At 46.1% G+C, this 144,179-nt stretch overlaps 2 protein-coding genes across 2 annotated transcripts; both read right to left on the reverse strand.

Moving 5' to 3' along the window:
• Positions 1-43,471: 43,471 nt before the first annotated feature.
• Positions 43,472-102,408, reverse strand: LOC139386279 (solute carrier family 12 member 9-like). Its single transcript, XM_071131776.1, has 13 exons — positions 102,039-102,408; positions 90,851-90,985; positions 90,343-90,480; positions 89,438-89,755; positions 86,622-86,729; positions 86,422-86,533; positions 79,834-79,991; positions 77,316-77,398; positions 75,684-75,808; positions 55,483-55,675; positions 45,739-45,913; positions 45,151-45,297; positions 43,472-45,011 (listed from the first exon to the last, which is right to left on the reverse strand). Exons 1-13 carry the CDS (start codon positions 102,262-102,264, stop codon positions 44,074-44,076), a joined length of 2,856 nt encoding a protein of 951 aa, XP_070987877.1. The 5' UTR covers positions 102,265-102,408; the 3' UTR covers positions 43,472-44,073.
• A 20,078-nt stretch (positions 102,409-122,486) lies between these two features.
• Positions 122,487-127,267, reverse strand: LOC139385752 (cis-aconitate decarboxylase-like). The gene is made up of 6 exons (XM_071131017.1): positions 127,250-127,267; positions 126,621-126,678; positions 125,825-126,012; positions 124,943-125,035; positions 124,327-124,532; positions 122,487-123,432 (listed from the first exon to the last, which is right to left on the reverse strand). Exons 1-6 carry the CDS (start codon positions 127,265-127,267, stop codon positions 122,487-122,489), a joined length of 1,509 nt encoding a protein of 502 aa, XP_070987118.1.
• Positions 127,268-144,179: the final 16,912 nt, after the last annotated feature.

Below are 144,179 nucleotides of genomic sequence, written 5' to 3' on the forward strand. Positions count from 1 at the left end.
TTAGTTACAGACCGGACCAAACCAAGGCCAGAAGCCAAATCAGTTACAGACTGGACCAAACCAAGGCCAGCAGCCAAATCAGTTACAGACTGGACCAAACCAAGGGCAGTTACCAAATCAGTTACAGACTGGACCAAACCAAGGACAGTTACCAAATCAGTTACAGACTGGACCAAACCAAGGCCAGTTATCAAATCAGTTACAGACTGGACCAAACCAAGGCCAGCTACCAAATCAGTTACAGACTGGACCAAACCAAGGCCAAACTGGACCAAACCAAGGCCAGTTACCAAATCAGTTACAGACGGGACCAAACCAAGGCCAGCAGCCAAATCAGTTACAGACTGGACCAAACCAAGGCCAGTTACCAAATCAGTTACAGGCTGGACCAAACCAAGGCCAGCAGCCAAATCAGTTACAGACTGGACCAAACCAAGGCCAGCTACCAAATCAATTACAGACTGGAGCAAAGCAATGCCAGCTACCAAAACAATTACAGACCAGACAAAACCAAGGCCAGCTACCAAATCCATTACAGACCAGACAAAACCAAGGCCAGCTACCAAATCCATTACAGACTGGACCAAACCAAGGACAGTTACCAAATCAGTTACAGACTGGACCAAACCAAGGCCAGTTACCAAATCAGTTACAGACTGGACCAAACCAAGGCCAGCTACCAAATCAGTTACAGACTGGACCAAACCAAGGCCAAACTGGACCAAACCAAGGCCAGTTACCAAATCAGTTACAGACGGGACCAAACCAAGGCCAGCAGCCAAATCAGTTACAGACTGGACCAAACCAAGGCCAGCAGCCAAATCAGTTACAGACTGGACCAAACCAAGGCCAGCACCAAATCAGTTACAGACTGGACCAAACCAAGGCCAGCAGCCAAATCAGTTACAGACTGGACCAAACCAAGGCCAGTTACCAAATCAGTTACAGACTGGACCAAACCAAGGCCAGCAGCCAAATCAGTTACAGACTGGACCAAACCAAGGCCAGCTACCAAATCAGTTACAGACTGGACCAAACCAAGGCCAACAGCCAAATCAGTTACAGACTGGACCAAACCAAGGCCAGCTACCAAATCAAATTACAGACTGGACCAAACCAAGGCCAGCAGCCAAATAAGTTACAGACTGGACCAAACCAAGGCCAGCACCAAATCAGTTACAGACTGGACCAAACCAAGGCCAGCAGCCAAATCAGTTACAGACTGGACCAAACCAAGGCCAGCAGCCAAATCAGTTACAGACTGGACCAAACCAAGGACAGTTACCAAATCAGTTACAGACTGGACCAAACCAAGGCCAGTTAGCCAAATCAGTTACAGACTGGACCAAACCAAGGCCAGCTACCAAATCAATTACAGACTGGACCAAACCAAGGCCAGCAGCCAAATCAGTTACAGACTGGACCAAACCAAGGCCAGCAGCCAAATCAGTTACAGACTGGACCAAACCAAGGCCAGCAGCCAAATCAGTTACAGACTGGACCAAACCAAGGCCAGCTACCAAATCAATTACAGTCTGGACCAAACCAAGGCCAGCAGCCAAATCAGTTACAGACTGGACCAAACTAAGGCCAGCAGCCAAATCAGTTACAGACTGGACCAAACCAAGGACAGTTACCAAATCAGTTACAGACTGGACCAAACCAAGGCCAACAGCCAAATCAGTTACAGACTGGACCAAACCAAGGACAGTTACCAAATCAGTTACAGACTGGACCAAACCAAGGCCAGCTACCAAATCAATTACAGACTGGACCAAACCAAGGCCAGCAGCCAAATCAGTTACAGACTGGACCAAACCAAGGCCAGCAGCCAAATCAGTTACAGACTGGACCAAACCAAGGCCAGCAGCCAAATCAGTTACAGACTGGACCAAACCAAGGCCAACAGCCAAATCAGTTACAGACTGGACCAAACCAAGGACAGTTACCAAATCAGTTACAGACTGGACCAAACCAAGGCCAGCAGCCAAATCAGTTACAGACTGGACCAAACCAAGGCCAGCAGCCAAATCAGTTACAGACTGGACCAAACCAAGGCCAGCAGCCAAATCAGTTACAGACTGGACCAAACCAAGGCCAGCAGCCAAATCAGTTACAGACCGGACCAAACCAAGGCCAGAAGCCAAATCAGTTACAGACTGGACCAAACCAAGGCCAGCAGCCAAATCAGTTACAGACTGGACCAAACCAAGGGCAGTTACCAAATCAGTTACAGACTGGACCAAACCAAGGCCAGTTACCAAATCAGTTACAGACTGGACCAAACCAAGGCCAGTTATCAAATCAGTTACAGACTGGACCAAACCAAGGCCAGCTACCAAATCAGTTACAGACTGGACCAAACCAAGGCCAAACTGGACCAAACCAAGGCCAGTTACAAAATCAGTTACAGACGGGACCAAACCAAGGCCAGCAGCCAAATCAGTTACAGACTGGACCAAACCAAGGCCAGTTACCAAATCAGTTACAGACTGGACCAAACCAAGGCCAGCAGCCAAATCAGTTACAGACTGGACCAAACCAAGGCCAGCTACCAAATCAATTACAGACTGGAGCAAAGCAATGCCAGCTACCAAAACAATTACAGACCAGACAAAACCAAGGCCAGCTAACAAATCCATTACAGACCAGACAAAACCAAGGCCAGCTACCAAATCCATTACAGACTGGACCAAACCAAGGACAGTTACCAAATCAGTTACAGACTGGACCAAACCAAGGCCAGTTACCAAATCAGTTACAGACTGGACCAAACCAAGGCCAGCTACCAAATCAGTTACAGACTGGACCAAACCAAGGCCAAACTGGACCAAACCAAGGCCAGTTACCAAATCAGTTACAGACTGGACCAAACCAAGGCCAGCAGCCAAATCAGTTACAGACTGGACCAAACCAAGGCCAGTTACCAAATCAGTTACAGACTGGACAAAACCAAGGCCAGCAGCAAAATCAGTTACAGACTGGACCAAACCAAGGCCAGCTACCAAATCAACTACAGACTGGAGCAAACCAATGCCAGCTACCAAATCAATTACAGACCAGACAAAACCAAGGCCAGCTACCAAATCCATTACAGACCAGACAAAACCAAGGCCAGCTACCAAATCCATTACAGACTGGACCAAACCAAGGCCAGCTACCAAATCAGTTACAGACTGAACCAAACCAAGGCCAGTTACCAAATCAGTTACAGACTGGACCAAACCAAGGCCAGCAGCCAAATCAGTTACAGACTGGACCAAACCAAGGACAGTTACCAAATCAGTTACAGACTGGACCAAACCAAGGCCAGTTACCAAATCAGTTACAGACTGGACCAAACCAAGGCCAGCAGCCAAATCAGTTACAGACTGGACCAAACCAAGGCCAGCAGCCAAATCAGTTACAGACTGGACCAAACCAAGGCCAGCAGCCAAATCAGTTACAGACTGGACCAAACCAAGGCCAGCAGCCAAATCAGTTACAGACTGGACCAAACCAAGGACAGTTACCAAATCAGTTACAGACTGGACAAAACCAAGGCCAACAGCCAAATCAGTTACAGACTGGACCAAACCAAGGACAGTTACCAAATCAGTTACAGACTGGACCAAACCAAGGCCAGCAGCCAAATCAGTTACAGACTGGACCAAACCAAGGCCAGTTACCAAATCAGTTACAGACTGGACCAAACCAAGGCCAACAGCCAAATCAGTTACAGACTGGACCAAACCAAGGACAGTTACCAAATCAGTTACAGACTGGACCAAACCAAGGCCAGTTACCAAATCAGTTACAGACTGGACCAAACCAAGGCCAGCTACCAAATCAGTTACAGACTGGACCAAACCAAGGCCAAACTGGACCAAACCAAGGCCAGTTACCAAATCAGTTACAGACTGGACCAAACCAAGGCCAGCAGCCAAATCAGTTACAGACTGGACCAAACCAAGGCCAGTTACCAAATCAGTTACAGACTGGACCAAACCAAGGCCAGCAGCCAAATCAGTTACAGACTGGACCAAACCAAGGCCAGCTACCAAATCAACTACAGACTGGAGCAAACCAATGCCAGCTAAAATCAATTACAGACTGGACCAGCCAGCTACCAAATCAATTACAGACCAGACAAAACCAAGGCCAGCTACCAAATCCATTACAGACTGGACCAAACCAAGGCCAGCTACCAAATCAGTTACAGACTGGACCAAACCAAGGCCAGCTACCAAATCAGTTACAGACTGGACCAAACCAAGGCCAGCTACCAAATCAGTTACAGACTGGACCAAACCAAGGCCAGCAGCCAAATCAGTTACAGACTGGACCAAACCAAGGCCAGTTACCAAATCAGTTACAGACTGGACCAAACCAAGGCCAGCAGCCAAATCAGTTACAGACTGGACCAAACCAAGGCCAGCTACCAAATCAATTACAGACTGGAGCAAAGCAATGCCAGCTACCAAAACAATTACAGACCAGACAAAACCAAGGCCAGCTACCAAATCCATTACAGACCAGACAAAACCAAGGCCAGCTACCAAATCCATTACAGACTGGACCAAACCAAGGACAGTTACCAAATCAGTTACAGACTGGTCCAAACCAAGGCCAGTTACCAAATCAGTTACAGACTGGACCAAACCAAGGCCAGCTACCAAATCAGTTACAGACTGGACCAAACCAAGGCCAAACTGGACCAAACCAAGGCCAGTTACCAAATCAGTTACAGACTGGACCAAACCAAGGCCAGCAGCCAAATCAGTTACAGACTGGACCAAACCAAGGCCAGTTACCAAATCAGTTACAGACTGGACCAAACCAAGGCCAGCAGCCAAATCAGTTACAGACTGGACCAAACCAAGGCCAGCTACCAAATCAACTACAGACTGGAGCAAACCAATGCCAGCTATCAAATCAATTACAGACCAGACAAAACCAAGGCCAGCTACCAAATCCATTACAGACCAGACAAAACCAAGGCCAGCTACCAAATCCATTACAGACTGGACCAAACCAAGGCCAGCTACCAAATCAGTTACAGACTGAACCAAACCAAGGCCAGCAGCCAAATCAGTTACAGACTGGACCAAACCAAGGCCAGTTACCAAATCAGTTACAGACTGGACCAAACCAAGGCCAGCAGCCAAATCAGTTACAGACTGGACCAAACCAAGGCCAGCTACCAAATCAACTAGAGACTGGAGCAAAACAATGCCAGCTACCAAATCAATTACATACCAGACAAAACCAAGGCCAGCTACCAAATCCATTACAGACCAGACAAAACCAAGAACAGCTACCAAATCCATTACAGACTGGACCAAACCAAGGCCAGCTAGCAAATCAGTTACAGACTGGACCAAACCAAGGCCAGCTACCAAATCAGTTACAGACTGGACTAAACCAAGGCCAAACTGGACCAAACCAAGGCCAGTTACCAAATCAGTTACAGACGGGACCAAACCAAGGCCAGCAGCCAAATCAGTTACAGACTGGACCAAACCAAGGCCAGTTACCAAATCAGTTACAGGCTGGACCAAACCAAGGCCAGCAGCCAAATCAGTTACAGACTGGACCAAACCAAGGCCAGCTACCAAATCAATTACAGACTGGAGCAAAGCAATGCCAGCTACCAAAACAATTACAGACCAGACAAAACCAAGGCCAGCTACCAAATCCATTACAGACCAGACAAAACCAAGGCCAGCTACCAAATCCATTACAGACTGGACCAAACCAAGGACAGTTACCAAATCAGTTACAGACTGGACCAAACCAAGGCCAGTTACCAAATCAGTTACAGACTGGACCAAACCAAGGCCAGCTACCAAATCAGTTACAGACTGGACCAAACCAAGGCCAAACTGGACCAAACCAAGGCCAGTTACCAAATCAGTTACAGACGGGACCAAACCAAGGCCAGCAGCCAAATCAGTTACAGACTGGACCAAACCAAGGCCAGTTACCAAATCAGTTACAGACTGGACCAAACCAAGGCCAGCAGCCAAATCAGTTACAGACTGGACCAAACCAAGGCCAGCTACCAAATCAACTACAGACTGGAGCAAACCAATGCCAGCTACCAAATCAATTACAGACCAGACAAAACCAAGGCCAGCTACCAAATCCATTACAGACCAGACAAAACCAAGGCCAGCTACCAAATCCAGTACAGACTGGACCAAACCAAGGCCAGCTACCAAATCAGTTACAGACTGAACCAAACCAAGGCCAGTTACCAAATCAGTTACAGACTGGACCAAACCAAGGCCAGCAGCCAAATCAGTTACAGACTGGACCAAACCAAGGACAGTTACCAAATCAGTTACAGACTGGACCAAACCAAGGCCAGTTACCAAATCAGTTACAGACTGGACCAAACCAAGGCCAGCAGCCAAATCAGTTACAGACTGGACCAAACCAAGGCCAGCAGCCAAATCAGTTACAGACTGGACCAAACCAAGGCCAGCAGCCAAATCAGTTACAGACTGGACCAAACCAAGGCCAGCAGCCAAATCAGTTACAGACTGGACCAAACCAAGGACAGTTACCAAATCAGTTACAGACTGGACAAAACCAAGGCCAACAGCCAAATCAGTTACAGACTGGACCAAACCAAGGACAGTTACCAAATCAGTTACAGACTGGACCAAACCAAGGCCAGCAGCCAAATCAGTTACAGACTGGACCAAACCAAGGACAGTTACCAAATCAGTTACAGACTGGACCAAACCAAGGCCAGCAGCCAAATCAGTTACAGACTGGACCAAACCAAGGACAGTTACCAAATCAGTTACAGACTGGACCAAACCAAGGCCAACAGCCAAATCAGTTACAGACTGGACCAAACCAAGGACAGTTACCAAATCAGTTACAGACTGGACCAAACCAAGGCCAGCAGCCAAATCAGTTACAGACTGGACCAAACCAAGGCCAGTTACCAAATCAGTTACAGACTGGACCAAACCAAGGCCAACAGCCAAATCAGTTACAGACTGGACCAAACCAAGGCCAGTTACCAAATCAGTTACAGACTGGACCAAACCAAGGCCAGCTACCAAATCAGTTACAGACTGGACCAAACCAAGGCCAGCTACCAAATCAACTACAGACTGGAGCAAACCAATGCCAGCTACCAAATCAATTACAGACCAGACAAAACCAAGGCCAGCTACCAAATCCATTACAGACCAGACAAAACCAAGGCCAGCTAACAAATCCATTACAGACTGGACCAAACCAAGGCCAGCTACCAAATCAGTTACAGACTGGACCAAACCAAGGCCAGTTACCAAATCAGTTACAGACTTGACCAAACCAAGGCCAACAGCCAAATCAGTTACAGACTGGACCAAACCAAGGCCAGTTACCAAATCAGTTACAGACTGGACCAAACCAAGGCCAGCAGCCAAATCAGTTACAGACTGGACCAAACCAAGGACAGTTACCAAATCGGTTACAGACTGGACCAAACCAAGGACAGTTACCAAATCAGTTACAGACTGGACCAAACCAAGGCCAGCAGCCAAATCAGTTACAGACTGGACCAAACCAAGGCCAGCAGCCAAATCAGTCAAGACTGGACCAAACCAAGGCCAACAGCCAAATCAGTTACAGACTGGACCAAACCAAGGCCAACAGCCAAATCAGTTACAGACTGGACCAAACCAAGGCCAGCAGCCAAATCAGTTACAGACTGGACCAAACCAAGGCCAGCAGCCAAATCAGTTACAGACTGGACCAAACCAAGGCCAGCAGCCAAATCAGTTACAGACTGGACCAAACCAAGGACAGTTACCAAATCAGTTACAGACTGGACAAAACCAAGGCCAACAGCCAAATCAGTTACAGACTGGACCAAACCAAGGACAGTTACCAAATCAGTTACAGACTGGACCAAACCAAGGCCAGCAGCCAAATCAGTTACAGACTGGACCAAACCAAGGACAGTTACCAAATCAGTTACAGACTGGACCAAACCAAGGCCAACAGCCAAATCAGTTACGGACTGGACCAAACCAAGGACAGTTACCAAATCAGTTACAGACTGGACCAAACCAAGGCCAGTTACCAAATCAGTTACAGACTGGACCAAACCAAGGCCAGCTACCAAATCAGTTACAGACTGGACCAAACCAAGGCCAAACTGGACCAAACCAAGGCCAGTTACCAAATCAGTTACAGACGGGACCAAACCAAGGCCAGCAGCCAAATCAGTTACAGACTGGACCAAACCAAGGCCAGTTACCAAATCAGTTACAGACTGGACCAAACCAAGGCCAGCAGCCAAATCAGTTACAGACTGGACCAAACCAAGGCCAGCTACCAAATCAACTACAGACTGGAGCAAACCAATGCCAGCTACCAAATCAATTACAGACCAGACAAAACCAAGGCCAGCTACCAAATCCATTACAGACCAGACAAAACCAAGGCCAGCTAACAAATCCATTACAGACTGGACCAAACCAAGGCCAGCTACCAAATCAGTTACAGACTGGACCAAACCAAGGCCAGTTACCAAATCAGTTACAGACTTGACCAAACCAAGGCCAACAGCCAAATCAGTTACAGACTGGACCAAACCAAGGCCAGTTACCAAATCAGTTACAGACTGGACCAAACCAAGGCCAGCAGCCAAATCAGTTACAGACTGGACCAAACCAAGGACAGTTACCAAATCAGTTACAGACTGGACCAAACCAAGGACAGTTACCAAATCAGTTACAGACTGGACCAAACCAAGGCCAGCAGCCAAATCAGTTACAGACTGGACCAAACCAAGGCCAGCAGCCAAATCAGTTACAGACTGGACCAAACCAAGGCCAACAGCCAAATCAGTTACAGACTGGACCAAACCAAGGCCAACAGCCAAATCAGTTACAGACTGGACCAAACCAAGGCCAACAGCCAAATCAGTTACAGACTGGACCAAACCAAGGCCAGCAGCCAAATCAGTTACAGTACTGTACAAGAAAACAAGTTACTATACTCGTGTCGCATCGACCATGGACTATTAAGAAACAGTAACATTCAGATGTTCTCAGGCTCTGGACCCCTCTTCAATGCTTGTTAATGAGATATGGTGTGAAAGAGAGAGAGTGCGAGAGAGAGAAAGTAATTGTTATAACATCACAAATGATGGAAACCATTATGACATCACAAACGAGTAAGAATCCATCATGGATACCATTATGACATCACAAACGAGTAAGAATCCATCATGGATACCATTATGACGGCGCAAATGAGTAAATAGCCATGGATATCAAAATGACAACACAGATGTGAGCACAATCAGCATGGCCACTATCATGAAACTGTTGACAACCATGGCCATTATTATGATGACATATTATGTGACTCATACTTCACTCAATCACGCACAGTGTCACAGCGGATGGCTAAGCAGAATATCAATCAACCAATCGAGTGCATGTAGCCATGAACCTAGTTCTCTAATAGAACCAAAGCCCTCCCTACAGGTTTCAGCTTTCATCCTCTTTTACCCTGTTCTGTCTCTTTCTTGTATCCCTTTTTCTCTCTGTTTTCTCTTCTCTTAAGACTCCGGCACAAAGCTCAAGCAAACAAATTGCTTTTTATTTATGTTTTTAAAACATACAAAAATAAAACAAGTATTGTATTCCTTTAAGTCAGAGCAGGAACCCGAGTTAAAAAACAGAATTACCCTTCCAACAACCTTCACTAAATTAGATTCCCTATAAAAAACCTTGCTAATGGTGCCTTATAGAGCTATCTCTCCTGCATGCACACACACTGCCTCTCTACCACTTCCATCCTCCCACACACTCTCTCTACCACTCTCATCTTCACACACACTCCCTACTACTCCCATCCTCCCACACACACTGTCTCTCTACCCCTCCCATCCTCCCACACACATGGTCTCTCTACCACTTCCATCCTCCCACACACTCTCTCTACCACTCTCATCTTCACACACACTCCCTACTACTCCCATCCTCCCACACACACTGCCTCTCTACCCCTCCCATCCTACCACACACTCTCTCTACCACTCTCATCTTCACACACTCCCTACTACTCCCATCCTCCCACACACACTGTCTCTCTACCCCTCCCATCCTCCCACACACACTGTCTCTCTACCACTTCCATCCTCCCACACACTCTCTCTACCACTCTCATCTTCACACACACTCCCTACTACTCCCATCCTCCCACACACACTGTCTCTCTACCCCTCCCATCCTCCCACACACACGGTCTCTCTACCACTTCCATCCTCCCACACACTCTCTCTACCACTCTCATCTTCACACACACTCCCTACTACTCCCATCCTCCCACACACACTGTCTCTCTACACCTCCCATCCTCCCACACACACGGCCTCTCTACCACTTCCATCCTCCCACACACTCTCTCTACCACTCTCATCTTCACACACACTCCCTACTACTCCCATCCTCCCACACACACTGCCTCTCTACCCCTCCCATCCTACCACACACTCTCTCTACCACTCTCATCTTCACACACACTCCCTACTACTCCCATCCTCCCACACACACTGTCTCTCTACCCCTCCCATCCTCCCACACACACTGTCTCTCTACCACTTCCATCCTCCCACACACTCTCTCTACCACTCTCATCTTCACACACACTCCCTACTACTCCCATCCTCCCACACACACTGTCTCTCTACCCCTCCCATCCTCCCACACACACTGTCTCTCTACCCCTCCCATCCTCCCACACACACTCTCTCTACCACTCCCATCCTCACACTGTCTCTCTACCCCTCCCATCCTCCCACACACACTCTCTACCACTCCCATCCTCACACTGTCTCTCTACCACTCCCATCCTCACACTGTCTCTCTACCACTCCCATCCTCCCACACACACGGTCTCTCTACCACTCCCATCCTCCCACACACACTCTCTCTACCACTCCCATCCTCACACTGTCTCTCTACCACTCCCATCCTCACACTGTCTCTCTACCACTCCCATCCTCCCACACACACTCTCTACCACTCGCATCCTCACACTGTCTCTCTACCACTCCCATCCTCACACTGTCTCTCTACCACTCCCATCCTCCCACACACACGGTCTCTCTACCACTCCAATCCTCCCACACACACTCTCTCTACCACTCCCATCCTCACACTGTCTCTCTACCACTCCCATCCTCACACTGTCTCTTTACCACTCCCATCCTCACACTGTTTCTCTACCACTCCCATCCTCACACTGTCTCTCTACCACTCCCATCCTCACACTGTCTCTCTACCACTCCCACCCTCACACTGTCTCTCTACCACTCCCATCCTCACACTGTCTCTCTACCACTGCCATCCTCACACTGTCTCTCTACCACTCCATTCCTCACACTGTCTCTCTACCACTCACATCCTCACACTGTCTCTCTACCACTCCAATTCTCACACTGTCTCTCTACCCCTCCCATCCTCCCACACACACTCTCTCTACCACTCCCATCCTCACTGTCTCTCTACCACTCCCATCCTCACTGTCTCTCTACCACTCCCATCCTCACTGTCTCTCTACCACTCCCATCCTCACTGTCTCTCTACCACTCCCATCCTCACTGTCTCTCTACCACTCCCATCCTCACACACACACTCTCTCTACCACTCTCATCCTCACCCACACACTGTCTCTACCACTCCCATCCTCCCACACACTGTCTCTCTACCACTCTCATCCTCACACTGTCTCTCTACCACTCCCATCCTCCCACACACACTCTCTCTACCACTCCCATCCTCACACTGTCTCTCTACCACTCCCATCCTCACACTGTCTCTCTACCACTCCCATCCTCACACTGTCTCTCTACCACTCCATTCCTCACACTGTCTCTCTACCACTCCATTCCTCACACTGTCTCTCTACCACTCCCATCCTCACACTGTCTCTCTACCACTCCCATCCTCACACTGTCTCTCTACCACTCCCATCCTCACTCACACACTCTCTCTACCACTCCCATCCTCCCACACACACTCTCTCTACCACTCCCATCCTCACACTGTCTCTCTACCTCTCCCATCCTCACACTGTCTCTCTACCACTCCCATCCTCACACACTCTCTCTACCACTCCCATCCTCCCACTGTCTCTCTACCACTCCCATCCTCACACTGTCTCTCTACCACTTCCACCCCCACACCGTCTCTCTACCACTCCCATCCTCACACACTCTCTCTACCACTCCCATCCTCACACTGTCTCTCTACCACTCCCATCCTCACACTGTCTCTCTACCACTCCCATCCTCACACTGTCTCTCTACCACTCCCATCCTCACTCACACACTCTCTCTACCACTCCCATCCTCCCACACACACTCTCTACCACTCCCATCCTCACACTGTCTCTCTACCACTCCCATCCTCACACTGTCTCTCTACCACTCCCATCCTCCCACACACACGGTCTCTCTACCACTCCCATCCTCCCACACACACTCTCTCTACCACTCCCATCCTCACACTGTCTCTCTACCACTCCCATCCTCACACTGTCTCTCTACCACTCCCATCCTCCCACACACACTCTCTACCACTCCCATCCTCACACTGTCTCTCTACCACTCCCATCCTCACACTGTCTCTCTACCACTCCCATCCTCCCACACACACGGTCTCTCTACCACTCCCATCCTCCCACACACACTCTCTCTACCACTCCCATCCTCACACTGTCTCTCTACCACTCCCATCCTCACACTGTCTCTCTACCACTCCCATCCTCACACTGTCTCTCTACCACTCCCATCCTCACTCACACACTCTCTCTACCACTCCCATCCTCCCACACACACTCTCTACCACTCCCATCCTCACACTGTCTCTCTACCACTCCCATCCTCACACTGTCTCTCTACCACTCCCATCCTCCCACACACACGGTCTCTCTACCACTCCCATCCTCCCACACACACTCTCTCTACCACTCCCATCCTCACACTGTCTCTCTTCCACTCCCATCCTCACACTGTCTCTCTACCACTCCCATCCTCACACTTTCTCTCTACCTCTCCCATCCTCACACTGTCTGTCTACCACTCCCATCCTCACACTGTCTGTCTACCACTCCCATCCTCACACTGTCTCTCTACCACTCCAATCCTCACACTGTCTCTCTACCACTCCCATCCTCACACTGTCTCTCTTCCACTCCATTCCTCACACTGTCTCTCTACCACTCCCACCCTCACACTGTCTCTGTACCACTCCCATCCTCACACTGTCTCTCTACCACTCCCATCCTCACACTGTCTCTCTACCCCTCCCATCCTCCCACACTGTCTCTCTACCACTCCCATCCTCACACTGTCTCTCTACCACTCCCATCCTCACACTGTCTCTCTACCACTCCCATCCTCCCACACACACGGTCTCTCTACCACTCCCATCCTCCCACACACACTCTCTCTACCACTCCCATCCTCACACTGTCTCTCTACCACTCCCATCCTCACACTGTCTCTCTACCACTCCCATCCTCCCACACACACTCTCTACCACTCGCATCCTCACACTGTCTCTCTACCACTCCCATCCTCACACTGTCTCTCTACCACTCCCATCCTCACACTGTCTCTTTACCACTCCCATCCTCACACTGTTTCTCTACCACTCCCATCCTCACACTGTCTCTCTACCACTCCCATCCTCACACTGTCTCTCTACCACTCCCATCCTCACACTGTCTCTCTACCACTCCCACCCTCACACTGTCTCTCTACCACTCCCATCCTCACACTGTCTCTCTACCACTGCCATCCTCACACTGTCTCTCTACCACTCCATTCCTCACACTGTCTCTCTACCACTCACATCCTCACACTGTCTCTCTACCACTCCAATCCTCACACTGTCTCTCTACCCCTCCCATACTCCCACACACACTCTCTCTACCACTCCCATCCTCACTGTCTCTCTACCACTCCCATCCTCACTGTCTCTCTACCACTCCCATCCTCACTGTCTCTCTACCACTCCCATCCTCACTGTCTCTCTACCACTCCCATCCTCACTGTCTCTCTACCACTCCCATCCTCACACACACACTCTCTCTACCACTCTCATCCTCACCCACACACTGTCTCTACCACTCCCATCCTCCCACACACTGTCTCTCTACCACTCTCATCCTCACACTGTCTCTCTACCACTCCCATCCTCCCACACACACTCTCTCTACCACTCCCATCCTCACACTGTCTCTCTACCACTCCCATCCTCACACTGTCTCTCTACCACTCCCATCCTCACACTGTCTCTCTACCACTCCATTCCTCACACTGTCTCTCTACCACTCCATTCCTCACACTGTCTCTCTACAACTCCCATCCTCACACTGTCTCTCTACCACTCCCATCCTCCCACACACACTCTCTCTACCACTCCCATCCTCACACTGTCTCTCTACCTCTCCCATCCTCACACTGTCTCTCTACCACTCCCATCCTCACACACTCTCTCTACCACTCCCATCCTCCCACTGTCTCTCTACCACTCCCATCCTCACACTGTCTCTCTACCACTCCCACCCCCACACCGTCTCTCTACCACTCCCATCCTCACACACTCTCTCTACCACTCCCATCCTCACACTGTCTCTCTACCACTCCCATCCTCACACTGTCTCTCTACCACTCCCATCCTCACACTGTCTCTCTACCACTCCCATCCTCACTCACACACTCTTTCTACCACTCCCATCCTCCCACACACACTCTCTACCACTCCCATCCTCACACTGTCTCTCTACCACTCCCATCCTCACACTGTCTCTCTACCACTCCCATCCTCCCACACACACGGTCTCTCTACCACTCCCATCCTCCCACACACACTCTCTCTACCACTCCCATCCTCACACTGTCTCTCTACCACTCCCATCCTCACACTGTCTCTCTACCACTCCCATCCTCCCACACACACTCTCTACCACTCCCATCCTCACACTGTCTCTCTACCACTCCCATCCTCACACTGTCTCTCTACCACTCCCATCCTCCCACACACACGGTCTCTCTACCACTCCCATCCTCCCACACACACTCTCTCTACCACTCCCATCCTCACACTGTCTCTCTACCACTCCCATCCTCACACTGTCTCTCTACCACTCCCATCCTCACACTGTCTCTCTACCACTCCCATCCTTACTCACACACTCTCTCTACCACTCCCATCCTCCCACACACACTCTCTACCACTCCCATCCTCACACTGTCTCTCTACCACTCCCATCCTCACACTGTCTCTCTACCACTCCCATCCTCCCACACACACGGTCTCTCTACCACTCCCATCCTCCCACACACACTCTCTCTACCACTCCCATCCTCACACTGTCTCTCTACCACTCCCATCCTCACTCACACACTCTCTCTACCACTCCCATCCTCCCACACACACTCTCTACCACTCCCATCCTCACACTGTCTCTCTACCACTCCCATCCTCACACTGTCTCTCTACCACTCCCATCCTCCCACACACACGGTCTCTCTACCACTCCCATCCTCACACTGTCTCTCTACCACTCCCATCCTCCCACACACACGGTCTCTCTACCACTCCCATCCTCCCACACACACTCTCTCTACCACTCCCATCCTCACACTGTCTCTCTACCACTCCCATCCTCACTCACACACTCTCTCTACCACTCCCATCCTCCCACACACACTCTCTACCACTCCCATCCTCACACTGTCTCTCTACCACTCCCATCCTCACACTGTCTCTCTACCACTCCCATCCTCCCACACACACTCTCTCTACCACTCCCATCCTCACACTGTCTCTCTACCACTCCCATCCTCACACTGTCTCTCTACCACTCCCATCCTCACACTGTCTCTCTACCACTCCCATCCTCACTCACACACTCTCTCTACCACTCCCATCCTCCCACACACACTCTCTACCACTCCCATCCTCACACTGTCTCTCTACCACTCCCATCCTCACACTGTCTCTCTACCACTCCCATCCTCCCACACACACGGTCTCTCTACCACTCCCATCCTCCCACACACACTCTCTCTACCACTCCCATCCTCACACTGTCTCTCTTCCACTCCCATCCTCACACTGTCTCTCTACCACTCCCATCCTCACACTGTCTCTCTACCACTCCCATCCTCCCACACACACTCTCTCTACCACTCCCATCCTCACACTGTCTCTCTACCACTCCCATCCTCACACTGTCTCTCTACCACTCCCATCCTCACACTGTCTCTCTACCACTCCCATCCTCACTCACACACTCTCTCTACCACTCCCATCCTCCCACACACACTCTCTACCACTCCCATCCTCACACTGTCTCTCTACCACTCCCATCCTCACACTGTCTCTCTACCACTCCCATCCTCCCACACACACGGTCTCTCTACCACTCCCATCCTCCCACACACACTCTCTCTACCACTCCCATCCTCACACTGTCTCTCTTCCACTCCCATCCTCACACTGTCTCTCTACCACTCCCATCCTCACTCACACACTCTCTCTACCACTCCCATCCTCCCACACACACTCTCTACCACTCCCATCCTCACACTGTCTCTCTACCACTCCCATCCTCACACTGTCTCTCTACCACTCCCATCCTCCCACACACACGGTCTCTCTACCACTCCCATCCTCCCACACACACTCTCTCTACCACTCCCATCCTCACACTGTCTCTCTACCACTCCCATCCTCACTCACACACTCTCTCTACCACTCCCATCCTCCCACACACACTCTCTACCACTCCCATCCTCACACTGTCTCTCTACCACTCCCATCCTCCCACACACACGGTCTCTCTACCACTCCCATCCTCCCACACACACTCTCTCTACCACTCCCATCCTCACACTGTCTCTCTACCACTCCCATCCTCACACTTTCTCTCTACCTCTCCCATCCTCACACTGTCTGTCTACCACTCCCATCCTCACACTGTCTGTCTACCACTCCCATCCTCACACTGTCTCTCTACCACTCCAATCCTCACACTGTCTCTCTACCACTCCCATCCTCACACTGTCTCTCTTCCACTCCATTCCTCACACTGTCTCTCTACCACTCCCACCCTCACACTGTCTCTGTACCACTCCCATCCTCACACTGTCTCTCTACCACTCCCATCCTCACACTGTCTCTCTACCACTCCCATCCTCACACTGTCTCTCTACCACTCCCATCCTCACTCACACACTCTCTCTACCACTCCCATCCTCCCACACACACTCTCTACCACTCCCATCCTCACACTGTCTCTCTACCACTCCCATCCTCACACTGTCTCTCTACCACTCCCATCCTCCCACACACACGGTCTCTCTACCACTCCCATCCTCCCACGCACACTCTCTCTACCACTCCCATCCTCACACTGTCTCTCTACCACTCCCATCCTCACACTGTCTCTCTACCACTCCCATCCTCACACTTTCTCTCTACCTCTCCCATCCTCACACTGTCTGTCTACCACTCCCATCCTCACACTGTCTGTCTACCACTCCCATCCTCACACTGTCTCTCTACCACTCCAATCCTCACACTGTCTCTCTACCACTCCCATCCTCACACTGTCTCTCTTCCACTCCATTCCTCAAACTGTCACTCTACCACTCCCACCCTCACACTGTCTCTGTACCACTCCCATCCTCACACTGTCTCTGTACCACTCCCATCCTCACACTGTCTCTCTACCACTCCCATCCTCACACTGTCTCTCTACCACTCCCATCCTCACACTGTCTCTCTACCACTCCCATCCTCACACTGTCTCTCTACCACTCCCATCCTCCCACACACACGGTCTCTCTACCACTCCCATCCTCCCACACACACTCTCTCTACCACTCCCATCCTCACACTGTCTCTCTTCCACTCCCATCCTCACACTGTCTCTCTACCACTCCCATCCTCACTCACACACTCTCTCTACCACTCCCATCCTCCCACACACACTCTCTACCACTCCCATCCTCACACTGTCTCTCTACCACTCCCATCCTCACACTGTCTCTCTACCACTCCCATCCTCACACTGTCTCTCTACCACTCCCATCCTCCCACACACACGGTCTCTCTACCACTCCCATCCTCCCACACACACTCTCTCTACCACTCCCATCCTCACACTGTCTCTCTACCACTCCCATCCTCACTCACACACTCTCTCTACCACTCCCATCCTCCCACACACACTCTCTACCACTCCCATCCTCACACTGTCTCTCTACCACTCCCATCCTCACACTGTCTCTCTACCACTCCCATCCTCCCACACACACGGTCTCTCTACCACTCCCATCCTCCCACACACACTCTCTCTACCACTCCCATCCTCACACTGTCTCTCTACCACTCCCATCCTCACACTTTCTCTCTACCTCTCCCATCCTCACACTGTCTGTCTACCACTCCCATCCTCACACTGTCTGTCTACCACTCCCATCCTCACACTGTCTCTCTACCACTCCAATCCTCACACTGTCTCTCTACCACTCCCATCCTCACACTGTCTCTCTTCCACTCCATTCCTCACACTGTCTCTCTACCACTCCCACCCTCACACTGTCTCTGTACCACTCCCATCCTCACACTGTCTCTCTACCACTCCCATCCTCACACTGTCTCTCTACCACTCCCATCCTCACTCACACACTCTCTCTACCACTCCCATCCTCCCACACACACTCTCTACCACTCCCATCCTCACACTGTCTCTCTACCACTCCCATCCTCACACTGTCTCTCTACCACTCCCATCCTCCCACACACACGGTCTCTCTACCACTCCCATCCTCCCACGCACACTCTCTCTACCACTCCCATCCTCACACTGTCTCTCTACCACTCCCATCCTCACACTGTCTCTCTACCACTCCCATCCTCACACTTTCTCTCTACCTCTCCCATCCTCACACTGTCTGTCTACCACTCCCATCCTCACACTGTCTGTCTACCACTCCCATCCTCACACTGTCTCTCTACCACTCCAATCCTCACACTGTCTCTCTAGCACTCCCATCCTCACACTGTCTCTCTTCCACTCCATTCCTCAAACTGTCTCTCTACCACTCCCACCCTCACACTGTCTCTGTACCACTCCCATCCTCACACTGTCTCTGTACCACTCCCATCCTCACACTGTCTCTCTACCACTCCCATCCTCACACTGTCTCTCTACCACTCCCATCCTCACACTGTCTCTCTACCACTCCCATCCTCACGCACACACTCTCTCTACCACTTTAATCCTCCCACACACACTCTCTACCACTCCCATCCTCCCACACACACTCTCTACCACTCCCATCCTCCAACACACACACTCTCTACCACTCCCATCCTCACACACACTGTCTCTCTACCACTCCCACTCCCATCCTCCAACACACACACACTCTCTACCACTCCCATCCTCACACACACAGTCTCTCTACCACTCCCATCATCACACACTCTCTCTACCACTCTCATCCTCACACACACACTGTCTCTACCACTCCCATCCCCACACTGTCTCTCTACCACTCCCATCCTCACACTGTCTCTCTACCACTCCCATCCTCACACTGTCTCTCTACCACTCCCATCCTCACACTGTCTCTCTACCACTCCCATCCTCCCACACACACGGTCTCTCTACCACTCCCATCCTCCCACACACACTCTCTCTACCACTCCCATCCTCACACTGTCTCTCTACCACTCCCATCCTCACTCACACACTCTCTCTACCACTCCCATCCTCCCACACACACTCTCTACCACTCCCATCCTCACACTGTCTCTCTACCACTCCCATCCTCACACTGTCTCTCTACCACTCCCATCCTCCCACACACACGGTCTCTCTACCACTCCCATCCTCCCACACACACTCTCTCTACCACTCCCATCCTCACACTGTCTCTCTACCACTCCCATCCTCACACTTTCTCTCTACCTCTCCCATCCTCACACTGTCTGTCTACCACTCCCATCCTCACACTGTCTGTCTACCACTCCCATCCTCACACTTTCTCTCTACCTCTCCCATCCTCACACTGTCTGTCTACCACTCCCATCCTCACACTGTCTGTCTACCACTCCCATCCTCACACTGTCTCTCTACCACTCCAATCCTCACACTGTCTCTCTACCACTCCCATCCTCACACTGTCTCTCTTCCACTCCATTCCTCACACTGTCTCTCTACCACTCCCACCCTCACACTGTCTCTGTACCACTCCCATCCTCACACTGTCTCTCTACCACTCCCATCCTCACACTGTCTCTCTACCACTCCCATCCTCACTCACACACTCTCTCTACCACTCCCATCCTCACACACACACTCTCTACCACTCCCATCCTCACACTGTCTCTCTACCACTCCCATCCTCACACTGTCTCTCTACCACTCCCATCCTCCCACACACACGGTCTCTCTACCACTCCCATCCTCCCACGCACACTCTCTCTACCACTCCCATCCTCACACTGTCTCTCTACCACTCCCATCCTCACACTGTCTCTCTACCACTCCCATCCTCACACTTTCTCTCTACCTCTCCCATCCTCACACTGTCTGTCTACCACTCCCATCCTCACACTGTCTGTCTACCACTCCCATCCTCACACTGTCTCTCTACCACTCCAATCCTCACACTGTCTCTCTAGCACTCCCATCCTCACACTGTCTCTCTTCCACTCCATTCCTCAAACTGTCTCTCTACCACTCCCACCCTCACACTGTCTCTGTACCACTCCCATCCTCACACTGTCTCTGTACCACTCCCATCCTCACACTGTCTCTCTACCACTCCCATCCTCACACTGTCTCTCTATCACTCCCATCCTCACACTGTCTCTCTACCACTCCCATCCTCACGCACACACTCTCTCTACCACTTTAATCCTCCCACACACACTCTCTACCACTCCCATCCTCCCACACACACTCTCTACCACTCCCATCCTCCAACACACACACTCTCTCTACCACTCCCATCCTCACACACACAGTCTCTCTACCACTCCCATCATCACACACTCTCTCTACCACTCTCATCCTCACACACACACTGTCTCTACCACTCCCATCCCCACACTGTCTCTCTACCACTCCCATCCTCACACTGTCTCTCTACCACTCCCATCCTCACACTGTCTCTCTACCACTCCCATCCTCACACTGTCTCTCTACCACTCCCATCCTCCCACACACACGGTCTCTCTACCACTCCCATCCTCCCACACACACTCTCTCTACCACTCCCATCCTCACACTGTCTCTCTACCACTCCCATCCTCACTCACACACTCTCTCTACCACTCCCATCCTCCCACACACACTCTCTACCACTCCCATCCTCACACTGTCTCTCTACCACTCCCATCCTCACACTGTCTCTCTACCACTCCCATCCTCCCACACACACGGTCTCTCTACCACTCCCATCCTCCCACACACACTCTCTCTACCACTCCCATCCTCACACTGTCTCTCTACCACTCCCATCCTCACACTTTCTCTCTACCTCTCCCATCCTCACACTGTCTGTCTACCACTCCCATCCTCACACTGTCTGTCTACCACTCCCATCCTCACACTGTCTCTCTACCACTCCAATCCTCACACTGTCTCTCTACCACTCCCATCCTCACACTGTCTCTCTTCCACTCCATTCCTCACACTGTCTCTCTACCACTCCCACCCTCACACTGTCTCTGTACCACTCCCATCCTCACACTGTCTCTCTACCACTCCCATCCTCACACTGTCTCTCTACCACTCCCATCCTCACTCACACACTCTCTCTACCACTCCCATCCTCCCACACACACTCTCTACCACTCCCATCCTCACACTGTCTCTCTACCACTCCCATCCTCACACTGTCTCTCTACCACTCCCATCCTCCCACACACACGGTCTCTCTACCACTCCCATCCTCCCACGCACACTCTCTCTACCACTCCCATCCTCACACTGTCTCTCTACCACTCCCATCCTCACACTGTCTCTCTACCACTCCCATCCTCACACTTTCTCTCTACCTCTCCCATCCTCACACTGTCTGTCTACCACTCCCATCCTCACACTGTCTGTCTACCACTCCCATCCTCACACTGTCTCTCTACCACTCCAATCCTCACACTGTCTCTCTTCCACTCCATTCCTCAAACTGTCTCTCTACCACTCCCACCCTCACACTGTCTCTGTACCACTCCCATCCTCACACTGTCTCTGTACCACTCCCATCCTCACACTGTCTCTCTACCACTCCCATCCTCACACTGTCTCTCTACCACTCCCATCCTCACACTGTCTCTCTACCACTCCCATCCTCACGCACACACTCTCTCTACCACTTTAATCCTCCCACACACACTCTCTACCACTCCCATCCTCCCACACACACTCTCTACCACTCCCATCCTCCAACACACACACTCTCTACCACTCCCATCCTCACACACACTGTCTCTCTACCACTCCCACTCCCATCCTCCAACACACACACTCTCTCTACCACTCCCATCCTCACACACACAGTCTCTCTACCACTCCCATCATCACACACTCTCTCTACCACTCTCATCCTCACACACACACTGTCTCTACCACTCCCATCCCCACACTGTCTCTCTACCACTCCCATCCTCACACTGTCTCTCTACCACTCCATTCCTCTCACTGTCTCTCTACCACTCCTATCCTCACACTGTCTCTCTACCACTCCCATCCTCACACTGTCTCTCTACCACTCCCATCCTCCCACACACACTCTCTCTACCACTCCTATCCTCCCACACACACTCTCTCTACCACTCCTATCCTCACACTGTCTCTCTACCACTCCCATCCTCACACTGTCTCTCTACCACTCCCCTCCTCACACTGTCTCTCTACCACTCCCCTCCTCACACTGTCTCTCTACCACTCACATCCTCACACTGTCTCTCTACCACTCCCATCCTCACACTGTCTCTCTACCCCTCTCATACTCTCTCCCTTTTCCCTCCTGCCTCTCTCGCTCTGGCCTGTCTCCTATTCCCTCACACACACTCTCTTTCTCAAGTGTTCCACCATCACACTTTCAACCACACAGACACTCATACATGCACAAAAGATATGACATGATGCAAGGCTTGGATCAGAGGTGGCGTGATGCAGTTAACACAATGGGACCAGTCTGTGTCCTGCCTTTGATGTCAGTGGGGCTGTCCACACATCAACACACACACATCACAACTGACCTCATTGGCTAGTCCTGCACTCTCAACCAATCGTGAAAGAGTAAAGAAGAGCTGAAAATCCCACTGGACAGCTTTTTACAGTGGATGAAATGTGAAGTATGCTGTAGGTTGAACACGTGAATTGGGAATAATACTTTGTTGATAGTAAAGGTGTTCAGGAACGAGCAACCACCTACATCATCATCCCACTAAATTCCCTTTCTTTTACAACTGTCATTTATCAGACTCTTTTATCCAGAGCAACCAGGGTGAAGTGCCTTGCTCAATGGCACAGACAGATTTTTCACCTAGGCGACTTGGGGATTCGAACCAGTTACCTTTCAGTTACCGGCCCAACGCTCGTAACCTCTAGGCTTTCTGCCTCCCTGCCACCCACTCTCCATTGCTTACCTACTCCCCCCCACCCATTTGCTATCCATTTCTCCTTCTCCATCCATTCTACACATTCCACCTCTTCCCAAACCCTCTATCTTGCATCATCTTGAAACCAACTCTCGTCTTCCTGTAGCCTAATAGTTTAAATGGTCCAGATCTCTTTCTCTCCCTCTTTCAAAGTTCAGAAAGATTACCTTTCACCATCTCCTTCTCTCTCCCCCCACTCTCTCTCCCTCTCTTTCATAGTGCAGCCACCTATTAATGTTCGCCGTGGAGTCTGAGGCCGATAAATCGTGTCCATAAAAGGGAGAGAACACACTCAGTCACTTAATCACAGAAAACTACCAAACACATGAGCCGAGTCACACACACACACACAAACAAAATGCCCTATTCATTAGATTCATTGTGTGTGTGTGTGTGTGTGCGTGCGTGCGTGCGTGCGCATGGAAATTGAGATTTTAATTTCCTCATGACCATGTCTGCCCTCCTCTTATAAGAGAAATAAGGACTATTCTGATAAACTGATGTTATTACTTATCTATGAATGAACTAACAACATCAGGGACAATGATTCAGTACTCTATGAATGAACTAACAACATTAGGGACAATGATTCAGTACTCTATGAATGCCTCTTATCTAACTAGCTGTGATTCATTTCTCTAACATGGATGTCAGGCATCAGGCAACACTCACACAGCATGAGACCAACTCTTCACCAGGAAACATGAGCTCTGACAAACAGAGCAACATCAACAAAGACATAATCTGTAACTGCAGTAATGCTCCGGTCGTTGGGTCTCTGAGTGCGCTCCAATGTGTTTGTGTGTAGGGGTGTGTGTGTGAGTGAGTGAGTGAGTGAGTGAGAGAGTGAGTGTGCACACGTGCACTTGTACGTGAGGTGCGTGCATGTAGCTATGTGCTTGTACGTGCGCAGTGTTTGTGTTTGGTGTATGTACAGGGACTTTGGGGGGTAGGATAAGGGAAGGTCTGGCAGAGGGCCAGGGTCCCTAAGAGGAGAACACTGGGCTTATCAGAACAAGCACATGGCCCCAGCTCTACTCCCCTCACTTACTGTCAAAGCTACTATGCCCATACACTATCCTCTGAAAGAGAGGGGGGAGAAAGTATGGTGGAGGGTGGAGGATGAAGGGATATGGGGTCGGAGAGATAGAGGGGGAGAGTACGAAGGAGAGGGTGGAGGATGAAGGGATATGGGGTCGGAGAGATAGAGGGGGAGAGTACGAAGGAGAGGGTGGAGGGATATGGGGTCGGAGATATAGAGGGGGGAGTACGAAGGAGAGGGTGGAGGGATATGGGGTCGGAGAGATAGAGGGGGAGAGTACGAAGGAGAGGGTGAAGGGATATGGGGTCGGAGAGATAGAGGGGGAGAGTACGAAGGAGAGGGTGGAGGGATATGGGGTCAGAGAGATAGAGGGGGAGAGTACGAAGGAGAGGGTGGAGGGATATGGGGTCAGAGAGATAGAGGGGGAGAGTGCGAAGGAGAAGGTGGAGGGATATGGGGTCGGAGAGATAGAGGGGGAGAGTACGAAGGAGAGGGTGGAGGGATATGGGGTCGTAGAGATAGAGGGGGAGAGTACGAAGGAGAGGGTGGAGGGATATGGGGTCGGAGAGATAGAGGGGGAGAGTACGAAGGAGAGGGTGGAGGGATATGGGGTCGGAGAGATAGAGGGGGAGAGTACGAAGGAGAGGGTGGAGGGATATGGGGTCGGAGAGATAGAGGGGGAGAGTACGAAGGAGAGGGTGGAGGGATATGGGGTCAGAGAGATAGAGGGGGAGAGTACGAAGGAGAGGGTGGAGGGATATGGGGTCGGAGAGATAGAGGGGGAGAGTACGAAGGAGAGGGTGGAGGGATATGGGGTCAGAGAGATAGAGGGGGAGAGTACGAAGGAGAGGGTGGAGGGATATGGGGTCGGAGAGATAGAGGGGGAGAGTACGAAGGAGAGGGTAGAGGGATATGGGGTCAGAGAGATAGAGGGGGAGAGTACGAAGGAGAGGGTGGAGGGATATGGGGTCGGAGAGATAGAGGGGGAGAGTACGAAGGAGAGGGTGGAGGGATATGGGGTCAGAGAGATAGAGGGGGAGAGTACGAAGGAGAGGGTGGAGGGATATGGGGTCAGAGAGATAGAGGGGGAGAGTACGAAGGAGAGGGTGGAGGGATATGGGGTCGGAGAGATAGAGGGGGAGAGTACGAAGGAGAGGGTGGAGGGATATGGGGTCAGAGAGATAGAGGGGGAGAGTACGAAGGAGAGGGTGGAGGGATATGGGGTCAGAGAGATAGAGGGGGAGAGTACGAAGGAGAGGGTGGAGGGATATCCAGAGAAAGAGGGAGAAGGAAGAGGGATAGAGGACAGAGAAAGAGGGAGAAGGAAGAGGGATAGAGAACAGAGGAAGAGGGATAGAGGACAGAGAAAGAGGAGAGGTATGATGGATAGAGAAAAAGAGGGGAAGGGGAACAAAATGAAAGAAGTCAAGTTAGAGAAAATATGAACAGCAAAAGAGAGAAACACAAAAGGAGAGAAATTAAATAAAAAGTCCTTCAGTCTGCAAAAGAATGAGGTGACTACAAAGACCAAGAGCATCAAGGAGAGAAAGAACAAGTGAGTGAGAGAGGGAGGGGGAGAAGAGAGAGAGCGAGAGAGAGACAGAGAGAGAGAATAAGTGATGAGAGGTCAGGTTTGGTAATGTGTGGCGTAGGGAGTGTCAGCATGTTTCTGTATAATGAGAAGCCAGGTCAGTGGAGTGTGGAGGTCAGCATGAACTTCCCTAGAGGAGCTTGGACTCTGCTAAAGTCCCCCGATTACCTTACTATTCACTCTGTCTCCATCCTAACTGTCAAGGAGCCAGGGAGGGAGGGAGTGTCTGTATGTGTGTGTGTCCTCGTAGAAGTGTGTTTGCGTGCGTACAACCTTGCGTGTCCTCTGAAGTAGTGTGTATGAATGAGTCGAACCTGTGTGTTTATGTGCGCTCAGCCATTGTAAATATTCTGTCTAGATGAGAACAGCTGTCCCAGTCTAACAGATGAAGTCTAGCCGGAGCCAATCTCCAATATTTATACCTGTTCATTTGCAAGTCCCAATGCAGGTAGCTGCTGTTACTATAGCGACAACGGAAGAGGAGAGTTTGGATTTCTAAAGTCAACTGTCAGCAGGATAAAGGTAGGCTGTTGGTGTCAATTTCTATAGCTGTAAAGATACACTTAACAACACCATACTGGGCACAGAAGTCAGTTCAACGTGTAGTTTTTATTATTGAATATTTAAAACATACAATATACTTGCAGTGAAGCCGCTCAACAACTACATCACATTAGTCATCTAACAGACTCCCATTCAGAGCGACACACAGAAGCAACCAGAGTCAATGCCCTGCTCAAGGGCACGTCGACAGATCTCCCACAAAGTACAAAAAAGAACGGGGACCTGAACCAGCAATCCATCAGCCAAGATCCCAACCGCCAGGCCACCAGCCCTCCAAGATCCCCCCCACAGTTCCCCAAGAGCTGCCCCTCAACCATCCGAGACCCCTCCCACAGCCCCCCCCCCCCCCCCCAAGAAAATATACATATTTTTTTAAATCCATTCCCCACTCCCCAAATAACCAAGAAAATGAACAAAAGAGGAAAAGACAAAGACAAAGGAAAACAGAAAATAACAATGAAAAAAAACAAGACATCAGGGACAACAAAAATCATAACAGCAAGGCCAACTGAATATGTTTGAGTGCATTACTGGCACTTTTTACCTGTGTGTGTATTTGACTGAGAGTGTGTGTATATGCATGTGTATAAACACCTGCAAAGCATCAGCCACAGGCAAACTGGCATTAGCTGTAAAAACACTGCCCCTCAGTGTCATTCAAACTTACTTTTTGTTGTTTTATTTTGGCTTTATTTTTTATGCTTTTATCTCTGACTGTCTAGTTTTGATTTACATTTGGTTGAGTTGTCAACTAACGTGAAAAAAATGTGAAATCAACTAAAAACATTCAACATGTCAAATCAAATCACATTTTATTTATCACATATACATGTTTAGCAGATGTTATCGCAAGTGTAGCGAAATGCTTGTGTTTCTAGCTCTAACAGTGCAGTAATATCTAACAGTAATATCTAACATTTTCACAACAATAAACACAAATCTAAAGTAAAGGAATGGAATAAAGAATAAATAAATATTTGGGCGGGCAGTCAGAGCGGCAAAGTCTAAGATACATTAGAATAGGATAGAATACAGTATACATATGAGATGAATAATGCAAAATATGTAAATATTATTAAAGTGACTAGTGTTCCATTATTAAAGTGGCCGGTGATTCCAAGTCTATGTATATAGGGCAGCAGCCTATAATGTGCTAGTAATGCTTATTTATCAGTATTTAACAGTCTGAAAGCTTAGAGATAGAAGCTGTTTTTCAGTCTCTCGGTCCCAGCTTTGATGCATCTGTACTGACCTCACCTTCTGGATGAAAGCAGGGTGAACAGGCAGTGGCTCAGATGATTGTTGTCCTTGATAATCTTTTTTGCCTGGAGGGCAGGTAGATTGCCCCTGGTGATGCTTTGGGCAGACCGCACCACCCTCTGGAGAGCCATGTGGTTGAGGGCAGTGCAGTTGCCCTACCAGGCGGTGATACAGCCAGACAGGATGCTCATAATTGGGAATCTGTAAAAATGTTTGAGGATTTTAGGTGCCAAAACAAATTTCTTCAGCCTCCTGAGGTTGAAGAGGCAACTTGAAGCTTTCCACCTTCTCCACTGCTGTCCCGTCAACGTGGATGGGGGGTGCTCCCTCTGCCGTTTCCTGAAGTCAACGATCAGCTCCTTTCTTTTGTTGATGTTGGGTGAGAGGTTGTTTTCCTGGCACCACACTCCCAGGGCCCTCACATCCTCCCTGTAGGCTATCTCGTTATTGTTGGTATTCAGACCTACAACTGTTGTGTCGTCTGCAAATTTGATGATTGAGTTGGAGGCATGCTTGGCCACGCAGTCATGTGTGAACAGGGAGTACAGGAGGGGCTGAACACGCATCCTTGTGGGGCACCAGTGTTGAGTATCAGCGAAGTGGAGGTGCTTTTTCCTGCCTTCACCACCTGGGGGTGACCCGTCAGGAAATCCGGGACCCAGTTGCACAGGGCGGGGTTCAGACCCAGAGCCTCATGATTGGTGATGAGCTTGGAGGGCACGATGGTGTTGAATGCTGAGCTATAGTCAATAAACAGCATTCTTACATAGGTATTTCTCTTGTCCAGATGGGATAGGGTAGTGTGTAGTGCAATGGCGATTGCATCATCTGTGGATCTAAGCAAATTTTAGTGGGTCTAGTGTGTCAGGTAAGGTAGAGGTGATATGATCCCTGACTAGTCATTTAGTTCAGTTACCTTTACTTTCTTGGGTACAGGAACAATGGTGGCCATCTTGAAGCATGTGGGGACAGCAGACTGGGATAGGGAGAGATTGAATACGTCCGCAAACACTCCAGCCAGCTGGTCTGCGCATGCTCTAAGGACGCGGCTAGAGGTACCATCTGGACCGGCAGCCTTGCGAGTGTTAACACGCGTAAATATCTTACTCACATCAGCCACGGAGAAGGAGAGCCCACAATCCTTGGTAGCCAGCCGAGTCAGTGGCACTGTGTTATCCTCAAAGTGGGCAAAGGTGTTTAGCTTGTCCAGAAGCAAGATGTCGGTGTCCATGACGTGGCTGGTTTTCCTTTTGTAGTCCGTGATGTCTGTAGTCCCTGCCACATATGTCTCGTGTCTGAGCCGTTGAATTGCGATATACCCATTCACCTTGCCATGGTTAAATGTGGGGGTTCGCGCTTTCAGTTTTGCGCAAATGATCTAATGCCCTTACGTTGATGTCTTTTTCAAAACCATCAGTTTTCCATGTTGATTCAACTTCATCACATTGATTTTTTGGGTTAAAATGACTTATAAACAACGTTGATACGGCCAGTTTTTGCCCAAAGGGATCATGACCCGAAATTGTCAAAGCACAGGGAATGGTGTGGTAATGTTTTTTAGATGTTGTATGGATGTTTGGTTGGGGTTGAAGCAATGGGCTGGGATCCCTTGCAGACTTCAGTATTGTCTTTTAGTACAGAAAAACATTTCCCAGGCCTTTTATTTATCGCTACAGGGATATGCATTTTACCTAGAGAGTGGGAGAGATGGAGGAAGGAGGGGGAAGAAGGGAAAAGGACGGCAGAGAGGAAAAACAGAGTGGAGAGGGGGAAGAGAAGGGTCCTGAGATGGCTGCTATAAACATAAGGGTTTCTTTCATCAAAATGAGTTGCAGCTTCATAAGGCTAGACCAACTTTAATCTTATTCACTCACTCCATCCTCCTCTCGAACTTCCTGCTATGTAGAAAACATATTTTATTAACTCTTTACTCTCTCCCACCCACCCACCCACCCACCAACCAACCACCCACCATCTTCCTCTCTTATTTTTGCCCCATCTCTCTCCTACTGCTCCCTCCCTCTCTACCTCCCTCCTGCCCCACTCTCTCTCTCTCTCCCTCCTGCCACACTCTCTCCCACCCCTTCTCTGTCTCTACCTCTCCCTCCTGCCCCCCTCTCTCCCTCCCCCTTCTCTCTCCCCAGTGTCTCTGGTTTTATGAGTCCTGGGGATATGAGGTGGGTTGATCCTTGATGGCTCCACCATGTGTGAGTGGGCTATAAATCTATCATCCCTAGCCTCTCCACTAGTTCATAAAAGTCCAGGCAAAAACACCCTCACAGGTAACCACATATGCCCTGAAGGATACGGACAGAGGGAAAGAGGGATGCAAAGAGGAGGAGAGGGGTGGAAAGAGAGAGGAGGTATGTGTTGAGGAGTAGAGCTAAGGGAGTGTATGTTTTCTTAACCAGCCCCTCACACACAGCTCCATCCAGATCAGTCCCAGAGCAGTGATCCTGTGGTCAGTTAGGGACTGTGGATGGAGTATCACCTTTCACCAGCAGGGGGCCTTGGCTGTCACTGACAGGACCTCAGGGAACCCCAGTGGGGACAGGTGACCTGTGGAGCACAGCCAGGGGCCACACTGACCAGGGAGAGACAAAACTGAACACACACTCCAGGGCCCGACCTGACCATGTAAAAGAGTACTGAGCATAGTGGTAGTGAACCCCCCCCACCCACGCATTGAACATAGAAGGGATGGAAACCTCTTTTCATTTTGATCAGATTGGGCGCACGCATACACACACCTCTGTTTGTGATCTCTCAATGCCACGCCTCAACAGATTCAATCAAAGGGGAGATTTGTTTGTCTTCCTTTCTGCCATTTTATTTACCTTTCCTTTCTCGTTCCCCCACCGGATCCAAATCACTTTTGTCTGAATGTTCAGAAGTGTGTCTGTGGAACAACACACAGAGACTCACGGCAACACCACACACGCACTGCATAAACTACCAGATTATGGTTATATGTGTGTGAAACAAGTGTGTGTTTGTCCAGGAGGAAATGAGTGTGTGAGTTACAGTGTGTTGGTCCAGATGACAGAGTGAGTGACTTTCCAGCTGTGTCTTAGTGCTCAGATTGGACTGGCCCTGAGATTTATACACAACCTCCTTTTTCTCTGTCTTCAGTAGACACACACATACACACACACACACTGCTGAAGTCTGGATACCTTAACGATGCCTCAACTCAATGTCAGAAACACTTATAACAAATGTCAGGAAGAATTTGTTTGTTGCAATTTATGAGGTAACCCATACCCCGTAAGTTGTACTAACCGATACAAGGAGAGAGAAAACTTGGCACACTCTACATTATTATGCCATTCAAATGTAATTCAACCTGACATACATTTTTCCCCAGAATGGTTTTGAATGACAGAGCCAGAGTCTCTTAACAGTGATACTTTGTTATTGTTGGGATGTGCCTTACAATAAATAGGTCTGTGTTCATGGAGTATGAACCTGTCTTTTTCTGTTTCCAAGGGGATGTTTACAGACTGACCAACAGCTTTATTCCTAAAATCCCTAAAGTCTACCTAGGACCACTTCTGTCTTTCTCTCTCTTTCATTCTCTGACTCTTTTCTCCCACCCTCTCTTCCATTCTCTCCCTTCCTCTGTCTCTCTACTTGCCGCTTTTTCTCTCTCTGCCTTTCTCTCCTCTGTCTCTCCCTCCCTCCGTCTCTCTCACATAAAGTTTGCTGCGCTCTGCTGACTTTTATATGACAGTCGCATCTTCTGCTGGGGCTAAACAACAACACACAGAACTGTCAGTGTCAGCAGCTCTCTCTCTCTACTACCAGTCCCTCTAACCTAGACATAACCATACCAGTCCCTCTAACCTAGACATAACCATACCAGTCCCTCTAACCTAGACATAACCATACCAGTCCCTCTAACCTAGACATAACCATACCAGTCCCTCTAACCTAGACATAACCATACCAGTCCCTCTAACCTAGACATAGCCATACCAGTCCCTCTAACCTAGACATAGCCATACCAGTCCCTCTAACCTAGACATAACCATACCAGTCCCTCTAACCTAGACATAACCATACCAGTCCCTCTAACCTAGACATAACCATACCAGTCCCTCTAACCTAGACATAACCATACCAGTCCCTCTAACCTAGACATAACCATACCAGTCCCTCTAACCTAGACATAACCATACCAGTCCCTCTAACCTAGACATAGCCATACCAGTCCCTCTAACCTAGACATAACCATACCAGTCCCTCTAACCTAGACATAACCATACCAGTCCCTCTCAACCATATTCAACTGCACTCAATGACTCAGAACCATGTTGAAGAACACACTGATTGTCATTGAACCACTCTGGACCAGAAGTGGTCAAACAGAGCTTGAGAGCATAGCAGGGGAGTGATGTCTCCCTGACTCACAGACATGGGCGTTTGTGCGTCAGTAAATGAGCGCTGTTGATGGGTGGTAGGGAACAGTCCATTACCGTCCAGCCAGCCATTCCTTCTGCACCAGTTGGCTTGAACACTTACTCATACACTCTCACAATGCTCTAATTACCAACGCTCTAACCAACAACTGTGTCCTTCCCCATTTTTCTTTCTCTAAACCTGTGATCTCTTGTTCCCGTAGAGGTTGAGAGGTATTCATTTGGTGCCTGTGTGTTTGTTCCCACGGCGATAAAAGATGAGCAGACTCACCTGGGAGAAGAAAAGACAATCCCATTAAACAGGAGTGGTCATGACAACTGGGCCGCTTAAATATGGAGGGAGGAGAGGGGAAGAAAAAGAGAGGAAGAGGGAGGAGAAAGAACAGTACACAGGGAAGAAACAAGAAAATATTTGGAAAAAATCAGAGATGGAGATAAGATGGAAATTAAGTGATGAAGAGGAGGAGGTAAAGAGAGGGAAATGAACATAATAAGACAGAAGGTGGGAAAGAGGGAGAGAGAAAATAAATGAGGGAAATAGAGATTATAGTACATAGTCAGAGAAAGGGGAGGAGAGAGAGATTGGGGTGAAACAGAGGTTGAGAAGAGGGGATAGTTAGGGAAAGGAGGAGTTTGGAAGGGACTTTTAGGGGCCCTAAACTAATGCAAGCGCAGACACGCATGTGCACACCCACACACAGGTTGGTAACATAACCCCCCCATGGGTGTAACCATACGTTTACACAAATGGGTCCAATTACAGTGAATGAATCTATGAAATCTGCCAACCTCATAACTACATTAATTTCCCTGCTTCCTTCCTCGTTTCTCTTCGCCAGGACAGACAGGGCTTTCAGACAGAGAGCCTGAACCCAATCAACAAGGAGAGCCTGCAATTACACACATCCTCTCACACAATCTCACACGCACTCTCTCTCACACACTCTCTCAGCTCAAACTATTTACACAGTTTGGGAGCAATTTGAGCAGAACATAGCAGAGAGCTGAGTCACCCAACATTGCACTTAACTGCTAGGTATGAAGGAGGATCTTATGTAGGAACACAGCATGAAACATCACACGGGAAAGGACTAGCAGAGTCACGCCCCACTGAATCTGAGACATCTATGTGTAACATCTCATTGAAATGCCCCTCAATTTCATCCACTTGTATGATGGGAATACATCAAATGTAGCATTTGTTCCGTCACATGGAATGAATAGCAGACAGCAGGACATTAGGCCACCAGGGATCCCTTAAAACACATGAAGCCTCTGATGCATGGGGTCATGATGGCATGGCACAGCTAGACAACTCACACCACAGCAGCTACACACAGCATATATTAACTCTACAGCACCTCTAAAACTCAGTGTGAGTTTTTGTTTAGTGGTGGTCAGGTGGTGAGGAGACGGGCAGGCAGGCAGGAAGATGAGAGCGTGGCTCCTCTTTGTGGTAATAACACCCTGCAAGCTTGTGATCTCCCCAGATTAGGACGCCTAAAGCAGCCACCGCAACGAGCAAACAGCCCAATCAATATGCAGCATGTCTGTGTGTGCGCTTGAGATACAGAGAGAGACAAAGAGAGAGAGAGAGAGAGAGAGAGAGAGAGAGAGAGAGAGAGAGAGAGAGAGAGAGAGAAAGCAATAGAGATGAGATTGGATGGGATGGGATGGATAGATCGATCGATAGCACGGGAGGTTGGTGGCACCTTAATTGGGGAGGACGGGCTCGTTGCAATGGCTGGAGTGGAATGGTATCAAATACATCAAACACATGGTTTCCATAGATAGATTGATAGATGGGTGTTGTGGGGATGGGTCCTTGAACCAGACAGAATAATCAACAATTTCCTGTCTCATAATAACTGCTGATGACAATTTGACATTGACCAGACATTTAATTATTTGTGTAGGTGTGTGTATTAACAGCAGGTCATCCTTTTCCCAGACTATAAAGTGACCCAGACACAAAAATGAGCCAGAGAACACAGGGGTGTGACACCCTACCTGACCTGAGCACACACACAAATCACAGAGCTCCCACTAACCCCAGACTACACACTCATACAGTGCTTTTAAGTCAGCCTACTGGGGGTCTTGAGATGGAATAGAGAAGAGTGAAGCCATGATGTCACAGGGAGGTAACTGATGTCATAGAGAAGACAATGGTGATGTCAACAGAGGAGCTATGAGTGATAATAGTAATGTCACCTAGAAGTGATGTCACAGGGAAGATAAGCTAATACTTTATAGAGGAGTTAGTTGTGATGTCGTCACAGGCATGATTGCCATGTTGTCATAGAGGAGGTAGTAGTGATGTCACAGTGCAGATGTGCTCATAGGAGCCGATTCAGACATCGAAAATGTACGCCTTTCCTATTCAGATGTATGCAAGTGCATAACGGGCTATGCAGGAGCAGTTCCCATTAGTGTGAGCTGAATACATGTGATTTAACCGCTGAAAACCCTCCAACTTGCTGGCCAACATACTTTTTGTTTTTGTTTTCATTCAATAGGGTTTTCAGTACATTTATCTTAGGCATTCCATTTAAATATGGTGTACCAATTCAAATTTTGTCAATGGACTAAAATAGTTAGAGAGAACAGGTTCAGAATATAGAGATCAATCAAAAAAAGGCATCAAAATCTATGCATATTCATCTCTGTTTCAGTACGAACTGGTAGATTTAAAAATGCTCTAATCTTGTAGATTATTTAGGGACATTTTGGGTTAAGAAAGTATGTATAAATATATATTTTTTTACTGATTTGGAGAAAAAATAAAAAATATATTGATGAATAAAAAAATATTGGTTTGATTCATCCTGAAAGTTGTCATATTCAAGTTCAATCCATTAAATATTGGAAGGTGGGGAAAAAAGTATAATAAGGGTTCAACAATAGTCCTATAAATCTAACCAAGTCATGGAACTGTATAACAATGGTTCAGTCGTCATGAACGATGCGCCAGGCTGCAGGTTTAACCTGCTACGTGTGGTAAGAGTTCCATAATGATTCAAAAGGCTACATGTCCCAAATTATTGCACACTGTTAGCCTAATATGATCCAGTTATGCTAGTGACCCTCACGAATAATTTCAAGGACATGACAGAGGAAAGAAAGGTACACGGAATGGAATTAAATTATGTAAAATGTAAGCTACAAATTGAGGAAAACGAACACTAAAGTGACAGTTATAAATGTATGTGGGTATTACTGATGGTGGCTAATAGTTAACATGATACAAATTGTAAAATAAAAAGGAGAAGAACCTGGGCATATAATCAAGACATTCTAAAGCGCATACATCAACTCTGCAGGTTCGGCCCTACAAAAGGCATTAGCTTGTGTATCCAAATTTCATCCATACAAATGATGAAGGAACACAATTCTGAATAACAGCACAACTATTTATAGCCTACTTTACTGTGGAAAAGGTGCCGCAATGACAGGTTTCACATTTGTCTCCAGGGATCATAGGGAAAAATAATCTAAAACAATTGCCATGTGTATTTACAATCCCCTTCTACAAACGGATTACTCATTTAACAAGCCCTTATCAATATATCAGCATATCGATTTATAATTTACAGTGCGTGGAGAATGCTGCTATTGCTATCGGGAAAAAGAAAGTAGAAAGAGAAAGAGGCTTTTTCAACTTGGAACCGGCATCTTCGCTCGACCTTATTCGTGGTTTCCTCAGCATAAAGATGGTAGAATTGAGAGGGAATTTTGTCAAGGTCTGAAGACGCACCTCCACCATATCTTCATTTCCCAGATCTCCACCCGAATGAATACCATGCTATTCTCATGCTTAAATTCAATGTCAAATTACGCATAGAGAAAAAAGTACATAGAAAGGGAATTACGTTCAATTTTTGCGCGTTTAACTCAGGTCGGAATCAGCCCCATAGTGCTGCTTGCAGTTTCATCACTGGAGAGCCTGCCATGTCATTAAAGAGAACCCTACAGAGATGTTAAAACTAGTAACCTGCTCAACTTGAAGCCTTGATTCAATTTTACTTCTGGTCTTTCTCATCAACCCAAGAATGTATCTTTGAGCCCTCATTTCTAAATGACATGGAGGTTCCCGAATTCTGATTAAATTGGAAAATGTAGTTGCATTGAAGGGTGAGATTATGGCAGATTGACTGTGTAAAGGGCACTGGAATATGAGACAGATGTAGCAGGATAGAGGAGGGCACACACAGTATGCCCCAACCCCAATCTAATATCCAGCATCTCTCTATATGGTACAAACTCACACACATACAACGATCTCCCCGAAACAAATACAGTGCATTCAGAAAGTATTCAGACATCTTTACCTTTTCAACATTTTGTTGTTACATTAATAGTTTTCCCCCCTCATCAATCTACAATACCCCAAAATGACAGAAAAAAAGTAATTAGAAATGTTTGCAAATGTATATAATAAACAGCAACTTAAATATTACATTTACATAAGTATTCAGACCCTTAACTCAGTACTTTGTTGAAGCACCTTTGGCAGCGATTACATCCTTGAGTCTTCTTGGATATGACGCTACTGTCACGACTTCCGCCGAAGTCGGTCCCTCTCCTTGTTCGGGCGGCGTTCGGCATCGCCGGTCTTCTAGCTATCACCGCTCCCTTTCATTTTCCATTTGTTTTGTCTTGTTTTCCCGCACACCTGGTTCACATTCCCTTATCAGACTAAATGTATATTACCCTCTGTTTCCCCCATGTCTGTGTGTGGAATTGGTCTTTGTGTAGGGTGTTATGCTACAGGCTGGCTTGCGCTAGGTTTTGTTTGTTTTGTTTAACCCGGTTCATGTTACCGTGGTTGTGCTTTTTGCTGCCTCGCCTGTGCCTTTGGGCCAGGGTGTATATTAAAGTTATCCTGTTATCATCCATCTCTGCTCTCCTGCACCTGACTTCCCGGCAACCAGTTACTCACCCCGTTGCAGCTACAAGCTTGGCACACCTGTATTTGGGGAGTTTCTCCCATTCTCCTCTGCAGATCCTCTCAAGCGCTGTCAGGTTGGATGGGGAGTGTTGCTGCACAGCTATTTTCAGGTATCTCCTGAGATGTTCGATCAGGTTCAAGTCCGTGCTCTGGCTGGGACATTCAGAGACTTGTCCAGAAGCCACTCCTGCGGTGTCTCGGCTGTGTGCTTAGGGTTGTTGTCCTGTTGGGAGGTGAACCTTTAACCTCAGTCTGAGGTAATGAGTGCTCTGGAGCAGTTTTTCATCAAGGATCTCTCTATACTTTGCTCAGTTTATCTTTCCCTTGATCCTGACTAGTCTCCCAGTCACTACCTCTGGAAAAACGTTCCCACTGCATGATGCTGCCGCCACCATGCTTTCACCATAGGGATGGTGCCAGGTTTCCTCCAGACATGCCGCTTAGCATTCAGGCCAAATAGTTCAATCTTGGTTTCATCAGACCAGAGAATCTTGTTTTTCGTGGTCTGAGAGTCCTTTAGGTGCCTTTTGGCAAGCTCCAAGCGGGCTGTCATGTGCCTTTTACTGAGGAATGGCTTCTGCCTGGCCACTCTACCATAAAGTCCTGGTTGGTGGAGTACTGCAGAGTTGGCTGTCCTTCTGGAAGGTTTTCCCATCTCCACAGAGAAACTCTGGAGTTCTGTCAGAGTGCCCATCGGGTTCTTGGTCACCTCACTGACCAAGGCCCTTCTCCCCCGATTGATCAGTTTGGCTGGGCGGCCAGCTCTAGGTAGTCTTGGTGGTTCCAAACTTCTTCAATTTAAGAAAGAAGGATGGAGGCCACTGTGTTTTTGGGGACCTTCAATGCTGCAGAAATGTTTGGGTACCCTTCCCCAGATCTGTGCCTCGACACAATCCCGTCTCGGAGCTCTACGGACGATTCCTTCGACCTCATGGATTTATTTTTGCTCATATAGACAGGTGTGTGCCTTTCCAAATCATGTGCAATCAATTGAATTTACCACATTTGGACACCAATCAAGTTGTAATATCACAAGGATGATCAATGGAAACAGGATGCAACTGAGCTCAATTTCAAGTCTCATAGCAAAGGGTCTGAATACTTATGTAAATAAGGTTCTGTTTAATTTAAAACATTTGCAAAAAATGCTTTGTCATTACGGGGTTGTGTGTGAGTAGATTGATGAGGTAATTTTAAAAAATCAATTTATGAATAAGGCTGTAACGTAACAAAATGTGGAAAAGTCAATGGTCTGAATACTTTCCAAATGCACTGTCCCTACTGTGCATATTCGTAGTACACATAGTTGAAGGGTTAACTTTCTCAGAAACTGATATTTAATTTCCCACCGTACCTTAATCATCCTTCCTGATATAGATTTGAGATGTCAGTAGAATTGTTTCAGGCAGTTCAAGCCATTGAAGGTACAGCCTCCATTACTACCACAATAAAACTGACTCAAGGGGCATCATGGGATGTTGGCTCTTTCTATTAGTGTACCATACCAGGGCTTTTCCATTCACTGCTTTATTTGTGTATCATACTACATTTGTATCCCTCTCAAACACACCTCTCCTTCATTACTAATCCTGCCTAGCATCAGTGTGACCAAGTCCCTTCTATCCATCTGATGACTCAGACAATCTGCATCTCATGTAAAATTAACCAGATGAAACCATTGGCATTTTGATATAACTCATACCCTGAGATATATAGAAAGAGAGAGAGGAGAGAAGAGGTAGAAAAGATGGAGGAGAAAGAGGAGAGAGCGAGAAGATAGGAGAGAGAGAGAGAGCGAGACGAGAGACGAGAGAGAGATCGGATCAGAGGAGAGTGCTAATTCAAAGTGATCAGTGGGTATGTATAAATTATGTGTCCCTGTGGTGTGCCCAGTGGTCAGTGGTTGGCAGTGTGAGTCTTGGTGAGTGTGACATGTTGCCCCTCTGAACAGGGTTTCAAGTCTGTTGTACACCAGGGGCACCGAAACACCCCAACACATAGCCAGGACCCTAACAGTGAGACCCCCCTCCCCAATCCGCTCTGACTGCACTCCCTATTTCCTACTATCCCAGAGCAATAAGAGTTCTCTTGTTAGAAAACTGTCAGAGGAAATTGAGGCTCTCTGATCATACAAACACATTTACACACATCACACACTTTCTTTGACCTTTTCAGGGCAAATAGAGAAATCTTACACCAAATACCATGTCTTCTACAGCACTTTCAGTGTGGCTCTTTATCTCAATCACTGTTCAGCTCCGTTTTCTGACCAGGTATTCATGGTTATGTTGGGTCATTTTTCATATCTTTCCCTTACCTTAACTCCATTTATTTTATAGTTGCCAGCTAGGGGACAGAGCAATTTGTCTGGGCTTGTCTGTCTGGACTGGAGCCTCCCCATCCAAGTCTAGTTTATTTGAGAAACACAGCACAGTTGGCACAAGGCCTACAGCTTCAAGACACATTAACTAATTAACCTCGACACACCCAAAGGTTACCACAGACAGGGCAACAACCAGGGTTTGAGATGAAATGGTTCACACTGACACGTAGCATCAGTGACTGTTCAGTCAGTTATAATAATGAATTGCATAAAATCATCCACTCTTTACATTGATCTCTCTTTTCTCAGTGTTCATCAGTGGAGGCTGGTGGGAGGTGCTATAGGAGAACAGGCTCATTGTAATGGCATAAATGGAATTGACTCCGTTACATTTATTTCATTCCAGCCATTAATGAGCCCATCCTCCTGTAGCTCCTCCCCCCAGCCTTCACTGGCATTCATATTTGTATTGCAGGCATTGCGAATCAAGCACCACACAAAACACGAACAGACCAATAGAGCCCGCAGAAATATGGTTTTATCACATCCACATTAGAATATTTCTTATGATTGTTGATCAGTGATGTAGTCGTAAAAAAGGGTGGGTAATGGGTACACTATAAACTCCAGTTGGCGATAGAGAGATACAATATTTTTGTTTATATTGGTTAAGAACTGTATTGTTAGATTTTTGATGTATGCTTAGGCCTATAGGGAAGATGTGGAGATGTTCATATTGAAACAAACATGGTTTTAAAATTGCCTTTTGTCCAGCATCTCGCACACACACTGTCAGCAGCGTCTCTACTTGAGCCGACTCGCTCACTTCACGTTGGGTTAGTTCGTTTCACGTCTCAAGTCTTCGGCCTGTGCCACCAGAGAGCGGAGTCAGCCGTTTGAGAGTGGCGAATGTGCTGCTAAAAAAGCCAAATCCGGGGGACGCATGCGAACATATCGAACAAACTGTTCATGATTCCACCCATTCGCAGAGGCAGGCGCGTGTGCAGATCAAGAATATTAGCGTTCTGAGCTTTGATCAACGCTAGGAGCAATATTTAGGTGTTGACCTTGACCCGTGATCGATTTTCATTTGTGTACAAGACATATAAGATTTTTTTTTCAAATTAGAAAACATTGCTGAGGTCCGGACCTCGGTGTCCTTATATGTACACTGAACAAAATATAAACGCAAAATGCAACAGTTCATACAAGGAAAAAGTCAATTTAAATGAATTAGGCCCTATTAAATAAATAAATTAGGCCCCAATCTATGAATGACTGGGAATACAGATATGAATCTGTTGGTCAAAGATACCGAAAAAAAAAGATATGGGCGTGATTTAGAAAACCAGTCAGTATCTGGTGCAACCATCATTTGCCTCATGCAACGTGACACATCTCTGCATATAGTTGATCAGGCCATTGATTGTGGCTTGTGGAGTGTTGCCCCACTCCAATTCAATGGCTGTGCAAAGTTGCTGGATATTGGCGGGAACTGGAACACGCAGTCATACACTTCGATCCAGAGCATCACAAACCTGCTCAATGGGTGACATGTTTGGTGAGTATTTTCAACTTCTAGGAATCATGTACAGATCTTTGCAATATGGAGCTGTGCATTATGCTGAAACATGAGGTGATGGCGGTGGATGAATGGCACGACAATGGTCTTCAGGATCTCGTCAAGATATCTCTGTGTATTCAAATGGCCATCGATAAAATGCAATTGTGTTTGTTGTCCGTAGCTTATGCCTGCCCATACCATAACCCCACCACCTACATGGGGAAGTGTTCATAAAGGTGACATCCGCAAATTCTCCCGCAGGTGAAGAAACCGGATGTGGAGGTCCTGGGATGTGGAGGCCTTGTGCTGGCATGGTTATATGTGGTCTGCAGCGATTGGACATACAAATTCTTTAAAACCACATGAGGCGGCTTATGGTGGAGAAATTAACATTCAACTCTCTGGTGGACAATCCTGCAGTCAGCATGCCAATTTTACACACACTATGGCATTGTGTTGTGACAAATCTGCACATTTTAGTGGCCTTTTATTGTCCCCATCACAAGGTGCACCTGTGTAATGATAATCCTGTTTAATCAGCTTCTTGATATTCCTCACCTGTCAGGTGGATGGATTATCTTGGCAAAGGAGAAATGCTCACGAACAGGGATGTAAACAAATGTGTGCACAATAATTGAGAGAAATAATATGTGTGTGTATGGAACATTTCTGGGATCTCTTATTTCAGCTCATGAAACATGGGACCAACATTTTACATGTTGCGTTTATATTTTTCTTCAGTATAGTTACAGCCGTGAACATACACATCAATCAACACTGTTTAGATAAATTACTGGCTTACTCAAAACTAATGCACAATGATGAGACAGTGAAATGAAAATAAAGACACAGAACTGTTACAAAATAGCTTTATTTAATTACAATATAAACACACTTTGAAACATGATGATTTGGATGGTGCTTTTAAAATGTGCGTGTTCCAGCAAAAAGTTACTGAGCTGTATAGTACCGGTCATACCCCAGCATTCTTTGCATAGGAGTGTAGTATCCAATAGAAGGGCTCCATGGAGATGAGATAGATCTATATAGAATAGATATCCCTTCAGTAAACATCCATGGGATTCCATGTAGAGGAGCGGACTAGAGTTCCATAACAGTCCCATTAAACAGATTGCTGGATTTTCATATTTTAACTGTAAACTTAAGGTCACGTTTCTGATTTTGTATTAAAGACAAATGGTGATTTCAGAAAAGAAAACCTTTTACTGAGCTCCAATGACTTGGCAGTGTCAGACTTCAGTCCCCTTTAAGCATTATGATTTACTTTTTGGCCAGTGCAACCCTTCCATATTCATAAGGAGGATAGGGGAACAGAGGAAATACACTAGATCACCAAAAGTATGTGAACATCTGCTTGTTGAACATCTCATTCCAAAATCATGGGCATTAGTATTAGAGTGGAGCCTGCTATAACAGCCCGCACTCTACTGGGAAGGCTTTCCACTAGATGTTGGAACATTGCTGCGGGAATTTGCTTCCATTCAGCCACAAGAGCATTAGTGATGTGGGGCACTGATGTTGGGCGACTAGGCCTGGCTCGCAGTCGGCGTTCCAATTCATCCTAAAGGTTGGGTTGAGGTCAGGGCTCTGTGCAGGCCAGTCAAGTTCTTCCACACCGATCAACAAACCATTTCTGTATGGACCTCACTTTGTGCACTGGGGCATTGTCATGCTGAAACAGGAAATAGCCTTTCCCAAACTGTTGCCACAAAGTTGGAAGCACAGAATCGTCAAGAATGTCATTGTATGCTGTAGTGTTAAGATTTCCTTGCCCGAACCATGAAAAACAGCCCCAGACCATTATTTCTCCTCCACCAAACTTTACAGTTAGCACTCTGCATTTGGGGAGGTAGCGTTCTCCTGGCATCCGCAAAACCCAGATTAGTCCGTCGGACTGCCAGATGGTGAAGCGTAATTCATTACTCCAGAGAACGCGTTTCCACTGCACCAGAGTCTAATGGCGGTGAGCTTTACACCACTCCAGCCGATGCTTGGCATTGTGCATGGTGATCTAAGGCTTGTGTGCGGCTGCTCGGCCATGGAAACCCATTTCATGGAGATCCATTTCATGAAGCTCCCAATGAACAGTCATTGTGCTGACATTTCTTCCAGAGGCAGTTTGTTACTCGGTAGTGAGTGTTGCAATCGAGAACAAAGGATTTTTAGGTGCTAAGCGCTTCAGCACTCGGCGGTCCCGTTCTGTGAACTTGTGTGGCCTACCACTTCACGGCTGAGCCGTTGTTGCTCCTAGACGTTGCCCCTTCACAATAACAGCACTTACAGTTGACTGGGGCAATGCAGAAATTTGACGAACTGACTTGTTGGAAAGGTGGCATCCTATGACAGTGCCACTTTGAAAGTCACTGATCTCTTCAGTACGGGCCATTCTACTGCCTGTTTGTGTATGGAGATTGCATGGCTGTGTGCTCGATTTTATACACATGTCAACAACGAGCATGGCTGAAATAGCCAAATCCACTTATTTGAAGGGGTGTCCACATACTTTTGTATATTAGTACAGCTTTGGGGCAGGTAAGTGGATCCTTGAGCTTTGTCTAAGTAGCACTTCTACCTGCAGCAATTTGGTAAAGGGGTGAGGGTTTAATCAGGGATCAGTTGGTGAGAGTTCAGGTGTTAGAGGTCAGTGGTGAGGACAGGTGTAACCCCGTGTATGAGCAGGGTAGGACCCAGGTCCTTGGTGAGCAGGTCTAGCTGGCGGAGGTAGGCCGTGTAGTGCTGCGTGTCAGCCGGGGGGTGGGGCAAATACAGGAAACGCACGGCCGGAGGGGGGCAGGCCTGATCCAGGATCAACCTATTAACCGCCAACAGATACTCATCCGACAGCCTTGTGGCGTTGCTAGGGAAGCTATTCACAAAGTCGCCGTCGTCTCCTTCCTTCTCCTCAAACAACCCCCTCTTCCCCAGCCCCTCCTCCTCTCTCTGTGACTGGCTCCTCTCTCTGGGTCTCCTCCTGCCCGCCTCACCCTGCCTCTGCCAGTGTAGCGCCACCTGCTGGTCCCAGGGCACAGTGTACACATTGGCTTTGATCCTCAGTTCCTTCAGCAGCTGACCCAGCTTTTCCTCAGCGCCTCGCAGGCTCCGCCCTTCCTCCACACATAGAAAGAGGCGGAGTCTAGCATGGCGCCACGCGCGGACCATGTTGAGGACGCAGGCAAGCTGGAGCAGGAAGAGGGAGCAGGTGTCTACATAGCTGGAGCTGTCTGGTCTCAGAAGGTTGACGGGCCACACATCCACGTACAGAGCACCCTTCCCTGGGGACGAGGAGATGGTTGAGGCCCGGTCGAACTGGTGGAAGTAGCGGGCTAGCGCTACATTCTTCATCATCTTCATGGCATCTGCGATCACCGCCACGTATTCTTGGGGTCCCATGACTTTTCCGTTTTCCCCCATACCATCATTGGAAGGCCGCAGGGCGGGGAAGTGGTAGGGCGGGCGTTCGTCCTCGGGGTCCTGAGTGGGGACGGTGGCAGTGAGGGCGGGGTCAGTGAGTTTGTCTTTGGGAGTGCAGTCATCATAGAAACCCAGGACCAATGTGTTGGGCCTCATCCCACCTAGAGAGACAGAGAGGGATGGAAAGAGGGAGAGATGAGTGAATGGGTTTGATTGTAAAAGAGGTGTATGAGTGACAGTTGGGCCAGTTACAGCTAATAGAGTGCATGGTATCAGAGAGTAGTGAATATAATCATTGACCTAGGCCAGAGATGAAGAGTAGATGCTGCACTCCGTGCCGTACTGAGTCAGCCAGGGTGAGGTTGACAAATGCCTTGATGTTGAGGTGGTCCACCAGAGACAACCATGAGTCATAACGGCACTGGAGAGGGTTGGACGGTAACGTGTCTGAGAGAAAGCGCGAGAAGGGGTGGTGGTGGGAGTATCGATCGAGAGAGAGAGAGGGGTGGGGGTGGGGGGAGGATGGAGAAAGAGCGAGAGGGGGGGGGGGTGAGGGTAGGATGGCGAGAGCGAGAGAAACAAAACATCAATATCTGTGCAAACAGTTTGGCCAGGGGCCATTATCTGCCAAGTCCTCAGAGAGTAAGAGATTAAGTTATTTATCTGTGTAGTGACCTGATTGTGCAGTGCCACAGAAAAACATAAGACACGAGAGAGAGTGAGACATGAGAGAAAGAGCACGACCGCGAGAGGGAGCGAGCGAGACAGCGATCGAGAGGCGCCCCGAGAGAGAGCGAGAGGCGCCCCGAGAGAGAGCGAGAGGCGCCCCGAGAGAGAGCGAGAGGCGCCCCGAGAGAGAGCGAGAGACGCCCCCGTGTGTCCTCTTACCCAGGTCTCCCAGCTGTACATGTCCCAGGACATAGAGACCACTCTTCTTGATGTCGTTGATGAAGGTGATGAGGCCTACACTGCTACGAGGGTTAGACACCATCAGCAACAGCTGGGGTCTCCAGAACTTCACATGGTCCTTACGCACGTCCAACATCAACAGGTACTTACGCACCTGGAGGGAGAGACCGAGAGTTACGTTACAACAGAGCTGTATACTGTATAGCAGTGGATCCAAACCTTTTTTCAGTTACTGTACCACTAACTGAATTTTGCTCTGCCCGGAGTACCCCCTCAAACATTTTACCAGTAGGCCTATGGTCTCATGAGCCTTCTCAAGTACCCCCTGTAGATAGGCCAAGTACTCCTTACTACGGTTAGGAACCACTGATCTATAGTGCACACACAACAGTTATCAGGACTGGAATGCTAAATATTAACAACATAGATGTAGGATCATAATTTGACCAATATTGTCACAGCAAAATAATCCTGCTCAACAGGACTGACATTTTTGGCCATAATTGTTCTTAATCGATGGTTAGGCTATTAGCCAGCCAAAAGTAGGCCACATGAAAAGTGCATTACTGTTAATATAACAATGTGTTAGTGTGGGCTTTAAGTTAATTTAAGTAAATCACTAAGCTTATCTGCGGTTCCTGCACTGCAGTAAAATTCTTAGCAACAAAAGCGTAATCAAATTAAGATCCTACATTTTGTGGCATTTCAGCCCTGCCACAAAAGGACCAGCTGACATGTCGGTGATTCTCTCGTTAACACAGGTTAACGACAGGTTAATGACGAGGACAAGGCTGGAGATCACTCTCTCATGCTGATTGAGTTCGAATAACAGACTGGAAGCTTCAAAAAGGAGGGTGGTGCTTAGAATCATTGTTCTTCCTCTGTCAACTGTGGTTACCTGCAAGGAAACACGTGCCATCATCATAGCTTTGCACAAAAAGGGCTTCACAGGCAAGGATATTGCTGCCAGTAAGATTTCACCTAAATCAACCATTTATCGGATCATCAAGAACTTCAAGGAGAGCGGTTCAATTGTTGTGAAGGCGGCTTCAGGGCACCCAAGAAAGTCCAGCAAGCGCCAGGACCGTCTCCTAGCGTTGATTCAGCTGCGGAATCGGGGCACCACCAGTACAGAGCTTGCTCAGGAATGGCAGCAGGCAGGTGTGAGTGCATCTGCACACACAGTGAGAGGAAGACGTTTGGAGGATGGCCTGTGGTCAAGAAGGGCAGCAAAGATGCCACTCTCCAGGAAAAACATCAGGGACAGACTGATATTCTGGAAAGGGTACAGTGATTGGACTGCTGAGGACTGAGGTAAAGTAATGTTCTCTGATGAATCCGATTGTTTGGGGAATCTGGAAAAAAGCTTGTCCGGAGAAGACCAGGTGAGAGCTACCATCAGCCCTGTGTCATGCCAACAGTAAAGCATCCTGAGACCATTCATGTGTGGGACTGCTTCTCAGCCAAGGGAGTGGGCTCACTCGCAATTTTGCCTAAGAACACAGCCATGAATAAAGAAGGGTACCAACACATCCTCCGAGACCAACTTCTCCCAACCATCCAGGAACAGTTTGGTGACGAACAATGCCTTTTCCAGCATGATGGAGCACCTTGCCATAAGGCAAAAGTGATAACTAAGTGGCTCGGAGAACAAAACATCAATATTTTGGGTCCATGGCCAGGATACTCCCCAGACCTTAATCCCATTGAGAACTTGTGGTCAATCCTTAAGAGGCGGGTGGACAAACAAAAACCCACAAATTCTGACAAACTCCAAGCATTGATTATGCAAGAATGGGCTGCCATCAGTCAGGATGTGGCCCAGAAGTTAATTGACAGCATGCCAGGGCGGATTGCAGAGGTCTTGAACAAGAAGGGTCAACACTGCAAATATTGACTCTTTGCATCAACTTCATGTAATTATCAATAAAAGCCTTTGACACTTATGAAATGCTTGTAATTATACTTCAGTATTCTATAGTATCTGACAAAAATATCTAAAGACACCGAAGCAGCAAACTTTGTGAAAATGAATATTTGTATCATTCTCAAAACTTTTGGCCACGACTGTACATTATGTATATGTATGGTATAACAACAAATCACAAACAAATCCGGTTACTACTGGCAACTAGAAACCATGGTGTACATGGCTTAAGTTGGCCACTCTCACTGCATAAAACCCTTCCTTTACTTTCTTCTTACATGTGTTCCTATGCACATCCCACACAACGCCCCTTGTCTGCAGAGTGAGCGTGTGGGTCTGTCTGTGGTCTAATCAGAAGGATTCCACCACTGCAGAAACAAATTGGATCCAGAATCAGAATCCCATTAAGACATGATACTGTGGCAGAGACTGCAGACCAGGGAGTGTGTAGGAGGGGTGTGTGGTGGTCATGAAGAGACAGTTGGCATTATGGAATGGCAGTACTGCGACCTCCCGTCATATTCTCATCACATAAAATCACATAGAGCTGTAATTATATCTACAAGACCAATGTTGAAACATTCCACGTCTGGAACATAAACCTGCCTATCCTATATTAAATTCCTGTTACATAGCCAACCATAGAAATAATTACTAGGTCCAAATGGCCACCAATCTACAGATATTCAAGACAATGGGCCTATTAAAAATCTCTGAAAACATTATGTTCCTTCCACCCCTCCATGGCGTGATCACTGAAGGGGGCACGACTTCCATGGCGTGATCACTGAAGGGGGCACGACTTCCATGGCGTGATCACTGAAGGGGGCACGACTTCCATGGCGTGATCACTGAAGGGGGCACGACTTCCATGGCGTGATCACTGAAGGGGCATGACGTCCATGGCGTGATCACTGAAGGGGCATGACGTCCATGGCGTGATCACTGAAGGGGCATGACGTCCATGGCGTGATCACTGAAGGGGCATGACTTCCATGGCGTGATCACTGAAGGGGCATGACTTCCATGGCGTGATCACTGAATGGGGCATGACTTCCATGGCGTGATCACTGAAGGGGCATGACTTCCATGGCGTGATCACTGAAGGGGGCACGACTTCCATGGCGTGATCACTGAAGGGGGCACGACTTCCATGGCGTGATCACTGAAGGGGGCACGACTTCCATGGCGTGATCACTGAAGGGGGCACGACTTCCATGGCGTGATCACTGAAGGGGGCACGACTTCCATGGCGTGATCACTGAAGGGGGCACGACTTCCATGGCGTGATTACTGAAGGGGGCACGACTTCCATGGCGTGATCACTGAAGGGGGCACGACTTCCATGGCGTGATCACTGAATGGGGCACGACTTCCATGGCGTGATCACTGGATGGGGCATGACTTCCATGGCGTGATCACTGAATGGGGCATGACTTCCATGGCGTGATCACTGAATGGGGCATGACTTCCATGGCGTGATCACTGAAGGGTGCACGACTTCCATGGCGTGATCACTGAAGGGGCATGACTTCCATGGCGTGATCACTGAAGGGGCATGACTTCCATGGCGTGATCACTGAAGGGGCATGACTTCCATGGCGTGATCACTGAAGGGGCATGACTTCCATGGCGTGATCACTGAAGGGGGCACGACTTCCATGGCGTGATCACTGAAGGGGGCACGACTTCCATGGCGTGATCACTGAAGGGGGCACGACTTCCATGGCGTGATCACTGAAGGGGGCACGACTTCCATGGCGTGATCACTGAAGGGGCATGACTGCATATGTGTAAGACGTGTAGTCGATTCTAGGTTTCACTTAGTATCCGATCTCTCTAATTACTGATCTAACAAAAGTATTTAAAAAATAAAACACTGATACATGGTTTACCGATTACCAAAACCCCATGTGAATAATTTGTGTGTGAATGCGTGTGTATGTATGTTTCTGTGAGAGTACGTTTGTGTGTGTACATACGGCTAATGATGAGAATGCTAAACACATAATGATTATAATGATGAATGTTTATCAACGTTTTTGCCAAACCGAGAGAGTTCCTGGAGTCAACGTGCTTCTGCCTCCTCCACTCATCTACCGCTCCAGCTGTCCCTCACTCCGTCCCTCTCCCATCACCCTCTCTTGTGATCCATCTCCATCACAGTCTTCTGATAGATCACATTTTCTTAATCCCTCCCCTCTCTCTCTCACCACCCTATCCCCGTGTCATTGCATTTGCATCTTTTCTTAACTTCGACATTATTTTCTATCCGCCCCATAAGAAACTCATGTCTTTTTCTTTCATGTCAATCACTCCTTCAATACTATCCCCATCCCTCAAGACTATCAGCTTATATCTCCTTGCCTGTATCACATGAATCCAATCTTCTTCGGTCTTTCCTCAATGTCACCGATCCATGCCAAAACATGCACCCTCGTAATCCCTCCACACACACACACAAGTTAGTTTAAACTAAGTGTCTCCGCGTTCCTCGTGTTTCCCTCTCTCCCTGGGGATGGGGAGAGGAAGCATTGGAGAAAGGCTCAATAAGTTAAGTGGCTGTAATAATGCTCCTGGAGCAGCCTAGCTTTTGACAGGCTCCTGGCACTTCACTGCCCAGGCAACCGTCCCCTTGGCAACAGTCCCTCCTGGCAACACTAGAGCAAAAGGCTTGTAGAATAGAGGACAAATATACAAATACTTCGGGATGATAGGCTTGGGCGATATATTGTATATACCATATTCCCGGGGTATTTGGAAATAGCCAAAGAATGGTTTTTCAATACTGCCAATACCATTGAAACTATTCGTTTGAAGTGTTTCCATACATTTTTATATTTGCAGCTACTTTAAGTAAATACCTGCAATAAGTTAAGAGATGAAGCTGATTGTGTTCTTTATTTCACCCGTCACATTATTTTACGTTGTGAAGCTTAGCATAATTCCCCAGAACAGTTGAGCCAGAAAATAGCTTCATTTTCATCAGATGACAACCAAAGTGCAATGCTATTTTGCTTGGAAACACACAAGTAAATGAGCTTACAATGAAAAAGCAAGGTCTTTTTTGCAAGAACAATGTTTATCATATCAAATTTGATTTGTCACATACAGTTGAAGTCGGAAGTTTACATACACCTTAGCTAAATACATTTAAACTACATTTTTTCACAATTCCTGACATTTAATCCTAGTAAAAATTCTCTGTCTTAGGTCAGTTAGGATCACTACTTTATTTTAAGAATGTGAAATGTCAGAATAATAATAGAGAGAATGATATATTTCAGCTTTAATTTCCTTCATCACATTCCCAGTGGGTCAGAAGTTTACATACACTCAATTAGTATTTGGTTGCATTGCCTATAAATTGTTTAACTTGGGTCAAATGTTTCTGGTAGCCTTCCACAAGCGTCCCACAATAAGTTGGGTGAATTTGGTCCAATTCCTCCTGACAGAGCTGGTGTAACTGAATCAGGCACACGCCTTTTCAGTTCTGCCCACAAATGTGCGACAGGATTGAGGTCAGAGCTTTGTGATGGCCACTCCAATACCTTGACTTTGATATCCTTAAGCCATTTTGCCACAACTTTGGAAGTATGCTTGGGGTCATTGTCCATTAGGAAGACCCATTTGCGAGCAAGCTTTAACTTCCTGGCAGATGACTTGAGATGTTGCTTCAAAATAGCCACAATTTTCCATTCTCATGATGCCATCTATTTTGTGAAGTGCACCAGTCCCTCCAGCAGCAAAGCACCCCCACAACATGATGCTGCCACCCCCGTGCTTCACGGTTGGGATGGTGTTCTTCGGCTTGCAAACTTGTAAACTTCTGACCCACTGGAATAGTGATACAGTGAATTATAAGTGAAATAATCTGTCTGTAAACAATTGTTGGAAAAATTACTTGTGTCATGTACAAAGTAGATATCCTAAACGACTTGACAAAACTATAGTTTGTTAACAAGAAATTTGTGGAGTGGTTGAAAAACGAGTTTTAATGACTCCAACCTAAGTGTATGTAAACTTCCGACTTCAACTCTACACATGGTTAGCAGATGTTATTGCAAGTGTAGTGAAATGCTTGTGCTTCTAGTTCCGACAGCGCAGTAATATCTAACAAGTAATCCAACAATTCCCCAACAACTACCTAATACACACACACATCTAAAGGGGTGAATGAGAATATGTACATGTAAGTATATGGATGAGCGATAGCGAAGGAGCAATAGATGGTATAAAATACAGTACATACATGTGATATGAGTAATGCAAGATATGCAAACATTATTAAAGCTGTATTATTTTAAGTGCATTGTTTAAAGTGACTAGTGATCCATTTATTAAAGTGTCCAGTGATTGGGTCTCAATGTAGGCAGCAGCGTTTCAGAGTTGGTGATTGATGTTTAGCAGTCTGTTGGCCTTGAGATATAAGCTGTTTTTCAGTCTCTCCGTCCCAGCTTTGATGCACCTGTACTGACCTCGCCTTCTGGATGGTAGCGGTGTAAACAGGCAGTGGCTCGGGTGGTTAATGTCCTTGGATGATCTTTTTGGCCTTCCTGTGACATTGGGTGCTGTAGGTGTCATGGAGGGCAGGTAGTTTGCCACCAGTGATGCATTATGCAGACTGCACCACCCTCTGGACAGCCTTGCGGTTGAGGGAGGTGCAGTTGCCGTACCAGGCTGTGATACATCCCGACAGGATGCTCTCGATTGTGCATCTGTAAAAATTTGTCAGGGTTTTGGGTGACAAGACAAATTTCTTCAGCCTCCTGAGGTTGAAGAAGCGCTCTTGCACCTTCTTCACCACACTGTCTGTGTGGGTGGACCATTTCAGTTTGTCGTTGAAATTTTTTTGTCACCGTCTCCATTGCTGTCCCTTCGATGTGGATAGGGGGGTGCTCCCTATGCGGTTTCCTGAAGTCCACGATCAGCAGTGGCGAAGTGTGCTGCGCTAGCGCGTAGCGCAATCAATATGCTGGAAGAATTTAGGTTTGTTAAAATCCCCAGTTACAACAAATGCAGTCTCAGGATGTATGGTTTCCAGTTTGCATTTAGTCTAGTGAAGTTCCTTGATGGCCATCTTGGTGTCTGCTTGAGGGGGAATGTACACAGCTGTTATAACTATAACTTAAGAGAATTCTCTTGGTAGGTGGCTGAACCGATTCCGACAACATATCCAGAGAGAGCCATGTTTCCGTGAAACGGACATGTTACAATCTCTGATGTCTCTCTGCAAGGCAACCCTTGCTCGAATTTTGTCTACCTTGCTGTCAAGAGACTGGACATTGGCTAGTAGTATACTCGGGAGTGGTGTGCACGTCTACGGAGCTTGGCCAGGTGACGACTTCGTCTGCGGCGTCATTCTTTTGGATCGCCTACTGGAATTCGCTCCATTGTCCTGGGTGGTGGTCCGAACAGAGGATCCGCTTCGGGAAAGTCATATTCCCGGTCGCAATGTTGAGAAGTTGACATTGCTCTTATATCCAATAGTTCTTCCCAGCTGTATGTAATAAGACTTAAGATTTCCTGGGGTAACAATGTAAGAAATAACACACAAAAAAATACTTCATACTTTCCTAAGAACTCGAAGGGAACATCTCTGTCGGGCCCATACTGGAACCAGCAACAGCTACATTCCCTAATGTTTTAAAGTTAATATTGAATTTTACTGGAGAAAAGCAGGCTGGCTACACTGAGAAAAGTACCAGAGAAAAGTAGCTACACACCAGTCAGAGCGGAGTCTGCTGACAGAATGCCTGTTAGAGAATTCTCATCCGAATGGAGACGTGCAACTGAAGCACAAAATTTGTCTGATGCCGAACAGAAATTACAACAAGAAACATTTTATATCTGCGTTTACAAAACGCAGCAAGATTAGTTTTTATTTATTGCGTGAAAAACAGAATTCTGCATTAATGCAACCGCTAAGTTTAACTAGCTACTTATTTTAGTAAAAGGCTGAATTAATAAGGTGACAGGGCATCATATTGTGCCCTTTGGATGAGTTCTGTACAGCTACCAATGCAAAAAATATTTGGTCCTTTGCACAATGTCTCTCATTCACATTCGCTTGGAAATGTCCAAACTCACCAAAAATGACATTCTACCTCCAGTGCATTCGGTAAGTATTCAGACATTCCCCTTTTCCACATTTTGTTAAAGCCATATTCTAAAATGGATTAAATAAAAAATCCTCAATCTGCACACAGTACCACATAATGACAAAGCAAAAACAGGTTTTTAGAAATGTTTGCAAATGTATTAAAAATACAAAACAGAAATACCTTATTTACATAAAGTATTCAGACACTTGCTATGAGACTCAAAATTGAGCTCAGGTGCACTCTGTTTCCATTGATCATCCTTGATATGTTTCTACAACTTGATGTCCACCTGTGGTAAATTCAATCGATTGGACATGATTTGGAAAGAGACACCTGTCTATATTTGGTCCCACAGTTGACAGTGCATGTCAGAGCAAAAACCAAGCCATGAGGTCGAAGGAATTGTTTGTAGAGCTCTGAGACAGGCTTGTGTCGAGGCAGAGATCTGGGGAAGGGTACCAAAACAGTTCAGTAGTATTGAAGGTCCCTAAGAACACAGTGGCCTCCATCATTCTTAAATGGAAGAAGTTTGGAACTACCAAGACTCTTCCTAGAGCTGGCCGCCTGGCCAAACTGAGCAATTGGGGGAGAAGGGCCTTGATCAGAGAGTTGACCAAGAACCCGATGGTCACTCTGACAGAGTTCCTCTGTTGAGATGGGAGAACCTTCCAGAAGGACGGCCATCTCTTCAGGCCTTTATGGTAGAGTGGCCCCTGAGGAAGCAACTCCTCAGTAAAAATGCACACGACAGCCCGCTTAGAGTTTGCTATAAGGAACATAAAGGACTTAGACCATGAGAAACAAGATTCTCTGGTCTGATGAAACCAAGACTGAACTCTGGCCTGAATGCCAAGTGTCACGTCTGGAGGAAACCTGGCACCATCCTTACGGTGAAGCATGGTGGTGGCAGCATAATGCTGTGGGGATGTTTTTCAGCGGCAGGGACTTGGAGACTAGTCAGGATCGAGGGAAAGATCAACAGAGCAAAGTACAGAGAGATCCTTGATGAAAACCTACTCCAGAGCACTCAGGACCTCAGACTGGGGTGAAGGTTAACCTTCCACAGGACAACGACCCTAATCACACAGCCAAGACAACGCAGGAGTGGCTTCTGTATAAGTCTCTGAATGTCCTTGAGTGGCCCAGCTAGAGCCCGGACTTGAACCCAATCAAACATCTCTGTAGAGACCTGAAAATAGAATATATATATATATATATATATATATATTCTAAAATACAACACATTTGCATACATTTCTAAAAACCTGTTTTTGATTTGGAGAAAAAAATCAATTGAATCCATTTTAGAATAAGGCTGTAATGTAACAGAATGTGGAAAAAGTCAAGGGGTCTGAATACTTTCCGAATGCACTGTATGTATAATTTTGTGAGCTAGAGTGCCTGTCTTTGCAATTCATTTATTTTCATTTGTGCTCGTTAACATACTTAGCTAGCAGCTTCCATGGAAATTAGTTATTATTTGTGCTAATTTTGTTAGCATTCTGGTAGACGCCCAATGGGATTTTTGCCCCCTTGTATACGAAACTGGTAATAGCATAAATTCTGAGATGAGAGAAGGACAGAAGGACAGTATAACAATGTGAAAACCGCCCAACCCTACCGGATGATGTCATGTCAATGTTCTGCAGACTGATGTAGCTGAGGTAGTGGATGTAGAACGTGTGTGTGTACCTGGTGGAAGATGAGAGCCTGGCTGATATAGCCCCAGCTGCTGGTAGGGCTGAGGTAGTGGATGAGCAGCAGTAGAAGCAGCATGAAGGCGATGGAGGCTGAGGCGTAGATAGCGTTGATCAGGAACATCATGATAGCACAGCCCACGATGCCCAGCACACAGGTGTGCCAGGTGAAGTAACGGAAGGTGGGCCTGGAGGGAGAGGGGAGAGGGTTTACACACACACCTTTGCAAATGCATGTGCTTTTAGAGAAGCAAATGCTCTTTTTTCTCTCTCTCGCTTTCCCCACTCCCTCGCTCTCACTCACTCTCTAACGCTCTCTCTCGCTCACTCACACACGAGCAATCTAAGTGAACGTAAAGCTCTAAGCATGATAAACAACTGGAGTTGAGTCAGTGTATAGAAAGTGATTGGGTTAATTATCCGTTGTGTTTTTGTGCACAAACTCATTCAGTCTTAGACTAACTGCATCTATAGAAAGGTGTACAGTTCAGTGTGTAGTGTACATGCATTGTGTGCGTTTGGGAGAGAGTAAATTAGTGTGTGTTACAGTGCCTTGCGAAAGTATTCGGCCCCCTTGAACTTTGCGACCTTTTGACACATTTCAGGCTTCAAACATAAAGATATATGTATTTTTTTGTGAAGAATCAACAACAAGTGGGACACAATCATGAAGTGGAACGACATTTATTGGATATTTCAAACTTTTTTAACAAATCAAAAACTGAAAAATTGGGCGTGCAAAATTATTCAGCCCCCTTAAGTTAATACTTTGTAGCGCCACCTTTTGCTGCGATTACAGCTGTAAGTCGCTTGGGGTATGTCTCTATCAGTTTTGCACATCGAGAGACTGAAATTTTTTCCCATTCCTCCTTGCAAAACAGCTCGAGCTCAGTGAGGTTGGATGGAGAGCATTTGTGAACAGCAGTTTCAGTTCTTTCCACAGATTCTCGATTGGATTCAGGTCTGGACTTTGACTTGGCCATTCTAACACCTGGATATGTTTATTTTTGAACCATTCCATTGTAGATTTTGCTTTATGTTTTGGATCATTGTCTTGTTGGAAGACAAATCTCCGTCCCAGTCTCAGGTCTTTTGCAGACTCCATCAGGTTTTCTTCCAGAATGGTCCTGTATTTGGCTCCATCCATCTTCCCATCAATTTTAACCGTCTTCCCTGTCCCTGCTGAAGAAAAGCAGGCCCAAACCATGATGCTGCCACCACCATGTTTGACAGTGGGGATGGTGTGTTCAGCTGTGTTGCTTTTACGCCAAACATAACGTTTTGCATTGTTGCCAAAAAGTTCAATTTTGGTTTCATCTGACCAGAGCACCTTCTTCCACATGTTTGGTGTGTCTCCCAGGTGGCTTGTGGCAAACTTTAAACGACACTTTTTATGGATATCTTTAAGAAATGGCTTTCTTCTTGCCACTCTTCCATAAAGGCCAGATTTGTGCAATATACGACTGATTGTTGTCCTATGGACAGAGTCTCCCACCTCAGCTGTAGATCTCTGCAGTTCATCCAGAGTGATCATGGGCCTCTTGGCTGCATCTCTGATCAGTCTTCTCCTTGTATGAGCTGAAAGTTTAGAGGGACGGCCAGGTCTTGGTAGATTTGCAGTGGTCTGATACTCCTTCCATTTCAATATTATCGCTTGCACAGTGCTCCTTGGGATGTTTAAAGCTTGGGAAATCTTTTTGTATCCAAATCCGGCTTTAAACTTCTTCACAACAGTATCTCGGACCTGCCTGGTGTGTTCCTTGTTCTTCATGATGCTCTCTGCGCTTTTAACGAACCTCTGAGACTATCACAGTGCAGGTGCATTTATACGGAGACTTGATTACACATATGTGGATTGTATTTATCATCATTAGTCATTTAGGTCAACATTGGATCATTCAGAGATCCTCACTGAACTTCTGGAGAGAGTTTGCTGCACTGAAAGTAAAGGGGCTGAATAATTTTGCACGCCCAATTTTTAAGTTTTTGATTTGTTAAAGAAGTTTGAAATATCCAATAAATGTCGTTCCACTTCATGATTGTGTCCCACTTGTTGTTGATTCTTCACAAAAAATACAGTTTTATATCTTTATCTTTGAAGCCTGAAATGTGGCAAAAGGTCGCAAAGTTCAAGGGGGCCGAATACTTTCGCAAGGCACTGTAGTTAATGTGTTTGTGAGCATATAATTAGAATACTAGAATGGACAGGAACCTACACACCACATATTTATTTATATACTGGATTCTTGACATAGCTCACTAATAAACACAGAGTGTATAAAACCTTAGCCACACCTGCCCTTTCCATGGCAAATTGACAAGGAGAATCCAAGTGAAAGCTATGATCCCTTATTGATGCCACTTGTTAAATCCACTTCAAATCAGTGTAGGTGAAGGGGAGGACACAGGTTAAATAAGGATTTTTAAGCCTTGAGACATGGACTGTGTAGGTGTGCCATTCAGAAGGTGATTGGGCAAGTCAAAATATTGAAGTGCCTTTGATAGTAGGGGTATGATAGTAGGTGCCAGGTGCACCGGTTTGAGTGTGTCAAGAACTGCACTGTTGCTGGGTTTTTCACACTCAACAGTTTCCCGTGTATCAAGAATGGTCCACCACCCAAAGGACATCCAGCCAACTTGACAACTGTGGGAAGCATTGGAGTCAACATGGTCCAGCATCCCAGTGGAACGCTTTCGACCGTAGAGTCCATGCCCCAATGAATTAAGGCTGTTCTGGCAAAAGGGGTTCAACTCAATATTAGGAAGGTGCTCATAATGTTTTCTACACTCAGAGTATCCACTGCTGTTCACATCATTCTTAGTTTAGCTTGTGTAAATATGTATCGATTGCATTTAAAAAAAAAAATCTAGCTGTTTGACATTTGACTGCATTGTTAGGAGCTAGTAACATAAGCATTTTGCTGTACCGCTATAACACTTGCTGAACTGTGTGTATGTGACCAATAAACTTTTAGTTAGGGAGTTTGTCAACCATAGATTTCCAGTGGTGTGATAAGATAAATTCTTCAAATTAATTATTTGATACAATCTGCACTTTATGTTTGTTAGCCAGACAGTTTTAGAGGACTGCCAATATTCCAACATTCCACTAAAACAATGCAGTCAATCCACAGACAAACTGTTTCAAATCAGTTGATGATAGGACTTAGACAAGTTGTAAATGCAACAAGTACTGATATTGTATCATATAATAACACTCACAGCTTTCCAAGAAAACATTGAGGGCTCTAATTTAACAAACCGTAAGCAATGGTAAATCTAAGCGCAGGCCATAGTGCTATAGGTTCAAGGGTTTGTCAGGAATATTATTTTCCATTTTCACTATCCCAATTATCAGTGCACTTGCTGGCGTTGTAGTGAAAAGGCTGGGTTTTGATGAATAAACAAGTAGTGGGTGTGTTGAGGCTTGGCCCCTCACTGGGCAATCAGCACATCCTCCATTGTGAAACGTTTGGTTGCTTCAAGTTGTGTATTTATGGTCTTTTATGTATTGCCTTAGAATCAACTCAATTCCAAAGTTAGTCTGTTATAGTTTGTTAAATAGCTTATAGAAATGAAATAAAATGTAGACCCATCTATGCTAAATGCATGAACTTGAACAATTTGCATTCCACATTGTTCTAATGAATTTCATGGATTCAATAGCATTCACAAGGACATAGGGGCTAGACCTACTATAAATTACATTACGGCTGAGCATGGACATGCCAAACATCAATGAGGAAGATTAATTTAATTATTGATAAGGTCTAAAAACATAAATAATCAAAACAACTCGTTTTAAATAGGCCATCACACTTACAGGCACCATCATTTCTCCCCGTGGGCATTGAATATTAAAAACAACGCAGACTATGGAGGGTTTACACACATCCAAACATTTCACAGTAGCTGGACAAAGATCCAATATAAAGATTAAGGGAGAAAGTCCACACCGTTGTACTGCTCCCAAATAGGCCTGTGTTTTATGAACATAATCAGAACCATCTTACAGATCAGATCACATTCACACATCTCCAGAAGTTGCATTGCATGTACGCCACAGACGTAGTCACAATAAAACCCGGAAAACTACTCTAATAAGATTGCTTGTTTTTCTTTTAATTATATTACAACAAATCCCCCTTTTTTTACAACAATAAATGTACAAATGTAATGTCATAAAATCGGCAGGATAAAACACACTGATGTTAAACCAGCCTTCGTTATACAGTAGTAGGCCTAAAGGAGGGCTTGTGTTTTGAAAAAAACACTATTTTTATATACAAAAGTATGTGGACACCCCTCCCGAGTGGCACAGCTCAGTGCTAGAGGCGTCACTACAGACCCTGGTTCGATTCCAGGCTGTATCACAACCGGTCGCGGCTGGGAGTCCCATAGGTCGGCGCACAATTGGCCCAGCGTCGTCCGGGTTAGGGTTTGGCCAGGGTAGGCTGTCATTGTAAATAAGAATGTTCTTAACTGACTTGCCTAGTTAAATAAAGGTTAAGTAAATAAATATGTGGACTCAGCTATTCCAGCCACACCGGTTGCTGACAGGTGTATAAAATCGAGCACACAGCCATGCAATCTCCATAGACAAACATTGACAGTAGAATGGTCTTACTGAAGCGCTCAGTGACTTACAATGTGTCACTGTCATAGGATGCCACCTTTCCAACAAGTCAGTTCGTTACATTTCTGCCCTGCTAGAGCTGCACCGGTCAACTGTAAGTGATGTTATTGTGAAGTGGAAACATCTAGAAGCAACAACGGCTCAGCTGAGAAGTGGTAGGCCACACAAGCTCACAGAATGGGACCGCTGAGTGCTAAAGCACGTAAAAATAATCTGTCCTCGGTTGCAACACTCACTACTGAGTTCCAAACTGCCTTTGGAAGCAAGGTCAGCACAAGAACTGTTCATTGGGAGCTTCATGAAATGAGTTCCCATGTTCGAGCAGCCAAATGCAAGCCTAAGTTCACCATGCACAATGTCAAGCGTCGGCTGGAGCGGTGTAAAGCTTGCCACCATTGGACTCTGGAGCAGTGGAAACGCATTCTCTGTAGAGATGAACCACCCTTCACCGTATGACAGTCCAACTGACAAATCTGGGCTTGGAGGATGCCAGGGGAACGCTACCTGCCCCAATGTATAGTGCCAACTGTAAAGTTTGGTGGAGGAGGAATACTGGTCTGGGGCTGTTTTTCATGGTTCGGGCTAGGCCCCTTAGTTCCAGTGAAGGGAAACTTAATGCTATAGCATACAAATGACATTCTAGACGATTCTGTGCTTCCAACTTTGTGGCAACAGTTTGGTGAAGGCCCTTTCCTGTTGCAGCATGACAATGCTCCCGTGAACAAAGTGAAGTCCATACGGAAATTATTTGTTGAGATTGGTGTGGAAGAACTTGACTGGCCTGCAGAGCCCAGACCTCAACCCAGCGAAGACCTTTGGGATGAATTGGAAGGTGACCGTGAGCCAGGTCTAATCACCCAACATCAGTTCCGACCTCACTAATGCCCTTGTGGCTGAATGGAAGGACCATGCAGAAATGTTCCAACATCTAGCGGAAAGCCTTCCCAGAAGAGTGGAGGCTGTTATAGCAGCAAAGGGGGACCAACTCCATATTAATGCCCATGATTTTGGAATGAGACGTTTGAGGAGCAGTTGTCCACACACTTTTGGTAATGCAGTGTATGAAACCGAACACAAGCAATTGTTACAGGTTACAAATAACTTCTAAAATACGAGGTTCACCGGGATTCACATGATGGGCATGTGCACGTACATCATGGACAGGTTTTTACACACGTCCAAAACAGGACCTACATGGTCAAAATAATGTGGGCGTGCCTGCAATGCATTGGTAAAAAGGGGATTTCAGTTCACCGTTTTACTCCTCTCAAACTTTATATTTTAATAAAACGTTGGTGATTAAGATTTATTTCCAAGCGATCTTAGGAGCCAAACCCTTTAGACTACTTTGTGATTGCATTGGGCAGGACAAAAAAGCCTTCATTGAGAGGGGAGGCTATGCCAAATCAAAAACAAAATGGGAAAAAAATAGTTTGTTTCTAAATACAAAGAATACAGGCACCAAAAGCACCTTAGGCTGGTCTTGCTCCATGCTCATATGGGCAGTGTGCGTCGTGGCTGGATAGGCTGCGTTTCCACGGTCAAAATTCATAAAATAACCAACTGGGTTACCGCCAAAACCAGCTTTTGGTTAATCTTAAACATCCCTATCAGCGCTGTCTGAAATTAGCACTTTGGATCATGTTAAGACATACCTCAAATATTTCCACCCCTCCCATTTTTATTACATTTGCAAAAAAAAAAGTGTTTTTGATTTGTCATTATGGGGTATTGTGTGTAGATTGATGATGAAAAAAATATTCCATCCATTTTAGAATAAGGCTGTAATGTAACAAATCGTGGGAAAAGTCGAGGTGTCTGATCACTTTCCGAATGCACTGTATGTGTGTGTGTCAATGAGTGTGAGCGTGTCTGATGTATGCATTTGCGTGTGTTTGATGCATGTGTGTGCCACACCTGAGCTCCCCATGCAGGTGCAAACAAAGGTAGGGTCATTGATCACGTAGCGACCCCAATCTCCTGCAATAACATCTTCAGCAGATAAACAGCTATTAAAGGCTAGCTACTATAATTACCATCCAAATGAACAGGCCTGGGCCCAGCTGGGAGAGCTAGGCTACGCTAAAAGACTTCATTAACAGAGTGGAATGCACCCGAGCGCTAATTGATAAGTAGCTCCAGCTAAAACGTGATGGGAGAGAGAGAAGATTAGAAAAGGAGAGGAGTGTAATGACTGTACCACTCTCTCAATCACCAGAGAAGAGTGAAGTACACTACATGATCAAAAGTATGTGGACACCTGCTTGTTGAACATCTCATTCCAAAATCATGGGCATTAATATGGAGTTGGTCCCCCTTTACTGCTATAACAGCCTCCACTCTTCTGGGAAGGCTTTCCACTAGATGTTGGAATATTGCTGCAGGGACTTGCTTCAAGGTCAGCCACAAGAACAATAGTGAGGTCGGAACTGATGTTGGGTGATTAGGCCTGGCTTGCAGTCGGCGTTTCAATTATTACCAAAGGTGCGCTATGGGCCTGAGGTCTGGACTCTGTGCAGGCCAGTCAAGTTCTTTCACACCGATCTCGACAAACCATTTCTGTATGGACTTCGCTTGGTGCATAGGAGCATTGATAAGATTTCCCTTCACTGGAACTAAGGGGCCTGACTCGAACCATGGAAAACAGCCCCAGACCATTATACCAAACTTTACAGTTGGGACAATACATTGGGGCAGGTAGCGTTCCCCAAACCTCTGTCAAACCCAGATTCATCCGTCGGATTGCCAGATGGTGAAGCGTGATTCATCACTCCAGAGAACACAGTGAGCTTTACACCACTCCAGCCGATGCTTGGCATTGTGCATAGTGATCTTAAGCTTGTGTGAGGCTGCTCGGCCATGGAAACCCATTTCATGAAGCTCCCGATGAACAGTTCTTGTGCTGACGTTGCTTCCAGAGGCAGTCTGGAACTCAGTAGTGAGTGTTGCAACTGAGGACAGACGACTTTATGCGCTTCAGTACTCAGCGTTTCCGTTCTGTGAGCTTGTGTGGCTTACCACTTCACGGCTGAGCCGTTGTTGCTCCTAGAGGCCGTTGTTGCTCCTAGAAGTTTCCACTTTACAATAACAAAACTTTCAGTTGACCGGGGCAGCTCTAGCAGCACAGAAATTTGACAAACTGACTTGTTGGAAAGGACGCATCCTATGACGGTGCCACGTTGAAAGTCACTGAGCTCTTCAGTAAGGCCATTCTACTGACAATGTTTGTCTATGGAGATCACATGGCCGTGTTCTTGATTTTATGCAACGGGTGTGGCTGAAATAGCCGAATCGTCTTATTTGAAGGGGCATCCACATACTTTTGTATATATAGGTGTAGCTCTTCTTTCCCCTACAGTTTGTGCAACTTTCTCTCCACACTTTCCATTTGTTTTAGCTCTAATTACACATAATTTGTCACCCCCAATGTCTTACTTTTCAATCTTACACACCCCCCCCCCCCTCCCCTTCTCTCAGTCCCTCTTGCTCACTATCCACTCCTCTCTTTCTTTCTCTCCCTCCCTGCTGGAGTCATTATGTTAAAAGCTCAACCTGCCTGCGCTCCCTTTCTTTCACTCTCTCCTTTGGTCTCTTTAATCCCTCTCTCATTAGTGGCAGTGCATCGCTGGCACTCCCCATGTCTCTCCCCTCCTCTCTCGCATACCAATCATTTGCCAATGACTGATGTCACTTTGCTACCAATCATTTCCCAATGACTGATGTCACTTTGCTACCAATCATTTCCCAATGACTGATGTCACTTTGCTGACATTAGCAAAAAAATAATGTCCACTATCAAATATTGAGAGAGGGAGGGGACACGGCAGCCAGCCAAAAGACACATCATGATTAGATGACATAACTGTGCAATGGCCGACCATCACCTTAAAACACCCTCGCTCTGCAAACACACACTTGACTCAAGTGCACACAAAGCTGGCAGATCTATAAATACAATGTCAGTGAGTGCTCATTCACACATTACATGTAATTTGAGAAGTAATTAGAGTAACCTTCACAAAATGTACACTTAGACTGACTGCATGTTAATAACAGAGCCTGGCCTTCAAGTCTTACTCAAAAATATAGCCTGTGTGTGTGTGTGTGTGTGTGTGTGTGTGTGTGTGGTGTGTGTCTAAGCCACTCAGCCCTGTCCTCTAGTCTAAACCCAGTAGTCAGTCCCATCACTAGTAGAACATACTGACCCAGAGGAGCGCTCTGAAAAACTGGAGCCATTTACTGATAAAGCTGTAGCCAACAGCCCTTTCACGGCCCTTTAAACACACATTCAGAAAGATGAAGAGGAGTGTGTTGGACACAGTGAAAACGCACACACAGATTTTCACACATCCCTTTACACGCTTTTCTCACACACAGAGGACACACGCACACACTTAACAAGCGGACAGCTCTTCCGCTACATCATAATTCAGTATCCCGCTCCCTGTCAGCTAAAACACCCGTGTGCCAAATTTAGGGGAAAGAGGAAATATTTCTGCTAAATGAGTTATGCTAATTACACAGAGCAGTTCTCAGGGGAGAGACGCACTAAATGGCTTTAAATTATTTCCGGCTGGAAAGAGACGCAGGGAACACAACAAACAACACCCAATACCAGCCCTGCGACAACAGCAGCAACAACAGGCTAATAGAATTAAGGAAGTGCCCCACAGCAGCCAGCCAACCACGCTCCTTATCAGCACCCCGCCCGAATCCCATCGGCCAATAGGGAGGGAGATACGGAGGGTGGGAAAAGTTTGGTTAACTATATAAAACTTTGTTCACTTAAAATACCCTTGACACATGGACAAGCACTGATATGGACAGAGAAGTACAGGGATGCAGGAACGTCTAGAGATAGTGTCCCCTCTATGAAAAATTAGTTGTGATACACAGATGTGTCCACATACCTACCCAGGCACACATTAGAGCTGCACAACATTATTATCTAGGTAATGCTCCAAGACTAACTGAACTGTGCTGTCTGCTGGAGTGAAAGGGGGTGGGTCTTTGTGTGTGTGCTGTGGATATTGCACATCAATATCGCAATTTAGATAAAAATGTGATTAATTGTGCAGACCTAGCACACATCAACGTTAAGGATTCACCATATTCAACACACACTTATCTGCATCCCTTCTGAGATGTGCAGCTAGGAGAAGTGGACAGTTTGTGTCTTAATTAGCACGTGACCACGACACCCAGCTGGCATACAGTGGAACACTAACACACTCAATACCATCAGACAGGGGGGGAGGAAACGTGTGTGAAAGGAAGAGAGAGAACCAGAGCGAGACGGGTGGAGAGATATGGAGGCGATCGAGAGAAAGAGATGGAGGAGAGAGAGAGAGATGACGGAAAGAGAGATGACGGAAAGAGAGAAAAATAAAAAATAACATTAATTGAGGGAGAGAAGTCATGCAGAAGAACAGCTCCTGACTTGTTATAACTTTCTGGTTGTTAATCTCTCTGGGATATGTGGGACGGTAGCATCCCACCTCACCAACAGGCAGTGAAATTGCAGGGCACCAAATTCAAAACAACAGAAATCCCATTATTAAAATTCCTCAAACATACAAGTATTTTACACAATTTTAAAGAAACTTGTAAATCCAGCCACAGTGTCCGATTTCAAAAAGGCTTTACGACAAAAGCAAACCAAACGATTATGTTAGGTCAGTACCTAGTCACAGAAAGCAGAAAGAGATAAAATTAATCAGTAACCTTTGATGATCTTCATCAGATGACACTCATAGGACTTCATGTTACACAATACATGTATGTTTTTTGTTTGATAAAGTTCATATTTATATCCAAAAATCTGTTTACATTGGCGCGTTACGTTCAGTAGTTCCAAAGCATCCAGTGATTTTGCAGAGAGCCACATCAATTTACAGAAATACTCAAACATTGATAAAAGATACAACTGTTATGCATGGAATTTTAGATCCACTTCTCCTTAACCTCGGTGTTCGGGGGCAGTATTTTCATTTTTGGAAAAAAAACGTTCACGTTTTAAAACGGGATATTTTGTCAGGAAAAGATGCTAGAATATGCATATAATTGACAGCTTTGGATAGAAAACACAGTTTCCAAAACTGTAAAGATATTGTCTGTGAGTAGAACAGAACTGATGTTGCAGGCGAAAGCCTGAGAAAAATCCAATCCAGAAGTGCCCCAGGTTTTGAAAGCGCTACATTCCAATGACTCCCTATTCAGCTGTGAATGTACCATCAATGAGCTTACACTTTCTACGTATTCGCCAAGGTGTCTACAGCATTGTGACGTAGTTTTACGCATTTCTGTTGAAGAATAGCCGTAGGCGGCCACATTGCGTAAGTGGTCACATGGTGGCTCCGAGAGAGATTCTCGCGTAAAATACACAGGTAGCCATTCCTCCAATCGGTCCTAGTGAAAAACGAATTGTCCCGACAGATATATTATCGAATAGATATTAGAAAAACACCTTGCCATGTTTGTCAATATTATGGAGCTAATTTGGAATATTTTTCGCATTGTGGTGAATGCAATTTCCGGGCGATTTCTCAGCCAAACGTGAAGAACAAACAGAGCTATTTCGCCTACAAAAATAATCTTTTGGGAAAAAATGAACTCTGGCTGTCTACCTGGGAGTCTCGTGAGTGAAAACATCCGAAGTTCAAAGGTAAACGATTTAATGTGATTGCTTTTCTGATTTCCGTGACAAGGTTGCCTGCTGCTAGCAAGGCATAATGCTATGCTAGGCTATGATAAACTTACACAAATGCTTGGCTGTAAAGCATATTTTGAAAATCTGAGATGACAGGGTGATTAACAAAAGGCTAAGCTATGTTACAATATATTTCACTTGTGATTTTCATGAATAGGAATATTTTCTAGGAAGATTTATGTCCGTTGCGTTATGCTAATTAGTGTCAGATGATGACAACGGTCCCATTCACGGGATGGGGTGTCACTACAGGTTAATGCAACCGCTGTGTCAGATTTCACTTCACTTTACGGAAAAAGCACACCATGCAATAATCTGAGTACAGCGCTCAGACAACAAAACAAGCCAAACAGATACCCGCCATGTTGTGGAGTCAACAGAAGTCAGAAATAGCATCATAAATATTCACTTACCTTTGATGATCTTCATCAGAATGCACTCCCAGGAATCCCAGTTCCACAATAAATGTTTGTTTTGTTCGATAAAGTCCATAATTTATGTCCAAATACCTCCTGTTTGCGCGTTTAGTACACAATCCAAACTCACGAGGCGCGGGCAAGTCCAGGCGAAAGTTCAGACAAAGAAACATGTCAAATGAAGTATAGAATCAATCTTTAGGATGTTTTTATCATAAATCTTCAATAATGTTTCAACCAGAAAATTCCTTTGTCTGCCGAAATGAGGGAAATGGAATGCAGCTAATTCTCACGTGAGCGTGATTGATAAGCTCATGGCACCCTGCCAGACCCATGACTCAATCAGCTCTCATTCGCCCCCTCCTTCACAGTAGAAGCCTCAAACAACGTTCTAAAGACTCTTGACATCTAGTGGAAGCCTTAGGAAGTGCAATATGACCCCATAGACACTGGATATTTGATAGGCAATGACTTGAAAAACTACAAACCTCAGATTTCCCACTTCCTGGTTGTATTTATTCTCAGGTTTTTGCCTGCCATATGAGTTCTGTTATACTCACAGATATCATTCAATCAGTTTTAGAAACTTCTGAGTGGTTTCTATCCAAATCTACTTATATTATGCATATATTAGCAACTGGGCCTGAGTAGCAGGCAGTTTACTCTGGGCACCTTATTCATCCAAGCTACTCAATACTGCCCCCCAGTCCCAAAGAAGTTAAGAGCGAGACTGACAATTAAATATCAGCAAAATATAGCAAAAAAATGTGTAGGTAATCAAATTGTACAACTGAAGATCAACACAGGAGGTAAATATTGGTCTTTTAACTCACTCTCTCTGTCAATCTTCATTGTGGTAGCTAGCCAAATTCAAATATGTAAGCTAGCTTACTGTCTAGCTCCAACTATTTACTGGTGGTAACCATAGCAACATGGCCACTGAGGCAGCGCCAGCAGCAGAGACAGAGACTTTCCCCCCTTTTATTTTTGAATACACAGCAAAAATCAAATCCGAGAGGGGAAGAATGAATTTTAAATCAGAATTCTGAAGGAGAACCCAGAAACTGTGTGCCAATTGCTCACAAAACAGGACTGTTACAAACCTGTTGTTTTACACAGACCACACTACTGCCTGGCATACAGCTGTAATCAGGCATTTCAGCTATACCACAAAGAAAGGCATCTGCAAAGGAAGGCAAATACATATTTTTGAGGACAGCAATAAGGACCAGGAAAACTGTTTATGATGGTAAACATGGACCATTGACAGTGGTTCTGGTACAGGGCAGTGAGGCTGTACTCTGCTCTTTTGTGCAGGACTTCCCCACTATAAGGAATATGGCAGAAAGCAAAAAAGACAAGGACAGCACCCCGACCTCTCCCCTCACCTCAGGCACCCCAACAGCAGGACTATCTTCCCCCCTGCCTGCCTGCCTACAACCACCAGAGCCAAGACCACACTACCATCAGCCTGCTGAGAGACAGGCTGGCTCTGTTAGAGGTATGGGTTACTGAGCTGAAGGAGAAGCTCCCCAGATACACTACCATCAGCCTGCTGAGAGACAGGCTGGCTCTGTTAGAGGTATGGGTTACTGAGCTGAAGGAGCAGCCCCCCAGCTACACTACCATCAGCCTGCTGAGACAGGCTGGCTCTGTTAGAAGTATGGGTTACTGAGCTGAAGGAGCAGCCGCCCAGCTATACCACCACCAGCCCAGACACAGAGCTTCTACAGGACCAGATCAACCAGTGCAGGACCCAGATGAAGAACTCTGTCCAGGAGCTCAGAGAAAGCCTTACCACAGCGCCAGAGGTGGTAAAGGCCACCATGAGGAGAGCTGGTTCAGGTAAAGGAGGAGATGGAAAAGGAGTTGTCTGTCATCAAGTGGGTGCTACAGCACAGATAGCAGACTGTAGAAACTCCTAGAGAGAAGCTGCAGCCCCTCACCACCCCCCCATACCGACAACCCTTTACCCACACCCCCAGTCAACAAAAAGTGGCTTACATGGGGACACCGACTACAGAGAGAAGTTCCCCCTTACACATCCCCCTCCCATGTACACAGGCCCTGTATACTCCAGTCCCAGACCGTAAACCCACTAATCTGGTAAAACCCACTGAGGTGGCCATCCTCATTGACTCAAATGGGAAATTCATCCAAGAGGATAAACACTTCCCCCACAAGGTCTGTAAAATATGGTGCCCCAAAACACAGGATGCACTCCACATCCTGTCCCAGCCTGACTTTGGCACACCAGGCCACATTGTTATTCAAACAGGAGAGAGTAGGCAGCCTGGTCAACAGAGTAGCAGAGAGGGCCTCTGAGTGGTTCCTCAACTCCCACATCACCATCTCCACTCTGCTGCCCCGCAAAGACTTTCATCCCCGTACCAGACCTACCACCAGAGCATCACCACTTCCATCGGCTTAGCCAGACTGGACCGGGCCCAGTCTACTACCCCGCACCAGACCACCACCTCTACCAGACCAGAGAGGTAACCCCACGGCCCAGACCTGCCCCCCTGCCCCACCCCCCCCCCCCCCTCCACAGGGCCCAACAGCATGATTAACGCAGCTACTCGGAGGTCGTCATAGGACAGGAGAACCCTGTGGTATTGAGTGAGATTAAACAGCTCCTCCAATACATCTGCACTAAAGCACACATGGACGCATGTGCACACCCACACACACACACCTATTGTACTAAAAGTTTACTTGTTCAATGAATAGGAATATATACAGTATATATACTGCTCAAAAAAATAAAGGGAACACTTAAACACAATGTAACTCCAAGTCAATCACACTTCTGTGAAATCTAACTGTCCACTTAGGAAGCAACACTGATTGACAATACATTTCACATGCTGTTGTGCAAATGGAATAGACAACAGGTTGAAATTATAGGCATTTAGCAAGACACCCCCAATAAAGGAGTGGTTCTGCAGGTGGGGACCACAGACCACTTCTCAGTTCCTATGCTTCCTGGCTGATGTTTTGGTCACTTTTGAATGCTGGCGGTGCTTTCACTCTAGTGGTAGCATGAGACTACAACCCACACAAGTGGCTCAGGTAGTGCAGCTCATCCAGTATGGCACATCAATGCGAGATGTGGCAAGAAGGTTTGCTGTGTCTGTCAGCGTAGTGTCCAGAGCATGGAGGCGCTACCAGGAGACAGGCCAGTACATCAGGAGACATGGAGGAGGCCGTAGGAGGGCAACAACCCAGCAGCAGGACCTACCTTCACCTTTGTGCAAGGAGGAGCAGGAGGAGCACTGCCAGAGCCCTGCAAAATGACCTCCAGCAGGCCACAAATGTGCATGTGTCTGCTCAAACGGTCAGAAACAGACTCTGTGAGGGTGGTATAAGGGCCCGAAAGTCCACAGGTGGGGGTTGTGCTTACAGCCCAACACCGTGCAGGACGTTTGGCATTTGCCAGAGAACACCAAGATTGGCAAATTCGCCACTGGCGCCCTGTGCTCTTCACAGATGAAATCAGGTTCACACTGAGCACATGTGACAGACGTGACAGTCTGGAGACGCCGTGGAGAACGTTCTGCTGCCTGCAACATCCTCCAGCATGACCGGTTTGGCGGTGGGTCAGTCAAGGTGTGGGGTGGCATTTCTTTGGGGGGCTGCACAGCCCTCCATGTGCTCGCCAGGAGGTAGCCTGACTGCCATTAGGTACCGAGATGAGATCATATGCTGGTGTGGTTGGCCCTGGGTTCCTCCTAATGCAAGACAATGCTAGACCTCATGCGGCTGGAGTGTCAGCAGTTCCTGCAAGAGGAAGGCATTGATGCTATGGACTGGCCCGCCCGTTCCCCAGACCTGAATCCAATTGAGCACATCTGGGACATCATGTCTCGCTCCATCCACCAACGCCTGCACCACAGACTGTCCAGGAGTTGGCGGATGCTTTAGTCCAGGTCTGGGAGGAGATCCCTCAGGAGACCATCCGCCACCTCATCGGGAGCATGCCCAGGTGTTGTAGGGATGTCATACAGGCACGTGGAGGCCACACACACTACTGAGCCTCATTTTGACCTGTTTTAAGGACATTACATCAAAGTTGGATCAGCCTGTAGTGGGGTTTTCCACTTTAATTTTGAGTGTGACTCCAAATCCACACCTCCATGGGTTGATAAATTTGATTTCCATTGATAATTTTTTGTGTGATATTGTTGTCAGCACATTCAACTATGTAAAGAAAAAAGTATTTAATAAGAATATTTTATTCATTCAGATCTAGGATGTGTTATTTTAGTGTTCCCTTTATTTTTTTTGAGCAGTATATGTATGTATGTATGTATGTATGTATGTATGTATGTATGTATGTATGTATGTATGTATGTATGTATGTATGTATGTATGTATGTATGTATGTATGTATGTATGTATGTATGTATGTATGTATGTATGTATGTATGTATATATATATATATATATATATATATATATATATATATATATATATATATATATATATATATATATACACACACACAAAAAAATGTTAGCTGTCATCCTGTTTCTCACTCTTAACTTATTAGTTAGTAGTTACTATATTTCTGACTGCTATTCTTTCTTTTTGCAAGTTAGCATGTGGAACATTGAGGGCCTAAACTCATCAACCTTTGGACTGAAGAGTTTAGCACTGGAGTTCAACAAAAATGGTGTATGGCTGACATTGTCACTCACTGTCCCCACAGGCTACAGAGATGTAATTGTGCCATCACAGAAACACAGCTCTGTCAATAGAGGCAGAGACTCTGGAGGACTGATCATTTGGTACAAATCCAAACTACAAAATCCAATTGATCTCCTCAAAATGGGTAAATATCACATTAGGTTAAAACTGAAAAATTATTTGTACTGACAGAAAAATATGTGTTCCTTTGCGCAATATATATATCCCCCCTCAGAATCCCCATATTACTCAGAGGAGACCTCCCCCCCCCTCAGAATCCCCATATTACTCAGAGGAGACCCCCCCCCCCCTCAGAATCACTATATTACTCAGAGATCTTTCCCACCCTTGAGGAAGAGAAAGAACATTTCCAGGCCCAGGGAAATGTGCTCATCTGTAGGGACACAAATGCGTGCACAGGAAAACTACCTGATCTAATGACCACACGAGGGGACAGCTTTATTACAGGCCATATTGTTTCTAACTGTCTTCATCTCCCCCATAGTGACAGCACCATCAACAACAGTGACAGCACCATCAACAAAAATGAAAGGGATCTATTGCAGCTCTGTAGAAGCCTGGGAATGCACTAAGGTCCTTTGCTGATGTTCTGCGATTGATTTGCACTTTTCGCACCAAAGTACGTTCATCCCATGGTGTTTATACTGTGTACTATTGTTTGTACAGATGAGGTCTGAGGTCTTGGCTGATTTCTTTTGATTTTCCCATGATGTCAAGCAAAGGCACTGAGTTTGAAGGTAGGCATTGAAATACATCCACAGGTACACCTCCAATTGACTCAAACAATGTCAATTAGCAGCTTCTAAAGCCATGACATCATTTTCTGGAATTTTCCAAGCTGTTTAAAGGCACAGTCAATTTAGTGTATGTAAACTTCTGACCCACTGGAATTGTGATAGTGAATTATGAGTGAAATAATCTGTCTGTAAACAATTGTTGGAAAAATTACTTGTGTCATGTACAAAGTAGATGTCCTAAACGACTTGCCAAAACTATAGTTGGTTAACAAAAATGTGTGGAGTGGTTGAAAAACAAGTTTTAATGACTCCAATCTAAGCGTATGTAAACTTCTGACTTCAACTGTACATATCTAACTCAAATACCTATTAATTATCTATCCTGATGTCTAGTCACTTTACCCTGCCTTTATGTACATATCTACCTCAAATACCTTATTCCTCTACACAATGATCTGGTACTGGTACTCCCTGTATATAGCTCCACATTGACATGGTACTGGTACTCCCTGAATATCGCTCCACATTCATCTGGTACTCCCTGTATATCGCTCCACATTGACCCGGTACTCCCTGTATTTCGCTCCACATTGATCCGGTACTCCCTGTATTTCGCTCCACATTGATCCGGTACTCCCTGTATATAGCTCCACATTGATCAGGTACTCCCTGTATTTCGCTCCACATAGACATGGTACTGGTACTCCCTGTATATAGCTGCACATTGATCTGGTACTCCCTGTATATAGCTGCACATTGATCTGGTACTCCCTGTATATAGCTGCACATTGATCTGGTACTCCCTGTATTTAGCTGCACATTGATCTGGTACTCCCTGTATATAGCTGCACATTGATCTGGTACTCCCTGTATATAGCTGCACATTGATCTGGTACTCCCTGTATATAGCTGCACATTGATCTGGTACTCCCTGTATATAGCTGCACATTGATCTGGTACTCCCTGTATATAGCTGCACATTGATCTGGTACTCCCTGTATTTAGCTGCACATTGATCTGGTACTCCCTGTATATAGCTGCACATTGATCTGGTACTCCATGTATATAGCTGCACATTGATCTGGTACTGGTACTCCCTGTATATAGCTGCACATTGATCTGGTACTGGTACTCCCTGTATATAGCTGCACATTGATCTGGTACTCCCTGTATATAGCTGCACATTGATCTGGTACTCCCTGTATATAGCTGCACATTGATCTGGTACTCCCTGTATATAGCTGCACATTGACCTGGTACTCCCTGTATATAGCTGCACATTGATCTGGTACTCCCCTGTATATAGCTGCACATTGATCTGGTACTCCCTGTATATAGCTGCACATTGATCTGGTACTCCCCTGTATATAGCTGCACATTGATCTGGTACTCCCCTGTATATAGCTGCACATTGATCTGGTACTCCCTGTATATAGCTGCACATTGATCTGGTACTCCCTGTATATAGCTGCACATTGATCTGGTACTCCCTGTATATAGCTGCACATTGATCTGGTACTCCCTGTATATAGCTGCACATTGATCTGGTACTCCCTGTATATAGCTGCACATTGATCTGGTACTCCCTGTATATAGCTGCACATTGATCTGGTACTCCCTGTATATAGCTGCACATTGATCTGGTACTCCCTGTATATAGCTGCACATTGATCTGGTACTCCCTGTATATAGCTGCACATTGATCTGGTACTCCCCTGTATATAGCTGCACATTGATCTGGTACTCCCTGTATATAGCTGCACATTGATCTGGTACTCCCTGTATATAGCTGCACATTGATCTGGTACTCCCTGTATATAGCTGCACATTGATCTGGTACTCCCTGTATATAGCTGCACATTGATCTGGTACTCCCTGTATATAGCTGCACATTGATCTGGTACTCCCTGTATATAGCTGCACATTGATCTGGTACTCCCCTGTATATAGCTGCACATTGATCTGGTACTCCCTGTATATAGCTGCACATTGATCTGGTACTCCCTGTATATAGCTGCACATTGATCTGGTACTCCCTGTATATAGCTGCACATTGATCTGGTACTCCCTGTATATAGCTGCACATTGATCTGGTACTCCCTGTATTTAGCTGCACATTGATCTGGTACTGGTACTCCCTGTATATAGCTCCACATTGATCTGGTACTGGTACTCCCTGTATATAGCTGCACATTGATCTGGTACTGATACTCCCTGTATATAGCTGCACATTGATCTGGTACTGATACTCCCTGTATATAGCTGCACATTGATCTGGTACTCCCTGTATTTAGCTGCACATTGACCTGGTACTGGTACTCCCTGTATATAGCTCCACATTGATCTGGTACTGGTACTCACTGTATATAGCTCCACATTGATCTGGTACTGGTACTCCCTGTATACAGCTGCACATTGATCTGGTACTGGTACTCCCTATATACAGCTGCACATTGATCTGGTACTGGTACTCCCTGTATATAGCTCCACATTGATCTGGTACTGGTACTCCCTGTATACAGCTGCACATTTATTTGGTACTGGTACTCCCTGTATCTAGCTGCACATTGATCTGGTACTGGTACTCCCTGTATACAGCTGCACATTGATCTGGTACTGGTACTCCCTGTATACAGCTGCACATTGATCTGGCACTCCCTGTATATAGCTGCACATTGATCTGGTACTGGTACTCCCTGTATTTAGCTGCACATTGATCTGGTACTGGTACCCCCTGTATATAGCTCCACATTGATTTGGTACTGGTACTTCCTGTATATAGCTCCACATTGATCTGGTACTGGTACTTCCTGTATATAGCTCCAATCTTCTGCATTTTATTCCTTGTTAGTTACCATTTAATTTAGCATTATTATTTTCTAAACTCTGCATTGTTGGGGAAGTTTCATAAGCAAGCATTTAATTGTAAAGTTCACACCAGTTTTATTTGGCATGTGTGATAAACCCAATTTGATTTGATTTAGTACCTGAAGTTAGGAGCTGAGGCCCACTCCAGAGCCAGACAGGCCAGGTCTACAGCTGCGTACACCAGCAGGAAGAAGATGGTTACAATGCTGGCGATGGTGTTCAACTTCCCTGTGAACAACACCAACTACAGATGGAGAAAAGGAGAGAGAAGAAATAGATGAGGGAGAAAGAGATGGAGGGGAGAAATAGTTTCTCCTCTGACGTTCACAACAAAGTCAGTGAGAGTCAGTCTCCTCAGTTCTCCCCTTTAATAAGAGTATTAATTAGCTATTAACTGAGCCCTCAGCCATAGGCCAGTATGGTCAACCTCTGGGCCTGCCACTGCATCATTGTCCTGTCCTGTCTCTCTGTGTCTGTGAGTGAGATCAGGTCAGTTGTCTTCGTGTTGTATGTCCAGTCCATATAAACCCATGGTAATCATCAAGCTATTCTGAGAGGCGGAGTTATCACTAACATCACACAGCCCTTTACAAAAGGTCAGACCTCAAAGATAGAGGGGCTTCTAAATCAGTCCCAAGGTTTCCCTCTTCCTCAAATATCATCTGGATCACTTTGAATTGATGCATGGCTTGTTTCTATAGCCACCTCCCTAACACCTTCTTTCACCTTCCTTCCTGACCTCCCTTCGCTCCCTTTCTCTCATCTGTGAGATTGTTTAACATGGAGTGAGATTAGAATCACACTTGTGTCATCAGTGAATCATTCAAATGGCAGAGAGAGAAAGAGCAAGCAGCAGAAAAGAGGGGGAGGACTAGTTAATGAGCTCCGATACAGGCTAATGATTCCACTCTAATTACTCCCCCACTCCAGTGTAGAAGCAGAGCGAGGGATGAGAGGAAGACAAAGACCAGCCATTTAGACTTTAACACTAGCTTCTTGAAGAGTATCTGACTAGCCAGTCATTATCAGAGCTCTCTCCACCTCCATCTATTTTTTCTGTCTCTTTGTATCTTTACCCTCCCATCTCATCTCCTTTTCTCATTATGTCTTGGTCAATTCTCAGTACTCTCAAAGTACTTCCCTTCTCCTCTCTCCATCTATCTTTTTCCATTTACCCTTCTCTCTACTATATCAATCTACCTTTTCCTTCATCTGAACTGATCAGAGATTATTGATCAGGTGAAATCAGACCTATTCTCTCCTCTGTGTCTTACCTGTACTAGTAACCAGGAGAGGACAGACACCCAGGGGTTCCTATTGGCCTACCTGGACTAGTAACCAGGAGAGGACAGACACCCAGGGGTTACTATTGGCCTACCTGGACAAGTAACCAGGAGAGGACAGACACCCAGGGGTTCCTATTGGCCTACCTGGACTAGCAACCAGGAGAGGACAGACACCCAGGGGTTCCTATTGGCCTACCTGGACTAGTACCCAGGAGAGGAGGACAGACACCCAGGGCTTCCCATTGTCTTACTTGGACTAGGAACCAGGAGAGGAGGACAGACACCCAGGGCTTCCCATTGTCTTACCTGTACTAGGAACCAGGAGAGGAGGACAGACACCCAGGGCTTCCCATTGTCTTACCTGTACTAGGAACCAGGAGAGGACAGACACCCAGGGCTTCCCATTGTCTTACCTGTACTAGGAACCAGGAGAGGACAGACACCCAGGGCTTCCCATTGTCTTACCTGTACTAGGAACCAGGAGAGGAGGACAGACACCCAGGGGTTCCCATTGTGAGATGTCTTCTTAGCTGGAGACAACACCGTGCCTGCAGACGGGGGAGAGGAGTGAGCAAGCGAGAGAGAGAGAGAATACAGTTGTTTACATACTTAGGTTGGAGTCATTAAAACTTGTTTTTCAACCACTCCACAAATTTCTTGTTAACAAACTATAGTTTTGGCAAGTAGGTTAGGACATCTACTTTGTGCATGACACAAGTAATTTTTCCAACAATTGTTTACAGAGAGATTATTTCACTTATAATTCACTGTATCACAATTCCAGTGGGTCAGAAGTTTACATACACTAAGTTGACTGTGCCTTTAAACAGCTTGGAACATTTCAGAAAATGATGTCATGGCTTTAGAAGCTTCTGATAGGCTAATTGACATCATTTGAGTCAATTGGAGGTGTACCTGTGGATGTATTTCAAGGCCTACCTACAAACTCTGTGCCTTTTTTCTTGAAATCATGGAAATATCAAAATACATTTCCAACTGCCTGAAGGTACCACGTTCACCCGTACAAATAATAGTACGCAAGTATAAACACCATGGGACCACGCAGCCGTCATACCGCTCAGGAAGGAGACCCATTCTGTCTCCTAGAGATGAACGTACTTTGGTTCGAAAAGTGAAAATCAATCCCAAAACATCAGCAAAGGACCTTGTGAAGATGCTGGAGGAAACAGGTACAAAAGTATCTATATCCACAGTAAAAACGAGTCCTATATCGACATAACCTGAAAGGCCGCTCAGCAAGGAAGAAGCCACTGCTCTAAAACTGCCATAAAAAAGCCAGACTACAGAGAGGACATGGGGACAAAGATCGTACTTTTTGGAGAAATGTCCTCTGGTCTGATAAAACAAAAATAGAACTGTTTGGCCATAATGACCATCATAACGAAAAAGGGGGAGGCTTGCAAGCCGAAGAACACCATCCCAACCGTGAAGCACGGGGTGGCAGCATCATGTTGTGGGGGTGCTTTGCTGCAGGAGGGACTAGTGCACTTCACAAAATAGATTGGATCATCAAGAGGAGGAAAATGATGTGGATATATTGAAGCAACATCTCAAGACATCAGTCAGGAAGTTAAAGCTTGGTCGCAAATGGCTCTTCTAAATGGACAATGACCCCAAGCAGACTTCCAAAGCTGTGGTAAAATGGCTTAAGGACAACAAAGTCAAGGTATTGGAGTGGCCATCACAAAGCCCTGACTTCAATCCTGTAGAAAATGTGTGCAAGCAAGGAGGCCTACAAACCTGACTCCGTTACACCAGGAGAAATGGGCCAAAATTCACCCAGCTTATTGTGGCAAGCTTGTGGAAGGCTACCCGAAACGTTTGACCCAAGTTAAACAATTTAAAGGCAATGCTACAAAATACTAATTGAGTGTATGTAAACTTTTGACCCACTGGGAATGTGATGAAATAAATCAAAGCTGAAATAAAATCACTATTTTCTATTATTCTGATATTTCACATTCTTAAAATAAAGTGGTCATCCTAACTGACCTAAGACAGGGAATTTTTACTAGGAATAAATGTCAGGAATTGTGAAAAACTAAGTTTAAATGTATTTGGTTAAGGTGTATGTAAACTTCCGACTTCAACTGTATGTGAGAGCAAGAGGGAGGAGAAGGAGTAAGATGGAGGGAATTAACATTTAGGACCACATTTCAGTTGATACATGAAATTAATTAAATTAGAGACTTTCAACTCAAATCAATGCAGCCAAGGGGATGGAGAGAGGGAGGAAAATAAAAGAAAAGGGGATGGAGGGAGGGAGGGAAATAAAAGGGGATGGAGAGAGGGAGGAAAATAAAAGAGAAGGGGATAGAGGGAGGGAGGAAAATAAAAGGGGATGGAGAGAGGGAGGAAAATAAAAGAGAAGGGGATGGAGAGAGGGAGGAAAATAAAAGAGAAGGGGATGGAGAGAGGGAGGAAAATAGGAGAGAGGGAGGAAAATAAAAGAAAAGGGGATGGAGGAAAATAAAAGAGAAGGGGAAAAAAAGGGGAGGTGAAGGGCAAAGACAAGGCAGATATTTTAAAAGTGGGTGAGATGAAGAGATGTGTGTTACACTATATTAGGGGATCCATTACCCAGTGGGTGTAGGACAGTGGCAAGCAGGTTGCACCATGAATGACACACACGATGAGAACTTTAAGTTAAACACCTTTAATCATACAGTCACAACAAGGTAAAAACAAAACCCATAAGCTAAAATATATGTTTAACCCGTGAAAGGCATTGCTAGTGATCCTGAGCCACTGTCAGTTTGGTTCAGTCTAGTTCAGCATGGTTCAGTCTAGTTCATCTGTTCTGATCCAGTTGCCCACTCTACAGGGGAAACCTGCTTAATACTGCTATTCATCTCCCATATCCACACACAACGCCAGTGAGAAGGGAGAGAGAAGAAGCTATAAAGAGAAATAATAAGGGTGAGGTGGATCCTGAGAAAGAGGAGGACATAAGTGTACCCACCAAACAGGTCGTCCCGTGCCAGGGCGAAGAGGATGCGAGAGGCCCCTATCAGGTTACTCATGGCAGCAGACATGGTGGAGGAGTACACACCAACGGTCACCAATGGGTTCCACACATTAATGTCCCGCAGGAAACTGTAGTCCCTCTGGAGGAGAATACTGAGAGAGAAATCAGATGATATACATTCATATGAAACCCTCCCCCACTCCACCCATCTCTGTCTGTTTGTCTGTTTTTCTGTCTGTCCCCTCTGTCTGAAAATTAGGAAATGCCAATGATATGATTTGTGTGTGTGTGTGTTGGTCTGCATTATTGTTTGTGTGCCGCAGTTAAACATTTATGAATCATTGCTTTAAATCAGGCTCTGACATTCTTAATAATCCACCAGCAGCACACACAGAGTAGTGAAACACAAGTCATTTGAGTATGCACATGTGTTGGTTGGACCATTGAAAGTTACTCTGGGGTATGTGTGTGTGTGTGTACGCGTGTGCTTGTGTAATGGAGCTGGTTAATGCTATAGCCTGGTTATTAATTCCTGTGACGTGTGGCAAGTGCAGTATAAATCTGAACAAGCTTGACATTTTAAAACCTGCACTCCAAAACAAAGCCATCAAAAAGAGGTGGCAGCCATGCAGAGAGGGAGAGCAGAGGACATAACCTGAGTCATACAGAGAGGGAGAGCAGAGGACAGAACCTGAGTCATACAGAGAGGGAGAGCAGAGGACAGAACCTGAGTCATGCAGAGAGGGAGAGCAGAGGACAGAAGGTGAGCCATGCAGAGAGGGAGAGCAGAGGACAGAAGGTGAGTCATGCAGAGAGGGAGAGCAGAGGACAGAAGGTGAGTCATGCAGAGAGGGAGAGCAGAGGACAGAAGGTGTGCATGTGTGTGTGTGTGTGTGTGTGTGTTAATGCACATTTTGGTACTTTGTGATTTTTGTATTAACATGTCTTTGTATAACAGGCGTGTATACAGTTGTTTTTGAGTGTGCGTCCTCCATCCCATAATACAGATTATTGATCAGATCATTAAGCTGGAATGAGCTGTGCCATGGAAATAAAGAACAGAACGAAGTAAAGCACCTGTCAGAAGAAAAACATTATTTTAGGAGGGGAGTGCAGCTAAATGAGAGCCTGGAGAGACTGGACGTTCATTCTCATGCTACACATCATTTGTTTATTCATACGTTAATATTATTTTGCCATTTCTTTTAAATAAGCTTCAAAACCAACTACAGGGGGAGGGAGGCAGAGAGAGAGCAACACAGACAGAGAGAGACAGGCTGAGGAGTATTAAATGGGATCAACAGCTAACAAGGCCTGTAGATCTCCTCTCCACCCCTCTGCTACTCTTTCGCATTCACTCTACCTCTCTCAATCTCAGACTGTCTCTACTATACCCCTTCTCATATTACCTATTGTTTTGCTACATTCTCATTCCTTCTACTATTTTTATGGTTGTTTTTTTATTTCCTTATTAGGATCCCCATTAGCTGTTGCTTATGTAGCAGCTACCTCTTCCAGAGGTCATGGGCAACATAACATGAACCTCCTCATGGTCTTCTCCATCTCTATCCCTGTGTGTTGGCAGGGACAGAGGGGGGGAACGAGAAAGATACAGAGAGAGATCAGAGACGGACAGAGACCGACAACGAGAGAGATCTGTGGTGGAGAGATAGCAAGCAAATAAAGGATGGATGGACAGAGAGAGCCAAGGACAGGCACTCTGCAGTGGGGTGATTGCTAGGGAACAGAGGTATGAGATGAAAGCAGAGGAGGGCAGACAGACTGAGAATGTTGGACTTGTTGCCTCAATGTCTGGACAAGAGACTAGCACTACGAGCCAGCAAGTGTGGGGGGGACATGAGAGAGAATTAAACAGCCCCAGGGGAAGCTAGGGAGGAGACAAGATGCTCAAGGGAGAACGGGAGGGAGTGAAAAACAGTACCACATTCTCTAACACAAATAAAAGCCATATGGGGGGCTGAAAAACAGAAGAAAAAGCTAAGAGATGGAGAGCCTTGTGGGACTGCACAGCTTCCACACACACACCAGGCTGCATGTTGAAGATAGCAGAACAAAATAGGGAGGCAGATTTAAATTAATATAATTATTCAGCCAGTAATAAATACATAAGCTTCTATAGCAGGATGGGATTAGCCAACAGGTCACTGATGCACAATACACAGAGGTGTACACACACACACACACACACACACACACACACAACAAAGTCACTCAACCAGAGACACACACATGCACCACACCTGCATATATACACACTCCAATGTCACTCATCCATAGAGGGAAGATAAAGATACACACACAACCACACTCTGTAGTTAGTCATCCAGAGAACGAATGCACACACACACACGCTCTTCACTTATCCAAAGAAAGAGACAGACCGTAAAATACACACAGATCATTCAGGTCTCAGTCCCTAAACAAGATACAGACACACTCACTCTAAGCTTACTGTATGTTGGGGGATTGGGCTGGATTTGGTTGTGAGAGGGGCTGGAAAGTTGGCAATGGGCTATCAGTCACCACTCCCTACCCTGTTAATATACTTCTCATAGCTGGACAGGAAACCATCATCATCGTCTTTTACATTGGGCTCCTATGCACCTTCCCAGAACCATCTAGAACACATACACACTCTATAACTGTACACCTGTAACCTATTCAGGTATGCATCAGATGTCATTCTCCCAAAAGGCAGCACTATTGTAGATCTGAACAGCCATTCTTAAATCTCCCTGACATTTATGTTAAGTGAACACAGTGCCTTTTACCAAGAATGCAGAGTAACTAGCTGAAGAGGGGAACAATTTACTTTGGCTTTCTTCAAAGGTTACACCATTTCTCTTATCTATAAGGTTGCATCCAAACAGGTAGCCCAAATCGTATATTTTTCGACCAATCAGATCAGCTCTGAAAAAATCTAATTTGATGTGAAAACAACTAATGTGATTGGTCAAAATATCAATTAGTGGGGAAAAGATCAGTATTGCGCTGCCTGTGTAAACGCTACCTAAGAAACCCCTCAATGTAAGAGTGAAATACAAAGGGAGCTCCTCATGTGAGATGGTGTGACCTCCACCTGTTGGATACTTCTGGGTACTGCTACCAAGTTACTTTTTTTCACCAAAAAAAGGGGGAATAACGTCCAACTCAAAAAGCTTCTATTTGTTCCCCCTCTGTGAAAATCACTTACCCAGGCCATGATAGACATTCAACTGCTTTCCCTTCAACGAGGCTTTGTTGCTATAGCAATGCAGAGAGTGTCCGTGGTGAAGGGGGGGGGGGGGGGGGGGGGGGGGGGTCCAGTGTTTGGCATTTAGTAATGTCACTTTGACGTGACGTTGACTGATGGCTTTAATGCACATTCTCCCTATTTAATCTGAGTAATCCATTTAGTCTGTCTCTTAATGACACACTGGTGACACATTGACTTTAAAAGTGCAGAAAGTTCTCTTTAGTTTGGTGACAGATGTAACAATCCGTGACTAGCGCCATGAGTTTTTCTGAATAGTGACTTGACTTGGAAAAACTCTGGCCCCTTTTTCTGCAGCCTTACAACCAATTGTAACTTTCAACTAAAGGAAATGTGGCCCATTGTTGAAAGACAACCTGTGACCTACCTTGTGACAAGGGTGTAACTGTTTCATAATGTAAATTGGCATTTATGAGAGTTTACCTCTAGTCAAGAATGTTATACAGCCCTTTTAAGTAAATTAGGCTACAATCAATGTGGAATTCCATGGCCAGAAATAACAAGTTTATGATTCCAGTAACACGCATGATGAAATGGTGACTTTACCCCTGGCCAAGTTATCACTGTACTCTTCCACGGGTCACTGTACTCTTCCACGGGTCACTGTACTCTTCCACGGGTCACTGTACTCTTCCACGGGTCACTGTACTCTTCCACGGGTCACTGTACTCTTCCACGGGTCACTGTACTCTTCCACGGGTCACTGTACTCTTCCACGGGTCACTGTACTTTATGTACAACTGGAGGAGCAGTCAGTGTGTTTTCACATGTACAGTAACTACTAAGACAGTTCAGGATAAGGTTTAGATATGGTTGACACACCATCAAGTACCATAAAAGGACCTTGGAGGCAGTATCATTCATAAACCCTGTACATTTCCTCCATTCAGTCCGACTATCTAAGACCAATAACGTCACACTCCACTGCATGCCGGGCCCTGTCCAACAGCAATAAAGCAACACTAAACCAACAGCAGATAAGGACACAGCTAGATAACAACCGGACTGAACACACTGAAGAAGGAAATGCATTCTTGTTATCCTTTGTTCATATCCTGAAGTATGGATTGAAATGGACTCAATTTCCTCAGTGTAAAAAAGAATGTATGCGTGCATGCGAGAGAGGTACTGAGCGGTCCTGAATACCACTTCTCATGATCTAGAATGTGTAGAAATCAACCACCTCTGATTTCATGATCCAGTGTGTCTGATCAACTACTACATTATCCATCAACGACCACGTTTACATGCGCAAAGTATTCCACACAGTAGCTCATATCCCGCTTAAGGTCTTATTCGGGATAAGCTGTTTACATGCACCTTTGATATCCCGCTCACGAGTATCCTATATCCATGAATAAAGTGAATATTCCTCATTTAAGTTCATATGGGTTAAATGGAAAAGTAACAGAAATCTGGACACGGACTATAGACCTATAACCTCTCACATGTAGAGGAATATCATATGAACTCCTACAGAATTAACCATTTCTTGTAGTAGGCTTAAAATGAGATAACATGGGTTACATTTGTGTCTCGGGAACAGGAGTGGAGAAGAAGGATTTCGGTCTTTCAGCATCTCCAGAAAATGCAAATGCACATGTAACTTCTATATTTTACACTAACGTAAGCAGACAGTATTTCTACCACATATAATATGCACCCAAGGCAAACTGAAGTTTTATCAGAAAGGTGTTTCATCGTTTTCTCAGCTTTTCATTTCCTTAAAAACTGGCCAAACGGATGACATTTGGACATTTTGCACAGCGATAATCTTTTCACCGTTGTGGAGTTTCCTCCACGGTCCCTAACCAAACAGAGAACTTTACCGGTGTTAACTACATTACTAATTCATTCATTCTATTGATGTAAGACATTCTGGTTAGCACTACTTTAGTGAGAAGCTGCATGTATCTAATTATAGTTGATAAACAGCCTACCAAATGCTGGAAATTATAAGTAGCAATGTATCTAAATTAGGGGTGGAAGTAGCCGAAGCCACTAGGCTATACGGTCCAGTAGGCTACGGTGTATCAGCAAAATAATTCCATAATTTATGGTGGATGGAAATGCACAGGTATAGCCTACTTAAAAAAAAAAAAAAAAATTAAGTGATTTGTTTGATAATCAGATGAAAACATCCAACACCCATGATATTCAATTCGGACCCTGTGCAGACTGCAAAACAACAATAAACTGGATAAGATGTTTATATGTATGTTATTTATTTATCTGTTATTTTACCAGGTAAGTTGACTGAGAACATGTTCTCATTTGCAGCAACGACCTGGGGAATAGTTACAGGGGAGAGGAGGGGGATGAATGAGCCAATTGTAAACTGGGGATTAATAGGTGACCGTGATGGTTTGAGGACCAGATTGGGAATTTAGCTAGGACACTGGGGTTAACACACCTACTCTTACAATAAGTGCCATGGGATCTTTAATGACCTCAGAGAGTCAGGACACCCGTTTAACGTCCCATCTGAAAGACGGCACCCTACACAGGGCAGTGATTGGGGCATTGGGATATTTTATAAGACCAGAGGAAAGAGTGCCTCTTACTGGCCCTCCAACACCACTTCCAGCAGCATCTGGTCTCCCATCCAGGGACTGACCAGGACCAACCCTGCTTAGCTTCAGAAGCAAGCCAGCAGTGGTATGCAGGGTGGTATGCTGCTGGCATACATGCCACAGTATCCCATCTAAGATCAGCATTTCCCAGGCATCTTATCCAGGTTTCTCATAACCGCGATACAAGCTTTTTCGGGTTATTATAAATGGGATATGATGTTAATATACGTCAACTCAAAAACAATTCTTGAGTATCCCGAATAATAACAGGATTTTGGTGGGCATGTAAACGCGGTCAATGAGTCAGCATATTTCCCTTCCCTTTCTATCTGCCGATGTCTGATCTACTGAGGGGGAGAGGGCGAAACAGGCAGATGGGAGGACAGGGAGGAGTATAATTGATGGCTGTATTGATTTCCGATGCATCTTTAAAGGGCCTTTTATGTCACTTTAGCAACACTTGTGTTAGTGCCACATCGATACTGCACACTGGCACTGAGCTAGAGACGGGAGAGGGAGTGAGAAAAAGTGTGTCGGAGAGAGATAGAATTGTAAATGCGAGTATGTGTGTCTTTCATTGAGTGCAAATGTTTGTCAAGTTTGAGTTGGATTGGGCCCATGTGTTTGTGTGTGCCTATATCTGTATGTGAACATACATGTTACAGGTGTGTTTATCTACATAGATTATGCCCAAACTAGTGTGTGTGTGTGTGTGTGTGTGTGTGTGTGACTGACCGGTCACAGGAGCAGGCCACCATCAGACTGAGGAGATTGTAGATGATGAAGGTGAAGATGACAGCTGTGATGGTTCCTCGAGGGATAGAGTAGCTAGGGTTCTTTAGGTCACCTGGGACACAGCACAACACCAGGTTAGACACAACACAGACAATCACACATTCCTGACCGACTCCTTTGATCAAAAAACGATTTATTACCTGACATGTTGGATCCGGCCATGATGCCTGTGCAACCGTTAAACATGACCGCAAACACCGTGGCAAAGGACATCATGGTTCCTGTTGTGTAGTCCACAGCATAGTCAGCTAGGGGAGGGTAAGATATAAATTCAATCAGCTTCATGTTCAAATCCTCCCCGAATTCAGATATTAAACAACAAAAATTGAATTGATTAACATGCATGCCTCTTGCCTTTAAGGAGGACTTAGAATTCAAAAAGGACAGAAATGCTTCATCTTGCCATGTAAAGTTCAGATATAGCTTGTGGTACATACAGTTGAAGTCAGAAGTTTACATACATTTAGGTTGGAGTCATTAAAACTCGTTTTTCCACCACTCCACAAATTTCTTGTTAACAAACTATAGTTTTGGCAAGTTGGTTAGGAGATCTACTTTGTGCATGACAAGTTATTTTTCCAACAATTGTTTACAAACAGATTATTTAACTTATAATTCATTGTATCACAATTCCAATGGGTCAGAAGTTTACATACACTAAATAGACTGTGCCTTTAAACAGCTTGGAAAATTCCAGAAAATTATGTAATGGCTTTAGAAGCTTCTGATAGGCTAATTGGCATCATTTGAGTCAATTGGAGGTGTACCTGTGGATGTATTTCAAGGCCTACCTTCAAACTCAGTGCCTCTTTGCTTGGCATCATGGGAAAAACCAAAATAAATCAGCCAAGACCTCAGAGAAAAAAAGAATTGTAGACCTCCACAAGTCTGGTTCATCCTTGGGAGCAATTTCCAAACGCCTGGAGGTAACACGTTCATCTGTACAAACAATAGCACGCAAGTATAAACACCATGGGACCACGCAGCCGTCATACCACTCAGGAAGGAGACGCGTTCTGTCACCTAGAGATGAATGTACTTTGGTGCGAAAACTGAAAATCAATCCCAGAACAACAGCAAAAGACCTTGTGAAGATGCTGGAGGAAACAGGTACTAAAGTATCTATATCCACAGTAAAATTAGTCCTATGTCGACATAACCTGAAAAGGCAGCTCAGCAAGGAAGAAGTCACTGTTCCAAAACTGCCATTAAAAAAAGCCAGACTACGGTTTGCAACTGCACATGGGGACAAAGATCATACTTTTTGGAGAAATGTCCTCTGGTCTGATGAAACAAAAATTGACCTGTTTGGCCATAATGACCGTTGTTATGTTTGGAGGAAAAAGGGGGAGGCTTGCAAGCCGAAGAACACCATCCCAACCGTGAAGCACGGGGGTGGCAGCATCATGTTGTGGGGGTGCTTTGCTGCAGGAGGGACTGGTGCACTTCACAAAATAGATTGCATCATCAAGAGGAGGAAAATTATGTGGATATATTGAAGCAACATCTCAAGACATCAGTCAGGAAGTTAAAGGTTGCTCGCAAACGGGTCTTCTAAATGGACAATGACCCCAAGCATACTTCCAAAGTTGTGGCAAAATGGCTTAAGGACAACAAAGTCAAGGTATTGGAGTGGCCGTCACAAAGCCCTGACCTCAATCCCATAGAAAATGTGTGGGCAGAACAGAAAAAGCTTGTGCGAGCAAGGAGGCCTACACGCCTGACTCAGTTACACCAGCTCTGTCAGGAGGAATGGGCCAACATTCACCCAACTGTGGGAAGCTTGTGGAAGGCTCCCCAAAACGTTTGACCCAAGTTAAACAATTTAAAAGGCAATGCTACCAAATACTAATTGAGTTCATGTAAACTTCTGGTCCACTGGGAATGTGATGAAAGAAATAAAAGCTGAAATGAATCATTCTACTATTATTCTGACATTTCACATTCTTAAAATAAAGTGGTGATCTAACTGACCTAAGACAGGCTATTTTTACTAGGCTTAAATGTCAGGAATTGTGAAAAACTGAGTTTAAAGGTATTTGGCTAAGGTGTATGTAAACTTCCGACTTCAACTGTATGAAGCTATTGACTTCTAACCTACTTCCTTGTTATTGGAGGGAAAGCTTTACAGTGGCAAACAAAGTGTGAAGTGTGTCAATGTGCGATTTTGTTGACAACAAGGTCTTCGAAGGCGAAGGTTGATTTCCACCCTGAATATAAATCCTTCAGCTCAGTAGTCAGGTTGGTACGTTACGGTGGAAATGGGGAGCCAAAGGATATTTACGAGACCCACTAATTACAACTAAATAATCAATTACCTTTTTCACTGCCAGCAACCCTGGTAAACATTCAGTAAATCAAGAGGCTAAGGCTATAAATGGTGTGTGTGTGTGTGTGTGTGTGATAAACCAGTAAATTCTGCCACCATAAAGTATGCATAACTGACATGAGACGTCACTCACATATGCTCACCTTAATAATTATTTGCTATATTCATTCCTTAAAGATGCATTATGCACAAATTGCTCCACCATTTCCTGGTTGCTAAAATTTTAATAGTTAGCCTAATTTCAGTTTATGTGAGAAAACAAGTAAGCATAGTGTAGAGAATTTGTACAAATTTAAACAGCTGTGAAATATATTTGCCATAACCAAAAATATTGAATTTTCAGCTGTTTGCAGCTGGTGTACAAAACCGAACGTAAAAGATGCAAAAACTAAACTGAAGAACAGGAGGCATAGCGCACACAGATCAGATCTACTGCTTTTTAGATTTGCTTTCAATGAGAAATGTGTGTTATAGAGCTTTCAATGTGAATTTGGTAGTGGCGCCCAAAAAGTGATATATTGCAGCCTTAAATCAAGTGAAATTCTATTTAAAATGACACATACAGTGCATTAAGCACACACGTGTATGTTGGTGAGTAGCGCACACACACACACACCCCTTACTCACCATCCAGGTTTCCCAGCAGTGTGTCCAGTTTAAAGCCGGTAAAGTTGGCCATGTTGGGTGGCTGTGGCCCTGTGTTGTTGTGGACGGGCAGGGCGGCAGGCAGGAGGATGGTACGCGGGCGCATGGCGAAGAAGCTGATAAAGATGCTGGCCAGCACAATCATGACCACCAGGAAGATGAGGAAGGAGGCCTTGGCATAGATCTCTGCCCCCACCAGACACACAAGCAGGCAGAGGAGGAGGATGCCGGTGGCATAGAGCAACGACCACCAATACCCAGCTGGCAACACCTGGAGGGAACCCGCTGGGCTCACCCCATCTGGAGTGGGAAGGGATGGTGGTGAATAGGTTAAAAGGTGTAGGGGGTTAATGAGAGAGTGAAGGAATGAGGGTGAAAGGGTGAAAGCTGAAACAGACCATGAAAGGTCACAAAGTGTGGGAATCCAATTCAGTTTGATTTAAATGTATTCAGTTTAATTCAATGAGCATTAACATGGGAATGCAATGCATTAGTAGCCATTGTGAAATCAGATTAGTTTTAGATCAAATACAAAAATACTAGAAAACTAGTCTGTCAATGTAAACATAGCGCAGGTTGGCATTTATTGGGATGGCTCATGTACTGGAGGCAGCTCTGCAGGGCAGTCACTAGATGTCACAGCCAAAAAGTAATAAAATCAGATTTTAAACCGCACCACACTTCCAACATTATGCCTAACCTTAAATTAAGACCAAAAAGTACATTTTTGTTTTCATCAATTTTTACAATATATAGCCAATCTTGACTTGACCGCTGGCCCATCTTGTGGAAATCACACAGCTCTGCCTCCAGGACAAGATCTATCCCAAAAAACATTGACCTTCAAACAAAGCAGGAAAAGGGAGAGAGTACGGACGGCTGTATACCTTCTGGAAGCCCGAAAGTTGCTACTATGGCCTCAACCAGACCCAGTATATAGAGGGCACTGCTACACACATTAGCCAGGAAGAACATAACACCTAGACTGCCCCCAAACTCTGGCCCCAATGCACGACTTATCATGTCTAGGGGAGGAGGGAGTTAAGGCTGGGTCAACGTGTGTGTGAGAGAGAGTGTGTGTTTGTATGTGCACACGAAAGTGTAGTGAAGGCACTGAAAGAATAGGCGCAGACATACACACACACCCACCTCTCACACACACAATGTGTCTACAGATAAAAATGAAAGCAATACCAGCCATTCACTGGCACACACACCGATACCTGAACGAATGCAATGCTACATTAATGAAATAGAAAGAACACTGAGGTGGAGTGTGTGTAAAGTATATGGGGTGGTGTGAGAAAGGCATTCATACATCGCCTGAAATAATATGTCTATACATCTGACTATCATACTCAGCTGTGTGTGTGTGTGTATTGCTGAGGAGGATACAGTAGGCCCCTCCTGCGTCCAGGGCTCCATTGGTTGAGATGGCACACACAGACAGCACGGTCATACTGATGATGAAGTAGGCCACTAAGAACATGGCTATGGCCTGATACAGCCCACACTGGCCCACCACGAAACCTGAGGAGGAGAGAACACAAGGGCCTCACTATGGTTAAACAACACAACGAATTCAAATGATCTCAAAGTCCCTAACGGGAACTGGGTTTGGTGATTTAACAAGTGGTGGAACAACTTTCCTACAGGAAGTTGAAACTGGAATTTACAGTAATTGTCTATAAGAACGTGCAGTGGGGAATTCTCATTAGCTTTCACCTTAACTACACAGTTGAGACAGCAGTTTGACCCACCTCCCTCATACAGAGTCATGTCATTATTAACCAAAACATCATGCCAAGGCATTCAGATTACAGGTCGACAAATTAATTAGAATGGCCGATTAATTAGGGCCGATTAATTAGGGCCGATTTCAAGTTGTCATAACAATCGGAAATCGGTATTTTTGGGAGCCAATTGAAAAAAACAACATTTATTTAACTAGGCAAGTCAGTTAAGAACACTCTTATTTTCAATGACGGCCTAGGAACGGTGGGTTAACTGCCTCATTCAGTGGCAGAACGACATTTTCACCTTGTCAGTTCGGGGGATCCAATCTTGCAACCAGTTAACTTGTCCAACACAATAACGACCTACCTCGCTCTCGTTGCCTGTTACGTGAATGCAGTAAGCCAAGGTAAGTTGCTAGCCAGCATTAAACTTATCTTATAAAAAACAATCAATCATAATCACTAGTTAACTACACATGGTTGATTATATTACTAGATATTATCTAGCGTGTCCTGCGCTGCATATAATCTGACTGAGCATACAAGCATACAAGTATCTAAGTATCTGACTGAGCGGTGGTAGGCAGAAGCAGGCGCGTACACATTCATTCAAACAGCACTTTTGTGCGTTTTGCCAGCAGCTCTTCGTTGTGCGTCAAGCATTGCGCTGTTTATGACTTCAAACCTATCAACTCCCGAGATGAGGCTGGTGTAACCAATGTGAAATGGCTAGCTAGTTAGCGCGCGCTAATAGCGTTTCAAACGTCACTCGCTCTGAGCCTGTGGTCGTTTCCCTTGTTCTACATGGGTAACGCTGCTTCAAGGGTGGCTGTTGTCGACGTGTTCCTGGTTTGAGGCCAGGTAGGAGCGAGGAGAGGGACGGAAGCTATTCTGTTACACTGGCAATACTAAAGTGCCTATAAGAACATCCAATAGTCAAACGTTAATGAAATACAAATGGTATAGAGGGAAATAGTCCTATAATTCCGATAATAACTACAACCTAAAACTTCTTACCTGGGAATATTGAAGACTCATGTTAAAAGGAACCACCAGCTTTCATATGTTCTCATGTTCTGAGCAAGGAACTGAAACGTTAGCTTTCTTACATAGCACATATTGCACTTTTACTTTCTTCTCCAACACTTTGTTTTTGCATTATTTAAACCAAATTGAACATGTTTCATTATTTACTTGAGGCTAAATTGATTTTATTGATGTATTATATTAATTAAAATAAGTGTTTGTTCAGTATTGTTGTAATTGTCATTATTACAAAGAAATACTTTTTATTTATTTTAAAAAATATTTTAAAAATGAAATGATTATTATTATTATTTTTTATTATTATTTTTTTAATTGGCCGATTTAAATCGGTATCGGCTTTTTTGGTCCTCCAATAATCGGTATCGGCGTTGAAAAATCATAATCGGTCAACCTCTAATTCAGATACGTTTAAGAAATGTTGTTGAATGTCACACACAAAATCAGTTTAGACTGACAATATTTTTTATTGATAATAGCCTATGGCAAAATACCAAACTTCTACAATGCTACTATTTCCTTGCAACATTCAACAATAGGTCAAAATGCATAACAAGTTATTTCATGCTTTTAACAAAAACAGAACTCTTCCAATTCACTGGGCAGCACTCCTATTGCTCCTATGCATTGTTGAAACAGAAGCACTATATTGTTCCAGATAAGACCCAATGCACTGCAGTGCTTATGTTATGTGGAATGGTATTATTGTCTCTCAAACTGGTGGCTGTTCAGCCTGTGCGTGTCTACACCACAGCAGCAGAGGTATGAGACAAGGGGCAAAACAGAAAGGGGAGCACATCAAGGCAGGAGAGAGAACACAGATACCCCTTTACTTTCCGTGTGATAGAATGAAACACCTCTAAACAAAGAAAACAGATGAGAGATATTAATGAATGGGGATTGTATTTGTAAACATATCTTCGGAATATTTGTGATTACATTAGAGATACTGTTGTCATTATTGCCATCAGATATTGGACTTCGAGCTCTGCATCATGTGAACGTGATTAATGGCTCGAGACTGAAGTTATGGTGCGAGGCAATAAATCAATTTCTTCCAAGAGCTAGAACTACATTTTACTCCAAGTTAGTCCACTTCAAACTACTCTATTCCGCCAATAAGAAAATGGTTGTCTTACATATTATTTCACATTTATTATCATGACTATGACCGCCATAACAGTCCATATTCCCAATGGGTCCTGGGATGCACTCACTCCAGTAGGCCCTCTCCGCTAACCTACTTTTTCTCCATATCCTTGTGCTGTAACACATCAAGGGACTTTCCAAGTGGTACAAGGGTCATTCCACCAAGTGTAGCGTGGTAAAAAATGATTTGATTTCAACAAATTTCAGGATTGTCATAAAGAGCACTTTCAACGCGTTATTCCCATCTCAAGCAGTTAAAAACAAAAAATGCCTATAGTAAGTGCCAAGTTGAAGATTACAGGGTTGAAGATTTCACCTTAAATCATCCATAAATCCATCTGTGACAGGGGTAATCAAAGCATGATGTGTGTATCAGGGAGTAGCAACTGAACGCAGAATTGCTAAAACATTTCAAGCTTGTCTATCTATGTCAGGGTTGAAGTGTTCTGCTCAACCTGCTTCGTTTTCCACCAGAAAATGGCCAATGAGAATAGAACCAGCTCACCTGCTTTTACACTGTTTAAAAAGGAATAGGTTCACCATAATAAAACGAGAGTTTAGTTCATGTAACAGGGTTGACCTTAAAATGATGGACAGATGTAAATTAATCACTACCGAATAAAACATACAAGTTAAATAGGTTTCCATCGCATTTTCAATATTACTGATCTCATATTTTTTTTCTTTACATTACATATAGTGAGTACGCCACCTCCCGAATTGGCATGTGTTCTAACCAGGGGCATCACTGGGGACAGGGGGGACATGACACCCCACCCCCCCCCCACACACACACACACACATTTTGAATGAAATGATGAAACTGTAGATACTCAGACATTTTTTCAGCGCAATGTTTTTATTAGTCAGTATAGCAATGTAACTTTATTGATCTGTCAGTTTCCCTAGCTAATTCCCTACTTTTCACACTGACAAGGTATAAACAGCTCTACAGGCTTCACTGTTATGGTGCACAGTCAGTACACAAGACTATGCTCATCATGTCTTAGCAGGATCAGATGGTGACAGGTGTCCCTGCAGGGTCATACAGCCAGGGAAGACCAGTTTTCAGAGCTCAGGTGAATTTTGCAGTATATTATAACAATCAATCAGTGAATGGATACAAAGTTCCATCTTGAGTTGATGGGTAGGCTACAGTCTGGGATCTGGGAATAATGGTCATTTAAATTATTGAGCCATTATATTATCTAAGAATAGAATCAATGTATAAATGTACACCAAGCTAATTATTTGTACTGCTTCATCTGAGCAGGATCAGATGGTGACAGGGGTCTCATCAGTGTCAGGCAGCCAGGGAAGACCAGTCTGTGACTTCACTGAGGGGAACCTTTTTGCAGATGCAACACTTTATTCTCTCTTGTGCAGTAAACACTGGACAAGCCAGACGCTTCAAAGATTGAACCTATTGTAAGGCAGTCTGGCAAACCTCTAAAATTGATATACAAAATATATCAAGGGTTGATAGAGGCTTTTCCAGATGACAAAACATGTCAAACAAAAATGTGAGGAAGACCTGGGAGACTGATGATGATGGTGAATGGAAACAGATGTGTTTGAATGCTCCGTCATGTTCATATAATCTCAGACAGTTTTAGACCATCCATAGAACGTAGTATATGCCAACGAAACTAAATGTCATTCACTCAGAAATAGTATTATTCTGTTGGAGGAGTAAAGCACAAAACGGGACAAATATGCATATGTTGTGGTCTCATGAAGGCGGGCTGAATTCTGGCAAAGGTTATGTTCTTTTATCTCAGCATGTCTACAGATTGTCCCCGTTTTTGTTTGCTTGCAAACGTTGATACTGGAGATCGCTATCAGAAGAAACTGTGCAACCTTGCATTTATAGCAGCTAAGAAATGCATTGCCATTAATTGGAAGGTTGGTTGTCCTCCAACAATGTAACAATGGATGGCAGAAATGGCAGAAATATCAAGTTAAGTATCACTAGATTTGATTTATTACAAGATTAAGGGTATACTGTGCAACTTTCATGAGGTCTGGCTGCCTTATATGGAATACAGTACGACAAAAGGAGACTAGATGGAAAACATGCCCACTTCAAGGGAGATACCTATTTAGGCAATTTGTAGCTGCTGGACTGCTCAGTCCTGGCCCTGGGGGTCTGCCATACTGTTGGTTGTCGCTCTGGCATTGGCCTAACACATCTGGAACCAATAACGTATGTTTCACTAAGATCCTAAAGCTGAGTTGGGTCGCTGCAGGGCGGTGGTCCCATAGGGGCAGGATGGGGTGATTCCAGCTATATTGTGTGCAAGTAAAAATAGCTATACAGTACTAAACTCAGCAAAAAAAGAAAAATCCCTTTTTCAGGACCCTGTCATTCAAAGATAATTAAAAAAAAACTTGTGCCTCAGGCATGCTGCAAGGAGCCATGAGGACTGCAGATGTGGCCAGGGCAAGAAATTGCAATGTCCGTACTGCGAGACGCCTAAGTGATAGGAGAATTATGTTCTCCAGGTACATCACCATATTTAATTATATTACTCTCAGTCTGCAAACCAGAATTTGTAAGATCCTGGTAGAATGAAACAGACGGAGGCCCAGCTAAATAGTCAAAGGTTTATTCACGGAACGTTCTGAAGTCAAGAATACAAAATCAATTCATTTTATACCGACTTCTCACGCCCACACAAACATACGTACACATGTCCTGCTACGCACACACTGTCTGTCTCACTACCCAGCCGACAGAGATAGTGACTTTGTCCTTGAGACGTACTCCCCGTTCTCTCCCAAATCTCTAGTCAGGTCGGCACCAAGCTCAGACAGTCTGTTTAAAATACCAAAGGCATATTGTTTTACACTAATTCTGACTAGGACTACACATTTATTGATTATGATTTCATACATTCTAATCAATTCCATACAATTATGTTTCAGGGCGGAATATTCTAATCATTCAATTAACAGACAATTCTCACCTATCACTAAGACAGCGCTACAGGGAGCCAGGACAGACAACTGATCGTCCTCTCAGTGGCAGACCATGTGTAACAACGCCTGTACAGGATCAGTACATCCGAACATCACACCTGCGGGACAGGTACAGGATGGTAACAACTGCCTGAGTTACTCCAGGAACGCACAATCCCTCCATCAGTGCTCAGACTGTCCGTAATAGGCTGAGAGAGGCTGGACTGAGGTCTTGTAGGCCTGTTGTCTGATGAGGACCTGCCTTACATCACCGGCAACAACGTCACCTATGGGCACAAGCCCACTGTCGCTGGACCAGACAAGACACGCAAAAAGTGCTCTTCACTGATGAGTCACAGTTGTGTCTCACCAGGGGTGATGATCAGATTTGCGTTTATCGTCGAAGGAATGAGCATTACACCGAGGCCTGTACTCTGGAGCAGGATCGATCACAGCATCATCGGACTGAGCTTGTTGTCATTGCAGGCAATCTCAACTCTCCTATTCAGCATGTAAAATGCATGTTCAAAAGGATTCAGATCTGGTGATTGACTCAGCCAGTCAAGGATTTTCCACTTTTTGGCCATCAAAAACTCCTTCGTTGCTCTAGCAGTATGTTCAGGGTCATTGTCTTGTTGCATGATGAAGTGCCGTCGAATGAGTTGGTTTTATTTGGTTTTGCATTTCGTTTTATCTGAGCAGATAAAATATCTGTAGACTTCAGAATTCATTGTTCTACTTCTGTCTGCAGTCACATCATCGATGAAGACAAGTGAGCCTGTTCCACTGGCATCCATACAGGCCCAAGCCATAACACCCCCTCCACCATGTTTCACGGATGAGGTGGTATGCTTTGGATCATGGGCATGTCTTTTTTTCTCCACACTTTCCTCTTTCCATCACTCTGGTACATGTTCATCTCTGTCTCATCTGTCCACAACACTTTTCTCCAGAACTCTTGGGGCTCTTTTAGGTGCTTTTTAGCAAATGGTAATCTGGCTTATCAGTGGTTTGCATTAGAGGTTGACCGATTAATCGGAATGGACGATTAATTAGGGCCGATTTCAAGTTTTTTTTTTCTTTCTTTTTTTTTTTTTGTTTCTGATCTGTTGGGCTGTTGTCAGGGGGTTTTCTTCACCATAGAGAGTATTCTCCGGTCATCCATTACAGTCTACTGGCTCTTTTGACATAATTGAGTTCACCGGTTGTTTTTTTCTTGTTAATGATGAACCAAACTGTTGACTTGGGCATGTCCAGGGTTTTTGCAATGTTCCTGATTGATTTTCATTTCTAAGCCTTGTGACGGCCAGCTTAATTTGCATTGACACTGCTATCTTCCTCATGTTGTCACACCCCAACAACAACCTCCAAAGGCAATAGCATAGTCTAGAATCAATACTTTTCATCAACAGCTCTCCTGCATTCACTAACGGCACAAATTAATACACCTGCCTAACAACACACATCTGAAGCCAATTTAAAAAAAAAAACTTGTAGTACCTTAAAATGGGGGGACCATGTACAAAAAGGTGCTATCATTTCTAAACGGTTCATCCGATATGTATGAAAATACCCTCAAATTAAAGCGGAGTCTGCATGTCACCCTCATTGTTATTGTTTCCTTTCAAAGTCCTAGAGTACAGAACCAAAATAACAAAAAAAAGTCACTGTCCAATGAATTATGTAGATATTCCAATTATTATTTATCTGCTGTTTCCAGCTACAACAGTCATTTACAACATTAGCAATGTCTACACTGCATTTCTGATCAACTTGATCTTATTTTAATGCACAAAAAAAGTGATTTTCTTCCAAAAAACAAGGACATTTACTGACTTTAAAAAATATATAGTTGATATGGCTGACTTGCTTAAAACTTCTATGGGCTGAGATCCCGCTAACGGGATCGATATGACAACAGCCAGTGAAAGTGCAGGGCGCCAAATTCAAAACAACAGAAATCCCATAATTAAAATTCCTCAAAAATAGTAGTATTTCACACCATTTTAAAGATACACTTCTTGTTAATCCCACCAGTGTCTGATTTCAAATAGGCTTTACATCAAAAGCACCACAAACAATTATGTTAGGTCAGAGCCAAGTCACTTTTTTTCCAGCCAAAGAGAGTCGTCACAAAAAATCAGAAAGAGATCAAATTAATCACTAACCTTTGATGATCTTCATCAGATGACACTTATAGGACTTCATGTTACACAATACATATATGTTTTGTTCAATAAAGTTCATATTTGTATCAAAAAATCTCTGTATATATTGGCGCGTTGTGTTCAGTAGTTCCAAAAACATCCAGTGATTTTGCAGAGAGCCATATGAATTTACAGAAATATTCATTATAAATGTTGAGGAAAATACAAGTGTTATGCATGGAACTTTAGATACACTTCTCCTTAAGGCAACCGCTGTGTCAGATTTCAAAAAAGCTTTACGGAAAAAGCAAACCATGCTATAAATCTGAGTTCGGCGAACCAAACAAGCCAAAAAGATATCCGCCATATTGTGCAGTCAACATTAGTCAGAAATAGCATTATAAATATTCACTTGATGATCATCAAAATGCACTCCCAGGAATCTCAGTCCCACAATAAGTTTGTTTTGTTCGATAATGTCCATCATTTATGTCCAAATAGCTACTTTTGTTAGCACGTTTTGTCACGAAGCGCAAAGTCACGAAGCGCGTTCACTAAGAGCAGACGAAATGTAAAAAAGTTCCGTTACAGTCCGTAGAAACATGTCAAACGATGTATAGAATCAATCTTTAGGATGTTAACATAAATCTTCAATAATGTTCCAACCGGAGAATTCCTTTGTCTGTAGAATTGTGATGGTACGCAAGCTACCTCTCACGTGAACGAGCTCAAAGCATTCTGCCAGACCTCTGACTCATTCCCCTCTCATTCGCCCCCACTTTACAGTAGAAGCATCAAACTAGGTTCTAAAGACTGTTGACATCTAGTGGAAGCCATAGGAAGTGCAACATGACCAATATCCCACTGTATCTTCAATAGGGAATGAGTTGGAAAATGACCAACCTCAGATTTCCCACTTCCTGGATTTTATCTCAGGTTTTTGCCTGTCATATTAATTCTGTTATACTCACAGACATCATTCAAACAGTTTTAGAAACTTCAGAGTGTTCTATCCAAATATACTAATACTATGCATATATTAGCAACTGGGACTGAGTAGCAGGCAGTTTACTTTGGGCACCTTATTCAGCCAAGCTACTCAATACTGCCCCCTAGCCATAAGAAGTTAAACAAATGTGCTTTCTACTGACAATTGAGATGTCGTCCCCTTATGCCATAGTTTGTACAAGCGGATAAGAGGCTATTCGTAATTTTGATTAAGACATTAACGAGCAAGCTAGGACGGACGTAGTCAGTATAACTATTTGTTCAGCACTTTTGAAATGAACAGTGACAGAATTAAGAACATGGGCCATTCATACAGTGTACTCCCTGTACACCAGTCAGAACCATAGGATAAATAAAGAGGGCATATAAGCAGACAATGAAAGCTCTTACAACATTCAATGATTACATTTATCAAAAACAGATCATAGGCTACATGTTCACCACCAAGTCAGAACAGTAGGCAAAATTAAGAGGTGAAAAATAAACAAATTATTAGGGTGAGGCACATGGGCTACTAACATCTTACTACACAACATACACGTAGTATTACTTTCTTAGCTACAGAATGCATATATCCCTGGCATATTACAATTTATGCAGCAGCATACCAGACACTTTTGGAGTCATCTTGTTGTGCTGTGCTCACTTGAACAGGAAGGTGGCACAGCGGTCCTTCTTGGGCAAACGTTTTCATCAAAGTCTGGGATTCTCTGGATTTATGGTGCTTTCAAGACAACTGGGAACTCGAATATATAGAAAGGTTGAATCATGATGACGTCGCTGATCTTCAGGTCGTAGCTCTAGAAAGAGGCAGCGTTATGAATTTACAATTCCGAGTTGGATGAAAGTCCAAAATGTATTTTCCCAGTCGTAGCTTGTTTTTCCCCCCCGAGGTCCCAGTTGTCTTGAACTCGCTAAAATCAGATTTTGCAGTTCCAAGTTAACAGTTGTGTTGAGCTTGGCACAAATCATGCTTCATTGACAGCATGGCCAATGTTGAATGTTTATCATTTTAAACTAGGAAAAGAGAGAGTCTTGTTTTCACACACACCTGGTTTCAATTCCCTAATTACATGTTGTATATTTTCCCTCTGTTTCCCCCCCATGTCCTTGTCGGGAATTGTTAATTTAAGTTTCCTCCTGCTCGGTTTGCGCCCAGTGTAAGGCTCCTAGGCACCTGCCCAGAGGTAAGTTACAACCCTTACCCGTTACACAATGGCCCGTGGTTGCACCTGTCGGTGGGTTTCATAACCGATCTTCCACCTTCACAGGGTAACACCACGATCCTGGTCGTTGTGGATAGTTTTTCTAAGTCCTGTCGTCTCCTCCCTTTGCCCGGTCCCCCTACGGCCCTATGAACTGCGGAGGCCCTGTTTACTCACGTCTTCCGGCACTATGGGGTGCCTGAGGATATAGTGTCTGATCGGGGTCCCCAGTTCACGTCGAGGGTCTGGAGGGCGTTAATGGAACGTCTGGGCGTCTCGGTCAGCCTTACCTCAGGATTTAACCCCAGGAGTAACGGGCAGGTGGAGAGAGTTAACCAGGATGTGGGTATGTGTCTGAGGTCTTATTGCCAGGACCGGCCGGGGGAGTGGGCAGCGTTCGTGCCCTGGGCAGAGATGGCCCAGAACTCACTCCGCCACTAACCTCTCCCCCTTCCAGTGTGTATTGGGGTATCAGCCGGTTCTGGTGCCTTGGCATCAGAGTCATTTTTTTTATTTTTTATGCTAAAAATGTGGGGCTCAAAAGAGCCCTGAACGTCATGTCGCCACTGCAATCATTTAAGCATATTTAATAATGATCTCTTACCTAGATGACTATGGCCATTTTTGCTTACTTTTTGTTGTTCTAAATAGAGACGGCTAGGAGGGCCATATTAGATTGTGTAGAAATGCAAGGAAAATAGCTTCCGATGCCCCCCAAAATTAAGAGGACCCCCAAATTCCCAACCAAGTAATATTCCCCCACTTCTAAAACCAAAATTGGTATCTGCCCGCTTTTGGCTAGAGCGCACATATAGCCTACAAAATGACAAAAGACCGAGATTATTTTGTTAAAAGACAGCCAAACATCGACGATCAAATCACCAGAATAAGACCCTCAATATTTATAGAAAAGTCGCATTAAACTCATTACCTTGCACTTTCACCACCCTGTGAACTTCATAACTTTCTTAATCTGTAATCTAATCATTTCATTCATTTTACCAACACAAGAAGATCCCACTTTGTCTATTGTATTTTTTTTATCGACATTTGGAAAGTTTACCGAAAAAAACTGTTCCCATCAGGCCTGTATTTTTATTCAAGAATGTTGAAAAAATATATATTTAACGTTAACATATTTTTCCCACATTCTGGCTTGTAGAGGTCGTGAGAGTTAACTTTCCTGATTCCCACTTAAATTTATGCTCGATGTAGAATTCGATAGAATTCAAAGTCGGGTTTCCAGGCAACAACTGGCTCAAATTTACCAACATGGGCCTAAAATAAAGCTATGTTGTGGACACTATCATAAATAACCGTAGGCTATACTCACCAATTCGTAGGAAGACCACCACGCTGAACATAGACAGTAAGGTGGGTATCACCACCCCAAAGAATGTGGAGAGTTTTTTGGGACGACTGAGGTGCGCCGACTTCAGTCTGGAAAAAGCCAGGGACTGCGACACAGTCTCCCCAGACAGACATGCATGATGCTCCCCCGACTGCTCATTGACGCTTGTGGAGAGACGATAGTGCAGGAGCGGTGTCCTCTCCGACATGGCGAAGCTGCTGTTGGCTACTAGGACTAGCCAGAACTTCAGAACACCCTGCCACCAATTGTTTCGGCTTTATCAACTAAGCTAGTTTCTAGAGTTCACTCCCAAACGTAGAAGCAAAAATCAGTTCGCGTGACTTTACTAAGACATGATTTTCTCAATAATGTAACCAGACGCTGGACAACATTGTCACGGGCCAATCGTTGAAGTCTGAATGTTAATCAATAAAGTGATATAGAATGCCTACCTCGACATTATAAATACATGTTCTCCTCGTGTGGCCTAACTCCACTCGAACTCAGAGACAGCACTATCTTGTCGTGGGCCTACATTAAAAACCACACATTTTCGTAAAAGTTGTCTTTAGCGTTACCATTATTGCCACTTTCCAACAATCTGTGAGCGTTGTGAACCCAGCGACATCTAGGTCATGTAATCATACAGCACATTTTCAAAATAAAAGTTATTAAGCAACCTAATTTAGCAGGGGTAAAAGAAACGCCTGAGCGGAGTTCCCACGTTTGGTTTTCACGGGAAAGGGAACCTAGGTTGAAGGTATTGTATCCCTGAAAATCAGATGCACCAGGTTGTTTCCAATGCCAGAAAACCAGATGCATCCAATGCCAATGACGCTAAGGGTGAATTTAAAATTGCTTAAACATACATTTATCCAAAATACAAACAATATATTATTGAAATCAAATAACAAACTTCGGCCCCTTCTGTCTCTCTCTCTCTTTCCCGGACCTGCTGTCTTGACCTCTGAATACATAGCTATGAAAAGCCAACTGACATTGACTTCTGAAGTCTTGAACTGTTGCACCCTCTAAATAGTTTTTTCATTTTAGCTCTACACATCACATTTCTACTGTACCATTTAAACTACAGAAGTTGTCAGCCCTGTACATCTGCTTAGTATTGTACTTTTAAAACTATAAAAGTTGTTGTTTTGGAATGCTCAGACCCTCTACTAATGGGATCCTGTGTCATACTGTGAAGATTTGTGACATTGGGGCATTTTTTAGAGAGCTGTAAATAAGGCCTTGTGTCATTGAGGTATTCTTTAAAGAGCTGTACATAAGGCCTTGTGTCATTGAGGTATTCTTTAAAGAGCTGTAAATAAGGCCTTGTGTCATTGAGGTATTCTTTAAAGAGCTGTAAATAAGGCCTTGTGTCATTGAGGTATTCTTTAAAGAGCTGTAAATAAGGCCTGTGTGTATTCTTTAAAGAGCTGTAAATAAGGCCTTGTGTCATTGGGGTATTTTTTAGAGAGATTTGTAAATAAGGCCTTGTGTCATTGAGGTATTCTTTAAAGAGCTGTAAATAAGGCCTGTGTCATTGAGGTATTCTTTAAAGAGCTGTACATAAGGCCTTGTGTCATTGAGGTATTCTTTAAAGAGCTGTAAATAAGGCCTTGTGTCATTGAGGTATTCTTTAAAGAGCTGTAAATAAGGCCTTGTGTCATTGAGGTATTCTTTAAAGAGCTGTAAATAAGGCCTTGTGTCATTGAGGTATTCTTTAAAGAGCTGTAAATAAGGCCTTGTGTCATTGGGGTATTTTTTAGAGAGATTTGTAAATAAGGCCTTGGGTTATTGGGGTATTTTTTACAGAGATTTGTAAATAAGGCCTTGGGTTATTGGGGTATTTTTTACAGAGATTTGTAAATAAGGCCTTGGGTTATTGGGGTATTTTTTAGAGAGATTTGTAAATAAGGCCTTGGGTTATTGGGGTATTTTTTAGAGAGATTTGTTTAAAAAAATTTTTAAAAAGGCCTTGGGTTATTGGGGTATTTTTTGGGGTCAGCGGTCACAGTAGCTTTCTGCTGAAAAATAGACACTTGCGGTAAACTTCATGGTATGAAACTGGATCTTATTAGTAGAGAGTCTGATGATTCTGAAATGCCCCCCTTTTATGCTGACGACGTCTATAGTTTAAAATAAATGTTATAGAATCAAACATCTGTTGATCAATCGATCAAATGTATTTCATAATGCCCTTTTACGTCAGCAGTTGTTACAAAGTGCTTTACAGATACCGAGCCTAAACCCCCAAAGAGCAAGCAATGAAGAGGCAGAAGCACAGTGGCTTGGAAAACAACCATAGAGGCAGGAACCTAGGAAGAAACCTAGACACCAGACTCTATGTTGTTTGTGTTTTCAATAAATGCATGGAACTTTAAACTATATGTTTTTTTAAATTGTTAAATCAGAAAAGCATTCTTTAACAGTCAAGTAACCTTTTTTCAGGGGGGATTTTTTATTAGAAAATGGCCTTATGGTGATAGCGTGTGTGATGCTGGCCTTGCTCAAGAGAGTCAAATCACCATACATCCTGGGTAAATGCTGACTGACTGTTCTACAAAGTAGTTATTTATGATGCAAGGTGATTTGTATATCAGTCAATCGGCAATGTCGAACAAGCCATTGTTCAAGTAAATGGAGAACTTTTATTTTGAAGCTATTTGGGACACGTTGATGTCGCATATTGGCGCTGATTTCACGGAGCTCATTCCGTTGACTAGATTTATCATGTGACGCCAGTATTTTCTAGTTTGTCATCTGCTCGTATGAGCCAGCCCAATTGTCCAATCAACTCTCTCCAACTTGTCAAAGCATTTTGGTTTAAAATATTACATTGTGACAATCTCCGTGTCTTACTTTCTTATTACTGGAAACTGCATCGAAACGAAAGTTGACACCTGTTTACACTCAACAAGTGACATTGTATCCTTGGAATAAATTAGCCTACAGTAATTATGTTGCTGTTGGCTAATCCTTCTATCTGACGTTACCATGGAATCGCAACCTAAAAACTGCTAAATAAATCACTGAGTCCAGCACTAATACCAAAAGTCCACACTCTTTCATTAGATTTAATCTTATACGGATGTAGTCTATAAATAGAAACCATTTGTCAATTTGTTATAACATTCCATGTAACAGGCTACATCATGCATATTGAAAATACAGAAATAATAAGCAAATCATATTTCAATATAAAATGTGACGTAGCCAAACATGTTTTTCCGACACTTGAATATCAATCATATAGAATACAACACACACACTCTTTCTCCTTCGCTTGACCTTTTTATTCAGTCTTTTGGCTCAACTTTTTCCAAACCAGCCATTCTTCAAAAGTATGCATTTGATAAATATTCCTCTTCCATTCTTCCAACCAGTTTAGTAATCGATTTTAACCAACTATATTTCCACCATGGATGTTTTTTCCCTCCTGACATGGCTGTGAAAAACATGACATAATAGGCTACCTTTACTCTGTGGATATTCCCATTTGAGAAAATAATGTAGCAAGTCTTCTTCCAATTTGGCACAGAGGCACTTTAAAGTGGGGCCAACAGTCTTTAGAATTGTCTCATCTAATAAAGAGCATAGGTCCAGTCTCTGTGGACTTTGCCTCACTGATAGTGCCTGCTTCTAATAGAGAGCCATTAATGGCATCTTTTTGTGGATCTAACTCCGCCATGGCTCGCTGGCCAAAGCCTATGGGGAAATGAATGGGGGTTTTGGAGTAATGCTGAAAATAAGGATTTTGATAAGCACAGGTTGGGGAGATTGTATGCATTTTGTTCTATGAGATCATCTTCATCAGCTAATGTCACTTTTTGTGAAATTTGAAGCATTTATGTAAGCAGCAAAGCAAGCACAGAAAGACATCATAATTCATAAAGGCAGTGTTAACTGATATTATCTTACAGAACAAAAAATATAAGATCTCCTAAAGCTGTCATAACCGCATTTTTTCAACATTCATTTCCCCTATTGGAATGGCTGAACCAACCAGAGGAAACTCATTTCCAGTTTTTAGGACTACACGCTGGCGAGCTCTATAGAAGCCAGTTGTAGCCTACTCAGATCCCACCTACTCCTCAACGGGTACCACACCATGTCGTGCTGTATATCACCAGCAGAGGACTCTGTAACTCCATCAATAAATCCAGGTGGTAGCAAAACACTGCGGTGTAGTAAAGAGATCTCCACCAGGGAGTGCCCTAGATTCTTCATCCTGTTCAGCATTGATAAGGGAGAGAGAAGAAATCCCAGGTTATCATCACTGTCCCAAGCAGCTGTCTCTGAGGTCCAGGGAGAGCCACTCCAGCTTCCCCCGGAGCAGCTTGCCGTACAGCTACAGCACCTGGTTCAGACTCTGGCTCTGCTGGCTGGGACAGCCTGGGTCTGGATCTGTCAAGTCATCCTGTGGACCAGCAGACAAACAGTCAAGTATTTGTGGAGAAAGAAAGAAAGAAAGAATGAAAGAAAGAAAGAGAGAGAGAGAGAGAGAGAGAGAGAGAGAGAGAGAGAGAGAGAGAGAGAGATGGCATGAATGAAAGCTAGAGAGTGAGTGTGCATGTGTGTGTATGTCTCTGTCGGTATGTGCTTACGTGTGTGTGTGTCTTACCGTGATGTCCAGGTTGGTGACTATGTGCAGGTAGTTTGTTATTCCATGCTCCAGTCTCTCCAGCTGAGTTTGGTCTGTGTCCTCACTCTCCAACAACACCCCCAAACCCCTCTCACCTCAGCATGCTTCTCCTGCAGCTAGGGAGGCACACACACATGCACGCACGCACAAACAATCGATTTGTAACTTTATGACTTTGTGTTATATTAAAATTTAGATTTAAGTTTACATATTTCTGATGCCAGGATGAACCACTGTGAGCAACCCCTATTACTCTCTTCGGCCTGCACTGTCATCTGAGTCCCCTATTCCACCATGCTCTGACGAGCACCGAAGTGGACTCCCAACTGCGGTTATGGTTTTCTTTCTATGGAGTAGGGAGCAATATCAAGCAATCAAATTAATTTATAAAACCCTTTTTTACATCAGTCGATGTCACAAAGTGCTATATAGAAACCCAGCCTAAAACCCCAAACAGCAAGCAATGCAGATGTAGAAGCGCGGTGGCTAGGAAAAACTTCCTATAAAGGCAGGAACCTAGGATGAAACTTAGAGAGGAACCAGGCTCTGAAGGGTGGCCTTCAGAGCCTGGATGGAGATTATAACAGTACATGGCCAAGATGTTCAAACGTTCATAGATGACCAGCAGGGTCAAATAATAATAATCACAACATTATATAAGGTAGCATTGTTTAAAGTGGCTAGTGATATATTTACATCATTTCCCATCAATTCCCATTATTAAAGTGGCTGGAGTTGAGTCAGTGTCAGTGTGTGTGTTGGCAGCAGCCACTCAGTGTTAGTGGTGGCTGTTTAACAGTCTGATGGCCTTGAGATAGAAGCTGTTTTTCAGTCTCTCGGTCCCAGCTTTGATGCACCTGTACTGACCTCACCTTCTGGATGATAGCGGGGTGAACAGGCAGTGGCTCGGGTGGTTGATGTCCTTGATGATCTTTATGGCCTTCCTGTGACATCGGGTGGTGTAGGTGTCCTGGAGGGCAGGTAGTTTGCCCCGGTGATGCGTTGTGCAGACCACACTACCCTCTGGAGAGCCTTACGGTTGAGGGCGGTGCAGTTGCCATACCAGGCGGTGATACAGCCCGCCAGGATGCTCTCGATTGTGCATCTGTAGAAGTTTGTGAGTGCTTTTGGTGACAAGCCGAATTTCTTGTGGTTGTAGAGGTCAGCACCTCAGGAGTAAATGTCAGTTGGCTTTTCATAGCGATCATTCAGAGTTAGAGACAACAGGTGCGGTAGAGAGAGAGAGAAAGTCGAAAACAGCAGGTCCGGGACAAGGTAGCACGTCCTTGTCCCGGACCTGCTGTTTAAACAACCCGGGGCTGCATTATCCACTTAGCCTGATGTGGCCCCGGGTTGTTTAAACACCCTCGTGCCTTGGTGCGTCTTTCTCGAGTTGAATTCTCTCAGCAGTTCTATGGAGTAGAGCAGGACTCTCCAGCTTATCAGCTTTACGAAGGCCGCCCTTCAGGACCGAGATACTCCCATGACCTGCAATACTTGATTGTTACGAGTAGGCCACTTGCCCCCGGGCCCCTACTGGGAAGCAAAAAAAGGTGGCCCTGTCGACTCCCGGCAGCTTGTTTATGATTGATGGAGCAACAGGGAGGTAGTGTGCAATCTTTTCAGATTTAGCCACCTCGAGGGTGTCAAAGGAGACTTTGTATCGCACCATAATATCAACCACCAAATCTGCACAGCTTTTCACAAATATCAAGTCAGGTTTCCTAAGTCTCTCATTCAGCATGGAGATATGCATCTCCTTGATAAAATTCCATCTGTTGCTTTCAGCTTCTGTTACTAATAGTTCACACACCTTGTTTTGCCTATTTATGTGGGCTCCTTGGATCAACAGCCATTGACCCAGGATGTGTGAACAAGATTCATACGTGTCAGGACAGCACCTGCAAGAAGAATCCATCTCCGGCGAGCATCCGGGTGGGATAAACGATGGCCCTCAACTTAAGCCCATCAATGTACTGACCGTGCATGAATTCACTGAAGAGGGATTAGCAAGTCAAGTTTTGTTGGTCTTGTCATTGCCAAAGGCCTGCATCCCCATACCTTGAGTTACCAGGCTGATCCATTTCCGCATTTCCCCCTGCCTCCAATCACAGGGATTGGGCACTGCAGCGTCACTAAACCAGTTGTGTTGTTGTCATGGGAGGGAATCTTTGTGTTGCTCCCACAATCTGTCAATCAACTGTGCTGTGATTTATCCTCCGGGTGCACTCATCTGCTGAGTGCCACAGCCGGTGGATCTTTCTGGCCTGAATCGTTGGAATCTGGCGGGCCAACTTCACGATGCCAGGCCTACCGTCTCAGTGTTTCTCATACAGCAACCCGTTACAGGTGAGAAGTGTAGACATTGCTTCACCATAGTTCCTTTCCTTCTATCTGTAAGGGAGTGTGAAATTATTGATGGTGCACCACTTGCTATAAGACTAAAGAAAATATCAAATAGTTACAATTACAACTACAGTTAATTTATTAGTTCTTAAACTTACAAGGCAATATAATCCTGGAGACAGTAGATGTTTTACAAAACAAATACGACTTATTTAGATATAACCAGGGTAAAGCAATTGAATGAACAGGATGATTGTGATTGCAAAATTATGTACTAATGTGGTAGGCTACAGAATCAGAGTCCCAAACAGGGAATGGAGATTACAGGGCCTAAAATCAAACAGTCGTTCTTGATACTTCAGAACGAAACAAGGCCAGGCTTAAAGAAATATACGTAGGAATAATAGAAGTAACAGATAACGGATTTAGAGCTAGAAGGCGCCAATAGAGATGGTTGCCCCGCTTCAGGTCCTTCGTTTCTTTATGCATTACTTCTTACATTGTTTGCCCAGAAAATCTCAAGTGTTATTACATACAGCCAGGAAGAACTACTGGATATAAAAGTGATGTCAACTTAACAACATTATGGAATATGATTTTTCTGAATCGAATCCTTTGTTCGGACCTGGGATCTTATCCCAGAGGCCGACCCAAAACAACGAGGTCGCCGAAGGAGAGGCAGACGGAGCGGCCTACTGGTCAGACTAAGAAGGCGAGCACACCATCCACCGCTTCTGAGCATATTACTTGCCAATGTCAAATCTCTAGATAACAAGGTGAACGAAATTAGGGCACGAGTTGCCTTCCAGAGAGACATCAGAGATTGTAACATTATTTGTTTCACGGAAACATGGCTCACTCGGGATATGTTGTCAGAGTCGGTACAGCCACCCGGTTTCTTCATGCATTGCACCGACAGAACCAAACATCTCTCTGGTAAGAAGAAGAGTGAGGGTGTGTGCCTTATGATTAACGACAAATGGTGTAATCACAACAACATACAGGAACTCAAGTCCTTTTGTTCGCCTGACCTAGAATTCCTTACAATCAAATGCCGACTGCATTATCAACCGTGTATTTCCCGCCCCTAAGCAGAAACCTTGTCGGCCCTGAAAGAACTTCACTGGACTCTATGTAAACTGGAAACCATACATCCTGAGGCTGCATTTATTGTAGCTGGGGATTTTAACAAAGCTAACCTGAGAACAAGACTTCCTAAAATCTATCAGCATATCGAATGCACGACACAAGCTGGTTGCATTCTGGATCATTGCTACTCTAACTTCCGCGATGCATACAAAGCCCTCCTCCGCCCTGCCTTTGGAATATCTGACCATGACACCATTTTGTTGCTCCCAGCCTATAGACTGAAACTAAAACAGGAAACTCCTGTGCTCAGGTACAGTGGGGCAAAAAAGTATTTAGTCAGCCACCAATTGTGCAAGTTCTCCCACTTAAAAAGATGAGAGAGACCTGTAATTTTCATCATAGGTACACTTCAACTATGACAGACAAAATGAGAAAAAAATCCTGAAAATCACATTGTAGGATTTTTAAGGAATTTATATGCAAATTATGGTGGAAAATAAGTATTTGGTAATCTACAAACAAGCACAGACCTGTAACTTCTTCTTTAAGAGGCTCCTCTGTCCTCCACTCGTTACCTGTATTGATGGCACCTGTTTGAACAATGGCCACTCCAATACCTTGTCTTTGTTGTCCTTAAGCCATTTTGCCACAACTTTGGAAGTATGCTTGGGGTCATTGTCCATTTGGAAGACCCATTTGCGAGCAAGCTTTAACTTCCTGACTGATGTCTTGAGATGTTGCTTCAATACATCCACATAATTTTCTTTCCTCATGATGCCATCTATTTTGTGAAGTGCACCAGTCCCTCCTGCAGCAAAGCACCCCCACAACATGGTGCTTCACGGTTGGGATGGTGTTCTTTGGCTTGCATGCCTCCCCTTTTTTCCCCCAAACATAACGATGGTCATTATGGCCAAACAGTTCTATTTTTGTTTCATCAGACCAGAGGACATTTCTCCAAAAAGTACGATCTTTGTCCCCATGTGCAGTTGCAAACCGTAGTCTGGCCTTTTTATGGCGGTTTTGGAGCAGTGGCTTCTTCCTTGCTGAGCGGCCATTCAGGTTAAGTTGATATAGGACTCATTTTACTGTGGATATAGATACTTTTGTACCTGTTTCCTCCAGCATCTTCACAAGGTCCTTTGCTGTTGTTCTGGGATTGATTTTCACTTTTCGCACCAAAGTACTTTCATCTCTAGGAGACAGAACGCTTCTCCTTCCTGAGCGGTGTGACGGCTGCGCGGTCCCATGGTGTTTATACTTGCGGAACATTGTTTGTACAGATGAACGTGGTACCTTCAGGAGTTTGTAAATTGCTCCCAAGGATGAACCAGACTTGCGGAGGTCTACAGTTCTTTTCTGGGGTTTTTCTGAGAGAGAGAGACAGTCCGGGACAAGAGAGTCCGGGACAAGGTAACACGTTCAGTGAACAGGTCAGGGTTCCATAGCTGCAGGCAGGACAGTTGAAACTGGAGCAACAGCACAACCAGGTGGACTGGGGACAGTCAGGAGTTATCAGGCCAGGTAGTCCTGAGGCATGGTCCTAGGACACAGGTCCTCCGGGAGGGGAGGAAAAGAGAGAGAGAATTAGAGGGAGCATTCTTAAATTCACACATGACACCAGATAAGACAGGAGAATTTCACCAGATATAACAGACTGACCCTAGCCCCTCGGCACATAGACTATTGCAGCATAGATCCTGGAGGCTGAGACGGAGGAGGGGTCAGAGGACACTGTGGCCCCGCTCCGACAATATCCCCGGGCCAACCAGGCAGGATATAACCCCACCCACTTTGCCAAAGCACAACCCCCACATCACTAGAGGGATATCAACAGACCACCAGCTTACTATCCTGAGACAAGGCTGAGTACAGCCCACAAAGATCTCCTCCATGCATGAGCCCGAGGGGGCACAAGACCGGACAGGAAGATCACATCAGTGATTCAACCCATTCAAGTATAGCTCAAAAAAGCCTGGCACAACGTGATGCACCCCTCCTAGGGATGACATGGTAGACCAATATTAAGCAAGTTTCTCAGCCCCGTAATAGGGTCAGTGGCAGAGAATCCCGTTGGTGAGAGGAGAGCCGGCTAGGCAGGGACAGCAAGCACAGTTCGTCATTCCAGTGACTTGCTGTTCACCTTCGCACACCTGGGCCAGACTACACCTACTGAGGAGCTGAGTCTTCAGTCAAAACGTAAGGTCGAGACCGAGACTGCATTTCTCACATGGATGGGCAGACAATTCCATAACAACTGAGCTCTATAGGCGAAAGCCCTGCCTCCAGCTGTTTGCTTAGAAATTCTAGGGACTATTGTGAGGCCTGCGTCTTGTGACTGTAGCATACGTGTAGGTATGTACAGCAGCACCAAATCGGACAGATAGGCAGGACAAGTCCATGTAAGGCTTTGTAGGTTAGCAGTAAAACCTTGAAATCAGCCCTTGCCTTAACAGGAAGCCAGTGCAGAAAGGCTAGCACTGGAGTAATATCATCAACTAGAAGTGTGAGATGAGCAGAAGAGGGATGGATGACTCCTGCTGGGAGCATGCTATGAGTGGCCCACTCTTCCTTTGTTTCCAGGCCAATGAAGAGCGCTCCTTGTGTATTCTCATTGTATTTGACGTCTGGCGTGGATGTGTAAATTCAACGCTCCTCTGCACATCTATTTTGTTCAGGTCGATCCCCTTTAGGTTGCCATGGTCAGCCTTGTAGATGAGCCTCGGGACAGCGAAGGAGTTCAACATCTTGATCTTCCATATCCAATCATAAAGTAGCCCGATCAGTTCCAGCTTAACAATGCCGGCCCACGTGTTCACTTGCATTCCAAGATATTTTTTGGATTCTTCATGCAGGATCAAGTGCAAGTCCTCTCCGTTCAGTTTCCATGCTGAACAACCATTCACCTTGAACGAGCACTTGCCTGTGCTATCATAGTATTTTTCAATAAAGACACTGTGGCATTTTTTGGGTTGAACTCTCAAGACATTAAAGTGGTAGTCTGGCGGCCTCTCGAACCTTCTCCAGGGACATAGCATTCGAGTGTCTGGATCAAAGTATCGGATCACCTTGCTGAACACTGACGGACATGTCAATCATCGAGGATTTCACTCCATTGGCAATGACCCTTGTTGTGTTTTTATCATAGGTGCTTCCGATCAGTACCGTGATGTGCCGGTCGAGGCTCCTTTAACCTAGAACACCCAGAAGATGCTTGTGAGTCAAAAGCCTTTGCAAAATCCCATTGAAGGTTGATGAAGGGCTCCTGTCACCAGTCACATCGAGAACAAGTGAGCCAACTTCTCTCCTCTGAGGTCCCAACTTAATAGACTTTAATAGACTGACCCTCTACAAGCAAGAGTCCAAGAGTGAGGGAGACACAATATGGGGACAGTGAGGTAGTCAGGTGAAGGTGATACGTTTGGCATTCCATTTCTTTACTAAAATATCCCTCTTAAATAGAAAATCATTTGACTCTAAAGTCAACAAATATCTGAAACGTTATGTTGGCAACTGCATGTTATGGCAAATACTAGATCGAGAAATAGAGACAAACAAACAAAATGAAATAACGCGACCATAGACCAAGTAGCTGCTGACTCGACTAGAGTGAGATTAGAAACACTACTAACAGAATTTCGCACTGGCGATGAGAAACTATCTAGGCAGTTGAAGAACATATCTGATGATGTCAAACAAATCTTAACTGATATGACTGAACTGGGCAAACATGTTGAGGAGGACGAAACCACACCAAAGTGTTCAATCTTGGTTTCATCAGACCAGAGAATCTTGTTTCTCATGGTCTGAGTCCTTTACGTGCCTTTTGACAAACTCCAAGCGGCCTGTCATGTACCTTTTACTGAGGAGTGCCTTCCATCTGGCCCCTCTACCATAAAGGCCTGATTGGTGGAGTGCTCCAGAGATGGTTGTCCTTCTGGAAGGTTATCCCATCTCCACAGAGGAACTCTGGAGCTTTGTCAGAGTGACAATCAGGTTCTTGGTCATCTCCCTGACCAAGGCCCTTCTTCCACAATTGCTCAGTTTGGCCAGGCGGACAGCTCTATGAAGAGTTTTGATGGTTCAAAACTTCTTCCATTAAGGGATTAAGGAATGATGGAGGCCAGTGTGTTCTTGGGGATCTTCAATGCAACTTGGAATGCAATTTAATACCCATTTAGAGGTCAGCGCACACCACGCACCTGCTAATATTCCTCCATAAATGAGCTAATTTTGGCAAAAAGTTGTATTTTTAGGACTGTCTCTTTCACCAAACGCTATAGTCTATATATTTTCAGGCAGGTGTGCTATTAGCAATGACAATTCTCCTGTAGCCTAACTGATGTAGGATAGTGTCATGTGTGCTCCCTCTCCGGCCTCTAGGTTACCAGGCTGCTCATTATGGCGCACACCTGTCACCATCGTTACGCACACATGTACGTCATCACACTCACCTGGACTCCATCACTTCCCTGATTACCTTCCCTATATATGTCACTCCCTTTGGTTCCTTCCCCAGGCGTTATTGTTTCTGTTCCAGTGTTAAATCTGTGTGTTGTTCATGTTTTATGTTGAGTTTATTTATTAAAACACTCCCTCCCTGAACTTGAATCCCGACTCTCAGTGCACATCTTTACAGATAGTGATTACAGACAGTGATTAGGCTATAGATGGCTGTAGCATGGGGTTACCCATCTGCAGTTGTTTAGGCTAGATAAAGTGTTCAGAATTTTGGCTTTGATACCATTAACAGCTTAGCATAACGATGCCACTGTGAAAAAAATGCCTTTATTTATTTTTATTTCACCTTTATTTAACCAGGTAGGCTAGTTGAGAACAAGTTCTCATTTACAACTGTGACCTGGCCAAGATAAAACAAAGCAGTGCGACACAAACAACAACACAGAGTTACACATGGAATAAACAAGAGGACAGTCAATAACACAATAGAAAAAAAGAAAGTATATATACAGTGTGTACAAATGGCGTGAGGAGGTAAGGCAATAAATAGGCCATAGTAGCGACGTAATTACAATTTAGCAAATTAACACTGGCGTGATAGATGAGTAGATGGTGATGTGCAAGTAGAAATACTGGTGTGCAAAAGAGCAGAATGTAAATAAAAACAATATGGGGATGAGGTAGGTAGATTGGGTGGGCTCTTTACAGATGGGCTATGTACAGCTGCAGCAATCGGTTAGCTGCTCAGATAGCTGATGTTTAAAGTTAGTAAAAGAAATATAAGGCTCCAGCTTCAGAGATTTTTGCAATTCGTTCCAGTCATTGGAGGCAGAGAACTGGAAGGAAAGGCGGCCAAACGAGGTGTTGGCTGTGGGGATGACCAGTGAGATATACCTGCTGGAGCGCGTGCTATGGGTGGGTGTTGTTATCGTGACCAGTGAGCTGAGATAAGGCGGAGCTTTATCTAGCATAGACTTATAGATGACCTGGAGCCAGTGGGTCTGGCGACAATATAAGGGGCTTTGGTGACAAAACTGATGATAGACTGCATCCAGTTTGCTGAGTAGAGTATTGGAAGCTATTTTGAAAATGACATTGCCGAAGTCGAGGATCGGTAGGATAGTCAGTTTTACGAGGGTATGTTTGGCGGCGTGAGTGAAGGAGGCTTTGTTGCGAAATAGGAAGCCGATTCTAGATTTAATTTTGGATTGGAGATGTTTAATATGCGTCTGGAATGAGAGTTTACAGTCTAGCCAGACACCTAGGAATTTGTAGTTATCCACATATTCTTGGTCAGAACCGTCCGCTAGTCAGGCGGCTGGGTGCGGGCAGCGAAAAGCATGCATTTGGTTTTACTAGCGTTTAAGAGCAGTTGGAGGCCACGGAAGGAGTGTTGTATGGCATTGAAGCTTGTTTGGAGGTTCGTTAGCACAGTGTCCAAAGAAGGGCCAGATGTATACAGAATGGTGTCGTCTGCGTAGAGGTGGATCAGGGAATCACCCCCAGTAAGAGCGACATCGTTGATATATACAGAGAAAAGCGTATGCATGAGAATTGAACTCTGTGGTACCCCAATAGAGACTGTCAAAGGTCCGGACAACAGGCCCTCCGATTTGACACACTGAACTCTGTCTGAGTAGTAGTTGGTGAACCAGGCGAGGCAGTCATTTGAGAAACCAAGGCTATTGAGTCTGACGATTAGAATACGGTGATTGACAGAGTCAAAAGCCTTGGCCAGGTCGATGAAGACAGCTGCACAGTACTGTCTTTTATCGATGGCGGTTATGATATCATTTAGTACCTTGAGCGTGGCTGAGGTGCATAATGGCCGGCAGTAGAGAAATGCTTCTTGAAATTCTCGATTATTGTGGATTTATCGGTGGTGACAGTGTTACCTAGCCTCAGTGCAGTGGGCAGCTCTTATTCTCCATGGACTTTAGTGTCCCAAAACTTTTTGGAGTTAGAGCTACAGGATGCAAATTTCTGTTTGACTGACTGCGTGTATTGGTTCCTGACTTCCCTGAAAAGTTGCATATCGCGGGGACTATTTGATGCTAGTGCAGCCCGCTACAGGATGTTTTGTGCTGGTCAAGGGCAGTCAGGTCTGGAGTGAACCAAGGGCTATATCCGTTCTTAGTTCTACATTTTTTGAAATTGGCATGCTTATTCAAGATGGTGAGGAAATTATTTTTAAAGAACAACCAGGCATCCTCGACTGACGGGATGAGGTCAATATCCTTCCAGGATACCCGGGCCAGGTCGATTAGAAAGGCCTGTTTGCCTTTCTGTTTTAGGGAGCGTTTGACAGTGATGGTTGGTCGTCGTTTGACTGCGGACCCATAGTGGATGCAGGTAATGAGGCAGTGATCACTGAGATCCTGATTGAAAACAACAGACGTATATTTGGAGGGCAAGTTGGTCAGGAAAATATCTATGAGGGTAACCATGTTTACGGATTATGGGTTGTACCTGGTGGGTTCCTTGATAATTTGTGTGAGATTGAGGGCATCTAGCTTAGATTGTAGGACTGCCGGGGTGTTAAGCATATCCCAGTTTTGGTCACCTAACAGAACAAACTTTGAAGATAGATGGGGGGGAAATCAATTCACATATGGTGTCCAGTGCACAGCTGGGAGCTGAGGGAGGTATATAACAGGGGGCAACAGTGAGAGACTTATTTCTGGAGAGATACATTTTTTTAATTAGAAGCTCGAACTGTTTGGGCATAGACCTGGAAAGTATGACAGAACTTTGCAGGCTATTTCTGGAGTAGATTGCAACTCCTCCCCCTTTGGCAGTTCTATCTTGATGGAAAATGTTGTAGTTGGGTATGGAAATCTCAGAATTGTTGGTGGCCTTCCTAAGCCAGGATTCAGACATGGAAAGGGCATCATGGTTGGTGGAGTGTGCTAAAGCTAGAGTAAAATACATTTAGGGAGGGTGCTTATGATGTTGACATGCATGAAACAAAGTTACAGAAGTCAACAAATGAGAGTGCCTGGGACACGCAGGGCCTGGGTTAACCTCCACATCACCCGAGGAACAGAGGAGGAGTAGGATGAGGGTACGGCTAAAGGCTATCAAAACTGGTCATCTAGTGCGTTGGGGACAGAGTATTAAAGGACCAGATTTCTGGGTCTCATAGAATATATTCAGGGCATAATGTACAGACCGGGGTATGGTGGGGTGCGGGTGCAGTGGAGCTAAGCCCAGGCACAGAGTGATGATAAGAGAGGTTGCATCTCTGGACGGGCTAGTTATGCTGGGTGAGGTCACCGCATGTGTGGGAGGTGGGACAAAGGAGGTATCTGAGGCATGTTGAGTGGGACTAGGGGCTCCGCAGTAAACTAAAACAATGATAACTATCCTAAACAACAGTGAACAAGGCATATTGACATTTGAGAGAGACATAAAGTGAGGCATAAAGAAATCCCAGGTGTTGATTGGGAGAGCTAGCTAAGACAACAATGGGTAAAACAACAACAGCTAATCAGCTAGGACAACAACAACAGGTAAAATGTCTATGAATAGGCAGAGAGGGTTGGTTAACTACACACAGGGCCTGAGTTCAAGGCAGGGGCCAACAGATAAAAAAAAATAAACAAAATGGAGTACTGTGATTAATGAACAGTCCAGCAGGCATCAGCTATGTAGCCAAGTGATCATAGGGTCCAGTGAACAGCAATAGATGGAACAGGGAAGCCGCGGGGTAGTCTCTACAACGCTAGCACGCTGGAGACACAGCGTTTAAAGTTAGCAGGCCAGGGTAACTAGAAGCGTCTGCTCCGACGTCCAGCAAAGGCCGGTTGAGGGCACAGCGGATGGAGTTACGTCGGCGGACCAGTCGTGGTGGTATGGCGGGGCACTGTGTCAACATAGGGTCCGGGCCAGATGGCGAAAGAGGTATTGTAGTTGTAGTAATTTTGTTTGCTAGCCGGGAGATGCGCCTGACTCGCGGCTAACTGGTGCTAGCTTCGGGGCAGGGGCGTTAGCCACAATAGCCACTCGGCAGCAGGTAGCGAGCAGCGATGATCCGATGCAAAGGTCCAGAGCTTACGGCAAGGATCTGGTGGAGTAGTGGATTCTAGCCGTGTTAGGGGTAGAGTCCGGGAGGCATCGGCTGAGTAGCCGAGTGATCAGGAATCTGGCATTGTAGTGGAGAAAACAGTCCGATACAGGCAGGCTGGCAAGTATTATCCAGGCAAAAAAAACAGCTGGTGTCTGTGCTGAAGGTAAAGGCTGCTAGCAGTGACTAACAATGACTAAATAGCTAGTAGCTAATTAGCTGCTTAGCTTCTGATGGCTAGCTTTTGATGGAGGTTCTGGCTATAAGGTCTAAAAAATAGCGGATCCGTGTCACATTGGGTGAGGCGGGTTACCGGAAGGTATACAGTGCCTTGCGAAAGTATTCGGCCCCCTTGAACTTTGCGACCTTTTGCCACATTTCAGGCTTCAAACATAAAGATATAAAACTGTATTTTTTTGTGAAGAATCAACAACAAGTGGGACACAATCATGAAGTGGAACGACATTTATTGGATATTTCAAACTTTTTTAACAAATCAAAAACTGAAAAATTGGGCGTGCAAAATTATTCAGCCCCCTTAAGTTAATACTTTGTAGCGCCACCTTTTGCTGCGATTACAGCTGTAAGTCGAGGCAGTTTTGCACATCGAGAGACTGTAATTTTTTCCCATTCCTCCTTGCAAAACAGCTCGAGCTCAGTGAGGTTGGATGGAGAGCATTTGTGAACAGCAGTTTTCAGTTCTTTCCACAGATTCTCAATTGGATTCAGGTCTGGACTTTGACTTGGCCATTCTAACACCTGGATATGTTTATTTTTTAACCATTCCATTGTAGATTTTGCTTTATGTTTTGGATCATTGTCTTGTTGGAAGTCTCAGGTCCCAGTCTCAGTCTCAGGTCTTTTGCAGACTCCATCAGGTTTTCTTCCAGAATGGTCCTGTATTTGGCTCCATCCATCTTCCCATCAATTTTAACCATCTTCCCTGTCCCTGCTGAAGAAAAGCAGGCCCAAACCATGATGCTGCCACCACCATGTTTGACAGTGGGGATGGTGTGTTCAGGGTGATGAGCTGTGTTGCTTTTACGCCAAACATAACGTTTTGCATTGTTGCCAAAAAGTTCAATTTTGGTTTCATCCGACCAGAGCACCTTCTTCCACATGTTTGGTGTGTCTCCCAGGTGGCTTGTGGCAAACTTTAAACGACACTTTTTATGGATATCTTTAAGAAATGGCTTTCTTCTTGCCACTCTTCCATAAAGGCCAGATTTGTGCAATATATGACTGATTGTTGTCCTATGGACAGAGTCTCCCACCTCAGCTGTAGATCTCTGCAGTTCATCCAGAGTGATCATGGGCCTCTTGGCTGCATCTCTGATCAGTCTTCTCCTTGTATGAGCTGAAAGTTTAGAGGGACGGCCAGGTCTTGGTAGATTTGCAGTGGTCTGATACTCCTTCCATTTCAATATTATCGCTTGCACAGTGCTCCTTGGGATGTTTAAAGCTTGGGAAATATTTTTGTATCCAAATCCGGCTTTAAACTTCTTCACAACAGTATCTCGGACCTGCCTGGTGTGTTCCTTGTTCTTCATGATGCTCTCTGCGCTTTTAACGGACCTCTGAGACTATCACAGTGCAGGTGCATTTATACGGAGACTTGATTACACACAGGTGGATTGTATTTATCATCATTAGTCATTTAGGTCAACATTGGATCATTCAGAGATCCTCACTGAACTTCTGGAGAGAGTTTGCTGCACTGAAAGTAAAGGGGCTGAATAATTTTGCACGCCCAATTTTTCAGTTTTTGATTTGTTAAAAAAGTTTGAAATATCCAATAAATGTCGTTCCACTTCATGATTGTGTCCCACTTGTTGTTGATTCTTCACAAAAAAATACAGTTTTATATCTTTATGTTTGAAGCCTGAAATGTGGCAAAAGGTCGCAAAGTTCAAGGGGGCCGAATACTTTCGCAAGGCACTGTATTTAATAAAAAAATGGAAAAGAGATTGAAAATATATTGAAATATGTTTAAAAAAAGACGAAAAATACAAAAAGTAAACAAGAGGACAACAAACCACGTCTGCATTGCTACGCCATCTTGGAAATAAAGTCAAATAAACAGCAATGTTACTGTTAAAACACATATGGTCAACTCTATCTGGACAGCTAGAATTCTGCTTATATCAAGCTATATCACAACCGTAAAGTTCAGGTGTTGAGTCTCCAAGACCATTAATTGAGTGCTTTTGAAGTGACAGGTTGGAGCGTACCCATGCCGCTCACGAGTACAGCAACAAGTTGTCATATGGCACAATACACTTCTGATCAAATTCGACCCATGTAATCAATTAAGCTATGCCAGCCTGAACATGTTTCCAATATGTACTGTTCCATTTACAACCATGAAAACCAATAGGCTACCAGGAAAACCATAATAGAATGTATCGATTTCTATGTGGAAACGTTCTGATATGCACACCCAAAAAAGTGAGCGCCAGTTTATGCTCTCACTGGAATACAGTGTCCCAACCACAATAATATACTGACCATTAGGATCTGAAATCGAGGATGAGAAAATAACATGTATATTTTCCCTTAGAAACTACAACCAGGAAAATATGTGACACTGGGTTGATGGTTCATGTTTTTACAATATCTGAAAAACAATATATTTGTTAGCAGAGTGAAAATAGTGCTTCTGATACAGTGAGTTAAACAAAGAGGAGAAAACAGGTGAGATGCAGAGTTTTCAGCCTTTATATTTAGAGATGAAAGTATAGAATAATACACAATTGATATAATATAATCTCAAAATGTAATCTCAAAATACAGAATAAGAAAATGAAGTACATTAATTTGATGTACATATACAGTACATCTATAGCACAGCCATCCTTCAAATTAATTGTTTCCATTCTCCCAATCCACACAGAACGGTAGAGATACATTGTCAAGTAAACACAGTAAATACATAAATGGATGCAGTAAAATGTACAGAACGTTATAATAATTTAGCTTTGGTTGTTTAGATAATTTCATGTACAGTTAAAGTTAATCACCTATAGTCTATCCCACCTCCCTCACATTGGAGGTAGATTCTTAATTTGAACTTAATTTAGCTTTAATTCTTTAAATCATTCAATGCAGTTAAATGTCTCTTCCCTCACATTGGAAGTAGATTCTTCATCATAACTTGTCTCACAGTAGAAAGTGTTAAAATGCTACAAGCAAAGTCCCTTCATGACACTATAGTAAACAGCAGTGGTGGAAAAAGTACCCAATTTTCATACTTGAGTAAAAGTAAAGATGCCTTAACAGAAAATGACTCAAGTGAAAGTGAAAGTCACCCAGTAAAATACTTATTGAGCAAAAGTCTAAAAGTATTTGATTTGAAATATACTTAAGTATCAAAAGTAAATGTAATTAAAATATATACCTAAGTATAAAAAGTAATGTTACTTTACTTCTAAAAGTAGTATTTTGTATTTATTTACGGATAGTCAGGGGCACACTCCAATACTCAGACATCATTTACAAATGAAGCATTTGTGTTTAGTGAGTCCATGGTGAAATAAAATGAAAACCCCCAAAAACTACTTAAGTAGTAGTTTAAAGTATTTTTACTTAACTACTTTACACCACTGGCAAACAGAACATCCAAAACCAACATAAGTCATGCACACCTGAAGATGCAAGCTCATGGCCTGTATATGTCTATAGACACCTGATGTGAAATGCAGAAAGATCAGCTGGTCAGAAAAGAGTGATGTGATGAGGTGTATATTTGTTTGTGTGTGTGTGTGTGTGTGTGTGTGTGTGTGTGTCTGTGTGTGTGTGTGCACGTCTGTGATGTGTGTGTGTTTCACTGCAGCTGTGCCAGTAGAGGAGAGCAGTCCTCCAGTCTGTCCAGTCCCTCTACAGCCTCAATCAGCCCCTCCACCTTTTCCCTGGGTAGGACCGCACCAGCATTGCTACAGAACTTCTTCTTCAGGCTCTCATTGGTCAGCGGGTTGCGCCAGTGACCATAGAAAGTATCACAGCGTCCCTTCAGCACATCCCCACCCACCAGCGTCACCTGCACCTCGCCATACATGTTGTCAAAGTTAGCCGGGTTGTCATGGGGATGCTCAACGCGGACACGCCCCAGCAAGGCCAGCAGGTCGGGACGCTGTAGTGCCTCCTGGGAGAATGAGAACACGGTGACCTCCCCATCCAGCAGTGCAGAGCAGGCATTGAACTGGAAGGAGTGTCTGGCCTGGTGCTCCGACTCCGGGAATGGACGGTTAATGTACTTGGAGTGGGGAACCCTCAGCAAGATGTCCTGCACCTGACCTACAACCTGTGACCCTCGCCCCATCCCCTGTGACCCCAGCTCCCCCAGCAGTAGCTTGTGCACTGAGGCAGCAGCGTCGGCCACCCAGTGCATCCCCAGGTGGGCCGGGAACCTCTTGAACCCCATGTCCTGGTCCTCTAGTAGGAACCGCAACCCCGCCTCCTCTGGAGAGGTCAAAGGCTGTGGGGCGTAGTCCTCGTAGAAGGCACTGAACCCCGCGACCCCGGAGGTGTCATCCAGGACCCTGGGAGAAGCCTCCAGTCCTATTGAGGACAGCAGAGCCGCCTCCAGCCCCAGCCGCGCAGCGTTTCCGATGTGGAGGGGTTTAGACTGGGTGGCCGCATTCGCCATGGGGGCTCCTGATAGGCTGGCAGCGATGGCCAGGGCGTGGCTACACTGAGAGCGTTCCAGAGAGAGGAGGCGGGCGCAGGCTGCAGCACTACCCAGAGTACCCACGACGGTGGGGGGGTGGAATCTGGAGGGAGGGTAGGGGTGTGGAAGGGGGGTGGAGAGAGGGAGGGACAGAGGGGGGGGGGGGGACAGAGAGAGATCAGATGTTTTGGAAGCACAGGTTGATGACTAAACTAAAACTAAAATAAACATGTCTATTTTAGTAGCAGCCTAATTGAGTAATCTTGAGTAAAGTGTCTGTCTCAGTCATTATTAAATGATTCCTGGACCAGTGAGTACAAGTGTCTGTCTAGCAGGTTGACGTTTATTGTCGTGGATCTTGTCCTGGAGGCAGAACTGAGCGCTTTCCCCTTAGATAGGCCAGCTGCAAAATCAAAATTGGCTATATTCATGAAAACAAATATTAGCTTCTTGGTCTTAATTTAAGGTTAGAGTTAGGCAATAGGAATAGCAGTGTGGTTAAGGTTACGGTTAGGTTTCAAATCTGATTGTATGACTTTGTGCCTGTGCCAAATAGTGACCACTCTGCAGAGCTGCCTCCAGAACAAGATTCCTGATAAAAAAACGCTAACTTGCATTTGTCTAAAGTGAGGACAGGTGTCTGTCTAGTGCATAATGGAATACTACTGGACAGGACAGCCATCTGGTCTATACAGTTTAGGTCTGCGTAGGGAGGAGAGGCTGAGAGTCTGTTTTAGCGGTATTGAGGGATTTAACAAATGATAAGTCATTTCACCACATTCTCACAGTGTAAACACAGTAGAACGGCTGTAATGGTGTTTAAACACCTATGTCTGAGAGAATCCACCTGTTAAACTAAACAAATTAGACTAGCCACTGAGCTTCTCCTATCCCAGAGGCAGGCTGGTAGAATACCACACAAACAGACCTGTAGGCATTGAGAATACTGTATTTTACAGCCCCATAGAGAGCACCAGAGAAATGGTCCAGTCCTCACCTCTTGGGGATATTCTGAGCCTCGTTGGAGAACCTCATCAGGCGTCCCTGGACCTCTATCCCAACGTTGAAGGCCAACAGGAAGTCCCGCCCACTAGGCTTTCTGTTGTTGGGCAGCATATCGCTGACTGCCAGTAGGGCAGGAAGGACCGCCCCCGACGGGTGAGTAGCAGGGTGCCAGGTGTCGTCAAAGTCCATGGAGTGGGTCTGTACAGGACAACCGACACGCAACAGGCACACAATAGGCACAGTTAGCCCAAACACAACAGACAACAGATAAACAGAAGGTGAAGGTTGAGGGGTTCCTTTTTCCAGGTTGCGTGGCTGAATGATTGTGGTGGTGGTGGTGGTGATGGTATAAGACCAAGTCCATATTATGGCAAGAACAGCTCAAATAAGCAACAGGAACATTCCATCACTACTTTAAGACATTAAGGTATCTGTGGTACACGAGCAATGGACATTAGATCTGTACTTTGGTCTGATGAGTCATAATTTGAGATTTTTGGTTCCTACCACCGTAGCTACTGTCTCTCCGCTACAGTGTTTATGGTCTTCTACCTTACGTATATCTACACTCATGTCTATACAGATCTACTGTAGATGTATCTACTCACGGCCACTCCATTGACGAAGGCAGCAAGGGTTGGGGAGAGTCTGATTCCTCTGCGTCCGTAAACAGAACTGACATCATCGGGAGCATACATGTGCTGCAGGACACAGGAGAGATAGTAGGGAGAGGTAGAGAGAAAGAACAGATGGACAACATAACTGTTAAAACAACCTGTTTTTCTCCTCTTCCTAACAACACTGTGTCCATATCACGCTGTGTTTCCACACAGCTACACATGAACTTAATCGCCATGGGGACTGTGAGTGACCAATTTTTACAGAGTACATTCCTTCATTCCTGTCCTGACTAAGTGATGACAGAGTGTCTGCCTCTAACAGTTATGTAGTCTGTCAACTGTCTCTGTCTAACCTTAACCCTAGTTCCAGTGACTGTGTGTTGTCTGCAAGCTGTCTCTTACACACTGTTACAACACTGGGCTGAGCTGTCAGTAAGGGAAAGCCCTTGCCTCTTCATGTTGTGTCCTCTCCTTCATCTGCACTGGTGTGCCAACCTGGTAGACTGACATCACTACAAGCTATCTGCTTTCACATCAGTTAGGGGTAGGGTGAAGGGTGAAGGGAAGGAGACGAGGAGAAAAGGAAGCTGAAAGATGCTGGTTCAAGTCTCAGGCGACACAAAAATGGGAATGGAACTGAACTAGCAGTTGAGAAGCTGCTAGTCTCTGAGCCCATACACCATCGCCTGCCGTTGGGCCCTTGAGCAAGGCACTTAACCCCCCACAATTGCTCTGTATCCAGGGGTGCTCTGTGCGGCTGACCCTGTGCCTCTCAACGTGTGTGCGTGTGTATATCGGGTGTTGGGAAAGGCAGAAGACAAGTTTCTGATGTAACCAATGGACAATAAAGTATCCATTCTATTATCTCACCTGACAGTGCTGTAGGGCCAGCTGGAAGACGTGTGTGGTGCTGCCCAGTAGTCCCACTCCGATGGAGTCCAGAACCATCCTCTTGCTACGGTGGAGCAGGGTGGGGGTCAGATGGTGGGGCTGGACACCCTGGATAAACTGTCCAAAACTGTCCGTCACACTGTCCTCTGAGGCTGGACGCTGTATCACTGGAAGGAAGGAGGAGAGGAGGGGGATGGGAGGAAATGAAGAGTGATGAGGAGGATGATGAGGAGAGAAGGAGGATGAGGGGGAGGAGAGGAGGAGGCGGAGGGGGAGTGAGGGGTGAGGGAGGAGAGGTGGAAAGGGGAAGGAAGAAAGGGGGAGAGGAGGAGGAGAGAGGGAAAAGGGGAGAGGTGTTGACGAGGACGAGGAGAGGGGAGAAGGGAGACGAGGACAGGAGTAGACAGGAATGTTTAAAACCTCCCCAGTATGTTCTAAGCTCAGTTTATTCACATCTGAACTGAGACGGAGAAACAGAGGAGAGTTAGAGAATCAACACAGACAGCCTATGTCAATGTAGGTCTATGTAGCCTAGGTCTATGTACAGTATAGACCTGACCAACACATCCTGTATGAATAGAACAGAACAGACCAATATTTACTACTGTCAAACATAAGCTTTCTCATATCCAAGCCAGTGTATGTGTCTGTGTGTGTGTGTGTGTGTGTGTGTGTGTGTGTGTGTGTTTTGATATTGTGATAAAGGAAAATCCTAACACAGGATGGCGACAGCTGAGAGTACACAGTACAGAGTAGAGTGCTGAGCAGAGCTTACCTTCCAGGGCAGGCTGGTGGAGTCCTCTCAGTGTAGCAGACATGGGTCTGATGGATCTCTGACAAACACACAAACAGACAGCCATATGTCAGTAATACAGTCCTGACAGACGGATAGAGAGAAAGATAGAGAGAGAGAATGAACATAAAACAGCTTGGGGAGCTGTGTGTAGCCAGGTGTGACGTGAGTCATTAAAACAGAATTCCCCATGACTACATCAAATTATAAAAAAAAACACCTGATCGTATAAGATGATAAAGCTTGAGTCTTGAAGTATTCACCATACAAATCACAGACAGACAGACAGACAGACAGACAGACAGACAGACAGACATACATACAACTTTATTCTCTCTCGGCTTCTAACCTCACACACTGACGGTCAGTGGGAATAGAGAGAGACTAACATATATCAATGTATGATTAATCAGTTAATGCCTGGTGTCCATATAGCACATATTACAGCCACACACATCACCAACAGTCAACAACATCCTTTCTAGGTCTCTAACCAGACACACTGACAGGGAATGGGATAGAGAGAGACCCATACTATAAATATCAATAATTTCATATAATTCTCATATAGGTTATATGCATAGTGAGTGACAATAGTGACTGGTGCTTACCTGTACTTTGAAGAGCATGTTCTCTGTCTGTTGTCACTCTCTCTGTGGTTAAATTCTTCCCTCGTTGTTTGACTGTCTGTCCTCTGTTTTGTCGTTTTGGGCTCTTCTCTCTGTTTGTCCTCCTTCTCTCAATTCTTATTTCTCTTCCTCGTAGATCTGTTGGTGAGATGGAGAGATAGATGAATGGATGGAGGAAGAAAATATGTAGAAGAGGAGGCAGGTTGTCTCTCAGGTGAAGTCTGTCAGTCTTTTATATTCTAGAGGGACAAAGATCCCCGATACTGGGCAGGAAGGGGGAGGGAGTGGGATGGAGGGGCAGGGAGGGGGGGGGGGGGGGGGTAACAGAGAGGGGCAGGGAAGGGCAGGGAGGGGGACTGAGAGGGGCGGGAGGGGGGGGGGGGCAGATAAGGGTGGGAGGGGCATACAGGGGGACAGAGAGAGGCAGGAAATTCCACAAACAAGAACCTCTACTCCGATAACAAGCTGGGATTTTCCCTCACTATCATCAGCATCAGGAGGAAGGCATTTTCTTCTTAGGTAAGGTGTCATTGTTATACTCCAGAGAGATAAAGATCCCTGATACAGGACAGAAAGGGGCAGGGGGGTCATTCCACCAATTCGGTGCCTTATGAGATGTGTGACTTGGTGGGGCAAAAAAATGATGTCATAAAGAGCATATGTTGAACCTAATAAAAACAAGAGGTTAAATAAATAAAAAAATGTGTAAAAAAAAGTATCAGGGTTGACGATTTCACCTTAAATCAGCCATAAATTCCCTTGTGATAATGGGATGGAAGCTTGTGTGCAACAGGGAGGGGCAATTGAATGCAAGTAAAAAAATTCAAAAAAAAGTGAATTGTTTAGACATGTCTAGCCTGTTTATCTATGGATAACAGGGTTGACGTGTTCTGCTCCACCCACCCAGTTTTTCACCACAAATTTTTTTTTTTTTTTTTTAAAGAGTAGAACCAGTCCGTCCACCTGCTTTTACACTGATTTCACTAGATGTTCAATGTCTCATTGTTTAAAAGGAATAGTTTCACCATATTAAAACAAGAGTTCAGTTCAGATGATCGGTTGATCTTAAAATGAGGGCTAGGTTTATTTGCATTTTTTTTAAACCTTTATTTCATTAATCTTCAGAACATACATACAACATACAAAATAACTAGGGCTTTACAGATGAAAGATGGCGCCGAATGATAGGGCAGCCGCGCTTCCAGCCCCTAAGCAACTTGTTTTTTTTACAAGAATTTCACTACACTGACAATTTTTTATTTAACATTTATTTCACCTTTATTTAACCAGGTAAGCTAGTTGAAAACAAGATCTAATTTCCAACTGCAACCTGACATCTGCTAAACATGTGTATGTGTCACGTTCATTGAATGGAGGAGACCAAGGCGCAGCGTGATATGAATACATCTTCTATATTTAATGAAGAAAGAACACTAAATCAAACTTACAAAACAACAAATGACCGTGACGCTGTATATAAACAGTGCAGACACAGGCAACTAGACATAGACAATAACCCACAAATTACCCAAAGATGGCTGCCTAAATATGGTTCCCAATCAGAGACAACGATACACACCTGCCTCTAATTGAGAACCAATCTAGGCAACCATAGACATATATAACACCTAGATAGTCAACAACCCCAAAAACCTACAAAACCCCTAGACAGTACAAAAAACACATACATCACCCATGTCACAACCTGACCTAACCAAAACAATAAAGAAAACAAAGAATACTCAGGTCAGGGCATGACAGTACCCCCCCACAAAGGTGCGGACTCTGGCCGCAAAACCTAATCTAAAGGGGAGGGTCCGGGTGGGCCTTTTTCACAGAGGCGGCTCGGGTGCAGGACGTGGACCCCGCTCTACCTCAGTCTTGGCCCACTTAGGTGGCGCCTCTGGAGCGGGGACCCTCGCAGCGGGCCCCAGACTGAAGATCATCGTAGAGGGCGTCACTGGACTGAGGAGCGGCTCTGGCGGCTCCGGACAAGAGGGAGATTCCAGCATCGCCGGCGTGACAGGCGGCAACGGCAGCTCCTGGTTGGCTGACGGCTCTGGCGTCTCCTGGCTGGCTGGCGGATCCGGACTGGAGGGAGACTCTGGCGGATCCGGACTGGAGGGAGACTCTGGCGGATCCGGACTGGAGGGAGACTCTGGCGGATCCGGACTGGAGGGAGACTCTGGCGGATCCGGATGATGACCCGTCGTGGTAGGTTCCGGACTGCGACCCAACGTAGGAGGTTCCGGTCTGCGGCCCGTCGTAGGAGGTTCCGGTCTGTAGACTGTAGCCGGACGCTCTGGGCTGGGTACTGTAGCCGGACGCTCTGGGCTGGGTACTGTAGCCGGACGCTCTGGGCTGGGTACTGTAGCCGGACGCTCTGGACTGGGTACTGTCGCCGGACGCTCTGGACTGGGTACTGTAGCCGGACGCTCTGGACTGGGTACTGTAGCCGGACGCTCTGGGCTGGGTACTGTTGCCGGACGCTCTGGACTGGGTACTGTTGCCGGATGCTCTGGACTGGGTACTGTTGCCGGACGCTCTGGACTGGGTACTGTTGCCGGACGCTCTGGACTGGGCACTGTCGCCGGACGCTCTGGACTGACGAGGCGCACTGTAGGCCTGGTGCGTGGTGCCGGCACTGGTGGTACAGGGCTGGGGACACGCACCTCAGGGCGAGTGCGGGGAGGAGGAACAGGGAGTACTGGACCCTGGAGGCGCACTGGAGGCCTGATGCGTGGTGCCGGCGTGGTGTCAAATTTGGAATTTAGGCACTTTAGCAAATCTATTAATATTAACAAATCTGATTGATTGAATTCTCCATGTGGTCTATATTAAAGTGCACGTCATTAAATATAAATGGCTTTTAAAATGCAACATTGTTGCATATTTTCTACTTAGAAGATCAGTGCAGTCAAAAACAGGATTTTCCTGTGTTTTATATGCACTGACAGTAGAAAGCTCTTTCCATGACATAGACTAACCGGTTTGAGTGTGTCAAAAACTGCAGCACTGCTGTCACGCCCTGGCCTTAGTTATCTTTGTTTTCTTTATTATTTTGGTTAGGCCAGGGTGTGATATGGGTGATTTATGTGTCTTGTCTAGGGTTTTTTGTAGATTTATGGGGTTGTGTTCAGTTTAGGTGTCTAGGTAAGTCTATGGTTGTCTAGATTGGTTCTCAATCAGAGGCAGGTGTTTATTGTTGTCTCTGCTTGGGAACCATATTTAGGCAGCCATATTCTTTGGTGATTTTGTGGGTGATTGTTTCCTGTCTTTGTGTTTTATGCACCAGTTAGGACTGTTACGGCTTTCACGTTTATTGTTTTGTAGTTTGTTCATGGTTGAGTTTTCTTATTAAAGAACCATGAACTATAACCATGCTGCGTTTTGGTCTGCCTCACCTTCCCAGCTTTCCGTGTGTATTTCCTTCGTCTCTCCCGAGCCCGTATGGGAGTTGTAGCGATGAGACAAGATAGTAGCCACTACAACAATTGGATACCACGAAATTGGGGAGAAAAAGGGGGTAAAATTAAAAAATAATAATAACTCAATGTACCTAATGTTTTGTACACTCAGTGTATATTTTCACACTGAGGTTGGAATAATACTGTGAAGTTGTGAAATTTATGATAATATCCTTTTAGTGTAAGAACTGTTTGAAACCTGTTTTGGTGGGATGGAGTTTTAGCCTTCTATCTCTCTAGGCAGCAGCCTCCTATCTCTCTAGGCAGGAGCATCCTATCTCTCTAGGCATTAGCCTCCTATCTCTCTAGGCAGCTGCCTCCTATCTCTCTAGGCAGCAGCCTCCAATATATATAGGCAGCAGCCTCCTATCTCTAAAGGCAGAAGCCTCCTATCTCTTTAGGCAGCAGCCTCCCATCTCTCTAGGCAGCAGACTCCCATTTCTTTAAGAAGCAGCCTCCCATCGCTCTAGGCTGCAGCGTCCTATCTCTCTGGGCAGCAGCCTCCCATCTCTCTAGGCAAAAGCTTCCTATCTCTCTATGCAGCAGCCTTCCATCTCTCTAGGCAGCAGCCTCCCATCTCTCTAGGCAGGAGGCTCCCATCTCTTTAAGCAGCAGCCTCCCATCTCTCTAGGCAGCAGCGTCCTAAGTCTCTTGGCAGCAGCCTCCCATCTCTCTAGGCAGCAGCAGCCCCTCTAAGCAGCAACCTCCACACTCTCTCTCTCGGCAGAAGCCTCCAATCTCTATAGGCAGCAGCGTCCTATCTCTCTAGGCTCAGCCTCCAATTTCTTTAAGAAGCAGCCTCCCATCTCTCTAGGCAGCAGCCTCCCATCTATCTAGGCAGGAGCATCCTATTTCTCTAGGAAGGAGCCTCCTCTCTAGGCAGCTGCCTCCTATCTCTCTAGGCAGCAGCCTCCCATCTCTCTAGGCAGCAGCGTCCTAAGTATCTTGGCAGCAGCCTCCCATCTCTCTAGGCAGCAGCAGCCCCTCTAAGCAGCAACCTCCACTCTCTCTCTCGGCAGAAGCCTCCAATTTCTATAGGCAGCAGCCTCCTATCTCTGTAGGCAGCGACATCCCATCTCTCTAGGCAGCAGCATCCCATCTCTCTAGGCATTAGCCTCCTATCTCTCTAGGCAGTAGCCTCCCATCTCTATAGGAAGCAGACTTCCATCTCTCTATGCAGCAGCAGCATTTCTAAGCAGCAACCTCCCATCTCTCTAGGCAGCAGCCTCCTATTTCTCTAGGCAGCAGCCTCCCATCTCTCTAGGCAGGAGCATCCTATCTCTCTAGGCAGGAGCCTCCTCTCTAGGCAGCTGCCTCCTATCTCTCTAGGCAGCTGCCTCCTATCTCTCTAGGCAGCAGCCTCCTAACTTTCTAGGCAGCTGCCTCCTATCTCTCTAGGCAGGAGCATCCTATCTCACTAGGCAGGAGCATCCTTCTCTCTAGGCAGCTGCCCCTATCTCTATAGGCAGCTGCCTCCTATCTCTCTAGGCAGCAGCCTCCTATCTCTCTGGGCAGCAGCCTCCTATATCTCTAGGCAGCGGAGTCCTATCTCTCTAGGCAGCAGCCTCCTATATATCTAGGCAGCAACCTCCCATCTCTCTAGGCAGCAGCCTCCCATCTCTCAAGGCAGCAGCCTCCCATCTCTCCAGGCAGGAGCCTCCCATCTCTCTAGGCAGCAGCATGCTATCTATCTAGGCAGAAGCCTCCTATCTCTCTAGGCAGTAGCCTCCTATCTCTCTTGGCAGGAGCATCCTATCTCTCTAGGCAGGAGCCTCCTTCTCTCTAGGCAGCTGCCCCTATCTCTATAGGCAGCTGCCTCCCATCTCTCTAGGCAGCAGCCTCCCATCTATCTAGGCAGGAGCATCCTATTTCTCTAGGAAGGAGCCTCCTCTCTAGGCAGCTGCCTCCTATCTCTCTAGGCAGCAGCCTCCCATCTCTCTAGGCAGCAGCGTCCTAAGTATCTTGGCAGCAGCCTCCCATCTCTCTAGGCAGCAGCAGCCCCTCTAAGCAGCAACCTCCACTCTCTCTCTCGGCAGAAGCCTCCAATTTCTATAGGCAGCAGCCTCCTATCTCTGTAGGCAGCGACATCCCATCTCTCTAGGCAGCAGCATCCCATCTCTCTAGGCATTAGCCTCCTATCTCTCTAGGCAGCAGCCTCCTATCTCTCTAGGCAGTAGCCTCCCATCTCTATAGGAAGCAGACTTCCATCTCGCTATGCAGCAGCAGCATTTCTAAGCAGCAACCTCCCATCTCTCTAGGCAGCAGCCTCCTATTTCTCTAGGCAGCAGCCTCCCATCTCTCTAGGCAGGAGCATCCTATCTCTCTAGGCAGGAGCCTCCTCTCTAGGCAGCTGCCTCCTATCTCTCTAGGCAGCTGCCTCCTATCTCTCTAGGCAGCAGCCTCCTAACTTTCTAGGCAGCTGCCTCCTATCTCTCTAGGCAGGAGCATCCTATCTCACTAGGCAGGAGCATCCTTCTCTCTAGGCAGCTGCCCCTATCTCTATAGGCAGCTGCCTCCTATCTCTCTAGGCAGCAGCCTCCTATCTCTCTGGGCAGCAGCCTCCTATATCTCTAGGCAGCGGAGTCCTATCTCTCTAGGCAGCAGCCTCCTATATATCTAGGCAGCAACCTCCCATCTCTCTAGGCAGCAGCCTCCCATCTCTCAAGGCAGCAGCCTCCCATCTCTCCAGGCAGGAGCCTCCCATCTCTCTAGGCAGCAGCATGCTATCTATCTAGGCAGAAGCCTCCTATCTCTCTAGGCAGTAGCCTCCTATCTCTCTTGGCAGGAGCATCCTATCTCTCTAGGCAGGAGCCTCCTTCTCTCTAGGCAGCTGCCCCTATCTCTATAGGCAGCTGCCTCCCATCTCTCTAGAAAGCAGACTCCTATTTCTCTACGCAGCCGCCTCCCATCTCTCTAGGCAGAAGCCTCCTATATCTCTAGGCAACGGCCTCCTATCGCTCTAGGCAGGAGCATCCTATCTCTCTAGGCAGCTTCCTCCTATCTCTCTAGGCAGCAGATTCCTATTTCTCTAGGCAGCAGCCTCCCATCTCTCTAGGCAGAAGCCTCCTATATCTCTAGGCAGCGGCCTCCTATCTCTCTAGGCAGCAGCCTCCTATATATCTAGGCAGCAACCTCCCATCTCTCTAGGCAGCAGACTCCCATCTCTCTAGGCAGGAGCCTCCTTCTCTCTAGGCAGGAACATCCTATCTCTCTAGGCAGGAGCATCCTATCTCTGTAGGCAGGAGCCTCCTTCTCTCTAGGCAGGAGCATCCTCTCTCTCTAGGCAGGAGCATCCTGTCTCTCTAGGCATTAGCCTCCTATCTCTCTAGGCAGCAGCCTCCTATCTCTCTAGGCAGGAGCATCCTCTCTCTCTAGGCAGGAGCATCCTATCTCTCTAGGCATTAGCCTCCTATCTCTCTAGGCAGCTGCCTCCTATCTCTCTAGGCAGCAGCCTCCAATATATATAGGCAGCAGCCTCCTATCTCTAAAGGCAGAAGCCTCCTATCTCTTTAGGCAGCAGCCTCCCATCTCTCTAGGCAGCAGACTCCCATTTCTTTAAGAAGCAGCCTCCCATCGCTCTAGGCTGCAGCGTCCTATCTCTCTGGGCAGCAGCCTCCCATCTCTCTAGGCAACAGCTTCCTATCTCTCTATGCAGCAGCCTTCCATCTCTCTAGGCAGCAGCCTCCCACCTCTCTAGGCAGGAGGCTCCCATCTCTTTAAGCAGCAGCCTCCCATCTCTCTAGGCAGCAGCGTCCTAAGTCTCTTGGCAGCAGCCTCCCATCTCTCTAGGCAGCAGCAGCCCCTCTAAGCAGCAACCTCCACTCTCTCTCTCGGCAGAAGCCTCCAATCTCTATAGGCAGCAGCGTCCTATCTCTCTAGGCTCAGCCTCCAATTTCTTTAAGAAGCAGCCTCCCATCTCACTAGGCAGCAGCCTCCCATCTATCTAGGCAGGAGCATCCTATTTCTCTAGGAAGGAGCCTCCTCTCTAGGCAGCTGCCTCCTATCTCTCTAGGCAGCAGCCTCCCATCTCTCTAGGCAGCAGCGTCCTAATTATCTTGGCAGCAGCCTCCCATCTCTCTAGGCAGCAGCAGCCCCTCTAAGCAGCAACCTCCACTCTCTATCTCGGCAGAAGCCTCCAATTTCTATAGGCAGCAGCCTCCTATCTCTGTAGGCAGCGACATCCCATCTCTCTAGGCAGCAGCATCCCATCTCTCTAGGCATTAGCCTCCTATCTCTCTAGGCAGCAGCCTCCTATCTCTCTAGGCAGGAGCATCCTATCTCTCTAGGCAGGAGCCTCCTCTGTAGGCAGCTGCCTCCTATCTCTCTAGGAAGCAGCCTCCTAACTCTCTAGGCAGCTGCCTCCTATCTCTCTAGGCAGGAGCATCCTATCTCTCTAGACAGGAGCCTCCTTATCTCTAGGCAGCAGCCTCCCATCTCTCTAGGCAGCAGTGTCCTATCTCTCTGGGCAGCAACCTCCCATCTCTCTAGGCAGCAGCAGCCTCTCTAAGCAGCAACCTCCTATCTCTCTAGGCAGCAGACTCCTATTTCTTTAGGCAGCAGCCTCCCATCTCTCTAGGCAGAAGCCTCCTATATCTCTAGGCAGCGGCCTCGTATCTCTCTAGGCAGCAGCCTCCTATATATCTAGGCAGCAACCTCCCATCTCTCTAGGAAGTAGCCTCCTGTCTCTCTAGGCAGGAGCATCCTATCTCTCTAGGCAGGAGCCTCCTTCTCTCTAGGCAGCTGCCCCTATCTCTATAGGCAGCAGCCTCCCATCTCTCTAGGCAGCAGTGTCCTATCTCTCTGGGCAGCAACCTCCCATCTCTCTAGGCAGCAGCAGCCTCTCTAAGCAGCAACCTCCTATCTCTCTAGGCAGCAGATTCCTATTTCTCTAGGCAGCAGCCTCCCATCTCTCTAGGCAGTAGCCTCCTATCTCTCTAGGCAGCAGCCTCCTATATATCTAGGCAGCAACCTCCTATCTCTCTAGGCAGCAGATTCCTATTTCTCTAGGCAGCAGCCTCCCATCTCTCTAGGCAGTAGCCTCCTATCTCTCTAGGCAGCAGACTCCCATCTCTCTAGGCAGGAGCCTCCTTCTCTCTAGGCAGGAACATCCTATCTCTCTAGGCAGGAGCATCCTATCTCTCTAGGCAGCAGCCTCCTATCTCTCTAGGCAGGAGCATCCTCTCTCTCTAGGCAGGAGCATCCTATCTCTCTAGGCATTAGCCTCCTATCTCTCTAGGCAGCTGCCTCCTATCTCTCTAGGCAGCAGCCTCCAATATATATAGGCAGCAGCCTCCTATCTCTAAAGGCAGAAGCCTCCTATCTCTTTAGGCAGCAGCCTCCCATCTCTCTAGGCAGCAGACTCCCATTTCTTTAAGAAGCAGCCTCCCATCGCTCTAGGCTGCAGCGTCCTATCTCTCTGGGCAGCAGCCTCCCATCTCTCTAGGCAACAGCTTCCTATCTCTCTATGCAGCAGCCTTCCATCTCTCTAGGCAGCAGCCTCCCACCTCTCTAGGCAGGAGGCTCCCATCTCTTTAAGCAGCAGCCTCCCATCTCTCTAGGCAGCAGCGTCCTAAGTCTCTTGGCAGCAGCCTCCCATCTCTCTAGGCAGCAGCAGCCCCTCTAAGCAGCAACCTCCACTCTCTCTCTCGGCAGAAGCCTCCAATCTCTATAGGCAGCAGCGTCCTATCTCTCTAGGCTCAGCCTCCAATTTCTTTAAGAAGCAGCCTCCCATCTCACTAGGCAGCAGCCTCCCATCTATCTAGGCAGGAGCATCCTATTTCTCTAGGAAGGAGCCTCCTCTCTAGGCAGCTGCCTCCTATCTCTCTAGGCAGCAGCCTCCCATCTCTCTAGGCAGCAGCGTCCTAATTATCTTGGCAGCAGCCTCCCATCTCTCTAGGCAGCAGCAGCCCCTCTAAGCAGCAACCTCCACTCTCTATCTCGGCAGAAGCCTCCAATTTCTATAGGCAGCAGCCTCCTATCTCTGTAGGCAGCGACATCCCATCTCTCTAGGCAGCAGCATCCCATCTCTCTAGGCATTAGCCTCCTATCTCTCTAGGCAGCAGCCTCCTATCTCTCTAGGCAGGAGCATCCTATCTCTCTAGGCAGGAGCCTCCTCTGTAGGCAGCTGCCTCCTATCTCTCTAGGAAGCAGCCTCCTAACTCTCTAGGCAGCTGCCTCCTATCTCTCTAGGCAGGAGCATCCTATCTCTCTAGACAGGAGCCTCCTTATCTCTAGGCAGCAGCCTCCCATCTCTCTAGGCAGCAGTGTCCTATCTCTCTGGGCAGCAACCTCCCATCTCTCTAGGCAGCAGCAGCCTCTCTAAGCAGCAACCTCCTATCTCTCTAGGCAGCAGACTCCTATTTCTTTAGGCAGCAGCCTCCCATCTCTCTAGGCAGAAGCCTCCTATATCTCTAGGCAGCGGCCTCGTATCTCTCTAGGCAGCAGCCTCCTATATATCTAGGCAGCAACCTCCCATCTCTCTAGGAAGTAGCCTCCTGTCTCTCTAGGCAGGAGCATCCTATCTCTCTAGGCAGGAGCCTCCTTCTCTCTAGGCAGCTGCCCCTATCTCTATAGGCAGCAGCCTCCCATCTCTCTAGGCAGCAGTGTCCTATCTCTCTGGGCAGCAACCTCCCATCTCTCTAGGCAGCAGCAGCCTCTCTAAGCAGCAACCTCCTATCTCTCTAGGCAGCAGATTCCTATTTCTCTAGGCAGCAGCCTCCCATCTCTCTAGGCAGTAGCCTCCTATCTCTCTAGGCAGCAGCCTCCTATATATCTAGGCAGCAACCTCCCATCTCTCTAGGCAGTAGCCTCCTATCTCTCTAGGCAGCAGACTCCCATCTCTCTAGGCAGGAGCCTCCTTCTCTCTAGGCAGGAACATCCTATCTCTCTAGGCAGGAGCATCCTATCTCTGTAGGCAGGAGCCTCCTTCTCTCTAGGCAGGAGCATCCTCTCTCTCTAGGCAGGAGCATCCTATCTCTCTAGGCATTAGCCTCCTATCTCTCTAGGCAGCTGCCTCCTATCTCTCTAGGCAGCAGCCTCCAATATATATAGGCAGCAGCCTCCTATCTCTAAAGGCAGAAGCCTCCTATCTCTTTAGGCAGCAGCCTCCCATCTCTCTAGGCAGCAGACTCCCATTTCTTTAAGAAGCAGCCTCCCATCGCTCTAGGCTGCAGCGTCCTATCTCTCTGGGCAGCAGCCTCCCATCTCTCTAGGCAACAGCTTCCTATCTCTCTATGCAGCAGCCTTCCATCTCTCTAGGCAGCAGCCTCCCATCTCTCTAGGCAGCAGCGTCCTAAGTCTCTTGGCAGCAGCCTCCCATCTCTCTAGGCAGCAGCAGCCCCTCTAAGCAGCAACCTCCACTCTCTCTCTCGGCAGAAGCCTCCAATCTCTATAGGCAGCAGCGTCCTATCTCTCTAGGCTCAGCCTCCAATTTCTTTAAGAAGCAGCCTCCCATCTCTCTAGGCAGCAGCCTCCCATCTATCTAGGCAGGAGCATCCTATTTCTCTAGGAAGGAGCCTCCTCTCTAGGCAGCTGCCTCCTATCTCTCTAGGCAGCAGCCTCCCATCTCTCTTGGCAGCAGCCTCCCATCTCTCTAGGCAGCAGCAGCCCCTCTAAGCAGCAACCTCCACTCTCTCTCTCGGCAGAAGCCTCCAATTTCTATAGGCAGCAGCCTCCTATCTCTGTAGGCAGCGACATCCCATCTCTCTAGGCAGCAGCATCCCATCTCTCTAGGCATTAGCCTCCTATCTCTCTAGGCAGCAGCCTCCTATCTCTCTATGCAGCAGCAGCATTTCTAAGCAGCAACCTCCCATCTCTCTAGGCAGCAGCATCCTATTTCTCTAGGCAGCAGCCTCCCATCTCTCTAGGCAGCAGCATCCCATCTCTCTAGGCATTAGCCTCCCATCTCTATAGGAAGCAGACTTCCATCTCTCTATGCAGCAGCAGCATTTCTAAGCAGCAACCTCCCATCTCTCTAGGCAGCAGCCTCCTATTTCTCTAGGCAGCAGCCTCCCATCTCTCTAGGCAGGAGCATCCTATCTCTCTAGGCAGGAGCCTCCTCTCTAGGCAGCTGCCTCCTATCTCTCTAGGCAGCTGCCTCCTATCTCTCTAGGCAGCAGCCTCCTAACTTTCTAGGCAGCTGCCTCCTATCTCTCTAGGCAGGAGCATCCTATCTCACTAGGCAGGAGCATCCTTCTCTCTAGGCAGCTGCCCCTATCTCTATAGGCAGCTGCCTCCTATCTCTCTAGGCAGCAGCCTCCTATCTCTCTGGGCAGCAGCCTCCTATATCTCTAGGCAGCGGAGTCCTATCTCTCTAGGCAGCAGCCTCCTATATATCTAGGCAGCAACCTCCCATCTCTCTAGGCAGCAGCCTCCCATCTCTCAAGGCAGCAGCCTCCCATCTCTCCAGGCAGGAGCCTCCCATCTCTCTAGGCAGCAGCATGCTATCTAGGCAGAAGCCTCCTATCACTCTAGGCAGCAGCCTCCTATCTCTCTAGGCAGCAGCCTTCCATCTCTCTAGACAGCAGCCTCCCATCTCTCTAGGCAGCAGCGTCCTCTCTCTGGGCAGCAGCCTCCCATCTCTCTAGGCAGCAGCAGCCTCTCTAAGCAGCAGCGTCCTATCTCTCTAGGCATTAGCCACCTATCTCTCTAGGCAGCAACCTCCCATCTCTCTAGGCAGCAGCATCCTATCTCTCTAGGCATTAGCCTCCTATCTCTCTAGGCAGCTGCCTCCCATCTCTCTAGGCAGCAGCATCCTATCTCTCTAGGCATTAGCCTCCTATCTCTCTAGGCAGCTGCATCCTATCTTTCTAGGCAGGAACATCCTATCTCTCTAGGCAGGAGCATCCTATCTCTCTAGACGGGAGCCTCCTTCTCTCTAGGCAGGAGCATCCTCTATCTCTAGGCAGGAGCATCCTATCTATCTAGGAATTAGCCTCCTATCTCTCTAGGCAGCTGCCTCCTCTCTCTCTAGGCAGCAGCCTCCTATCTTTCTAGGCAGGAACATCCTATTGCTCTAGGCAGCAGCCTCTATCTCTCTAGGCAGCATCCTCAAATCTCTCTAGGCAGCAGCCTTCCATCTTTCTAGGCAGCAGGCTCCCATCTCTCTAGGAAGCAGCATCCCATTTCTTTAAGAAGCAGCCTCCCATCTCTCTAGGCAGCAGCGTCCTATGTCTCTGGGCAGCAGCCTCCCCTTTCTCTAGGCAGCATCCTCATATCTCTCTAGGCAGCAGCCTCCTATCTCTCTAGGCAGCAGCCTCCCATCTCTCTAGGAAGCAGACTTCCATCTCTCTAGGCAGCAGCAGCATTTCTAAGCAGCAACCTCCCAGCTCTCTAGGCAGCAGCCTCCTATTTCTCTAGGCAGAAGCCTCCCATCTCTCTAGGCAGGAGCATCCTATCTCTCTAGGCAGGAGCCTCCCCTTAGGCAGCTGCCTCCTATCTCTCTAGGCAGCTGCCTCCTATCTCTCTAGGCAGCAGCCTCCTAACTCTCTAGGCAGCTGCCTCCTATCTCTCTAGGCAGGAGCCTCCTTCTCTCTAGGCAGCTGCCCCTATCTCTATATGCAGTTGCCTCCTATCTCTCTAGGCAGCAGCCTCCCATCTCTCTAGGCAGCAGTGTCCTATCTCTTTGGGCAGCAGCCTCCTATATATCTAGGCAGCAACCTCCCATCTCTCTAGGCAGCAGCCTCCCATCTCTCAAGGCAGCAGCCTCCCATCTCTCCAGACAGGAGCCTCCCATCTCTCTAGGCAGCAGTGTCCTATCTCTCTGGGCAGCTGCCTCCCATCTCTCTAGAAAGCAGACTCCTATTTCTCTACGCAGCCGCCTCCCATCTCTCTAGGCAGAAGCCTCCTATATCTCTAGGCAGCGGCCTCCTATCTCTCTAGGCAGCAGCCTCCTATATATCTAGGCAGCAGCCTCCCATCTCTCAAGGCAGCAGCCACCCATCTCTCCAGGCAGCAGCCTCCCATCTCTCTAGGCAGCAGCATCCTATCTATCTAGGCAGTAGCCTCCTATCTCTCTCGGCAGCAGCCTCCTATCTCTCTAGGCAGCAGCCTCCTATCTCTCTAGGCAGCAGCCTTCCATCTCTCTAGACAGCAGCCTCCCATCTCTCTAGGCAGCAGCGTCCTCTCTCTGGGCAGCAGCCTCCCATCTCTCTAGGCAGCAGCAGCCTCTCTAAGCAGCAGCGTCCTATCTCTCTAGGCATTAGCCACCTATCTCTCTAGGCAGCAACCTCCCATCTCTCTAGGCAGCAGCATCCTATCTCTCTAGGCATTAGCCTCCTATCTCTCTAGGCAGCTGCCTCCCATCTCTCTAGGCAGCAGCATCCTATCTCTCTAGGCATTAGCCTCCTATCTCTCTAGGCAGCTGCATCCTATCTTTCTAGGCAGGAACATCCTATCTCTCTAGGCAGGAGCATCCTATCTCTCTAGGCGGGAGCCTCCTTCTCTCTAGGCAGGAGCATCCTCTATCTCTAGGCAGGAGCATCCTATCTATCTAGGAATTAGCCTCCTATCTCTCTAGGCAGCTGCCTCCTATCTCTCTAGGTAGCAGCCTCCTATCTTTCAAGGCAGGAACATCCTATTGCTCTAGGCAGCAGCCTCTATCTCTCTAGGCAGCATCCTCAAATCTCTCTAGGCAGCAGCCTTCCATCTCTCTAGGCAGCAGCAGCATTTCTAAGCAGCAACCTCCCAGCTCTCTAGGCAGCAGCCTCCTATTTCTCTAGGCAGCAGCCTCCCATCTCTCTAGGCAGGAGCATCCTATCTCTCTAGGCAGGAGCCTCCTCTCTAGGCAGCTGCCTCCTATCTCTCTAGGCAGCTGCCTCCTATCTCTCTAAGCAGCAGCCTCCTAACTCTCTAGGCAGCTGCCTCCTATCTCTCTAGGCAGGAGCATCCTATCTCTCTAGGCATGAGCCTCCTTCTCTCTAGGCAGCTGCCCCTATCTCTATAGGCAGTTGCCTCCTATCTCTCTAGGCAGCAGCCTCCCATCTCTCTAGGCAGCAGTGTCCTATCTCTTTGGGCATCAGCCTCCTATATATCTAGGCAGCAACCTCCCATCTCTCTAGGCAGCAGCATCCTATCTCTCTAGGCATTAGCCTCCTATCTCTCTAGGCAGCTGCCTCCCATCTCTCTAGGCAGCAGCATCCTATCTCTCTAGGCATTAGCCTCCTATCTCTCTAGGCAGCTGCATCCTATCTTTCTAGGCAGGAACATCCTATCTCTCTAGGCAGGAGCATCCTATCTCTCTAGGCGGGAGCCTCCTTCTCTCTAGGCAGGAGCATCCTCTATCTCTAGGCAGGAGCATCCTATCTATCTAGGAATTAGCCTCCTATCTCTCTAGGCAGCTGCCTCCTATCTCTCTAGGCAGCAGCCTCCTATCTTTCTAGGCAGGAACATCCTATTGCTCTAGGCAGCAGCCTCTATCTCTCTAGGCAGCATCCTCAAATCTCTCTAGGCAGCAGCCTTCCATCTCTCTAGGCAGCAGGCTCCCATCTCTCTAGGCAGCAGCATCCCATTTCTTTAAGAAGCAGCCTCCCATCTCTCTAGGCAGCAGCGTCCTATGTCTCTGGGCAGCAGCCTCCCCTTTCTCTAGGCAGCAGCCTCATATCTCTCTAGGCAGCAGCCTCCTATCTCTCTAGGCAGCAGCCTCCCATCTCTCTAGGAAGCAGACTTCCATCTCTCTAGGCAGCAGCAGCATTTCTAAGCAGCAACCTCCCAGCTCTCTAGGCAGCAGCCTCCTATTTCTCTAGGCAGCAGCCTCCCATCTCTCTAGGCAGGAGCATCCTATATCTCTAGGCAGGAGCCTCCTCTCTAGGCAGCTGCCTCCTATCTCTCTAGGCAGCTGCCTCCTATCTCTCTAAGCAGCAGCCTCCTAACTCTCTAGGCAGCTGCCTCCTATCTCTCTAGGCAGGAGCATCCTATCTCTCTAGGCAGGAGCCTCCTTCTCTCTAGGCAGCTGCCCCTATCTCTATAGGCAGTTGCCTCCTATCTCTCTAGGCAGCAGCCTCCCATCTCTCTAGGCAGCAGTGTCCTATCTCTTTGGGCAGCAGCCTCCTATATATCTAGGCAGCAACCTCCCATCTCTCTAGGCAGCAGCCTCCCATCTCTCCAGACAGGAGCCTCCCATCTCTCTAGGCAGCAGCCTCCCATCTCTCCAGACAGGAGCCTCCCATCTCTCTAGGCAGCAGCATGCTATCTATCTAGGCAGTAGCCTCCTATCTCTCTAGGCAGTAGCCTCCTATCTCTCTAGGCAGCAGCCTCCAATCTTTCTAGGCAGCAGCCTCCAATCTCTCTAGGCAGCAGCCTCCTATCTCTCTAGGCGGGAGCCTCCTTCTCTCTAGGCAGGAGCCTCCTTCTCTCTAGGCAGCTGCCCCTATCTCTATAGGCAGCTGCCTCCTATCTATCTAGGCAGCAGCCTCCCATCTCTCTAGGCAGCAGTGTCCTATCTCTCTGGGCAGCTGCCTCCCATCTCTCTAGGCAGCAGCAGCCTCTCTAAGCAGCAACCTCCTATCTCTCTCGAAAGCAGACTCCTATTTCTCTACGCAGCCGCCTCCCATCTCTCTAGGCAGAAGCATCCTATATCTCTAGGCAGCGGCCTCCTATCTCTCTAGGCATCAGCCTCCTATATATCTAGGCAGCAACCTCCCATCTCTCTAGGCAGCAGCCTCCCATCTCTCAAGGCAGCAGCCTCCCATCTCTCCAGGCAGCAGCCTCCCATCTCTCTAGGCAGCAGCATCCTATCTATCTAGGCAGTAGCCTCCTATCTCTCTAGACAGCTGCCTCCTATCTCTCTAGGCAGCTGCCTCCTGTCTCTCTAGGCAGCAGCCTCCAATCTCTCTAGGCAGCAGCCTCCAATCTCTCTTGGCAGCAGCGTCCTATCTCTCTGGGCAGCAGCCTCCCATCTCTCTAGGCAGCGACCTGCTATCTCTCTAGGCAGCAGCCTCCTATCTCTCTAGGCAGCAGCCTCCAATCTCTCTAGGCAGCAGCCTCCTATCTCTCTAGGCAGCAGCCTCCTATCGCTCTAGGCAGCAGCCTCCCATCTCTCTAAGCAGCAGCCTCCCATCTCTCTAGGCAGCAGCGTCCTCTCTCTGGGCAGCAGCCTCCCATCTCTCTAGGCAGCAGCAGCCTCTCTAGGCAGCAGCGTCCTATCTCTCTAGGCATTAGCCTCCTATCTCTCTAGGCAGCAGCATCCTATCTCTCTAGGCATTAGCCTCCTATCTCTCTAGGCAGCTGCCTCCCATCTCTCTAGGCATTAGCCTCCTATCTCTTTAGGCAGCTGCCTCCTATCTTTCTAGGCAGGAACATCCTATCTCTCTAGGCAGGAGCATCCTATCTCTCTTGGAGGGAGCCTCCTTCTCTCTAGGCAGGAGCATCCTCTATCTCTAGGCAGGAGCATCCTATCTATCTAGGAATTAGCCTCCTATCTCTCTAGGCAGCTGCCTCCTTCTCTCTAG

Source organism: Oncorhynchus clarkii, chromosome 27 (genome assembly GCF_045791955.1).
Source record: "Oncorhynchus clarkii lewisi isolate Uvic-CL-2024 chromosome 27, UVic_Ocla_1.0, whole genome shotgun sequence".
Lineage (NCBI taxonomy): Eukaryota > Metazoa > Chordata > Actinopteri > Salmoniformes > Salmonidae > Oncorhynchus > Oncorhynchus clarkii.

What these genes read in the sequence shown, in the direction of transcription:
- LOC139386279 (XM_071131776.1), bottom strand. Translation starts at nt 102,264, where the DNA reads ATGTCGGAGAGGACACCGCTCCTGCACTATCGTCTCTCCACAAGCGTC. An exon ending in GGTGGTCTTCCTACGAATTG is followed by an intron (nt 90,986 to 102,038) that starts GTGAGTATAGCC and finishes TCTCCTCCTCAG; the next exon opens with GTTTCGTGGTGGGCCAGTGT. An exon ending in GGACGCAGGAGGGGCCTACT is followed by an intron (nt 90,481 to 90,850) that starts GTATCCTCCTCA and finishes CTCCTCCCCTAG; the next exon opens with ACATGATAAGTCGTGCATTG.
- LOC139385752 (XM_071131017.1), bottom strand. An exon ending in TGGCCCTACAGCACTGTCAG is followed by an intron (nt 125,036 to 125,824) that starts GTGAGATAATAG and finishes TGTGTCCTGCAG; the next exon opens with CACATGTATGCTCCCGATGA. An exon ending in GCTCAGAATATCCCCAAGAG is followed by an intron (nt 123,433 to 124,326) that starts GTGAGGACTGGA and finishes CCCTCCCTCCAG; the next exon opens with ATTCCACCCCCCCACCGTCG.